This window comes from Heterocephalus glaber, unplaced genomic scaffold (assembly GCF_053883595.1).
Source record: "Heterocephalus glaber isolate CG9 unplaced genomic scaffold, H.glaber_assembly_v1.0 deba00001429, whole genome shotgun sequence".
NCBI classification, from domain to species: domain Eukaryota; kingdom Metazoa; phylum Chordata; class Mammalia; order Rodentia; family Bathyergidae; genus Heterocephalus; species Heterocephalus glaber.
In genome coordinates, this window is record NW_028258294.1 from 10,996,331 (window position 1) to 11,113,619 (window position 117,289).

The following is a 117,289-nucleotide window of genomic DNA, read 5'->3' on the forward strand; positions in this document are numbered from 1 at the left end:
ACCTCCTATATATGTGCAATTTTTATGTATGTTAGAAATTTAAAAATAAAACAAATATAAATAAATCCAAATGGTAAACCTAAGTTTATTTTCTGTATCAATTAGGTCAAAAACACTTGGCAGGTTCCCTTCCCAGCTGTTTCTTCCCCAACATCTGTAATTTATATCACACTCTAGGCAGCAATTCCAGGATGCAGAACTGTGATCTACTCAGATTTTTCTCAAAACTTTCTCTGCTCCTTAGGTCAGTAGCCCTGCCCTAGGCCTATTTAGAATTATGTGCAATGGAAGGTGAGTAACAACATGTGATTGTAGATTTAATCACCTGATTGCTGCCTCTTTGACAAACCTGAAAAGGCCACTGTAACACAGCCACAGGGTAAAGGGTAAACTAAATTTTGATGCAATGATGTTTATCTTGTCAATATTTTACAGTTTCAAGTATTTTGCATAACCTTCATGAGTACAGAAATTGTTTCTTGAGAACTTAGTAAAATTAATAGGGATGTTCATTCACTCATCTCAGGGAATAGGCAGTAAGTTCCTTAAAGATAGTGGCCTTGGGGGAGGTATTTTAAATTTGGTTTGTGAGTAAATCCTCAGGATTAAGAACAAGACTTATCAGCAGTCAGAAATTGGATGTAGAGTATAGGAAAGAACGGGTTGCTCAGGTTTGGATTACTCTGATAACATTCTGTTGGTCTCTACCTTCTGCTGCAGGTCCAGTATAGGCAAAGGGAATTGCCCTTATGGCTAGTCTCATTGAAAACTTAGTTTCACTCAATGCATAACCTCTGCGGGCCCAGCTGCAAGGGCTGACTGCAAGGCCCGCAGGTTTCCGCAGACCACGTGGTCAGGACCACCACGCAAGGGCTGCACTTCTGCCCTCGCTTTCCAGCGGCCTCTAGGGCTCCCTCCCCTCTTTCCTCCCTCCCTCCGGCGGGCGTCGCGGGCTGGTATCCGGGCCTGCGGAAGGAAGAAGAATCCGATCTGCAGTCCCGCTGAGCTGCTCCGACCGGTCCCTGGAACGCTTTCTGTCCATGCCTGCGTGGGTCTCAAGAGACCCTTGGAGGGTCTCAAGCCCCCGCACGTGCCCAGGAACGGACCGGGCCCTAACTCTGGAATCCAAGGGTTCCAAGAGCAAGAGCCAGACCGCCGAGGAGAGGGAGGTCCAGGACCAAGGCCAGGACGGTGGGTGTGCGGAGAGGCTTGGGGTCCTCAGAGGAGGGTTCTCAAGTAGTGGATGAGGCGCCTGTGGGGCGCAGTCGAGGAGCCCCGGAGCACTGGATGCGGTGGGGAATGGGCGGAGGCGCAGCAGGAAACGCTCGGGGCCAGGCCCGCAGGGCTGGGGGCACTGTGGAGGGGAGGGACAGGGCGGTGCCCGGGTGGGCTGTCCGGCCCTCTCACCTCGCCCTGGCGGCGAGCTCCGCCCGGGGCTCCGGAGGAGGGGAGCCGGGCCGGAGCGCCTGTGGATTCCGGGACCGCCCCCTCCCGCTCCCCGGCCAGCGGCGACCGGCCGAGCCGGCCCGAGCCTCCCAGACAGCATGAGAGCCGAAGCCGCCTTTCCCCGCCCGCAGACGCTCTGCGAGCGGCTGCGGCTGTGCCCGCGCGCTCCATGGGGAGGCAGTGGAGACTCTTGGCCGGCGGGTGGCTCAGAGGCCGGGGGCTGCCCCGGAACGCCTCGGCGCTGGCTGCCGCTGGGCTCATGTGCACGGCGCTGGCTGCCTACGTCTGCTGGGGACAGCTGCCGCCGCTTCCCTGGGCGCCCTCGGCCCCTCCGCGCCGGCCGGTGGGTGTGCTGCTGTGGTGGGAGCCCTTCGGGGGTCGCGGCCGGGCCTTGAGGCCGCCCCCCGACTGCTGGCTGCGCTTCAATATTAGCGGGTGCCGCCTGCTTACCGACCGCGCGGCCTACGGAGAGGCTCAAGCGGTGCTTTTCCACCACCGCGACCTGGTGTGGGGACCCCCCGACTGGCCCCCGCCTTGGGGTGCCCAGGTGCGCCGGGCGGAGGAGCTGCAGCTGCGCGTGTTAGACGACCCGGAGGAGGCGGCGATCTCCGGCCCCAGGCCCCCGGGCCAGCGCTGGGTGTGGATGAACTTCGAGTCACCCTCTCATTCTCCGGGGCTGCGGGCCCTGACTGGGAACCTCTTCAACTGGACGCTCTCATACCGGGCCGACTCTGATATCTTCGTGCCCTACGGCTACCTTTATCCCAGGAGACACTCAGGCGACCAGCCCATGGGCCTGGTCCCGCCGCTGCCCCGGAAACGAGGACTGGTGGCCTGGGTGGTGAGCCACTGGGATGAGCGCCAGGCCAGGGTCCGCTACTACCACCAGCTGAGCCAGCACCTGCCGGTCGACGTGTTCGGCCGGGGCGGGCCTGGGCGGCCGGTGCCCGACAGCGGGCTTCTGCACACCGTGGCCCGCTACAAGTTCTACCTGGCTTTCGAGAACTCTCAGCACCTGGATTATATTACTGAAAAGCTCTGGCGCAACTCGTTGCTGGCTGGGGCGGTGCCGGTGGTTCTAGGCCCAAACCGTGCCAACTACGAGCGCTTTGTGCCCCGTGACTCCTTCATCCACGTGGACGACTTCCCTAGTGCCTCTTCCCTCGCTGCCTACCTGCTTTTCCTCGACCGAAACCTGGCAGTCTACCGCCGCTACTTCCACTGGCGCCGGAGGTACGCGGTGCACATCACCTCCTTCTGGGACGAGCCTTGGTGCAGGGCCTGCCAGGCAGTGCAGACTGCTGGGGACCAGCCCAAGAGCATTCGCAACTTGGCCAGCTGGTTTGAGCGGTGAAGCCACCTAGAATGTGACCATTTTGATCCTCTACTGGATATTCTCCTTGACTGCCTCCAATTTGTGGGACTAAGTTCCCCAATCGCCTATTTTTGCTCTCTGGGATTAGGGTGATTTACCAATTAATATTAATTAGCGAAAGGATCCTTGATGCTCTTGGTCTTTCAAACAACTAGCAGTTGTGCCCCCTCTGTTGTAGGTGGGCGTCTAGGAGCCTTTCCTTACCCAGTATAGATCTGTACAAAAAGTCTTTGGGAAGAAGCTTTCTTTGAATTTCCTCCTCTACCACAGGCCATATTTGTAGCCTATGTAGACTCTGAATCTCGTACATGCTGCTCCTCGACTCATATTTGCTTGAACCAAGGTGAAGCAGACCCCTGGCGTTTAGAAAGAGCGTTGGTGTGAGATAGTGGAAGGACTGTGTCCCCATGTGGGTCTTTTTATTTTTTTGGTACCGGGGATCAAACTCAGGTCCTTGCTCTTGCAAGGCAGGTGGCAGCACCACTGAGCTAAATCTCCAGCCCTGGGTGTTTTTCTTTGTTGGTTGGATTCCTCAAAGCCTCTGCTCTTGGGAAAGGTGAGGAGTACAGTTTATGAAGCCACTGACTTCCTTAATAAGGACTGTTTGTTCTTTCCCTTTGAATGGGAACAAGTGCTGGATTGTCCTTGGAGGAGAATTAAGATGAATATATGGGTGTACCTCACTTTATACAAGAAATGTATTCCTGAAAAGCTGCATCTAAATCACATCCTAAATTCAGTGCCCTAAGGGAGTTCAGTATTTTTTAATGGAACCCTGTGGAAAATCTCTTTACAATGTGAATAATCATCTAATTTATTTCTTCTGTCTTTATATTTTCCTATAAACTGGATTTTTAAAACATGAAAAGTATAAATGTGAAAATAAAGCACAAGCAACCTTCTTCTCCCCCTCTTCCCAGCAAAGCAGCCTGTGTTTACAAACGGAAGAGAGCCAGTGTCACTTTCTACAAAATTATTTATTTCATGTCTTATTGGACCCAAAATTTCAACTGGAATGTCAGCCCTTCAGAGGTGCTGGCATTACCTGTGCAGAACAGTGACAGAGATGGTACTGCATTATGGAGCCATGCAAAAGGAAAAAAGTTTCATGGTGTCCATTAAGGATAGTTTTTGTTTCTGTCAGTTTTTAGTTAAGTCTTTAGATCCTAGGGAGTGGAACTAAAACTAGTGCCTACAATTAGCTTACTCTTTTGTTAAAGGGAAACTCTGCAGGCCTCATTTGGGTCCAGGAGTTTTCCTTGCTAGTCTGTAGAGTTGAAGAGCAGACCCTCACATTTCTAACATCCTTGAGACTGTGCTGCAGGATCAAGCTAGGAAATACACTCATTGTCTTTATAGGTTGTTGAGTGACCAGCATATTCAGCAGGTGTTAGCGGGTGACTACACATTGCTAAACACTGGGCTTAAGGCCTTGGGGAAGATAAAAAAAAATGTATCAGGCAACATTCTTCTCTTTAGGGCTCTTAAAATCCATCACTGCCAAAAGTGAATAGTGACTTTGATAAAACAGTTGGCACAACCCATTTGATTACAGTGGCATTCTCAGTGCTACAGACCATAAATCAGTGATTAAAAGCCATTTGATTTAAAGCCTCAAATAATCAGAGTTCTCTGTCAAAATAAGGACCCTCAGTGAATAGTATTAATCAAAAGGAACTTATGACCAGGGTTCAAGATTAATTAGTTTTATACAGTTTTATAAAAAAGTAATTCGTATTTGATTAATACAATTGGCTGAGTCATAGAAAGCAAATTTTACCTGTATGCACATTAGTTGTACACATACTTGAAAAGCTCACTTAAAACCAGATGCTTGGATTCTCTCATTTCAGAAAATAAGCAAAGATGCCTAACAGTGGGTACCCATCTGAATATCTATACCTCTATATGTATGATGTATTTCATCACATTACATAATGTATATCATACTCCATGATATATCCTATACTTTCATATGTATGATATATATATCAGATCAAATGTTTATTACAAGTACAATATATATTCCTTCTTGCAGTGATTTCACGGTGCCCTCATACCAAATTTTATGTCAGAAATGAAATCTCAAGGTATGTTACAAAATAAATCTGAAATAAAAACGAAGATGCCTCATATTGTGTATTTCAAATAAGTCCTTAAAGCCATATTTCAAGAATAATAATTACTATTTAGATTTCTTTTGAATTTGCAGAGTAGGAAGAAGCATCTATACCTTCTTTGAAAAAATTTTTTGTGGTCTTGGTAAATCTATATTGTAAAATTCATATCTATTGCCGATGTTCTTTTAGTATTAAGTCCATTTAAATCTAACCATTATTTGTTAACTATTTAGCACAAGATAGAATTGTATCTATTGCATAAGATATGAGTGTATCATTTATATTTAAAAATGCATATTCTATAATTGTCATGCCCTCTTTTAAAACATAAACTTTTTTTCAGATTTATTACAAATTTAAGTTACTATTTTTAGTACTGGATGACTTATTACATAAGTGCACTTGACAGTCCAACTTGCTTGCAGTATTCATAGATTCTTTCTAGTTTCCAAACCTTCCCTGACAGTAAAAGGAAGGCAGCAGAGGAGACAAGGTGGCTGCATGAAAAAAGCTAGCAGTTTGGAGTCACAACCTGAGTATGTGGCTCTACCACATTATGCTCCTGTGGCCTTAATTACACGAATTGGATTTAAACTCTCTTGAGTTTTAGCTTCCTTCTTTATAATGCATGAGTGTCCCTAAAAAACCAGGATTAAGTGTGATGGTGTATGCCAAGGTGCTTTGTATATTGTAAAGTGTTATGCCATTACAAGATGCTCTAAATTGCCAAGGCTGTAGACTAGGTCTCTGGAAACATTTTCCATACAGGGACAGAGAATAAATATGTCAAGTTCTGCAGGCCAACCAGTCTTTGTTGCCACTGTTCAACTCTGCTATTGGAGTGCTAAAGCAGCCACAGACAATACATAAATGGGTGACTGGATTTGGCCCATGGGCCATAGTTTGCCAACTCTGCTATGGACTCTTGGTGATGTAAGGAATTCGGGAAATAAACTATAGATTTTTTAAATGTATTATGATAGAGGTTTTTAAGAATGGATTTAAGGATTGAAATTTAAAAAGTTTGGAGGCAGGTACTCACAGGTGCCTAGATCAGCTTTGCAACATTTCCTACTTATTTGATCTTGGGAAAGTTATTTGAGCTTTTTGTGTTTTGATAGTCTCACCTTTAATTGAAGGTAAACATATATAATTTATGAGATGTTGAAAGGATGAGATAAAATACTTAAAGTACTTAGTGTAGTGCCTGGCATATGGGAAGCACTTAGAAATGCTAGCTGTGATTTCCCTAGTCCCTTGCATAGAGGGAATAGCCAAGATCCAGACTCAGTGAAGGATTTGCCTAAGGTTACAGTAGTAGTGCAGAGCTAGCTGTGCTTGCACAAATCACAACCTCTTTGAGCTTCTGTCACTTTTAAGTGCAAAATGAGGAGGTTGGACAAAGTAAACTCTAGGGACCTTCTAGTTCCACTTACTGTCATTCTACTAATTGGCACCCTAGGGCTTTAAGAGCTAATTTTCCTGCCAGTGTGCACCTTTTACAGTCTGGAGTTCATATATAGGAGCAGTAACTGGCAGAAAACTAGGCATCAGAGAGGGAGAATCTGAATATATATATATATATATATATTTATAAAGCATGCACATATAACATGCCCCAGATATCAAGGAAGAGAAGCCAAGTCCTTGGTAATTAGTTTGGTGAAGAACTGCATTTCAAGTCAATCTTGAAGTGTTTTCAGGGATTTTTATGCCAACACTCTTTTCACAGACCAAGTCCATGTACACATGCTCAGTTTATTTTGACAAAATAATTAAAGTAATGAAACAGAAAATGTCTCCCTGTTTATACTCCAAGTATGGCTCCAGTGTGTACCGCCATGTACTGATACGTTGTTCTTCTATGCTCCATGGGCCCCTTCTTGGTGGAGGTGGTCTCTGGACTACATTGGTTCTGGACTGGTAACTGAAATGTGATAGCTGCCTCTTGTGAGTTGCACCAGGTCCAATTCAGTTTGTCCTCTTGCTTTTTCTTGCCTGGCTTTTTTACTCTAACCTGGTGACTCATCTCCAAGGGCATAAGTATTGCAAGTCATTTCTCTCACTCCAGTTTATTTGCTAAGTGCTCTGATGCCCTTTGTATACTGTCTTCAGCTCCACCAAATTAAGTAATGACATTTAGGAGAGAGGTAGAATAAAGACTAAGAACATCATGCTAGGCAGAGAGCAAAGGAGGCAAACTTTCTTTACAGCAGATGCTGGGAATTGTTGAAGGGAAAATATAGTCAACTGTGGTGGCATCAGTAATCCCAACACTTAGGAGGCTGAGGCAGGAGGATCATGAGTTTGAGGCCAACCTGGGCTACATAGCAAGTTCAGGGCCAGCCTGGACTACAAAGCAAGACTCTTTTTAAAAAGAATGTGGGTTTGGGCGGGTGGATATGAAGTTGGAATAAACACTGAAGACACTCTACCTGCCCTCCTCATACACTCCCCTCTGCTGATACGCTCATTTAAGTATAGACTGAAAAATTAGCATGGCTAGCTAAGAGTAAGAGGATTGGCAAGAAAAGAAGATTCAATAATGAATAAGTAATTAAAAAGAAAAGTGCATTTTAAAATGGAGCAGATGGTGAGTATGGATGGGAAGTGATGAGAAAACAGGAGATAAGGGTCAACAAGCACAAAGTGAGGAGAACTTGGGAAGATTAGATAAAAGGAAGGGAGGAGACATGAGGAAAATAGGGGGAAGATAAGGATTAATGAACAACAAAAGAGGTAGGATAAAGGAGGGATATATGCACAAGGAAGGAGGGAACAGTTTAAAATGCACCATTCTGTGCCACTTTGCTGAGAAGAAACCTTTGTTCCAGCTTGGACTACAGCTCCTGCCAGCAAATGGGGAGTGAAATCAAGGAGTGTGAACTCACTGACAGGGAGAGTCAGGAACTCAACAAGGAGTAAACCAAAATTCTAGTGGAAACAGAACTGCCCCATGAATGCTTCTTTTCTCATTTTAGGAAAAAAAAATCACATTTGTTGCTTTTTTAAATTCCTCATCAGCATGCTTTATGCAATATCTACCTTTAAAGAAATCTATTTGGTATATCCACAATTGCCAATGCTTTTAAAGGAAATTTATGTAAAAGAATTGGTTCATTTAATGTATAATTATTCATTTCCTGTAGAATTACTATAAAACTATTTCAGGTAAGATTTTAAAAATTAAATTTTTTTTTTTGTACTGGGGATCGAACTCGGGTCCTTGGGCTTGTGCAGCAGAAGGCGAAACCACTGAGCTAAATCCCCAGCAAAAATTAGATTTTTACAGCTGGGTTTGGTGGCGCCACATGCCTGTAATCCTAGCTGTTGGAGGCCAGCCTAGATGACACAGTTCAATATCGAGACCCTGACTCAAAAGGCAAAAAAAAAAAAAAAATCTCTGGAATAAGCACAAAAATGATAATTTTTAAAAGTTAGATTTTTATGACTGATACATTTTGAGATCTTTGAATTAATTTTTTTTTTTTTGGTATCTGGGGTCAAACTCAGGACCTAGCGCTTGTGAGGCAGGCAGCGGAACCACGGAGCTGAATCCCCAGCCCCTAAATTAATATTTTTAAAAGTTACTGAGTCACACCTAATATACTGAAACTGAGAATGCCCTATTAGATCATGAGTGCTAAACATCTTATTCTGAATTATTTTTCAAAGGGAAAGAAACGGGTTATTCGACAACATTTAACAAATATTTCTTGAGTGTCTCCTATTTGCAGACACTGTGCTAGAAGTGCGGGATATAAATAAAAGTAAGGCAAGGACTCTGGACTCAAAAGGAGGTGTGTGTTTTAGTCAGGGAAACTGTCATTAGACCAATAACCTCAACATATGATAAGTATTGTCAATACAGGTCAATCACAGGAATACATATTGTTTCATATGTAGATCACAGAATTTAAGCAAACTCCTAGGAGAAGCTTAGAATATTGGAGAATTACAACTCACGAATGATTTTCCTTCATCACAAATGAAGTCTTCTTTTATGTTATTTCAGTAAAATACAAGTGCTGCACGCTGCCTCTGGTCTCAACACTGTCTAGCTGATTGTTTTCACTAATACTATAGTTAAAAATAAATGCTACTATTAAGTATTACCTTCAAAATGACTAATCTCTATAGGGATTTTGCTCTCCTAGCAACTAGGAACACCTGCCCCTATCCTATGATTTTTCTTGTTCTCATAAGGTTAAGTAAACATTTTAGAAGGCTCTATCCCATTAACAGAAACATCCACCCACAGCTATCTTGATGATCAGTTTATGCTTTTAGATAATGTTAGGTACCTTAAGGTTTACCAAGCCTTCTTTGGGAGGTACAAATCTATGGCATAAATAAGATTCTTTGCCAGAAGCTGTAGTTCACTAATATTTGTTATTTATGAAGCTCCTATTAAATACAGATGCTTTATATCCATATTTTTCTGTTTCTTACTCTTCAGTAAAAAGCAGTATGCTTGATTCCCATTGATCCCTGCCTCTAGGTATCCATGCTGTCAGGTAATCTTCCTTCCTGGAGTTTGGTCTGCATCTAGTGATGCATTTCTAATGGTTAAAATACCCAAAGAGTACAGGCCAAAACTTTTGAGATGAGGTTATAAAAAGACTGGTTTTCTGACCTTTTCTTCTTCTTTTTTTCCCCTTTTCTGTGCCTGCTTGTTTATCTTTTTTTCTGTCCCTGTATTTTTCCTTTCCTTCCATCATCTTTTCTTTTTTCCTTTCTGGAACATGGGATTAAAAAGACTGTATGTCTGTGATTTTTAAAAATAATGTTAACTATCTTTCCTTCAAACTCTGAGTTTAATCTTAAAGACAGAGCTGTACGAGAAACTCAGTGAACCTAAAGGAAAGCTCATTTATTTAAACTTACCTGTTGAAATGTGCCATTTGACCTTATTGAGTCAGCTTTATGGTGCTCTAAGAAGAAGAGGAAGTATTTTATTATTGCTTTTAGTTGCTACTCCCACATTCTTCTTTGCTGTTTAAAGATCTTACTGGATGTACCGAGATGGAAGTGTTTCAGGATACTCTTAGCAGGAAGCTGAAATGGCCACCAGCTTGGAGTGGCACCATCCTAGATTTCAAGTCCTTGCTGCTCTTTTGTGTGTCAGCACACTGGGGAAGTTTAGCATTCACTATCCCACACAGATAAACAGGCAAATCTCTTTGGGTAAAACAATACCATTCTTTTACTGGAGGAAGAACAGGTTTGATGTCATATTAAGGTAACTACTTCATAGTAATGTAGCCAGCTTTGGTTTCTGATTCTCAATCTGTAAAGCAAACCAGTGAAATTAACCTTAAGGTTTCTCTTTATTTCCACATGGGCACATAACTATTTGAGTTTCCAGGGCATGTGGTGGCACATGCTTGTAATTCCAGCACTTGGGAGGCTGAGGCAGGATTGCTGAGTTCAAGGCCAGCCTGAACTACATAGTGAGACCCCATCTCAAAAAACAAACAAATAGGCAAACAAAAAAACACCTTGCCTGAAGTATTTTTTGCGTTTCACTATTTATCACAGTCCATATGTAAACAAAATCCTCAGAAATTTGGATGCCATTTTAAAAGTTTCTAATAAAAAGCCATTTGTTTCTTATGCTTTTCTGTATTTATCCTTTTCTTAACAGATACACTCCTCTCAGTGATACAGATCATCAACAAATACACTCCTCTCAATGCCAAAGTTAATACCTTTATTAATGTATCTTCCTTGCTTTATTTGAAAGCATTTTATTTTGCCATCATTCCTGTAGTATGACTAATGGAATTCACACTTATTTTTCATTGTTTCATAAAAGTAATTTAAAGCATTTTATAGCACTTTTGGAAATTAGTCATACTGATCTTGATTCCTCTTTAAAAATTGTGTTAAAATCCTTTATTTTATAGTAATTCTATAATCATATATGGTATATGCTATTAACCACAATTATTTACACATCAACTTTGCCAATCTTGTCATCCTGAAATTCCGTTTATACCTTCTTTGAATTATAGAGGTAACATCTCACTTCCTGTATTAAGTGTAACATATAGGGCATAGGCTTTAAGCAGTGAGCAAGTTAAAGTAGGAACCCGAGACTCAAGCTTATTTCTGTTTATCACCATTCAGGAGAGAAAACAGTTTTGTCTTGCTTTAGCTAGTATTTTGCTTTCTAACTGCCAAAACTGTTGAATCATAAGAAAAACATGATTAAAATTGGAATATAAGTTCTTTGCAGAGAACAATGAAGTGATAGGACACTGTAAATCGGAAAAGAAAAAGCCGAGGGGAGTTTGCTCACAGTCTTCAAGAATTTCCTGTCATTCAACAAATATTTTGTCAGGTAGTAAACACTGTCCTGAAGGTCACTGGGGATATAACAGTAAACATGCAGACAAAGCTCAGGTCCTTATGGTGGAACCATATGGAAGGAAGAGAAAATAAACAAGTAGACAATTTTCCATAAGAACTCATTCACAATGACATTCAGCATTCTTTATCTTTGCTGGGGCTCAAGTAAGAGCAAATGGGTTTTTCACCATGGGGTAGAAAAGGTCTTACCAAGGAGAGTACTCGGGAGCAGGGAAAGTTCAGAGAAGGTGAACTCTGTATTCTTCTAACGATACTGTTCGAACTGGAGTACCTTCTTATACCTACTGACTCCTTCACATACTCTCTAAGCTCTTTCCCCTACAGGGACTAAACCTCATAGTGTCCCAGTATCTATCTCTTTGCTCAATGAATATTAGGTGAAAATAAGTACAGAAGTGGTTCTTGAGATCTACTCAAATTTGAATTTTATCACCTTGAGAAATTTCTGCTATTAACTCCATTTGAGAAGGCCCAACCTTGACCATCAAATCTGACAATGGGGCATTTTGGGGGCATAGTTACTTGAAGCATGAATTTAATAAGGGAATTAGAAACATTGAGGGGCTTACTATTCCCAGTTTTTCAAACTGAGGTCAACTGCTCTGAACTCTGTAGATCTTAGGCCAGATTGCAATGGACCCTGGTAATGCTCCTTTATGTTATCAGGTTGCTAATGAACTACACCTCTCCATCTCAATCACTAGAACTGAGAAAATCAAATGCTTCTGTGGAGTCCTTAGTACAGTCACAAATTTGGAGCACTTCCCTGGAGGAACAAAGTGAGCAGCCAATATTGAAAGAACATTTCCTTTTTTATTCTGGAAAGCCCTAGAAGGGGCTGAAAAAGAATACCAAAGAAAACTGCACAGTAATGGGGACACACTGGCTTGGAGAGGTGGAAGAACCTTACTAATTAAAGAAATATGTTCCTTCCCAGTGTGAGTTTAGGTGATACTCTCCACTCCTCAACCCCATTCCTCATTCTCAATTCTTCGTGTCCTTGAGAGAGGTACATGGGCTATTCTAACAGGTTCCAGAATTAAGGTAAGTAGATGTGCCCACAGTACACACAGAAGGGGCTATCGCCAAGAACCCATCTCTACCTTGGCTACTGATGTTTCAAAGCCAGGATTCTCCTGCTCTCCAAATTCTGAACCCTTTTCTGGGGACTAGGAGTCAGTGGCCCTACCTGACCTTGCTGTATCTGCTGAGTAAGTTTATACATCTCATCACACAATTTGGGGAAAGGTAAATGGGGCTGAGAGCAGGACCAGCTTGTCCAATGGGCACAGTGCAGAGGACCTACAATATTTTTGAGGGATCCATGAATTCATTTACAGTCAAAAGAGAAAATTTTTAGGTAGAGGAAAAGGTTTTAATCTATACAAGTAATGTAATAGTCTTTGTAGCATTTAAGTTTTAAGATAACATTTTTAAAAAATTCTTTTTTGGTTGAAGGAGAACCCCACACAGAGAAGCACTTATGCCAAGGAAAGTCAAACCTTGGGGTTACTGAAAGGGGGCCTTCTTGCTGGAGTGGATGGGTTTTCTCATGAAAAGAGTACATCAGTAAAGTGCAAATCTGTTGGCCAAGGAACCAGAGAGGAAGGAGAAGCAGAGAAGCTCTCCTTTGCAACCATTTTCCTTTTATTTCATCTTCAATCCATACCTAATCTTAAATCCTTTCTAGAGTACAATGGGACAAGGAAGCAAATAATGCATTGTTACTGTGACAAGGAAGCAGAGATGCATGTTGGAAGGATTCCATCAGACTGGTCAAGCAGCTTAACATAACACGCTTCATAGGAATTTTTCTTTCTCTGGATAGTTCAATAATGTATTTCACAATTTTTAAAAAGACTGTTCCTGTTACAGATTAAAGAAATTAAAGAGGCATGACAATTGAATGCAATGTGTTATCCTGACCTAACTAAATTCTGGACCAAAAAATATTAAAAATTATTTACTTTTTGCTTTCCAAGATATTTTAAGACAACTGATAAAATTTAGCTATGGACTGTAATTATTAGTCATTAGTATTTTATCCATGTTAAATCTGATTTATATAACTGCACTGTGGTTTTATAAAGGAATGGAAAAATATTCATGAGGTGGGGGTTGAGACAGGGTCTTGCTATGTAGTCCAGGCTGGCTTTAAACTTGCAATGATCCTTCTGTCTCAGCTTCCCAAGTGCTGGCATTGCAGGTGTGTACCACCAAACCCGGTTGATATTTTTGTTCTAAGCAATTCACACTAACATATTTGGCAGTGAAAAAGCATGATGTCTACCACTTCTTTGTAAATAGAACAGAGAAAATGCACACATATAAAGAGAAAATAAGGTAAATACAGCAATATGTTACCTGTTGAATCTTGGTGAAATGTTTGAGGGTGTTCTTTGAGCTACTCTTACAACCTTTCTGTAAATGTGATTTATTTCAAAATAAGTGAAAGAGATGAAATTGTTAAATTAATCTAGTCGTACTGTTGAAATAAAGCCCAAGGGTGATGAATAGAATTGATGCACTAACTCTACAGACATTCAACTGTCTAACCTGTGTCTTGGGAGTTAATTTTATTTTTTTATTTTTTAATTTTTTTTATTACTGGGAGTCGAACTTGGGTCCTTGCTCTTCCACCTCAGGCGGTGAAACCACTGAGCTAAATCCCTGGCCCAGGAGTTAATTTTATATTAGTCAGAACCAGGGATATTCAGGTCAACATGTTGGGTTTTGTAGGTTATTATTGTTTACAGGATTTTCCTAATTTAAAAATAATAAAATTTAAGTTATAGACAGCACCGAATACCCAAAAAAGTTATTTTTTTAAAACAACTGACTGGCAGAAAGTTAGGCAAATCTTTGAGTTGTGCCTTTCTTCGTTGATAAAATTCAGATACTAAGTGCTTGGACTTCATTCTATGAAGTTATGAAATATGTCTCCTCCTCCCTCCAAGTAAGTGCAAATAGTTTATTTTGGGAAGGGATTGCAAGGAAAAGGAGACAGGACCTGGGAAGAATGAAATAGGGAAGGGTGAAAGGCAACCCAAGGGTATAGCACAAAGCTCATATCCCTGTAGTATGTGGTAGTTGACTGTACCGAGAACCTTTGGTGAAGCCCTAGAACACTACAGAATTGCCTGCCCAATGGACGGAAGAGGGAGTGTTAATTTAGGAGGTCCTACCTCTGGCCAAGGGTTGACCCATGAGGTGTTAACTCCCTCGCACTTGGAGGCTTGCTCCTATGTCAAATGGCTGAGTGGATTTGAGCTGCAGCAGCAGAGAAACCCTGGGACAGAGTGGGAGACACAAGGTGCAGGTGCAGGGTGAGGCGCTATCAGATTTCACTGTGTGCCTGTGATTGCCATAGCAGTGATCGGAGTTAAAAGTTGGACAGGAGAATGTGAAGGGCAACACAAAGTGTATCAGTGGTTAGCAGCATTACAAGCCAACACATGCATATCAAGTCATTTGAAGGATAACATACAGCAAAATTGTATTTATTACATAATTTTGTGAATAAACAAATTAATTGGAAAAATGTCAAAGAGCAAAAAGTGTCCCTCTAGACTGTATAGATAATTAAAATGAATAAGAAACACAAAGAATAGAAATGGAAGGCATAGACCAGGACGATGTATCCACAGGAATTAGTCATTTGCCAGTGGTGGCTTGACAAACCATCAGAGACAGCTGAACTGCTTAATTGATGCTAAGGAAAACTGGCTCAGCATATGGAGATAAAGTTGTATCCTTACCTCACATCAGATATGTACATATGTTTGTATGTGTAAAATCATAAAGGACAGAAAATACTTCATGTGAAAAATAAATATCCAAAGTTAATACAAGAAAATGTCACATAATATCTTTGTCTTTATAAAGTTAGGGCAGGGAAATTTTCTTTTAACAAGACCCCATCAGAACAAAGACTAGGGTTTTAAAAGTTGCTGGATTTGACTACATTAGAATTAAGATTTGGGTTAGATAAAACATCTCATCGTCGTTACCTATCTACAGTACTGACATTGGAATATAGCAGTGTGAGGAGAAGGGGGGAAGTGAGTCCCTGGGACTCAAGAAGGATCTAAGGCGAGAATTGAAGTCTACAGGAAGAGTGAAGAGAGAGACTTTAATGAAGAGGAGGGAGGTACCAAGCAGTGCTCTTTCCCAGAGCCCAGACTCTCAGTGAGGGAACAGCAGACCGAACCTGCAGACACATGGTGACTGCTGGCAACCCCATAGGCCTCCACAGAGAAATTCACCAGTGGAGCGGAGCAGTGGACACACCAGATTGCAGCAGCTGTTCTATGCTGAACGGAATTGGAGTCTTAGTGGAGATTACAATGAATCCCTACATCACATTAGATCTTACAGGAAGTGCTTTCAGCTTTTCTCCATTCAGCTACCATGGTTTCGACTCACCTTCAAAACGTGGTTGCAGAAGAATGTTTACTAGCAAGACACAACAGAAGTTATAAACGAAACTCTTAGCAAAAGCTCTGGGAATTGGCCATACCACAACCTGAAAAGGCAACAAATACTTAAGAGGACTTGATCACTTTTTAACTAATCTTCATCCTAAACCAGTTCTCTTTTTAATCAAATTTTAGGCTGTGCAAAACTGAGTTGCTCTACCCCAAGAAAAATCAATTTGTGTATTCACTAATACATTTAATGTATCATTTCACTCTGTACAAGTTTCTTCTTGACATGGATATCAAAAAGAACCTTTAACAAACTTCACCTTTTTAAATGACCAACTACATACACATAATAAGTCCTTGTAAACCTTTCAGGTAGCAAAAACAGATCTTTGTTCTATGGCTGAAATCTCCTGCTTCACAGGAGTACTGATAATTTTAACTCTCAAGGAACAAGCTGCTTGCTGTCCCTAATTTTATTAGATTTAAAATAAAATATATATGGCAATAATCTAAAAAGTACAAAAATCTCACTTGCTTCCATCAATTCTTAGGTGTCTGAAATGTATACTTTCAAACAGAAAGATGTTTTTCTTTTAACAAAAGAAAAATCTCAGCTCATGTGTGGTAGACTATTAATTCAAGAGTATTAGTGAAGAGTTAAATCTTGCCAAATAGGAAGTAATATTAAGCTCTTCTGCAACGAAACTTTCAAAATATTGCCAACCTGAAGTTTTCAGCAGAAGACGTTGGATTTCAAGTCCTGTTGCGGGGGCGGGGAGTGACCTAGATTAAGGATATTCTTAACCTGGACACAAGTTGGCACTGTTTCAGATGAATGAGTAAACATTCTCTTGATCACTCCAACGAAGAGTTGGAGGCTTAGGGTTTTGGATGATGTAAATAATGTGAAATTAAAAGTTTTGATAATATGTACAGCACTATAAAGCTAGAAAATAAAAACCATTAATGAATTCCCTAAAAAACCAAAAAACAAAAACATCTCATCATCAAAATTAACAGGTCCTAGACTGGGAATAGATGTTTGCAATATCGAAAAAAAAAAAAGGATAAATTTTTTCCAAATCACAAAGTTGAAAAACAGTTTTAGAAATTCTCAACCAGATGTAAATGGGCAAACAATACAATAGGAAACTCCAAAACTATCATATATCTGAAGAGGTGCTTACCCACACTAGCAAGCAGAAAATACAAACTGAACAAAGTTAACAGTTTGATCCTAATTACTTTACCCACGTAGAACTGCAAAAACTAGAAAGTTGCAGGGTAAGGCCTAGTGAAAATAAAAAGGGGAAGTCTGGCCCCGCCCCGCCCCGCCCCGCCCCGCCCCGCCCCGCCCCCGCCCCGCCCCGCGTCACGTGCTCTAGTCCCCTCCGCACCCACAACTTGGAGACGCTCTTCCCACGCCTGCTTCGCGAGGCTGGATGCCCATCGCCTCGGGGTCACGGCGTCGTCATCTGTTTGCCAAGGAAAATACCCTAGTCTTGACTTTGTAGCTTTAGAGACCCCTCTGGGTTGCTTGGGAACATGAGTGGACGCGCCCGTGTGAGGGCACGAGGCATGGCCCGCAGCCCTGACTCCCTGTCGGTGCAGTGCACCCAGACCTCGCCCTCGGGAATGGTAAGCTGGCTGTGTTTAATTTTCTCTTCCTTCTGCCCCCATCCCAGACAGGGCCTTCCTCTGTGTCTCCTCTCTGTTAAAGCTATTTCTCTCAACTTTGACTCTTTCTGAGGTTTCTCACATTTTTGTCTTTCAAGGGATCTTATCTTGAATTGAGGTGAGTATATTGGCCAGTGAAAAGAATTGAAGATTGATGGCTAGTGTGTCATTGCCTTCCACTTCCTGAGTTGTAATTACTTGATTTGGTTTTAAATTGCCTGGGAAAAAATTGATGTACTTTCATACCATCACATGGCATGTAATCTACTATGATTGGTCTTGCTAAGTGGTGTAGGCAATTGAGTAGTCTCCAACATTACTGGTTGTGATTTGGATTCAGTCATTGTTGCTTGAGCAGCCACTATGAGTAGGGCTCCTTGCTGGGCTTAGGCAACTGGTGAATTGACTGACAAATAAGCAACTTTTGGTTTGTGTTACAAATATATACTCTGTATTTGCAGCCAGATTTTAGACTTGGAACAAGTACTCAGTTAAGTAGTCTGTGGTCATTATGCCCTCATTTTCAAGAAGTGGTCTTCTCTTGACTTCACTTTTTAGCAGGCCACTATATTGTAACTTCTTGAACAAAGAGAATTCCTTTCTGTGAAAGCAGACATATTAATAGTTCTCTTCCCACCTAATTTGTGGGCTAATTTTGGTCCAGTTTATTCAGGAGAGTCATCCTTCTGGGCTGGTGTCCCCTATCCTCTGGGCTCAATTGATTTTCATACCCATGGGCCATGAAGGAATAAAATCCATGCACATCTGTGCTACATTTCCTCTGATGAGAATCTCATTTTTGCTTCTTCATATTTACTAAAAGCAGTTGGATGAGTGTGGAAAATTATAGCCCATCCTTATCCTTTTGTCTAGAATGGACATCTCTTTTCTGTCCAGCCTTTTACCTTACTCTTTCTTTTCCTAGATCATGCTAATCTAATGACTTGCAATATTGTTTTTTGTTTTTTTTTTGTACCGGGGATCAAACTCGGGTCCTTGTGCTTGTGAGACAGGCGGCGAAACCACTGAGCTAAATCCCCGGTGACTTGCAATATTGGTTCTTAGCTTGTTGATAACCGTTTGATTTGTGACTTATCTTAAATCTCATTTGTCTCATTTTAGCTCACACCAGTTGATCTTAGTGACAGTGAAGCATCCTTTAGCGGTGATGTGGAGGGAACAAGCAGGATTTCACAGCCTTGTAAGTGCAACTTAGTCTGTCCCCCTGAGTTCCAGTCAACCTGTCTGGGGCAGGCGTGGTACCACCAAGCCTGACAGCACCAGGCTGGTGTCCTGAGCATCCCAATCTCCTCTTCTTGAGGGATCCCCCTTGTGGTGTTCCTTTGGGACTCCTAACACACAGGCAGCTGCTGGGTTTTCTGATGGTGCTTGGGAAGTGGGAATCCACAGGTACAGAGAAGACAGTTTTCTGATTGTTTCTGTTCACTGAAGAATTTTGAAAAAATATTCCAGAAACCTATGTGGTATGCAAGTGTCATTGCTATCACTTCAGGGATGGTAGAAACTTGGTACAAAGGCTGAAGCTCTCTTCTTCCCTCCCCACCTGGGGTAGACACCACTGTGTGATCATATAGCTCTCTTCCCTGTGAAGACTCACGTATCTCAGGCTACTTATCTGTGTGCTGCTTGAGTAGCCTCTGCCACGCAGTATGAACTGCCATATCTGATGGAATAGTAGTTTGCTTGGGTTGCCTTTACCAAGTAGCACAGACAAGGTGGCTTAAACAGCAGGAATTTATTTTCTCATAATTCTGGAGGTCTGAGATCAAGGGGTTGCCAGGGTTAGTTCCTCCTGAGGCCTCTTTCATTGGCTTGTAGATGTCTACCTTCTCCCTGGACTCAAGATGTTTCCTTTGTGCATTCTGCGTCCTAATTTCTTACCTTATGAAACCAGTCATATCTGCTGAGGGGCTGCCTCGGTGACATCACTTTAACCTAGTTATGCTGTAAAGACACAGCTATAAATATAATTACATTGTGAAGAGTGGGAAATAGGACTTCAACTTTCGGTCTTTCTAGGTGGGGGCATACTTCAGTCCATAACCCTGAGTGAAATCTGTTAGTTCTCTCCCTTGTGCTGATCATGAAATATAGTGATTGTTTCTAAAAAATGTGTAATCTCTTAGAATTTAGATTCTCTCCAGGTCGGAGAGCCTGGTACTCACAGCCATCTTGTGTGTGACTCTGCTGTTGCTCATTGAGGGGTTTCCAGCCCTACTTACATACTCTCTATATGATGAACTCACATTGCTGAATGTGTGCATGAGCTCGGACCTGTTCAGAAAGGCAGCCCAGGACCAGCACAACACCACCATTCAAACATTATCCCAACTCTGGGCATGCCTTTCCACATCTACTGTCATCTACTGAATAGCAAGTAATGGACACCCCTTATCCTGTGACAACAGATTAAATTTTTGTTTATTGCTTTAAATTATGGCAAAATGTGTATAAAAAAACTTTTAAAATGTACAATCTGGGGATGCATTTATATTGCTGTAAGTAATCACCACCATCTCTAGAACTGTTTTCATCTTGGAAAACTGAAACTCTGCACTCATTACACAATTAGCCCCTATTCCCCTGTATCCCAGCTCCAGACAGCCAACATTCTATGGTAACTTGAAGTTTTAGAAACTGTCTGGTATCTTTGAAACCAAGAGCAGTGAATGATGTGGACAATCTAGTGAGGGTAATAAAATTTTAAAAAATTAAATGAACTTTGTGATTCTCCTGAGAGACTCAGGCTCCTCTGGGAAGGGTATGGGAAGAAGTTTGGAGCTGGTGGCAGTGCCATTTGGGGGAACTGCAGACAGTAAGTTTATCACAGGATGGGTCAAGTCAGAGTGCCAGAGAGCCAACATACTGTTATTTATATTACTTGCAGCGATATCCTTCATTTTGACTTTTTAAAATTATCTATGGGGACAGGAAGGAGATGTAAAAAGAATTAAAGATGGGTAATGTACTAACTCCCCATGAAGAGTACAATCATACATACTGCAAACATGGACTGATAAAAATAAAAATTAAAAAAGAAAATTATCACTAGATGAAAATAAACAATTGTCATCAAACTGCCAAAAGCATATCCAAAAGCCTGTATCTCTTGTACTTATTTAAACAGAAGACATCCTTTGGAAACAAATCCTAATTTCATATTTTCTAGAAGCTAACAATGATGGGCTTCAAGGTAAAACCCTGGCTTTCATGCTCCTGGGGAACAATCTAGCATAAAAAGTGACTGCGGTGACCTGAGCTGTTCCTCTTCTGTCTGTTGGGAAAAGTGAGGGATTCAGCTCCTCTGTACAGAAATTGGTGTGGACATTCCTCGCCTGAGGCTTTCAGGGTGTTGCCCAAGAACTAAATGAGAGAGAGCAGCCCTCTATAAATAGGAGTGGAGTGGAATGCAGGGAGATGGAGCTTTCTCCTGAGCCAAGAAGAGAAACTTTGCAATATTATTAGTGCTAGGAGTACCTCAGGGTCTCTTTCTTAATGAAATAGTCCATGTTTTATTCACATTTTTCAATTTTTAGGCTAAAGACTTCTGTGTAATCATGAATGAATGTTTTCACCAACACAGGAATTTAATTAAAACCATAAGTACTTTGACTTTTGATTGTAGATGTATTTTTTTTTTTTTTTTTTACTGGGGATTGAACTCAGGACCTTGCGTTTGTGATACAGACGTCAGCACCACTAACCTAAATCCCCGGCCCTATAGATGCATTTTTCAGACAGTGGTTATAGAGAATATTATTTAGAATGAAAAATGAGATATTCTTGTGTTTTGCTCATATTTTAGGTAACAAAGGTGTATCTTCTGGTGATGTTGGGAGTACCTTTGTAGAAAAAAGTGTGAAAATAAGACAGGACTGTATGGACTTGGGTGTCTGTACCAGGGAGAAATGGGCACATGTGAGAGACAGCAAAACAGGTACCCACTCTTCATGTTACTTACTCTTTTAATGTTACCAAGGAATTTGAATTCCTCGATCTAAAAAAAATTCATATGCTCACTTAATAGATGTGTACTCACTGTGTGTTATATTCAAGGCATTGTCTAGACACTTTAGGTTTTTCACCCTTAAAGCCTTTTAGCTTTTTCTTTTATTAACAGGAACAATAATATGTTCTTTAAAGCTACATCTTACCTTTTTTTTTTGAGACAGGGTCTCACTATGTGATTCAGGCTAGCCTTGAACTCATTATGTTGCCCAGGCTGGCCTCAAACTTGCTGAGATCCTTCTGCTTCAGCCACCTGAGTGCTGAGATTATAGTCGTGCACTACCATGCCCTGCTTACATCTCACTTTTGGAAAAGCTTTTCCCTTACATCTGGAATGGGGCTTTAAAATGCTTTCCTCCCAACCTTTACCCTATATGGGGAATAATAGCCTTTCTGGACTTCAGCTGTGAAAATGAAAACATGACCAGAATAGGGACTCCTTTATCCTGAGCCCATGCTTCACCATGAAATCACAAGCACAGTTGTAGACATATGTGTTATCTAGGAAGAGGTCTGTTCTCATTAGATTCTCAAGAGGCTTTTGGCTCCCTCCTCACTGGTGCAGATCTGTGTTTTTCATACTTTTTAAAACCAAAGTAGCAAAATATTATTCAGCAAATAAACAACACACACAGTTGAAGTTAAGTATTGTGAAACAATGCTTGCCGTTAACGTATGCCTGGCACTCTGGTACATTCTGTTCTGTGGTCTTTTCATTAAACATGCTCTTCTCTCACCTTGATTTCCTATCTGCAGCACTGGTGGGGCTGGATGCAGTTGGAAAACACTGGCATTGGTGATCTCAAGGGTCTTGCCATCTTTTACATGCTGGGTTCATATCTCTTAGTCCATTGTTACCATTTCCACAGGATCTGGAAGAACAAAAGAAAAGTTTTCTTTAAAATAGCACAGCGACACCTTGTTCCTACCAAATACATATCACAGGTCAAGAAATACTAAGGCACATATGATGCCTTTTTTCCCTCACCATCTCCCGGCTCATGTTTCCACTTCCTCCAGGAGAAGAGGTATATACTGCCTGTTAGATGTAATTCTTTTCTACAAGACAAAAATGGGGTGAGTCTTTGTAAGGAGAGATGGGAAGAAACTCCTTAAGAACCTCCTAGGTTTTTGTCCTGAGAGATGCTTATGCCATTGTGAGCACAAACTGACTGTGCTGGGCCTGTCTCTGATTTTGTCCTATAGATGTTTAGGATGTGAATAAAAATTTTTACAGAGAGAAGGAATTTCTAGAAGCACACATGACTTCCACATGCCTGCAGAAAGTAGAAGCCCCAGCCTCTGTCTGTTTTCAAGCAAGAAACATGCAGTTCCTCTATTTTAGCCCTTTCTTCCATTGTCTATGGGACCTGGACAGCTGTCTGACCAATGATGGAACTTTTCCAGAATTTTCAGAACTATGGTTAACTTTTGATTATCTGGATTTCCCAGGCATTGGGGATTATATTTGTGGTAAGAACGGGCAGTTCTTTGTAACCTGAAAGCAGTGTAATTTCAGGTCAACATCTGAGACCATTATTGCAGCTGATGTGGATTAGAATCAAAACTGGAAGGAGGCTTGAGTGGAGTCTTGGATAGTTGAATGCAGATGCTTTTCTTCTCCCAAGGTCAAGAATGTCAGTGCCCGCTCCTGTGCTCTTCTGAGGCCAGTTACACACATGATCTCACTTTAACTGCTAATAGTATTATTGGGCTGCAAGTTATAGAGTTTATCTTGTGTCACTGAGCAAAATCCTCCATTTATGGCAACTTCTGTGCATATGCAAATAAACTTTAAATGATGTGATTGGTATTAATGTGATGTTATTTAGCGAAAAATATTTTTTATTTGTTTTTCTTAGGTTCCAGTGGAATACCTGTGAAACTGGCTACAAATCTCTTTAATTTAGACTTGCCCCAGGACTGGCAGCTATATCAGTACCATGTGACGTATATTCCAGATTTAGCATCTAGAAGGCTGAGGATTGCTTTGCTTTATAATCATAGCAAACTTTCTAACCATGCAAAAGCATTCGATGGTACCATCCTTTTTCTCTCACAAAAGCTAGAAGAAAAGGTATAGTATGGTTATTTTTAACTATATATGTGGGTAAACATATGCTTATGTACTTATACACACATATTTTAAAGTACAGTGATTTTTATAAGAACTGAAATGACTTTGTCACATCTTTCCTCTTTCTTGTTCTTTGCTTGAGAGCAAAAAGTCTTCCTAATTAAGACTTCATCAGTAACTGATTTCCTTATTAAGCTAGTGGTCTGACATTTTAAAAATAAGAGCTCTAAGTGCCCTTGAAATAGAGATCCTTTCAGATTTTTCCCAAAATAAAAAAGCCTTTACGAGACACCAGTTAGCCTATGGCTTCAGGGCTTTAAATTTATTCTACTTTTTTTTTTTTTTGCTCCTGCACAACAGAGCCTGTGTGTCCAAATAATTTTACATCTAGTTTTGAGTCTAGAACTATCATTCTTTTGCTACTTGCTCCATCATATGAAATATGAGTTCTGATACCAGTTCTAAGAGCACTTTTAAAATGTGACCATTGGAAATGAAAGTTGCATGTTTCATATTTCTTTATCCAAATGTTACGGTATGGTTTGGGTCTAGATGTCCCCCCAAAGCCTCATGTGGTTATAGGCCTGATAGAGAGTGTGAAGCTGGAATTGATTCATGATGCAATGCTAAACTCAAGGGCACTAGGATTAAGGGTGTGAGTGCTACCCACCCTAATTAGTCTGAATAAGATAAAAAGGGCAGGGAGATGCTGTTAAGTTTCTCTTGTTGTCTTTCCTGCCTTGTGCACACCATGTTGTTTCTGCTCTGCCATGACTGTTTGTCATCTCTGTCATGGAGTCGGTTGATTATGGACTGAAACCTCTGTAAACTGTAAGCCAAATAAACCCCTTCCCCTTTAACTTTGAGTGCTGGGTATTTTGTCTCAGCAATGAGAGAGAAGTAACTAACACACTATACTTTTTACACCTTCAACATTTTCAATCCTAAATAATAATATTAGTATTATTGTTATCATATACTGTGTTCTAAGACATTATTAAAATTTCTATAAGAAAAAAACCAGTTTCTGTAGATGTAAAAACAAAGCACTGGATTAAAATTTTATGCTTTTAGCCCACAGAAAGCTTAATCCTTAACATTTCAAGTAGAATTGTACCAATATAATATAGATTTAAACTTAAATTTCTAGAGTATAAGTAAATCTTTAGAATTTCCTCAAGAAATGCATTTCTGAGCATTCTTGGGACCTTTATCCTTTTTTGAGACCTTGCAATTTATAGGTCTTACTTGAGTGATGATTTTATGTGGATGTGGAATTTTTAAATTATACCATATGGTAAATCTAATAGCTTAGAAAATCTGTAAAGTTGGAAGCATTTTTGCTTTCTGTAAGTTCTGATTGGTCCTTCAATACTTTGTTCTATGGCTAGATGTCAATAGCATGCTAATATGGCTTCTCATACTTATATAAGGTATTTCAAGTGTATTGTTATTATAAGATCATCTTGTTCTTATAGATAATTTGTAATAGTTTAGAAATTTAAATATGTTAAAATTATTTTGTACTACTCTTGAATAGTCTGGCTTACTTCAGTTGTACCTCACCAAAATGAAGAAATTGGACCCTGCAGATGCTAGAAATAGGTTAATACCACTCATTTCTTATTCAGTTTTAAACACATTTCTGTTGCTGGGGGAGGAGTCTAATGAAGAGACAGGTGACAAAATAAACTATAAAAACTATAAAAACATAGTGTGTAACAAATCAGTCTTGTTGACTTTATTCTGAGAGAAAAATGATACTGCATCCTTGCCATTCCTCTACCTCTTTCCTAGGGGGCTTATGATAGTTGAAAGAGCCCCTTTACTAATTTATTTATTTATTTTTAATTTTTTTTTTTTTTGCACTAGGGATTGAACTCGGGACCTTGTGCTTGCAAGGCAGGCAGTGGAACCACTGAGCTAAATCCCCAGCCCACTAATTCATTTATTACATTCCCTAATAATGTGGCTCTAGAATCTGTTCAGCCACCTCCTGGCTTTCCACTGACTTCTGGACCCCATCTGTGCATGTGAAGCTATAACTAACTGGGGCTGTCATCGTTGTTTACACCTATTTGCCACACCCATGCACTCATGGAGAGCCTGCTGTGTACTCCATAGGGTGTTACCCTGTGGTAGACACAGGGTTCTTGTTCTCAAAAACTTGCAATTTATTACCAAAGTTCTAAGTAAGTACACTGCATGGTAGAATAAAATGAGTTCCTTATAATTAGTATTCTTATTCTGCTAACATTTAACCAGCACTTACTAAGTGTGGGTACTCTGCTTGGTTGTTCTCCAGATTAACCCCAGCAAATCTCTCTTGGGATGAGCAGTTCTATACCTGTGTCTCGTGGGTAGCTGCTACTCCATTGCTCCTATTTTGCTTACCAGACTACATTTGTTGACTTCTTGTTTTGCCAGGTTCTTACTAGCATGATCTCATTTACTCCTCTCATTACTCCTGGAGCCTAAAAGAAGTTAATTATCTTGCTCAAGGTCAACATACAGAGCTTGATGAAAGGCAAGATCATTCTTGGCAGGACACTTCAGTGAAAGTTACAGTTAGTTTTTTAGGGAAGATTTGGATCACTTACATGGACAGTAGGGGAAAGAGATTCCTAGGTAGAAGGGTAAAGGCACAGTGATAGAAAGTGAAGGCTTTACTTTAGAAACTTTTGGTCATTCAGGTTTAACCCAGAAGATATGGAAATTGTGGCCCCAGAGGAAGAGAGAATTTTAATTGTCCTGCTGAAGAAGAGAGCATATCCTCTATGGACCACTGAAGTCTTTCTGAGACAGTTTCCATGGGGGCTGTGCTAATTACAGTTAGTCTTATCACATTCTATTGAAAGTTTACAGAAAGAGGTGGAAAAGTTAATAAAGTACCAATGGAGTAGTCTGGGCAGGATGTCAGAAGAAAGCTTGAGGAAAGACACAAAATGCCTTCCTGAATGCCCATGGACTGACCATGCTATGGATGAAGATAAGATCCACGCCTTACCCCATTTAGACTCTGTGGTCCTGTGACGTAAATTGGACTCACTTCCACTTTAGGATTGGGAAAAGTTTTAAGACTTTTGAAAGAGTTGAAGTAACTTGCTCCAGATCACACTGGCTGTAAGATCCACTGCGGATCAGGGACTCTGATTCCAAATCGGGTGACCTTAAGCACTATGATAAATAGTGGTATGGAACAGCTGAAATAGAATGGAGACATCACTTGCATAGTGTACTGAGACTTTCCAGTTGATTAGATTGTGGGTGGAGGAGGGGAATGAAAATTTACTCTCAGGTTAGCAGCCTGGAGACCGTTGGGTGTGGGTCCAATATCAGATGTTGAAAGTCAAGAAACAGTTGGTATTTGCTCAGGGAGGCAGGGGAGCTGAGGAGTTTGGTCTTGGGTGGCTATTGGGAAATACATTTCTTGAGACTATCTGCTCCATCTCCCCTCAGCTTGTTGCAGCATCCTTTGTTGTCTTAGTCCTTTGTCTAGAGGTCCCTGCAGTGATTTGAGAGCTGTGTACTCCTCCTGCCAACCAGACTTTTTCTGATGGTGATGAGCTCTTCCTCACCATCTGTTCTGATTTTGTAGAAGTTTATCTGAGACAAGAAATCATCTCAGTGAAATATTTTATCCCCTGTGAAGGAAGCAGTTTCTCTTTGTTTCCAAGCAATGATAGGCTTCTGCCATATGTTCTTGGTTCAACCTAAAAATGGTTAGACTACACTATCTATAGAAAGTAGGCACAGAATACATAAATGCTTGCTAATTAACTGACTTCTAATTTGTTGCCTTTTTGAAAAATCCCTGATCACGGATTGATTATTTTTTTTGAATAGTTATATTCCATGTAAAATTATCAAATGGTAGATACAGAAAATATTTTTCTATCCTTTCATTTTGTGTCTTTGCTAGTGAAATAAGTTTGTCATGGGCGGTATATTGTCGGGTCTTTTGTTTTTTTTTTAATCCATTCACCCAGTCTGTATCTTTTAACTGAAGAATTTCATCCATTTACATTCAAGGTTACTTTTGAGACCAAAGTCATTCCTGTCATTTTGTTTGCTAATTTTCTTCTAATTGTTTTAAATATCCTTTCTTCTTTCCTTCCTCTTTTGTTTATCTCTCTGGTCTGATGGTTTACCGTATTGATAAGGTTTGAGTCTTTTCTATTTCTCTGCTATGTGTTAACTCTTTTACTGGATTTCATACTTTCACATATTTTCATAATGGTAGTTATCTTTCAATTTTGGATATAAGGTTTCTTTAAGCAAATTTTTATGCTTGTTAGGAAGGTCTTTATTTCTCTTGTTTCTGATGGATAGCCTTGCTGAGTATAATAATCTTGGTTGTCAATTATTTTCTTTCTGGCCTTGCAATTCATCTTTTGGTGAAGTCATATCGTTTCTACCACTGAGCAAACTGTAGTGCTTTCTTCCTCTGATCCTCAAAGCTTTCTTGGATGCCCTGCCGCCAAAGTCTTGATTCTAGATCCAGCATCCCACCAATGATTTCGCTTCCAAAGTAATGAGGGATTTTGTGCTGATCTTCAATGACATGGGCAAATCCTCCCTGGAGGCCAAAGTCCACTGAGAAGTAAGGTAAGCTTCTGGGTACAGACTTTTTGATGTCTTTTGAAGAAAGATCAATCAATTTCTTGTTCATGGACCACTCTTCATCAGATTCCATTATGGCTTTCTTAAAATAGACAGGAGCCATATCACCCACTTCCTTTGGGAGAGGAATACATTCATAAACCATGTGATACTGTTTCTTTTTTTTTGGTATTGGGGATCGAACTCTGGTCCTTGCGCTTGTCATGTGGTACTATTTCTTCATGTTCATGTTAGTTTCTTAAAAAGACGCAGTCCAGGGCCAAGGATTTAGCTCAGTGGTTCTGGTGCCTGCCTCGCAAGTGCAAGGTCCCAAGTTCGATCCTGGTACTCGCCCCCCGCCCCCCAAAAGATGCAGTCCAATCCTTTATCTTCAAACATCTTTACTAATGGTTTCCTAAACACCTGAATTTCTTCCCAGATGTCTTCATCCAATAAGGTAGCAGCTCGATGATGCTGCAAAGGAACTATTAGGCAGTGCCCCTCAGAAAGAGATCAGAAGTTCAGTAAACATAAAGAAATCTTAACACCTATTGCAACAATAAGGTGCTTGGGAAGTTGAGAGCTGTCAAAACAACACGGACATTTTTCCATTTGTGCAACGGGACGCTGGTGCTCAGCGATAGCCTTTTTCCTCTGGTTTTGTTCTGCTTCACCAAGAGATTCTCTCTCAGCTGCTTTGGATATAAACATGTCATCCAGAGTGTAATAGTCCCCATCTGTTTTCCCCATAAACTTAGATGCCATTCTCATAAAAAGTTTGTTTTGACTTTCTGTTGTTCCCATCTTTTCATTTTTGACTAAATCATTTAGGCTTAGATTATCATCATCATGAAAGTATCTGACTTTTTCCTTTTCCTCATGGGTAGAAACCCTGTGTCTCTTCCTACTTCCTGCTTTTGATTCCAGAGGTTGTGGTGTGTTCACAGGCCACACTCTTCCAGATTCATCTGTTCTGACAAGATCACTTCTTGCTGGTCTGCATTCTCTTCTGCTCCTGTTGTTTTTGATGATATTTTGTGTTACAGTTTCTTTTAATTTGTTAGCCTTTTCAAGTTGGGCTTTAAGTTTTGCAGCCAGTTCCATATTCCCCATCATCTCTGCCTTAATAATCTTGGCTCCCAACTTGTTCTTCTCATCAACACTCAGGACATGGTTGGACCAAAAAATGTAGACTTTGTGGCCTGCCAATGTTCTCTCATTGGAGGGTCATCTCTCACTTTCTCAGCTGGTAATTTTTCTCCCATGTCTCCTGGAATGTGTCGAGAGTCAACACTGCTGCTGGTTTCCAGTGGCTTTTAACTTGGATGTTTCTTGTCTCCTCTTCCTTCAGATCAACTCCAAGATGTTAAACTTTTTTCGTTGTTTTCCATGGGTTTTTGGGAACCACACTGCAAAGAACCCTGAGCTACTGATGTTGATTAACTAGATGGCTCAAAATTTCTAGCCTTGCTATGAGATGACAGTTCATCATCATCAGATGGTCTCAAGAATTTAGGTCTCAAATTTCCTGCAGAAGTGAACTCTTGATAATTTTGCCTTGAACTGAATTCTCTTCTATGTGATTCTAAAGACCCATATCTCTTTTTCATTACCACTAAATTTATCGTTGTTGCTACTGTTTGCAATCTCTGTTGTTACCATACCTATCACTTGAACTTTTATTATATTTTACTAAGTCTAATCTTTTTTCTTGACTGTTTTGTACTTTATCGGAATGTATTGGTTTCCTCTATCATTCTTGTCTAGAATCTTCATTTTTGAATGTTTCGAATTTCAACTGAAATATTTCCATTAACCCATACCTTTCAGCTAATTTTCCTCAAATTTTCTATTTTGTTTTTCAGCTTGTTCTTTCATTCTTTGGTAAGATTTCCTTAACGAGCTTAATCCACCATCCTCTATTCCTGAGACTTCAACTGACGATTCACTGCAGTCTTCTGATGTAAGACCTGTGCCACCATCCTTCCAGTATGGATTCAATTCTGTTTCAAGTAGTTTACTGTTCAAGTGCTTGGTTTTTTTCTTGCTCTATTTTCCTTGTCATTTCCTTTTCAGCTTTAAGTGATGATGATGACACAGTTTTAACAGACAGGAAATCAATAGTCATCCACTCATCCCTCTGAATAGCTTGGCTGTCATCTTCTTTGTCTAACTTTTTGGTCTTTTGTTTTCGAGGGCTTTTCCTTGCCAGGAGTCTGGGATGGAACAGCCTCCACCCACTCATCCTCAGAGCTTGATGAACTATCAGTTGATTCACCTTTTTCATATTTCTGTTTCTTGCTCTTTTTTTTCTTCTCTTTCTTTTCTTTTTTTGAATGCTTTTCTTTTTTCTTCCTTTTCTTCCGAGAATGTTCCTTCGAGAACTGTTCAACTCGCTCATTCACATCAGGTAACATCCATGTATACTCACCTCGAAGTCGTTTAAGGTCTTTCTGCCTTTCTTCTTTTTAAAAATTGGCTTTGGCCTGATGAAACACCTCAGCCCTGGCAATTCGAGTCTGTTTCTTATGCTCTTCGATACTCTTTGCACTTTCAAATCTGCCACTGGAAGCCACCATAGTTGTTGGCATTGTAAAGCTAGGAAGCTGTCAGGCACTGATTGATATTTATTGACTGACTTTTGAGTTCTTTTATTTCAAAACCCTTACCATGTCTGTCCGGTTCAGGACATTCTCAGTATACAGTGTTGGTTAACATTGGTTTAGATTATAAGAAGCCTAAGGATTTCTTTAGACTGTTCACAAATTTTTAAAATCAGATTTCTTACCTGTTCTAACTTCTACCACTGGGTTCCCTTCCCTCATCTTTGCTTTCCTTCTTGCTTACCTCCACCCATCTCCTTTGCTTTCGTGTTCTCATCTACTCTTTTGCCTTATGAGTAAGCTTATTTCTCCATTGTCACAGGAGTCCATGAACTTAGGAGGGGCAGGGGAGTTACAGGCTTCTGGGCATCTGTGAACCCCCTGAAAATGGGTACATTATGTACTCTTAGAGTTTTACATATGTGAGATTTTCTTGAGAGAATGTAGCTTTTATCAGGCTCTCAAAGTAATTTGTGACTCATCTCCCTCTTATCCCCGAAAAAGGGCAAGAGCCAGTTCTGGAATTCTCTCTGGGTCAAGTATTTGAACCTGAGTCTAGCTTTGATTCTTCTTTAAGAATCATAGAAAAATGTGTTGCGTATTTTAGGATTAGTAAGACGTAGAGGAAAAGAGCTCTTTCAAATAACATGATTAGATTATTACTCATATCCTAACACCTGCAGTTTTTTGTTAATGCATATTAAATTATGATGGTTTTATAATACAGTATCTGTATTCTGTACACTTGGGCATAATCTGTAGAATATATTTTAATTACTTCTCTTCCCAGGTCATAGAATTATCAACTGAAACTCAAAGAGGTGAGACTGTAAAGATGACTGTTACTCTAACGAGGGAGCTGCCCTCAAGCTCCCCCATGTGCATTCAGGTCTTCAATATCATCTTCAAAAAGTAAGGCATTTTAAATAGGAATTTAATTTGAGCTAATGGTGCCTTTTAGGATAGAACCTGGGTTTTAAAATGATCAACCATTTTGTAGGCAGTGTGCCAGCAACAGTGCCATTTAGGACAATTTTTCATGTACTTTCAGGTTCTTGGGCAGTAATGTGTCACACAATTGATCATGGCCTCTCCTTATTATTATCCAGTGTCATCCTGGCTGAGCCAATTCAATTCTAGGGTTATTGCTGTCTTACTGGCAGCAGGGGGAGGGTGTCCTTTTCTTTTTCTTCATTTCCTATACTCCCTCCCACCCACAACCCCCAGAATTAAAAGTTATCTGTGTTTGACTACGTCACCTGCAGGATTTATTCTTCTCCCGGATGGTTGATGTGGGTTGTAGAAGATCATCACCATCTGCTTTCTGCCTTGGCTCCACCCTCAGCCCCTTCCCTTCTTACATGTATATGTGGGGCGGAAGGTGGGCTGTGACTAAGCTTCTCAGTGATCTTCAGAACAGGCCAAGGATTGTGTTTTCTAGTCATCTTGGTTGTAGGGTGGAATTTGGTCAAATGCAGATTTCCTGGTCCCTCACTGGACCTAGTAAACACAATTTTATTAGGGGTAGGCCTAAAAATCCACATTTTTAGCAAGCTTCCCAGATGACAAGTAGATATGCTAAAGTGTGTGAAACAGTTCTACAAGCTGCCGGTGATGAGCTACTCACAAGCTTTAGTAGCTCAAGATGAGCTACTCACCAGCTTTAGATGCCAGCCCTTTGCTAACAGCAGCCTCTGGAGGTTATGAGATGGAGGAAGTTTGGGGTTTTGCTGGTTAGTAGAGGCATAGAAAGGAACTTCCCACACACAGATGTGCTGTTCCATTGTTCTAATCAGATATCTTGTCCAGTCTCTTTTGAGTATATCTTGGCCTCAGATCATTGCAGTGTAACAGCATTTCAGAAGCTAGTCTGCCCTGTGCCCTCTGAGAAGGGACTCTTTTAAACCAGTCGACCTTTAGAAAGTACTTTTTAGTGAAGAAGCTTTTTCACTTGTGCCTTACTTTACTGTAGTGCCCTGAGGCACATACTGTTAAATCCTCATTTTACAGGTAGAGACTCAGGCTCAGTGACATTTGATAGCTCAAATCACAGAGTAGGACCTCTCATATTCTCACTCAGAACTTCCCCTGGACTGGGCAGCCTCTCATTAATGATATCTCCATGGTCTTAGAGGTCCATGATGGTCCTAGAGGTGACCAGGGTTAGTTGCTGAAGTTATTTGGGAGCACCTGGGGAACTTGAGCAACCTCACCAGAAACTGCATCCTTCTCTTGAAATGGGGAAGAGGCCAAAAGAGCTTTCAGACATGGCTTGCCTCACCCTTTCTAGGCCAACAAGAATGTTACAGTAACCATCATTGTAGTTGGTGTTTGACCACGGATTTGTCATTTCAGTCAGTCCCAGACAGATAACAGTAATTTCAGTGGTATCATTCTCAAATGAAGAAGCAATAGTTCTTATATATACTCAGGTGTATTTAGTATCTAAATATTCCAGTGTTGTAAGAAGAGAAAATTCTGCACTTGCTGTATATTTTTATGTTCAGCATGAGTACAAAGTTAGAATTATACTGTTTCTGACTAATATTTATCAAAGATTCAAAACAATATACTTTCAGGATCTTAAAAAAGTTGTCTATGTACCAAATTGGACGGAACTTCTATAAGCCTTCAGAGCCGGTGGAAATTCCCCAGCACAAGTAGGTTTATTTATATTTTCTGTTCCTCTGAAATGATTATAATTGTGAGCAGCATAATTTATGATGCAATATTATGCCATTATACCTCCTATGAGAGACTCTGAGATATGAAATATAATGGAGTTTTATAAATTTTGAGTTTTTAATAGAATGGTGAATGTGAAAACAGAAGACACTTTTCTTATATTAGTGTGTAAAATCATTATCATAAATTCTAAAAGATTCAGAAACTGAATTTTCTATGTATAACAAGTAATAATGAAAGCAGAAGAAGCCGTATTATAGCATATAGCTAGTGCTATTGTTGAAAGGCAGCACAGCCAGGGTGGTTGACATGAAATCACAGGGTCAGAGAAGCCACCTAGACTGCCCTAGTGAAGGGCAGAACTGTTCTGAACACCTGCAGCACGTTCACCCTGAGCTGGGAGCTTGATGCTGTGGGGAAAATGGTTGGCTCTGTCTTGAACTGATTGATATGCAGTGCTCTAAAATATTATGTCAGGTGAAAGAGAAGCAACTGGTAACTCAAAGACAGACACAGAAACAAAGGGAGAAGTGCAGAAGGGATAGAAAATTGGAGTGAAGGTGTGGCCTTCTGGCTGGTAGAGGGAAAATGGTGGAGTTGCCACATGTTCATTTAGTGAGTCAGGGTGGTCTCTGTGCAGATCTTTTCATCTTTTCATAGCTTACCTCTCTGCCCAGATAAGAAATTCTCACAGGTCTAGGGTTGTTCTAAGCTGGCATGTCCCCATTATCCTGAAGGCTAGCCTAATATTATAGTAGATTAAATCTACAAAGTAAGAACTGGGATTAATTTTTTAAATATTTGTGTGTTTTTTCATGCCACTTCTGTAGCTTCTTATAAAAGATTTTTTAGGCCATGTGGAAAAGAACTGTAGCTTGGGCTCCAGTTTCTCACATATATCTGTGTGTAATGTCACTTCTTGCTTTCCTTATTTCATTATTGAATCTGTCCTCAGCTTTCTCCTTTGAGTTGAGTTTACCAAACCAGATGTTTCCACATGAGGACAGATCACCCATAAACATATTACCCCTATAGCTATGGTTCTCAGCCAGGGCGTTGTGTCTCTCAGGACACAGTTGGCAATGTCTAGAGACATATTTGGTTGTCACAGGTAGGGGGATGCTAGTGGCATTTGGTGTGTAGAGGCCAGGAAGTTGCTAAGCATCCTGCAATGCAGAGAACAGCCCCTAACAAAGAATTACCCAGTCCAAGGAATTATCAGAAGTGTCAATATCGTCAACACTGAGAAATTCAGCTTTTTAGGACTAAATTTAAGCCTACGTACATGTTTAAAGACACTCCAGGTGAAAATAACTAAAGTTTTTAAGTCAGCAACTGGGAGAAATCAAACTAAAGAAGAAAAGATCAGACCTGGAGAGTTAGAATGAAAAATCATCATTTAAAAATGTTTATTGTTTTTTGAATGTTTATTTTTCTTGTTATTTTTATTTGTTTTAAAAGATTATCCCTTTGGCCTGGGTTTGCTGTTTGCGTGTCACACTTTGAGCGTAGCCTTCTGTTTGGTGCTGACGTGAGCTATAAAGTCCTCCGGAATGAGACTGTTCTGGAATTCATGACTGACCTCTGCTACAAAATCGGCACATCCTGCTTCACCCAAATGTGTGAGCAACAGCTGATAGGGCTCATTGTTCTTACAAGGTAAAAGTCTGTGTGTAAATAAATTTTCTCAAGAAAATGAATTATTTATGTTGTTTGGGAACAGGAATTGCACTGGAACATGGATATGATCAGTTTGCTAACCTGTTTAGAAGACCTGGCTATTCTCAACAGTCTGGAGTCCAGACTTTCTTATGTAGCACTCTGCACTGATGCAAGCTGTCATGGTTCCAGATTATCTCTTGCTGTATTCCCATCCCCTGTTCCAACCCTTAATAGTCTGTACCTTTCTGCTCTAGTGCCTCTGCCTGGGCTCCAAACCCCAAATTCTTCCTTTCAAATCTCCACCTCCACACAGCCCACTTGTAATCTTTCTGAGCCTCTACTTGTTTCCAAATGGGCACTGTTCATTCTCTCCCTGTGTTTTTTCCCATAGCACTGTGCATAGACCCACCTCTTCACAGTCAAGTTACCGCACTTTTTTTTTTTTTTTTTTTGTACCAGGGATTGAACTCAGGTCCTTGAGCTTGTGAGGCAGGCGACAGAACCACTGTGCTAAATCCCCGGCAAGTTACCGCATTTTTTAATGTTATAGGACAGAACTTGAGGTCCATGTCTCACATTCTGTAAGATGCTAACATTTTTTAGGTTAAGAATATATTTTTACTTTGTAAAACTCTAGTTTTATTTATGTATAATTTGCCCTCTGTGCACATTGAATTGAACACAGGCAGATTCAGTGACTTGCTGAATACTAAGTTTATTACATACTGCTGCTAATCCAAAAAGATTTCTTTTAGGGGACAGTCTAGCCTTCTCTTAGTCTGGGTTAGAATTTCATGTTAAAATTGTTTTTTTGGCTTATATAGCCGAGTGGTGGAACTGGTTGAGTTCCATACTTCCTGGGAAGGGAAAACACCTCTCTCTTATCTTCCTGTCATAGTCTTGATAGATTAGTTTATCATGCTACTTCACAGACACCTTGCAAGGTCTTGAGAGCTCTGGAGAAACCTGCTTCAGTTTTCTGTCCACAAGCTGGGGCACATGAGAGGTCATTCGAGGCTATGCATTGCTGAGGGGAGAAGGCACTAGAGTGATCTTAGCTGAGGTGGTTCCACAGTTTTGCCAAGGACCAGTCCTAGATGAGGGGTGAAGCATGATGCCACAGTTGCTGTTTGATGAGACTACTTTGATTTTTTTGTCACAAAAACAGGGAGCTGAAAAAATCCGAGTGACCCCAGAAGCTAATGAGAAAGTTTTGAGCAATGCTTTGGCATTTGAACATTTACAAATGACTTACCTCAATTTAAAGCGTCTATCAGTGAGAAAAACAGATTTTAGTCTAATGACTTTCTTACGAGTTTTGTTGGAATGTGATCCTCCTATAGATTAGAGAATTAAATATCTTCTCAGATAAGAGTTAAGACTATTTTTGTGTTACTGGCTTCTATATTTCTGATACTCCAGACTGTATCTTATACTTTGTATTAAAACTATGAAGTATTTACTCATTTGAGATGATTTGGAAAACTTTTCTAAATAGGTTTCTTGCACTCACTAGGTACAATAACAAAACCTATCGCGTTGATGACATTGACTGGTCTGTGAAACCGACACATACCTTTCAGAGGCGGGATGGTTCTGAGATCACTTACATAGATTATTACAGACAGGTAAGTACTTTTTTCCTCCTTTCCTCTTGGCCCAGAGAAGTCTCTGTCCCTTTCCAATCCACCAAGTTCCCCAAATTGTCAGGCTGAGTCTGCCTCCCACGTCATTTCCTGACTTACTCCTTTTCCTCTCTCCCTGCCTTGGCTCAGACCCTCATCCCGTCTCCTGCTGTCCTTACTGTAGTATGAATAATCTCTCTTAAGTGCGTATTTGATTGTGTCACTTCCAAATTTAAAACAGCCTCATGGCTCTTTGTTGCAGTAGGAGCCAAATACAATTTCCTTATCAGAGTTTCCAAGGCCACCCCATGCTTTTCCAGCCTCCTCTTTCTTCTGTCTTGTCCCTTCCTAGTTCTCTGCTGTAGTGGCCTTTTGTGGTTCCTTGACTTAGTTTCTCTGCTATGGGCTTTTACACACTTTGCTTCCTCTTCCTGGGTCCCTTTTTATAACCTGACAAACCTCACACCCATCAGTACTTAGCCACCAATTCTCAAGGGAACCCCCTGGCACTGTTCCTGGGCTCCCTTCCCTGAACTTAGCTGGAGCAGGTCATCTCAGGCAGAATATGAATGGTTTGGCCTCCTTCCTAAACCGTGGGCTCTCTGGGGAAAACCTCAAGCTTTTTATTTCTGGATACCCAGCGTTAACATAGTTCCTTACATGTAATAGATCCTCAAAAAAAATTTATTGATGGGATCTCCTGCTGCTCTTCGGAGTTATTTTCCTTACCACAAGCTCCTGACCCCACTTTCCATATTTAGTGCCTTTCATGACAGTGTCTCTTAATTATGTAATCATTCAGGTCTCTAAAATCTCACAGGTGTATTAACAAACAAAAGCAGAAACTCTGATCTTTTACACCTTCCAGAAAAGCCCTCTTTTTCTCCTCAGCCAACTTTGAAAAGTTGTCTAGACTAATTCTAAGCCCCTCTTCAGTTTTTCCTTCTGAAAACATCAGTGGTCTGGTATCCAGCTCTGTTGCTATGGAAACAGCTCTACAAGGATCAAAATCAGTTGCCTTTTTTCATCTTAAGTGGCTTTCAGGGACATTTTTTCCTTATCAGTAATTATTTTAAGTGACAGATAATATGCATCTTTATACAGTGTAATGTTTTGGTACACTTATACTTTGTGTCTTACATGTTAAATGGAGTAAGCCAAGCACAGAAAGAGAAATACTGCATGATTTCACTCATATGTGGAATCTAAAACTGCTGAGGTAGAAAACAGAATAATTACCACCAAAGGCCAGGGAGCGTAGAGGAAGAGATTTGTTAGTGGTTACAAAGTCACAATCAGGAGAAATAAATGTGGTTTTTCTACACAGAAGGGTAATTTTGCTAAAACGATTTCAGTAACATTTGACACCATGACTACTCCTACATTCCTGAGCTGCTCCCTCCCTTGACTACTGGGTCACATCCTTTGTGGTTTCCACTAAGTTTCAGGTTGTTCTGACTAGGCTTTCTGTGATTATTTTTCTTTCTTTTGCCCCCTCGAAAGGAGCCATTATATACCATGGTTCCTTCCAACAGCATCTTTTCTTTGTATTTTGAGACTGCTCAAATATTTTCATCTTGCTGCCCTTCTTAATTACACATTCATCTTCATTTCCAGAACATATTTCGTGACTATCCTGCAGATGTCTCAGGATAACATAATTCAAACTGAATCTCTTATCTTTCTCTTTCATATTTCTCCTTGGAAATCATCTTATTTTCTTCCTCTTCTTCACCCTCATCTCATTCAGTTGTCACCAGGGTAAGTTCTGCCCCTTTAATCCTTGAAATCTGTCTGGAACCTGCATCTGCCTTTCTAGCCTGTTCCAGCACAGGGGTGGAGGACCCCTCGGCACATCCCCCAGGGGGTAAACACTGCAGTCAGCCTTTACAGTGCCCATGCTCCAGCTCTCCTCACCATGTCGCGCCATTTCCACGACACCAGGGAGCTCTTTCTGAAGTACTGCTCAGAAATGTGTTTAAGAACATAAACTGAACCAAGAAGGTCCTGACTGTAGCCATGTCACTTTGGACAAATCACTACAGTAGGAGACTAGTGAGACTTAGCAGACCTCACTGTAGAGGGAATGTATCTGCCTACCTTCATCATGTAATGTAAGCACTGGACAAGATAGTAGTGCATGCAGAGCCCTTAGCCTAATGCCTGTACATTGTGGGCACTAGGCAAATAGTGGAGACCTTTCCATCCCTTGAGAGCCTCCGCTTCTTCATCCCTAGTGTCACAGTTTGATCCCACCCTACCTTTTAGCCTCATCTCTCTTGGCATCTCCCCATGCATCCATGTTGTCATCACCCCTGCCCACTCACTACACACTAGCTGGTCCTCAGTCTTTGTGCACGTTTGCTAGGCATCTACATAAAGCCATATCACACCTTTCCTCACCACTGATCAAACTGTAGCTTCAAGGTCAAGTGTGAGCCACTTTTGTGATATCTTCTCTGGACATTGCTTTCTGTCACACATGCTCTTCTGTATGCACCTACACCATGAATCACACTGCTTCTAGATTACATTTTCCTTGTAGAACAGGAATCTGAATGCATAGTGTCTGGCAAAGCATCTTGTATATAAAGTGTGTTCTGTGTTTGCTTATTAAATTCACAGTTTGTTAAACATTTGGGTTTCTTTCTTGCATGATGTAAAGTTGTTCTTGTTTGAACAAATATATTTTAGGACTTGTGATTTCCCGAGCAGGGAATCATAGTAAAAATACCACTCACTTTTTTTTTGTAGTAAGCTGTAGTGCATAACCATCATAATAGGAAGGAAATGAAATAAAATTCTTAACTTTTAGAGTGTCCTTCTGTTTGTCCCAGGAAAAGAACTCTAAGTTATTATGTAGTTTTCATAGTGTAGTTTCCATTATATTATCTGGAAAAATATTTTTAAATGCTTAGAAAATGGAGGCAAGGAAGAAGGTAAAATTCACCTGAGGACAGCAGCTTTGAGGCAGACTTCTTGGCTGTGCTCGATCTAAATAGAAGATCCTTTTTCTGACCCTTGCCCAGCTTCTCTTGAGCTGTTTCCTGGGACTTCCTTATTCCCACATTTTTATCAATGCTTTTTCTTGGACTCTGCCTCCTTCCTGAAACCTTCCCTGATTTAGCAATCCAGGGACCCAATACTCAGGGTGTAACCAGAGGAGTTAAGGGATAAATCCTGGCTGTGCTAATTTCCAGTTATGGAGCATTGGGGAAAGTTTCATTTCTAACCAGGGTTTCCTCATCTGTGAAGGAGGTGATGATAATGTCTGTATTCTATATTTGTTACGATGAAGAAAAATGTGTGCTTTGCATATCATTATTTGTGCTTCTACGCTTTGTAGATAATGTTATGAATGAAAGCAAGGACTATGCCCCTTTTATCTTTGTATTCACTGCAGTTCCTGGAACATACCAAGTCACGTGCGCTGAGTTAATAAAATCGTGTAAAAACACTTGATTAAGGCTTTGCCAAGCCTTTTATCCATGGCTTTAGTTGCACTTACCACTTTAAAAAATTATTCATGAATAGTTTTCTATTTTAATGACTAAAAGTCCTTAATGAAATAGAGAAATGCTGGCCTTGTACACTCTTAGTTATAATTTGATGTCAGCAACATGCAACACCCAGGCAGTTTGTAAATTTTAATTGCAGTTGTTCTGTCATTAGTGTTGAGTAAATTATACAGGAAATGAGTGTTAATTGGAGCCTTTGCCATTAGAAATGAAGTTGTGGCAAGGTGAGAACATTAAAATTTAAGTTTAGGAAGGGAAAGGGAGTAGAGTATGAACTGACAATGACCAAGGATTCTGTAAGTTACATACCATGTTATTGCTTTACCTAGGATACCATTACTGTTGGCCTCATTAAATAGGTAAGGAAAGGTGAAGAACTTCCCCAGTATCACAGTCCATTAAATGGAAGAGCTGAGGATCCAGTTCATATCTGTCAGACTCTTCTCTATAACCTACCATCCTGAATGTCAGTCATGTTCTTTCAGGAAAATCTGAGGTCAACTCAGTATAACCCTTGCTTCCAACTCGTGTGCAGAGATTTTCAAGTTGAACACATTTAGAACCAGTTAGGCATGGGGTGATGTACTTCATTCATCAGTAGTGGAAACTCTGGCTTTGAGTCAGCCCCTGGTGGGGCAGGGGGTCCCTCAACAGTGACAGAACCTGCCAAAAGCTGTTCTGAATGTGTACAAAACACAAGGAAAGCAGGGGAATACTTTGAAATGGTGTTGCAGTGTAAGAGACATTGTCATTAAAATAATAAAACTGGCCCTCAGATATAAAAAATAAGTTTTGAAAAGAAAGTTGTAAGGAGTAGGAAACCTTGGGATTTTTCCCTCCACTGAAGAGATTGCTTATACAGTATATTCATTTTGGGATTTGTTTATTGCTAAAGATGTTCATCTTGCAGTGTTTCCACTTTAACTGTTCCCTCATTATTCTTGCATTTTATAGCAATATAATATTATTTTATCTGACCTAAATCAGCCAGTGCTTGTTAGTCTATTGAAAAGCAAGAGAAATGACAACACTGAGCCTAAGATTGTCCACCTGATACCAGAGCTCTGCTTTCTAACAGGTAATATTTATGTTCTATAACCCTGTCAGGTTCCTGATCAGAGATGCCTGAGCATTAGGAACAGAACTTCATTAGCTAAACAAATGCCAGAGCACTGATTTAATTCATAGAGGATGGGCTCCTTCAGTAATTTATTCAAATATAAAGACAAGAGAGAGGATAGAGAGCCCTTTAGAATCTAGCTCCTTTACCTCATATATTCACTTGTTATTTTGATGTAAATAAATCTCTAGTTATTTTCCCAAAGCCAAGTTGCTTTTTGAAATTTTTTTAATTCACTAGCATAGGAAATAATATGACTTTGACCTTTATAAGCTATATTCTTAAAGTGGTGCCAAAATGATTCAGTTTCTTTTTGCATGACCTCCCAGAAGGTAATCCTCACTATATGGTAAAATCTAAATAATTTATTTTTAATAATATTTATTTGACTAATAGCATGTGATTTAAGAAAGGAGGACTTTGTACTTTTTATATATTTGTGAGTCAGTTGTGATATATATACTTATAAAACATTTTTCTACATAATGAAAATTTAATAGGATATAATCTTTAGAGGGAAGGATACTCATTCCTAGTGGTTTTTTCTGTGTAGCCCAGCATGGTAGTCCCTAGCCATATGAGTTCATTAAACATTTGCTGTCTGACTGGCTCTATTGAGAAACTGCAGGGAGATGTGCTCTAAGTGTAAATACCAACCAGGTTTCAAAAGGCTTAGTGTTAAAAAAAGAAGCTACCTGAATAACTGATTTTTAATATTGATTACATGTTAAAATGTTAATATATTGAATATATAGGGTTAAATGACATACTATTTCACATAATGTTATCTGTTACTTGGCTTTCTTTTAAACATGGCCACTGGAAAACTGTCAGTGACATATGTAGCTTGCTTTTCTGTTAGTGCCATCCAGATGGTGAATCTGATTCAGTTTGAATGGAAAAGCTTCACCTGTGCTTGAGATGGGCTGGGATTCCATTGCATGTTCATTTTCTCACATTGTTATTCTTTGCATTCACAGGCCTGGCTGGCCAGGCAACCTCTGATTTCCAGCTGATGAAGGCTGTGGCTGAAGAAATGCGTCTCAGCCCTCTCGGCCGGCAGCAGCGCCTGGCCAGACTTGCTGATGACATCCAGAGGTACTGAGTTGCTTTGCTTAGACTACGTGTGCTCTGAGGCAGGCCCGAGGCTGAATGGATAGAATTAGATGATCTATATCGTGGCCAAGTTCTTGATGAAATGCCTGATCTTGTTAACTCAGAACAAGGCAGTTATGCATTGAAATATAAATGTTTGGAGCCCAGAGGTTCATCCAAGATGCTCAGGAGTAGCAGGCTGAGGAGTAGTGGTGGGAGGCGAAGCTGGTAGGATTTGCATCTCCCTTCAGCTACACAGCTCTGCTCTCATCTGCTGAATACATTGAGGTTGGGGTAAACTTTTGAAAACAGATAAGGGTCATAATTTGAAGAAACAACTCCCCCCCCAAAAAGAAAAAAAATCAACCAAGCAAACAAAAACAAAAACAGCAAAAACTTCTCCAGGCTGTCTCGGGGTGAGAAATACTCAGCTAGTGATACAGTGGCATTAGCAGGCAGAAGTTTAGCAAAACCCCTGCAATAGGCACTTTAAGCTTAACGTGTCCTTTGTCAACTGCCCTCAGTTCCGACAGTTTGCTGAAACCTGGGATAGGACACTAACTTCTTCCTGGTTCTCCTTTCTGACTTCCTAGAACTGTGCTGTCTCGGACTGTACCCCCATGCGGTCACTGGGCACTTGATGTGTGGCTAATGACACATCTTGAATTGATAATATTTTGGATCTATTAGGTTAAAAATATATATTTTAAAATAATTAATTTGTTACTTTTTGATGTGGCTTTCAGATGGGCTGGAGTTACACTGCATGTTCATTTTCCCACACAGTTGAAGCTTTTTCATTTAAAGTGAATCAGATTCACCATCTGCGTAGCACTACTAGAAAATTTAAAATTGTATTTGTGGCTTGCTTTATGTTTCTGCTGCGCCACATTGTTGGATCATTTTCCTTAAAAAATTTTTTTCAAATACGAGCTCAAGAAAGTAGAAGTTTACATGAGCAAAATAAAACTCAGTAACTTTATTAAATGAATGGATCATAACTGAATGAATGCTGTATGTTTTTTCAGGTGTTTGCAAATGAATACAATCCCCCCACTTTTTTTTAGGAAAACGGCATTGTACTATACATCATATTTTGTAACTTGTTTTTAAAGGTTTTTCTTGAACATTTCCATATGATAAATGTCAGTCTCTGTCATGCTACAGGCTTCATAGTTTACATTTTATGAATATACTTTTTCTCATTTTTTCTGGATATCCTTCTGACTTGCACCTACTTGAGAAGAGATTCTGGTTTGTCCCCTTATACTGGGCTATGGATTAGTGCTTTGACTTATCCTCCCACCACCTTTCAGTAATGCAAGTTACCTTACCCTCTTTTCCTGACCATTAATGGTCTCACCCATCTCATCTTGGGAAGACAGTATGTGAAACAAATCATTAAGTCAAAGGATTCAGTGTGACGAGACAAGACACGTAATCTTGGTAAAGACAGAAATAATGACCTGTTGTGGAGTGACAGTGATAAGTGGTTTGAGTTTCCTGAAGAAGGAAGCAGAGCTTTAATAAGGAAACAAGGCTGGATCTCATCAGTGTCCTGTGAGTTTCTGGCTTCCTTTGTGCTGTGTATCATGTAGGAGACAGGAGACAAAGTCAGTATGATTGCCACACTCAAGGAGCTTATAGTGCAATAGAAATTACATCATGTCATAATCCCATCAGATAAAACATAAAGTATGATTAAATCTTACTAAGTTACAAACTTAAAGTTCTACACAAACATAAAAGACTTATTATTGCTAATACTGATAATCTCTTCATGCTCTTCCAGCTCCTCTGTCTATCCTATGAACCCTTGCAAGTCTAAGCCCTTTCGTTTCCTTCCTTTATTATCTTCCATCCACTTCCAAACCAGTGAATTCAAATATGAAGACATCACCACATCCAGAGGGTCCAAAGTATCTCCATATTAGCAAGGTTGTTATTAGAATGGTAGTATCTTAGTTGGGCATGGTGGCACATGCTTGCTATCTGGTGAGGTCATGACCAGCTTGGACTACATAGCAAGAATCTGTCTCAAAAAAACAAAAAAAAAAGATAATATTTAATATTGCACATTTATTGAGTTCATGTGCCACGCACTATGGTAAGCACTTTCATATATTGTCATATTTAATTTTTCTATCAGCTCAGTGAAGTAGTTACGTTTATTATCCTTACATTTTTTTCCAGCAAGAAAGTCAAGGCTTTAAAAGATTTAATAGTTTCTGCAAGGTAACATATTATTATATGGGCTTGGGAGTTGAACCCAGGTCTGCCAGGCTCCTGGCTCAGACTTGCTTTTCTAACCCGGTTGAAGCCTTTTCCCAATCCTGCATCTCCCAAAAAGGGCACAGTTGTTCCACCATTCTTTTGTGCAGGAAAACAACAACAACAGAAAGTTAATAGAAATAGAAGCCAGGTGTCCTGAAGACACAATCAGCTCCTAAATAATTCAATGAGTTATAATTTTATTTCAAATGATTAAAATTCTTTAGAAAATAATCATTTTAATGATTTAAAACAACTCTGTTAACAGAAACAAAGATGCTCGTTTTGAGCTAGAGACCTGGGGACTGCACTTTGGAAGCCAAATGTCTCTGACTGGCCGGGTTCTGCCTTCAGAAAAAATATTAATGCAAGACCATGTAGTAAGTGCTATGATTTTATTTCCACTTAAATTATTTACTTGAATGTAAGTTTGATCATTTACCAGAATGCTGGGAGGATTGGCATGTTCATTTGTCCCTCTATGGCCATGTCCTTGCCTTCCCTTTGTTCTAAGACCTCAGTCCCTCTGATTTCCTATTCAGTGTGAATTGACCTGCATGGGCTTACTGGCTTCCAGGAGATATGATTTAGGTCTATTAGACAACAGTATTTCAAACCATTGCAATTAAAACATGTCCACCTATGCTGTCATTGTACTCTTCTTACATGCTTAAAAAGCAAGCAAACAAAAAAGCCATACTTACCTGAGAAAATTTGTTAAGCTTGTGAAAGTTAATTTTAAACTATTTTTTCTGATATCAGAGTTGGTTTTCTAGTTGTTCTGTGAGTTGTGTCTGTTGCTCTTTCAAAGTAAAGTGCTGCCCATTTAGCATAAGATTGAAGAAATTCACAGTGAGACCATGTGCAGACATAGCACCTGGGCAGAGGCATGCCAAAAGCCGAGGAGATAGCATCCAGGTTTCAGTTGAAGAAATGAACCTATTTCAGGCAAAAATTGTATATTATTTTTCTACTTTCCCCATTTTTCCCAGTTTTTAAAGCCAGTTACATTTCATTTCTTAAAATGCTCCCTTTGTTACCATAAAGCAACATGCCTAAAATACAGTGGTTCTTCGGTTCACAAACTTAATTCACATTTCCCAATAAGGTCAACATTGAACCTAACTATTGAATTTGATTCACTTGTCCATTTCAGTTTGTGATCAGAATCATGGAAAGAATTAAGTTTGTGAACCGAGGAACCACTGTACTATAACTGAGCAATGAATGTGTCATGTTGGCCAAATGGAAAATTTTCATCATTTCTTTCTGATAATCTGCCAAAACTACCAGAAAATGTACTGGAGAAGCAGAAGGGAAAACTAATTTTCAAAACAAAACTGTTAAGTACTATAACGTAGGCCCCCACAAAGGTCTTGGTTGTGGTCAGTAAAGAGAGGCTTACTTTCAGATCCACACATTTAAAATGATCCATCTCATTATGTCTATAAGTGAAGTCATACTTACCAAAGTTTATTGATTTTTGTTTTATTTTATTTTCTCTTTTGCATTTTTTGGTGTAGAAATAGATCTCCTTAGGACAGTGATGATGAACCTTTTAGAGCTTTCAATGATATCAACAGCCCTGCTGCAGCACGAATGCCATAGGTTCACCACCTTAGGAGGAAGGCATTAAAATGGAAAAACCTGCCACCTAGAGGTAGTGACCAGTTAGACATGTCTATGTCATCAACTTCATGGCCAGTTCTTTTCTGAAATTAGGTCCTAGGAACTGATTAAAACTACAAGTTCATAGGCACGTTGGTTGTCCTGGTCTCTTTTCAGTCTCCAATGACTCCAGGCAGTGTTGTGAGCAAGAGAGCTATGGCTCTCTGGCTGGAATGTATAGGAACAAACCTTTGTCCCAGATGGAACCTTTCACAGAGGGCCAGCCCTTCCTTTTTATTCTCATGCTAAAGTCCCCTCCAGAAGCTTGATCCCAGCCCAGCCACCTGGGGCAGGGTATCATGAAGATGGCTGGTGGCTGAAAGAGTGACTAGTGAAAAGTGCCGTGGTAGTAACAGCAGCCCACTAGCATTCTAATGCTGTCACCGCTGCCACATTGGCTCCTAACTTCTCAGCCACAGCTTTGAATCTGTAAAACGAGCAATGTGGAATGCTTCTTAAACATTAATGCTTGTATACATCACCTCTAAAACTTGTTAACACGCTGATTTTGATTTATTGGGTCTGGGACAGGGCCTGGAACTCTGCATTTCTCATACTCTCCCAGGAGAGCTCAGGCTGCTGGTACATAAGACAACACTTTGAATAACAAGAGATTAGAATAGAGTGTGCTTCCATTTAATTCTAGTAGTGGATCTTCCTGGCTACTCACACTAAAGACATTTTCATTCATATCAAAACCTTGGATATAAGCAGAATGCTTGGTTCCAGTCCAAAGTCCCCCCACTTCAGTTCATGGAACTTGTTTTTCCTAGTCACCTGAGAGCTTCCAAAGAGTGGAATCCTGAAGCTTGCATCCTGGCCTCATCTTTGCTCCTCATGTAGCTACTCCTAGCATAATATATAGTCTTATCAAAAACAAAATATATATAGTCTTATCTTCCGTGCAGGGCTTCTCAAGATTAGAGGTAAGACCTAGCGTATACATAATCATTTTCTGTTTGAGATATCAGGATACCTAAAGTAAGGCAACCAAACTGGACAGGCTGTTTGCCTGAGCCATTCCTAATAAAAGGATGTAGATTTTCAGAGCTGGAAGTGAACCTCAGATATCTTTGAATCAGAAACCATTTTCTGCACAGAGCAGAGACCTATGAGATCTTACACGAAGTTCTGTATCTAGGGTTTGGCAGACCTGGGATGGTTCCCAGATGCCTCCACTCCCCAGAAGCAAATGTATTCTGTTCAGATGAGCAGTGCTTGCATCTGTGTTTTTAAGACTGTGAATAGCAATCTGCCTTAAATCATTCTGTTGTGACAAACATTGGCCATCTGCACACTGTCTTGTTTAATAGCTTGCTGAATAAATGTGTTCATGATCTTTTTTCTCAGTGTCAACCTATGTCTGCTGCTGACTGGTCCAAGGATATACGAACTTGCAAGATTTTAAATGTGCAGTCTTTGAATAAATGGTTGATTGTATGTAGTAACAGAGCTGAAAATGTGATTGAGGGCTTTCTGAGCTGCTTGAGAAGAGTTGGAAGTTCCATGGGATTTAATGTGGGCTACCCAAAAATGTGAGGATATATTGCATTTTAAAAATATATTAATTTGGGCTGGTTAGAATGAAATAGTGGCTGTCTTACCTACAAGAACCTTATCTCAGCAATATCTTGTAATATAAAGTGCCAAAGATACCTATAAATAGATTTTGTAACAAAAATTTATTATAAAGCTAAAATATATTTTTTGTTCATCTGTGTAAAAATTTGTTTTCATAGTTTTTCCTAGTCGTCTCATTACCTTAAAATCTTTTCAGCATAAAACTGTAAAGATCTCTATATATCCTTTTTAACTTTTTTCTTTCTTTTATATCAGTTATTTATAAAACTTAACAGCAAAAAGATTAAAAAATAAAATTGTATTTCCTGACTTCATAGATTTTATGTTTTAAACTTTAATGAAAAAATTTAAAGCTTTTCTGATTCTGTTACTATAGCAAGATTAATCATTTAGATTTCTGATAAAATCAAGGTTATTTGTTTATTCTTTGATTATTGTCTACTGGATTCTTAGCCAGTTGCTAGGGATGATAAACATATTACTTTAGTAAGGAATACATGCATATATGATCATGCTCAAAACTGAATATTGTTTTGTTTTAGAAAAACTGTAGAGTTTGTTTTTCCTCATTTCCTTGAGTTTTATATGTTTAGAAAGAACAACGGTTACTTCTTTTTCCTTGTTATAGGGGAGGTGCAAATGTCCTAATTGGCAAGTGGGAAGTTATTCTTTAAACACATGGTTACTAATTAATTACATCAGAAGCACAAGTATTGTTGAAAACCATAGCTGGTCGCAAAGTCTCAATTTACTCTATAGTTTAGAATTCTCCTCTTATCAAATCTGTTAACAAATCTCTTGGTTCAGGTTTCTCCTGCTCTGTTTTCTCTTAACCCATGAGCTAATAAAGCAGGAAAAAATTATGAAAGAAGCCACAATCTGCAGACCCTGGGCTGCCATCACAGGCACTTTCTTGCAGGAATGTTGTGAACAAGGCAGTGCCTGAGTTCTGTGCTTGCACTGTTTTATTCGAAAGCCCGTATTTTATTCGTTCTTTTTATTTCCTATGAAGTATTCATTTACATGTTACAGTTATATGTATAGCTTCTCTCATCTAAGAAACCTAGTAATTTTTTTTTTTTTGGTACTGGGGATCGAACTCTGGTCCTTGCGCTTACGAGAGAAACCTAGTAATTTTAGGAGGAATGGGTTGAGTTGGAGTGCAAGAGTTTGAACTGAAAGTCAGAAGTGTTGAGTTGTTGAAATGGCGCAATGGGCCATTCTTGAATCTCTCATTCTTAGAATCAGCAGCAGGGCTTAGTGGTTCTGCCACCAGCTGGGCAAGTTTTAAAAGGCCACTGGTCTCATGGAGGCAGTCCAATCATACACACAAAGAAGGTGATTCTGCATGAAGAAACCAGATTTATAGGTGCTCTGTGTGGGAGTTACTTCTTTAGCCTCTGGCCCCAACAAGATGTTACATAATTGATAAATACTTGCTGACTGATTGGTTAAGGCTAGATGTTCCAGGATCCAAATAAGCCATCACTGAGGATGAAAAACAAAAACAAGAAAAAAGAAGAAAAACTTTCCCCTTGAAATATGCAGATTGGTTGAATATCTTGGCTATATTAACCTTATGATTCCTGAGGTTTTAAAAAAAATTTTATATTCATTATTAGAGAAATCTTAATCCAGCTTTAATTTAAACCCTGTTTCAGACTCTTGATATTATGAGACTTGTGGTTTCAGAAGTTCATTTTTGGCCTTGTTTTGAACAACAGAAATATTAATTGAAGGGTTTTATACAATTGAGAAAATTTCATTTCTACAGTAATAAAAATGCTTATTAAATGTTTTTGGCATATCTTGTAGTAGGAGAAACAATTCTAAACTCAAAAGGATTTCATTTTTAAATGTTTTTTTTCTTAAAATTACAAATCTGTTATAAAAATCCATTTGTATGATTTCTAACACAAAATGATTATGTACTACTAAGAAGGGAATTAATCTTTTTATGTAGCATAAAAGTACAAGAAAATACAGCTGCATTCCTTAGAGCAATCCAACAACATGTTGATCTTCATGTTCAGTTGGTAAGTAGAGGATTTTTTTGAGGTACAGTTTTTATTTTTTCTTTGTATCAGTAGTAAAGAAGGAATCTGAGTGTACTCTCCCATGATATTTTTGCAAATTCCTGTGCATTTCATCTAAAGCATTCCAGAAAGGATAATCTAAATATTTTCATCAGCATTTTATTTTCCTATTTCTAATGATTTTTACGTATTTCTTGTTACCCCCTGTATGTCTCCATAGTTTCCATCTTGATGAGGATCATCTTTTACTCAAGATTTAAGAGAAATTGACCTCTGCCTCATCCTACATGTGTTAGGGTAGTTATTTTCTCTCCAGTATCAGGGAATTTTCTGGAGGACCTAGGTCTTACTTAGTTGACTATGACCCCAGATTCCCACTTGCCACCTTCTGTGTATTTCATATAACAATGCCATTTCCTCCTGCTCCTTGCCACTCTGTGGGGTATCCGCATTTGCCTCAGTTGTCAACTCCCTTGCTGGCTTAGCCCAATACCCAGTATTCTTGTTTGGATCACGTGCAAACTAGATTAACAGTCTCAGGTTCTTTTTTAGTCAGACATAACACAAAAAATGTCCAAAGGATGTTATTTTAGAGAATTCTCACCTTAACAGCATTTACTTTTTATTTAAATAAAATCCAGCTTACAGAATAGTTGTAAAAATAGTATGAAGAACTCTCATATACCCTTAGCAGAACATCTAATTATTGACATTTTGTCACGGTTATTTCATCATTTCCTATCTTTTTCCATGAACCATTTGGGAGGAAGTTACACAGTGCCCTATTATTCTTGAATACTTTAGTGTATATTTCCTACAGACAAAGTCACTTTCCTATAGAACCCAAGAACAACCAACCAGCCTTAGGAAAAAGAGCTAGTGAGCAGGGAATTTGAGGGGACAAACAGAATCAATTCAGGGGAGAAATGAAGAGGAAGGAGAAGCTAAGGGGAGATGGGTAGGACTGGAGCAAACAGCTGATGAAAAGTGATTTCAAGTGACGATGATTAATTTGTATGTGGTTTAAAGGCAATTTAAGAGAAATGTTGACATGTTAATATTTGCTTCTTGGACCGTTAGGGCCAAAAGCTGTTTGGAGAATCCATGTATCTTTTTCAAAAAGCTGCCACACACAAATAAACTGATTTTATGTTCTGCCGTGTTTTGTTTTGTTTTGTTCCCTTCAGGTCATGTGCATTCTGCCTTCTGATCAGAAGAATTACTATGATTCCATTAAAAAATACTTGAGTTCGGACTGCCCAGTCCCGAGCCAATGTGTGCTTTCTCGGACCTTGAATAAACAGGGAATGATGATGAGCATTGCCACCAAGATTGCCTTGCAGATGAGCTGTAAACTTGGAGGCGAGCTGTGGGCTGTGGAGATACCTGTGAGGCTCTGTCACAGTTCTTCCTTTTAATGGCCACCCAGTCGATTCATTTTTAAATCAGAGTAGGAGAAAATATCACCACTCCCAGAATTAGTTATCCCTCATTATCCTTGGGGTGTTAGTTCCAGGTGCATTGTCTGCCCCAACCCAAGATACCAGAGTCTGCAGATGCTTGAGTATTTTATTTAAAATGGTGCGATATTTATATGTAACCTTCACACATCCTCCCATGTACTTTAAATCTTCTTTGCTAACATAATGTAAATGCAAAACCCTTGGATATGGAGGGACAACTGTATCTGGTTTGCTTGTTGAGCTCTTTCAGTTTGGGTATTACACAAACCACTGCAGAGATATTCTTAAGGAACTTTTCTTAGGAGGCTTCAGTTCAGCTGCCAAGTTAAAACAGTTCATGAAAGAGAACCTAGTGAGTCTTAGGCTGGGGAGGGGGGCAGAGGGCTACATTTGGATGGCCTTTATCTTCTTTACCTGCTTTCAGCAGAGAGCTGCCTCTCAGGAGCTTTGCATCCCTCCCTCAAAGCCCCAGAGCCTGAGGCATTGGCACAATTTATCATCTCAACCTCTTGTCTATGATGGGAACTGAAAAAATCCTCTTCAGGGCCAAACTCTAGCCACTGTGGGAGGAAGTGTGCAGAATGAGAAATGGGGGAGTGTGTTTGTTGCTTTCCACTTCCATAGCCCGGAAGTGGGGTGGGGGTGAGGTTGAAAGTGGTTACCACAGTCCCCCACCCAGGTGCAGAGTCTGGTCGGGATTCCCTAGCAGTCTGAAGAACAGGATCCTTCAGACAGGAGGCAAGGAATAGATTGACCACTCTCCCTAAATCTCTTTAGCCACTGATGCCTCTTGACCACCGGACTATCTTAAGCAAAGTGTGTATCATATTCTTCCCTCCACCTTTAACTCTCAGGTTTTTGGTTTAATGATCTGCCTCATCTGGATTTTGCTCTCCCTGACACAAAACTTAAATAATCTAGTGACTGGAGACAGTTTTTTTAAAAACATCATATTCACCATTGCTCGGAGGAATGATACTTTATCCCATTAAATCATGACATTTTAAATTTTATAGTTAAAGTCCCTGATGGTGGTCGGTATTGATACCTGTAAAGACACACTCGGCAAGCAAGTGGTGGTGGTTGGATTTGTAGCCAGTATTAACCCCAGAATCACCAGGTACTTTTGAAATTATCCTAATATATTCTTCAGTTTGATTGTTAATTCAATGAAAGAACATATCAGCAAGGAATAATTTGTATTTTTCACTCATATTCTAAACACCAGCATTTATGGTCATAAATTATACTTGCACATAAAAATCTGAGTGACTACATTGGTACTATGTAACTTCATTTTTTAAAAAAGCTTTAGACAGTCATTGGGGCAAGCAGTTGCTCATATTTCAGTCATATTCCCCAAGTTATGGATGTGTGGAAATTTTTGTGCATTTATTTATTTTCTAAGTATCTGCTGCACTGTACTGGGCAGGGGAGGTACTTCACATATATTATGTCAAATATTGGAGCTTTGAATAAGATAGCTTGGAGTTATATTCTGGTCTGCCACTAACTGAGATCTAGTTATTTAACTTTGCTGTGTCTCCTTCTAGTTATCCATACAATAGGGATATAATAGTGCCTATTTCATTGGGCATTTATGGGAATTAGTAAGATGAAATCCTTAGAATATTGCTACCCATAGTAAATGCTCATCACATGTTTGGTGTTATTGATATTATTATGGTTTTCAGTATACATATTTTTTCATCCCCTTGGTTAAATTTATTCCTAAGGGTTTTATCTTTTTATGTTATTACAAATGAGATTTTTTTTTCTTAATTTCTTTTTAGGATAGTTCATAGTGTATAAAAACACAATTTATTTCTTAATGTTAATTTTTATCCTGCAACATTATTGATTTTTTTTTTCTGATGTTTTGGAGACAGGGCCTCCGTGTGTAGTTCATGCTGGCCTTGAACTCGAGGAAATCCTCCTGCCTCAGCCTCCCAAGTGCTGGGATTCCAGGCATGTACCGCCAGGCCCAGCACTTTACTGAATTTTATTTATTTACTTTTTTTTTTTTTTGGTACCAGGGATCGAACTCGGGTCCTTGCACTTGCGCAGCAGGCGGTGAAACCACTGAGCTAAATCCCCGGCCCTCTTTATTGAATTTTAAAAATTAGTTCTAACAAGTTTTTTTGGTGGACTCTTTGGGGTTTTTATATATAATATCATGTTGTCTGCAAACAGAGACAATTTCCTTTCCCACTTGGAGGTCTTTTATTTGTTTGCCTTGCCTAATTACTCTGGCTAGGACTTCAGTACTCCACTGAATGGAAGTGGTAAGGAGGGACATTCTTGTCTGCTACTGATTTTAGAGGGAAGGCTTTCAGCTGTTTTAACTGTATTTTATTAGCTTTCCCTTCACTGCCATATAATACCTGACCCCACAGCTTAAAGGAGGGAAGGTATAATTTAGCTCACGGTTTCAGGGGTTTCCATACTTGGTTGGCAGGCTCCATGGCAGAAGCTTCATGGCAGAAGGGTATGGCTGAGCAGAGCTGCTTCATGGTGGCCAGGAAGCAGACCAGGGCAACCAGTGCCAGAGACAAATGGGTGAGGGACCATATTCAGTACCCAAGACCATGCCTCCAAGACTCCCCCACACCCAGGAATATGCTTTACTAATTTTAGTCCAAGGAAGTTGGCATAACAGGATCAACAGTCACAAGTATGATGTTAGCTGTGGGCTTTTTATATATGGCGTTTATTGTGTTCAGGTATTCTTCCCCCCCCTCCCCCCGTACGGGGATTGAACTCAGGACCTTGCTCTTGCAAGGCAGGCATGGTGCCACTGAGCTAAATCCCTGGCCCATGTTGAGGTATTCTTTGTATACGTAATTTTTTGAGACTCTTTCATGAAAGGATGTTGAATTTTTTCATATGCTTTTTATTAGTCTATTAAAATGATCGTAAGGTTTTTTTCTTCATTCTGTTCATGTGGAATAACACGTTTATTGATTTGCATATGTTAAACCATCTTTGCATCCCTGGTATATGGCCTGCAATCAAAAAATACAATGAATGTTTAACTTTTAAAGATTATACCGTATTGCTGGATGTAGTGGCACATGCCTGTAATCCCAGCACTAGGGAGGCTGAGGCAGGAGGATCGCCATAAGTTTGAGGCCAACCTGAGCACATAGCAAGACCCTGTCTCAAAGAAGCAAACAAAAACCCGAACTCAAACCCCCAAAAATTATTACAGTAAAGAAAACATTGCCATTAATCCCCTTGAAAATACCTGCCTCCCCCACTTGGAACACATCTCATCATTTCCCCCACTTTCTGAAGCAGTTCTGTAAGTTCTCTTCCATGCCTTTTCATGGCTGTCTCAATGTTCTGAATTGATTCAAAACACTTAGAGCAGTTTCTGTCAAATTACATTACAGTGTGTCCTTGTCCACCTTATTCACCAAACTTGGCACCATACACCTAGTTCTTCCCCAAAGTCAAAATGACCATGAAAGGTAAATGTTTTGAATGGATTCAGGACATTGAGGCAGCCACAAAAAGACAACAGAGAGGACTTCCAGAACTGCTTCAAAAAGTGGCAAGAATGATGGTATATGTGTTCAAAGGGAGGAATATTTTGAAGGAGCTTAATGGCGATGTGTGTTTTACTGTAATGAGTTTGTTTTATACAAACATTCGCTGTAGTGTTTGGTCCTACCTCATACAGTCTTTTTAGTGTGCTGATTTTTTTGGTTTGGTATTATTTTTGAGAACTTTAGTATCTGTTTCTTCAGGGATATGGAAATATTTTTGTAAACTGTCCTTATGTGGCTTTCATATCAGGATAATGTTGGCCTGATAAAATGTTTAGAAATACTACTTTCTCTTCAGACTCTTGGAAGAGTTTGCTACTGTATTGCTGTTTATTTCTCATTTAATGTTTGTTAGTATTTGTTTTCTATACTGAAATATTCTAATGTTGGATGCATATGTATTTCAGTTGGTTCATCCTCATGATGAATTAACTTCATCATTTTTTTAACTTCTTTATCATTATATGACTTTCCACGTGTTTTGTGAGTTTTCTGCCAAAAGCCTATATTGTCTAATAAAAGTAGAGTTATTTCTGCTCTCTTTGTTTCTATTTGTGTGAAATTTTTTTTCATCCCTTCGTTTTCAGTCTGTGTGTGTCCTAAAAGTTGAAATGAGTCTCTCATAGGCATCATTTAGTTGAGTCTTTTTTTAAAAGAAATGAATCCAGCTATTCTGTCTTTTAATTGGAGAATTTAATCTATTTACATTTCAAATAACATATGATAGGTAAAAACATTGCTATTTTATTCATTGTTTTCTGGCTGCTTTGTAGATCTTTTTGTCCTTTAATTCTTCTTCTGATGTCTTCCTTTGCCATTTGATTTTCTTTTTTTTAATTTTAATTTTATTAGTATGTGTTTGTACTCCCTGCTCTCTTAGTTCCCTTCCCTTTTGCCTCCCTGTTTCCTGTTATCTTTCATTTTGCTCTTTATTTATACTTTGGGTTTCTCATATAAGAGAAATCATATTGATTTTCCATAGTGATATACTTTGATTCCTTTCTCTCTCTCTTTTGTGTAGCAAATAGGTTTTTGCTTTGTGATTGCCATAAAGCTTACACAAAGTATCTTACAGTTACTAAAGCTGATAACAGCTTAGCTTCCAGTATAGACAAAAGCACTTTGCTATTATTTCCTCCCTCCACATTTTTAGTTTTGGTGTCACAATTTACATTTTCTTATATTGTGTGTCTATTAGTAAATTATTGTAGCGATAGTTATTTTTGGTACTTTTGTCTTCTAACTGTATACTAAAGTTATAAGTGATTTACAAGCAAGCATTACAGTACTAGAGTATTCTGAATTTGACTGCATACTGTACTTAAGTACCTTTACCAGTGAGTTTTCTGCTTTCATATGTTTTCATGTTACCAATTAGCATCCTTTTATTTCAGGCAGAAGAACTCCTTTGATGCTTCCTGTAAGGCAGATCTAGTGGTGATGAACTCCCTCAGCATTTATTTGTCTGGAAAATTAATTTTTGAAGGAGACAGTTTTTCTGGGCAAATATTTCTGTTTGGTAGTTTTTTCCTCTCAGCATTTTAAGTATATCATCCCACCATCTCTTGGCTTGTAAGTTTTCCCCTGAGAAAACTGCTGATGGCCTTAGGGGCTGCCTTGTATGTAATGATCTTCTGTTCTTGCTACTTTCAGAATTCTCTGTCTTTGTTCTTTGATAGTTTGACTATCATGACTGGTGAACAACTTCTTTGGGTTGAACCTTTTTGGGAATTTTTCACCTTCGTGTACCTGGATGTCCTTTCTCTCTCCAGACTTGGGAAGTTTTCAGCTAGTCTTCGTTTAAATGAACTTTCTGTCCCTTCTCTCATCTTTTTGAAATTTCCATAATGCAAGTGTTAGCCTTCTTGATAGCATCTGTAAATTCTGTAAACTTTCTTCATTCCTTTTAATTTAAACATTTTTTTCTCCTTTGAATTTTTTCAGACTAAAAATTTTTTCCTCTGAGAACAGATTCTTCTACTTTATACATTTTTCATTCCATTTATTGTATTGTTCAGCTCTAGAATATCAGTTTGGTTCTTACTATTTTCTTCTCTTTATTGAAGTTATTATTTGTTCATGTTTTATTTTTCTGATATTATTTCTGATATTATTGAGTGGTCTATCTGTGTTCTCTTATAACTCACTGAGCTTCCTTAAAACAATTATTTTCAGGCAATTCATAGATCTCTATTTCTTTGAGATTGGCTATTGAAATATTGTGTTCTTTTGGTGGTATCACATTCTTGACTTTCCATGTTCCTTAAAGTTTTACATTGCTGTCTTAATGGAAAAATTAATTACACCCTCTAGTCTTCACTGAAGGTCTTTGAGAGAGCAATGCCTTCATGCCTTTACCAGTCATCATGGCCAGGTATTCTGAGGCTCTTTCGGGCCTTTTTTATGAATGTGCTTGCCCTGCAACTCTTGTTGCTGCTTACAGGGTTTCTTAATGTTGTGCACCTTTTTTTTCTTTCTTTCTATTTATTATTAGTGCACATTTGCCACATATAATGCTCACATTCATCAGAGGGAATTTGTACCTGTATATAATGTATTTTAATTCCTTTTCTTTGATCCTTCTTCTCCTCCTCATTTACAGAAGATTTGTTTACATTTTTTTCCTTTTCATTCTTTGGTGGGTTTTTTTAAAATCTCTTTTTCCTTCGTTCACTTTCCCCTCCCTCCTCCCTTGTTCCCTTTCTTGTTTGAACACATTTTTCCTGCTTCCAAATATCTGTCCTCCATTTTGCTCCGTATTTACCCTTAGAGTTTCTCGTACAAGGGAAACATTGAGATATTTAGACTTGGGTTGTCCACCTTCTTGCAGTCCTACAAAGCCAGGTCAGGTGGGCCGGGGATTTAGCTCAGTGGTTTCGCCGCCTGCTGCGCAGGCACAAGGACCTGAGTTCAGTCCCTGGTACCAAAAAAAAAAAAAAAAGCCAGCTCAGGTGCTGAGAACTCCCATTTGTTTTCCATAGCAGAGTCCAGAATTGCTTACATCTGTACGTCTTCTCTCAATCCTGCACAGATGCCTGGTCTGTGGGGTTGTGCTCAGGAGTCAGGCTGGCAGTGGTGGTGAAAAGTGTGTAGTATTTGAGGGGCTCTGGGCCAGTTGGGGGTGGGGTGTAGGCAAGGTATTCTAGGCAACATGGTTGAGCTTCCCAGTGGAGCTAATGGAACAGTAAGCATGGTGTTAAGCCTCCCTTACCTGCTCCCAGACTCTCCCAACCTCTCAGCTCAGTGTTTTGGTGAGGCAAGAAAGAAGGGTCTTTTGGGCAGCATCCTACAAGGGAAGGGAAGCTAGGTGTTCACTTTCTACACTCTCACTTTCCCTGGTGGAATCACAGACCAGGGGATCTCTCTTGGCACTGAACTGTGCCACCCACCATAGGTGAGGGATGACATAAATAACGTGAATCTGTTCTTACCTTTCAGTGAGTCTGTTCTTAGACTTGTAACTATAGCAGTGTGCTGCAAGTTCTTTAGTAGACTTCTGGACTCCCAGAGAAACACTCTCATTTATGGGTAGTTATTAAAATTAGTACTTCTGTGTGTTGGGGTGATTCAGGAGGATAATGCTAGAATCCTCCTGTTCTGCCATCTTGCTGGCATCACTCAGGACTCCTAGTTTCTTAGCATTATTCCTAATTGTGTTGCTATCATTGCATTTACTCAGAGAACTATAATGTCCACATACTAAGTCATGTTCTTAATGTTCCAAATGATTTTTATTATTGACTTTATCAAGAGAACTTTTGAAATGTAGATAAGTTAATCATGTTAAGATATCAAATCTAAAAAGATGACCTATAGAAATGGAAATTTCATACTTGAGAAATCTTTGAATGTTTTAGAAGAAGAGGAAGATATAGTGGTCTCTATTAGTTCTTACTATATGCCAAGTACTATGCTGAGTATTTTACATTTACTATCTAATTCAATTTTTACAACAACCCTGTGAGATATAATTACTGTCTTACTAAAAATCTCCTTGGTACATACGAAGAAACTAAGGTTTAGATTCATGTGGCACAGCCAGATAGATTTGAACCCTGTTGCCCAAACTGTGTCTTAATTTCACTTATCAGTAAATTTATCCCAGAAAGGGGTACTTTTTAATATAATTGTGATCACATAGCATATATGAAATTATAAACATTGATTTTTACTCATATATATTTCTTAATATTAATGTATGCCTTTAATCATAATGTGTTTATTAATTTAACATTAATACATATTTGTAGTATAAATCTTGAAGTTGAATTTTCTTTTGGCTTTTGGTTTTTTTAGGTGGTTTTCCCGCTGCATACTTCAGAGAACAACGACTGACATTGCAGATTGCTTAAAAGTCTTCATGACTGGTACTAAAAATGTAGCATTATGGGTGGGCTCTAAAGACACTGTTCCTTCAGACCCCAAATCCACATGCATATAGCAGACCCAGGTAGAAGCAAATTCCCTGAGCTTCTCAACTCACCCAGTTGGAGATCCCTAAAGCTGTGTGCTGACTCACACAGGCTAACAGTCAAACTATGTAGCATTTACATTTGTATGTGTGTGATAAATAGAAAGCCAGAGGGAGGAAAGTACGTGGTTGTTGGTGGCCCTGGCAAGGAGTTTGAAGGCCACAAGAAACTTCACCTGGAGGAACTGGGATTAGAAGAGAGGGGTGTTAGTCTAGACCTAGGAGACAAGCCTTTGCCCCTGAGATGGGGTCACTAGCAAACGAAGTGTGGCCTGGCAGGAAAAGCTGGGGAAGATGAGAGATGGTACCCTCTTCCCAGTGGGATGCAGCAGGACAGACCTAGGGTTTCCACTTCTTACCAGTCCTGACCCAGGTCTGGCTTTGCTGTTGTTCCCTAGCAGTGTGACATATGCAAATTCTCCTCCCTGGGTCTGCATTTTCCAATCTGTAAAATTTGGGGGATTATACATTTTATTTTTAAAAAGTGAATTTGATGATTCATGCTGTTGATGATCTTTTAGATACATGACTATATTGTACCAAACTAAACTGAATCTTCTATACAACATTTCTAAAGCAAACTGTACAATATATATATGAAAAGAATCATTGCTTCCTATTACTTCCCCATCAAAACCTGGTAAATTTCTTTTGGCAGTTGTTACCGAAAGTTTCTCTTGAGAGTTACTGCCTGATTTCTACTCTTATTTCTCACTCTTTTCTAGTTAAGAGTGGGTGGAAATGTATTCAAATTCATACCATTAGTGAGAATTAGAATTGAATTCAGTGTGAAGAGATGGCCAAGTCATTTCTTTATGTTTTCATATTTATTCTCATTAAGGAAGAAAAGGATATAAACTTATTTAGTCGATATCTGTTGAGCAGATTTAAAGGCTTGAAGAGAACAAATTAGTATTAATTTGGTTTAGGCATTTGTTTCCTGCTTGATTAAAATTATAATTTGTTGCTTAAATATTAAAATTTGGCTATAGAGATATGTTAAATTTTAAGAATACATTATGCTGTGCTCACTTCGGCAGCATATATACTAAGAATACATTATGTTGTGGAAACCAATATAATTTCTCAAATAGCATAGATGAAGAAATGCCCCTAATGTATCCATTTTTATACTATTGCAAATGTAACCCAAATTAGGTATTACCCTATTTTACTGTGGTCTGAAATAGTAAAATTATTTGAATATTGAGATACAGTGGTGCCTTGGTTTATGAACTTAATGTGTTTTACAGTTTTGGGGAAGATGGCTGTGTTTATATTTGTGTGGATAAGATGGCTCTGGTCTTGTTTGTCACCCAATGAGGAGGTTACCCAGTGAGGAGGTTACAAAATTTTGCAGAACACTTTTGTTTGTGAACCGAATTGTTTGCAAACAGAAGCGTTCGTGGACCAAGGCATTACTGTATATAGGAATGTTACTTTTTGTTGGCATTGGACCGGTCATTTCTTTTTCTAATGTCAAATTCTGTAGGAGCACTCAAAGAGTGGTATAAGCACAACCACGATTTGCCAGCACGGATCATTGTGTATCGTGACGGAGTAGGGGATGGGCAACTCAGAGCAGTTATCGAATATGAAGTCCCACAGCTGCTTAGCAGTGTGGCAGAATCTGGCTCAAAGACCAGGTATGATTTTATTGTTCTTTCTCTGACACTTCCAATAAAAGCACATTCCCTTGCACCTGTTCAACCCAAGATAGGCAGATAAAACAATTTTTTTGCTATGCAATTACATTTTGCTGTGTTTGTGTATCATGCCAGCCTGGCTGGCTGGATTTTCTCTAGGTTGGAGGATAGTTGGATTGGTCTAACATAAAGAGCCTGATAGTATAAGCTTTATGGGCCCCAATGGGTCACCTAAAGGAAGGCAGGTGTCCTTCAGTGGAGCTGACACGGACTCAGCAGGAAGCCTGCAGGGCTGCTGCAAGTGAAGATGCTTCATACATATGGAAAAAGACAAGCTGTGGTGTCAGGTGTGAGGCCCAGATCAGTAAATGGGCAAAAGTTGCTGAATTACAGGCATTAATGTACAGTGAAGGTGCTGAAAGGTGCGGCATGGGGAGCGAGTGCCATGAAAGCTGAGCTGCAGGTAGAAATCAGACCATCTTGAGCATAAAGCACGTTGCTTCACTGTTGCATTTCTATATTCGGTGTGTAAACATTTTTTCTTTAATAATTATGTGAAGTAGCAAATGCAAGAAAAATGCTAGAAATGGAAAATGAGGGAGGATAATGTCAAGTTGGTGTCTTAAAGTTTCCTGAAAGCATCTTATTTCCAAGCAGTGCACAGAGCTCTGTCTGTATCATTACACCATCATCACAGCTTCACAGCCACAAGCCACAAAGGCACTGAGTCTTGATCTTTACCAGTTACTGTTGGAGAAGAATGAAAGTCTAATAGTTCGGGGGGTTTTGGGGGGGTTACTGGGGATCGAACTTGGGACCTTGGCTTGCGAGGCAGGCGGGGGAACTGAAAGTCTAACAGTTTGGTAGCCATGTCACTTGCAATTGCACCCAAACTGTTACAGCCAAAATATCTCTTTCCCTACTGACTTCAGGTGAATGTATATGAGATGAATAACTAATAATGAAAAAATATGTAATCAAGGGAAGCAGGAGTAAATCCAGAGGCAGAGAAGTTGGTGCTAAGAAGTTACCCTTCTTTTTTTCTGGTACCAGGGATTGAACTCAGGACCTTACGCTTGCAAGGCAGGCAGCAGCACCACTGAGCTAAATCTCTGGCCCCCAAAAGTTATTCTTCTTGCTTTATAACATCAATTTTAAAAGTTTCAGTATTGAAAACATTCATAACAAATTTTTACATAATTAAAATGGTTAAAGTAAAACTTCGTAGTGAATATTTCATCCCAGAGGTTCTTCCAGTTTGGATTTGGTCTTGGCTTTAGCACTGACCAGAACATATATTTGGTCTGTACAGCCATTCAGCTAGGCATGAATTTTGCAGGATTCAGAAGAAATGACTTCCCTTTTGCAAAAGAAGAGGGGACTAAAAGATGGAGGGGAGGGGAGGATAAAGGGATGAAAAAGTATTCAAGATGTATAATGTGTATGTACCAACTCCCCACAGGTAATGTAATCATGTAGTGCAAACATGTACTAATAAAAATAAGAACTGAGAAAAATAAATCCAAGAGACACAGTCACACAAATTAGAATGGCTAAAATTTACAAAGATTAATAATAATAATTTACAGTAGTGATCAATACAATTGAAACTCATAATTTGGAATGTATGATAAATCACCATGTCCATTTCAAAAAGCCCTCTGGCAGTTTTCTAAATTAAAACTAAACATGTGTATTAAAAAAAAAGAAATGACTTGAGGAGTAATAGGACTGGTAGTTCTTGCTTTGATACTCAGAAATAAGTTTGAGAGGATGATTTGCTAATTGGAAAAAAAATCTCCATGGGTAATTCTGGAAAAACTTACCTTGAATTGCAGTTAAGGTTTATTGTCCTAATAGTCATTCCCTTCTTCCTTTAAGTGATATAAACTAGGCAAATGACTTGGCATAGTACACTTTCGCAAGAAATGAGAGCAATCCCTAGTTTAAAAAAGTTTATGTTTCTCTAGGATAGGATGCATATTGGGTGATTTTTATTTTGTTTTACAGTGTTTTTCTAATGAATTTCTATTTGTTTCATTTTAAAAATTAGAAAAACCAGAAAGCTTCCTGGATTTGTTTTAGTTCTGTCCTTATTTTTCTTTTTCTGGTTCTAAGCTCCAGATTGTCGGTGATTGTGGTCAGGAAGAAATGTTTGCCACGATTCTTCACAGAAATGAACCGTACTGTACAGAATGCCCCAGTTGGCACTGTCGTGGACTCAGAAGCAACACGTCCTGAATGGCAAGTGCCATTGAAAAATCAGTTTTTAATGAGCATTCATCACCTCTTGTTTAAGTTTGACCTTTTTCTCTTTGACTTCTTTCCCACATTTATTCCATTTTTTCACTCAGGTATGACTTTTACTTGATCACCAAGGCTGCCTGTCGGGGAACTGTTAGTCCCACCCACTATAATGTCATCTATGATGACAATGGTCTGAAGCCTGACCACATGCAGAGACTAACGTTCAAACTGTGCCACCTGTACTACAATTGGCAGGTGAGAAAAGCTGATTATTATTTTTTGGTATTAAATTCTTTTATTGGTACATTGTAGGTATACAACACAATTACATTTCTCATTGGGAATTGTACCTTTATATAATGCATCTTGGTTCTTATTTTTTCCCCATTCCTAGTCCTCCCTTCACACCCTCCACCCTTCCCTATTTACAAAGACTTTATTTCCATTTTTTCCATTTCTCAGCATTTTTCCTTTCCCTTCTTTCCTTTCCCCTGCCCCTTACACTACCCCTACCCCTTTGGACCTTTTCTTCCTATTTTACATTATCGATTATTCATTCTAATCATTGGTACATTTTAGGTATACAATATAATGACATTCATCATTGGAAATTTGCACCTTTACATAGTCTCTCTTGGTTCTTATTTTTCACCCTTGCCCAGCCCTCCCTTCAACCCCTCCAGTCCTCCCTATTTACAAAGATTTTGTTCCTATTTTTCCATTTTCTCATATTAATCCCATTCCCTTCTATCCTTTCCCCTAGCCCTCCCACTTCCTTCCCCTTTGCCCCTTTTCTTCCTATTTCACATTACCTATTACACCTTTTAGTCCTTATTTACACTTTCAGTTTCTCACACCAGAGAAACTATTTGGTATTCACACATGTGTGTCCTATTTATTTCACTTAAGAGTATTGCCTCAATGTGCATCCACTTAGCTATAAATGTCTCTAATTTCTCATTTTTTATGGCTAAGTAGTACTCCATTTTATAAAAAACCCACATTTTCTTGATCCAGTCTCCAGATGATGGGCATTTGGGCTGTTTCCAAGTTTTAGCTATTACAAACTGCGCTGCTATGAACATGGGTGCACATATATCACCTTGGTATGATTCTTTTAATTCTTTGGGGAAGATCCCCAGCAGTGGAATAGCAGGGTCAAATGGGACTTCCAGTCCTAGTTCTTTGAGGTATCTCCATACTGATTTCCACAGTGCTTGCACCAGTCTACACTCCCATCAGCAGTGGAGCAGGGTTCCTCTTTCCCCACAGCCCCGCCAGCATTTGTTATTGGTTGATTTCATGATAGCAGCCATTCTTTCTGGAGTGAAGTGGAATCTCAGTGTTTTCATTTGCATCTCTCAAATGACCAGTGATGTTGAACATTTTTTCATGTATTTATTTGCTATTTCTACTTCTTTGTGTGAGAAATGTCTGTTCATTTCAGATGCCCATTTTCAGATTGGGTCTTTAAATTTGGGAGGTCTGATCTTTTTAAATTCTTTATAGATTCGAGATAGTAGACCTTTGTCTAAGGAAAAGCAGGTGAAGATTTTTTCCCACATAATGGATTGTCTCTTCACACTGCTGGTGGTTTCTCTTGCTGTGCAGAAGCCTTTTAATAAGAAGAGATCCCATTTGTTGATTGTTTATGCTAGTTCACGGGCAACTGAGGTTTTGTTCATAAAATCTTTTCCTACACCGATGTCTTCAAGGGTTCTACCTAACCTCTGTTCCAACTGGTTCAGAGTTTCTATTTTAATATTTAGATCTTTAATCCATTTTGATTTTAGTTTAGTGCATGGTGAGAGATATAGGTCTAGTTTTAATCTTTGGCAAGTTGAAGCCCAATTTTTCCAGCACCATTTATTAAAGAGGCTATCGGAAAGCTGATTATTGATGTAAATATGACACTCAAGATGAGTCAGGAAGCTTGCAAGTTAGTGTTTCAACTTAGTGCTTCAAAATAAAAATTTTAAAAAGGGTTGGAAATGCAGCTTAGTGTGAAGGTCCTTGGTTCTATACTGGTACTGGGGGGAATAAAGATTCTCACTTGGGACTTGTCACTCACAAAATAGCAACAACCATTACAATAGGTTAATGTTTATTGTTTATTAGATGTTATTATCCTAGGCAAGCCTGGGAGGAAATCAGGATTTTATTAAATGAGGAAATTCAAGGTAATACACATGTGCCCGATGGAAAAATGTTAACAGGCACATGTCTGTCATGTGTTTCTGTGCCTTGGGCTAAGATCTGCTTTCAGAGTTCTGTCAAGGTCAACTTTGAGCCTCTTGGGACATGGCTTATAGGAAGTCAAGATTAATGACCAAGTGTGATGTTCTCAGCTCCCAGTCTGGTGCTTCTCCCCATCTTGCCAGTGAGGTTAAATTTCCAATGACCAAGGTTGCCCTTTGAGTTTATTGTTTACCTAGCAACACATTCTGTCATATATATATAACCAATAGATGAAAAAATTCAGGAGGGAAAAAATGGCTTTGGAGAAGAAGTTATCCTCTCAATCATTATCATTACTTTTTCTTTCTCAGGGCTTAATCAGTATCCCGGCGCCATGTCAGTATGCACACAAGCTGACTTATCTGGTAGCACAGAGCATTCATAAGGAACCAAACTTGGAATTAGCCAATTATCTCTTCTACCTGTGATGACTTGAGCCACTGGCAGCAGGAGATGAAGAATCGAAGTGGTTGCTGTAGTAGACTTTGTCCAAATCTGCCAGAAGATTGAGGCTGTGACTGGGGAAAGGAGATTGAGCTTAGGTCTGACTTGTGGGAAAATAAAAATAAAGATGAAACCCCAATACATCTTAATCTGAAATAGTTTAGAAGATATGTATGTTGTTTTATCTTTTGAAAGTTATATGCTTGGAGTAAATTCTAATTGTGGTATATAGAATCAAAATATACCATCACCTAAAGGAACCCCACAAAGTTAGATGTCTTCTAAGAAAATAAGTGTTTGTGTGATGTGTTTATGGTAGATAAAATGGAGTGTAATCCCCCCGCTGATGTTTTGCAGAAGTTTTAAGTGTTACAGTGTATTTTGTGGAGTGGTTTAAGTATTAGAAATTAAAAAAGTTCAGAGCATCAAAAACATGTTGTGTGCGGTGTTTTTGAGGTACCAGACTGAACCCAGGGCCTTTGCACTGAGCTATGTCTCCAGCCCTGCCCACTTTTGGAGACAGGGTCTCACTAAATTAAGTTATCCAGGTTGGATTTGAACTTGGGATGCTCCTGCCTCAGCCTCCCAGAGTACTCATATTACAAGTACGCAGCACCATCCATGGCTCAAATGTACATTTATTGTGATTTGAATTTTTTGTTTGTTTGTTTTGTTTTGGTACCAAGGATTGAACTCAGGACCTTGCACTTGCAAGGCAGGCAATGGCATCACCACTGAGCTAAATCCCCGGGCTGTGATTTGAAGTTTAAGATGGCATTACATCAGTCTCATTTAAACTACACCAAATTGCCATTAATCTTTGAGTTATGTTTCTGAAACTGCAATTACCAGCTGTTCTGGTGTTGGGATTTTATTTCATTTAATAGCAACCAGTCTCAGTTGCTACTCATAGAGAAGCAGAGTCCACAGGTCCCACCTGAGGGCATCTGTGTCCATAGACAGGCCTGCCCCTGCTGTTGTGTGTATCCCCTGACTGCTTTTGTAAGGCTCTGACCTGTGGAGGAGGCTAGTCTCTCTGTCTCTTTCTTGCACTGTCACATTTCCCCTCATTAATGCCCTACCATTGGCATTGCAAATATGCTCTTTCATTGTTTAAAAAAACCTTTTCTCTCTCCAATTACCACCCCATTTCTTTGCTCTTCTTTACAGAACCTGTCTCAAAAGAATAGTTTCTGCTTGATGTATCTAGTCCCTTACTCTGATTAGAACCTCAACATTTACATCCAAGTTGCTTTAGTTAGGGTCACAGGTGACTTCCACTTTGCTGTATCTGATAGGCAATTCGAAGTCATGATCTTGCTTATCACAGCATTGGAGCCATTCAGTCTTTCCCTCCATCAGAGACACTTTCACTTGATGGATAACATCTTCTCCCACTTTCTCTTCACAGCCTTTATCCCTCTTTCTTCTTTGCTGGCTTTCCCTCCCCTTCTCATCCTTTCCACATTGGAATTCCCCACGATTGAGAATATGGATACATGCAAAAGATTTTTTTTATTTTGTTTTTTTGGTACGTACCGGGGATTGAACTCAGGACCTTATGCTTGCGAACCAGGCATGGTGCCACTGAGCTAAATCCCTGGCCCTCAAAAGATATTTTGATGAAGGAAAGATCAGAGTTCCAAATTCTGTTTGCAGAGAAGTTATGTAAAGCGCTGCAAATGAGGGACAGTGGAGGGAGCAGCAGCCAACCACAAGAGGACAAGAATGCAGACTGCACTGAAGTCATTCTTTTCCTGTTTGTGAGAGTTTTGTCTAGCCCCAGTAGAAATGCATGCAATGTGGGTCCTTCCAGTAATAGTAACAGCATTGTGGGACACAGACAGGGGTAATGGGTTCCAGGCACAGTGCTAAACACTGTTTTTGTGTGTGTGGTACTGGGGATCGAACTCAGGACTTTGTGCTTGTGAGACAGGCGTGGTGCCACTGAGCTAAATCCCCAGCCCTGCCAAACACTGTGTATACATATTTAATATTCACAGCACCTGTGAATTAGGCAATAATGACCATTTTACGGATAAGACAACTAAGGAGTAGATATCAGGAGAAGCACCATTTTATGAGATTAAAAAATTGCAGAGCTGAAGTTTATTCTCCTGTTTATATGACAGCAAAATCTGTGAGATGAACCATGAGGCTCTACAATATTAATAAAAGGTACTCTGAGATTTAAAGTTTTTCTTCCAGACTTTTTTTTTGTGTGTGTGGTACTATGGTTTGAACCCAGGGCCTTTGCACTGAGCTACATCCCCAGCCCTTTTTTAATTTTGAGACAGGGTGTTGTTAAATTGCCCAGGCTTGATTTGCTGTCTTCCTGCCTCAGCCTCCCAGAGTACTGGGTTTATAAGTGTACATCACCATGCCTGGCTTCTCCCAGTGTTCTTATTTTATAAGGTAATTCCATATATGATGAAGTTGGCATTATACAGCAAGTCTTTGGAAGTAAGACACTGTACCCATTGGGGGGGGGTTGGGATTTTTTCCTTCAGAGAATAAGGGTGACATAATGTCCCACTACCTAACCAGCCTATTTGTATAAATCTACATGCAGCATTTTGATTAGGCAGTGCAGAGGTTTGTAGTTTCTCATTCTTTACCTATTTACTGGCCAAGGTAACTTACCATTTTGGCCCACCAGAGGGCACATAAAGACTGTCCTACAGGCAGCATCTTTCACCTTTGTGTTGTGTAGCACAACAAATAGTTGAAAAACAGACAACTTCAAGTAAATTCTTGGGATTAAGAAATCTATATTGGAACTCAGGTTCCAATATATTTAGCTTTTATATGTAACAGTAATAAGAGAAGGAGTTGTGACTAGACCATTCATGGTCAACTTTAGAAACAGGAGAACTCACATCAAAACAGATGCGTGGGCCCACTCCCAGAAATAGATTTAGTTAATCTAGGATGAAACCCGATCATCTGAATATTGTTAAAGTTCTCCATGTGGTTCTGATGTTCAGCCAGGGTTGAGGACTAGTGGTCTAAGAAGAGCCATCCCAGCTCTCTTTGCTATGTGATTGTCTCCTATCACCTACATTAATGTTTTTTCTTATTAAAACTGTCAAAGACAAGGGAGAAGGATGTGCTAGGTTTTGGGGGCAGTGCTAGGTTTTGGGGGCAGTGCTGGGTTTGAAACCTAGCACTACCTGTTAGTACCTATGGGACCCTGGGCAATTGAGTTAACCACTCTGAGCCTCAGTGTATTTACTTGGAAAACTTCCTAATAATGTCCACATTGTAGAGTTATTGTAAGGAGTAGAAATGTCAAACCTAAATATCTGGCTTTAATTTAAAAAAGTTCTGTATTATTAGGCCTGATGAGAAGAAAGGAAATGTTGTAATTTAGTCAACAAATATTAATGGGTACATGTTATATGCCAGACTGTGCTAGCTTGGGAATTCTGTAATTCTACTTAAGTAAAGGATTAACTTTTTTTTTTTGTAGATATGATCTACCACTTGCTGTTTTATGGAGAAGATATTTTGGTTTTGCTTTTATTTGGGGGGGGGGGTTGAGGAGAAGACTCTGGAAGAAAGTATACTTTACTGTACATTTCTCTGGTTGCATGGTGGGGCACCAGTCAGACCTTCTCTTAAAAGAACCTTTGCAAAGAGGGCAGTTGGCTGTCAGCCTTCAAATGCTACAGCTTTGGTACCCACCATCATGGTGATGTTAAGACCATGCTCTTCTCAGGCTGCTCCTAACCCCTGCCTGAGCTGAGCAGGAGCAACAGATTTGGGCACTTTCTGCCCAGTGTGAGCCTCTGCTACCAGACAGTCTTTGCTAGGGGACTCCTCTAGGACTTGACCAGGGATTACTCAGAGCTGCACTGTAGTTCCAAGTTCTTGTTATCAGTCCTCCTCCTATCCTCTTCTCTCACTGTTAATGATGGACCTTGAGGTTGTAAGGTTGTCCCTATTTAATTCTATTCCCTTTTACCTGCACCCTTCACAGGTGTTTCTCTGAGTGGCCCTCTTGACAGTCTAATTCTGTTATGGTATCTGCTTCTTGGCTGGACCCAAAATGACACAGTTCCTTTCATTATTGTCTCTTTAATTTTTAATAAAAATAAGTCTAAAAACTTTTAGTCTTAAAATCTCCATCAATCAGAACATGAAGTTTAAAAGAACATTATCTTGAGATGTCTTAACTTTTTAAATGCTGGGTTCTGAGTTAGCAATTTCCCATGGGAAAATTTACTCTGAAATCTTCTTAACACACTTCAAGATCTCAGACACAAAATGTAAACTACTCTTGGAAGCTGTTGTCAAATGTCTGAGTTTTGTTGCTGAAATTAACCTGTACTTGGCACTTTCAGTTGACCCAGTGTGCACTGGCCAACCCCATTACCCCTACTGTAAAGAAGATGAAGGGACATACTTCTACCGGGGAGAGACCAAAGAGGGCTGAGTCCAAATATTTCCAATTTATTTAAAAGGGGTTTTTAAACTATTAACTTACTATTATAAAATTAATAGATGTATAGATGTACATCATGGAATATTTGGAAAATATAAAAAATAAAAAAGGTAGAAAACAAACACCAATACAGCTACTATCCAGAAGTATATACAACACTTAGGTATATATTTTTCTTCTACTACTTGAATTGTACCCTATATAGCTTTATATACTTCAATTTTTGTATAAAATTATGGCAGGAGTATATTCCTGTTTTATTATAAAATTTTTATGTTAAGTTTTAATGACTAATATTTTATGGTGCAAATATAACAAATTACTTTTTCTCCTTTTTATCTCTAGGCTGTTCCCAATAATTTTGCTATAAAAATATGGAATAAAATTTTTCTTCCCAAGTATTTGCAATTAGATCCTTGGGCTAGATTCCTAAAAGTGAAATTGCTAAGTCAAAAAGTTATAATATTTTTAAGGTGGTTAGTCTACATTGCTAATTTTTTTCAAAAAATATCCTGTGTTCTGCTCTTTCTGAGGCACCCCAGCAAGCAAGCTTTGCATGTCTCCATTAGAGAAAAGAGCTCTGCTGTATAGTAAATGTTAGTTTCATGTTTTTTATTAGTATTTACTTGATTATTAGCAAACAAAAGTAATTTGAAAATGCTTATAAGCCATTTGTATTTTTTGTTTTTTTCATAAACTTAAAGAAGGCCCTTATATTTTAAAGATAGTAATCTTTTGTCATCTACATGTTCTCAATTTACTATGTACTTTGAAATTTTGTTATTTTTCAAGCTACACACGAAGTTCATATTTTCAAATTATAATTATTTCTTTTAAGATCATGAAAGCCAAGCTGAAATTTAAAACTTAGAAAATGTGTTCCCATCTAGAGATTTATTTCTTATCTTGTTTTAATTTTCTTTAACTTTGAAAATCCATCTGTACTTTAATGTAAAGTAACTATTGTAACTATCTCTTTTCCAAATAATTTTAGAAAAGAATTGTGGATTAAAAAAATAATCAGTAAGGGCTGGGGATTTAGCTCAGTGGTTCCATCACTTTCCTTGCAAACACAAGGACCCGAGTTCAATCCCTGGTACCAAAAAAAAATCAGTAAGAAAGCTTAAATATTGCAAGGTTTCTCTTATATGAAAATCATAAATGATAAATAAAGAGCAAAAGATAGATAATAAGAGTAGGGAGATAGATCTTTTTCAAATGGCAAAGGGATCAAGAGATGCCAGGAGGGAAGATGGAGGGGAGGGAAAAAGGATGAAAAAAAGATGTGTTATGTACACGGTGCCAACTCCATACAAAGAAGTAAACATTATAGATAAATATAAATGGAAAAGACAATAAGGAACCAAATAAAAATTACAAAAGTGAAAAGCAGAATCACTGAAGTAATAGTCTCAATAGATTTGTTCAGTGGTAGACTAGAAAGAGATGAATAGAAAATTAGTAAATTGAACTAGTAACTTTAGGAAATCACTTAGAATGAGTTCTAACAGCTAGACGTGGAGTATAAAATTAGACACTCCACCACAAATTTGGTAATTTCAGAAAGAAGAAATACAGAGAATGAGGTAGAAGTTCTAGACAATTTTCAAAGAGGGAGTAGCTAAGAGTGTTGTAACATAGAAACATTTATAGAATAAAAAGAAGTCCTAAGTAAGAGAATGAAGAAAGTTTTGTATCTAATATGTTGTGATAAAATTATAGAACATCAAATATACAGGGAAAAATCTTAAGATTCCAGGGAAGAAATGAAGACTTACAGACTGCTTATGAAGAAGTAATGAGAGTGACTGTAGATTTAATATTATATTGAGTAGATGGGAAAAATGGATTGATATCTTTAAAGTCCTAAGAGAAATAAATAATGAAGCTAGAACTTTATGTGAAGCTAAATAATCTTTCAAGTAAGAGTGGCAAATCTATAAATTCGAATATTGTAGGAGAATTCACTGCTCACAGACCCTTGCTGAATTACTAAAGAATTTACATCAACAAAACAGAAAATAACACAAGGATGAGCAAAGAAATCAGGAAAATATGCTGTAGATCTACACTGTGTTGGCTGTTAAAAAATTTTTTTTTCTAGTTAGTGTGTCAGAGGGCCAAGGACGTGGCTCAGTGGTGCCATGACTTCCTGGCAAGTGCAAGGACCTGAGTTTGATCCCTGGTACTGGAAAACAAAACAAAAACAAAATAGAAATCAACATGGTCAATAGTGACACAAGAAAGATGAAAGCATTTGGAGGGAAGTTAAAGTCATCTTCAGTATTTGTCTTATTAGGAAAGAAGCTGGAGATATTAACTTTAAATTTGATTAGAAGATAAAGTTTACAACATCTATGATTATCTTCTGCAAGAATAAAGACAGTATGACTTTGAATTTAGTGGAAGGGAGAAAGAGGGTAAAGGATTGTGAAAAGAAATATTTTAGGCAAATTAAATTCAACAGTGTATTTAAACAAAGAGGAAATTGGGCAGCACTCAGAACCAGAGAAGCTCAGGGAGCTTCTTCTAGCAGATAACAGTGGAGTTTCTCTAGGCCCTATGGAAGCAAAGCAGAGAAATCACCTGATTGGCTCTAGTCAGGTGTTTGTTTTACTGGAGCACAGTATGATCAATGGCCAGCTCTGATTGACTGAAGCTCAAGCGTTTGTGATTGGCTAAAATCCTGGTATTTATTAGAAAAGTATATGCTTAAGTTCCAGTTTATTACATAAGAACTGAAAAATACAGAGACAGCCTTAGGCTAATCGCCTTGTTTGTTTAACATATTACTATCAGTTCGATAGAAGACAAGAGAAGAAAAAAACAGGAACAAAAAAATCATGATACATAGAAAGTACCATATCAGATGGTAGAAATATACTAAAAACATGATTAATTTTAATAAATGTAAAATTTAACCAGTGATTGAGACTGTCAGATTGGATCAAAAAAAATCTATATCTCGTATATGAGATGAATTGGAAAGGAAAGAAAGTTTGTAAGAAAAAAGATATATTTTCATTTAATAGCCAAAATAAAGCTGGGATAGCAATAGTAATATCAAACAAAATAGAATTTGCAAGGCATGGTGGTACACATCTAAAATTCCAGCACTCAGGGAAGCTGAAGCAGGATTGCAAATTCCAGTCCAGCCTGGGCAATTTAGTGAGACCCCACCTCAAAATTTAAAAAGGGCTGAGGATGTAGCTCAGTGTGAAGGCCCTGGGTTTAATTCCCAGTACTGAATGAATGAATGAATGAGTAAATAAACAAGAAAGAAAAGAATTAAAGGCTAAAAGGAAACATTATATATTTGTAAAAGTAACAAAAGGAAAAAAGGCCCAGAGAGATTTAACAAACGTACTTTGAAATAAAAAAGTAAGATGGAAGGAATTATGGATTTACCAGTTTTTTTAATTTGGAACTAAAAAAAAGAGACTTTATCATGCATCACTTTTTCTAATTTAGAAAGTTTTTATCAGTACATACTTGCAGTACATAATAATTACATACATCTCTTTAAAAATAAAAGGATCATTATTAGAAATTATATAGGCAATTTGTAAAAACAGTGAATAAACATGAGTTAATAATAGACATAAAGCAAGTCTCTAACCAATTCCAAATAATTAATATCACATACATATATTGAAATAGTCCTAAGCAGTTTGTGTCTTAAGGGAAATCACATTGGAAATTTTTTTAAATTAGGAGAGATTAAAAATCTTATAGGATAAAGTTAGGTTATTTGTAGGAAAAATCACAGCATTAAATGTGCACACTAGAAAACAAGACTGCAAAGTGAGAATTTAACTGAAACCAAAGAACAATACAGGAAAACTGAAGAATTAAGAAATAAAGTTAAATCATACATTAATTAAAAACAATTGAATTTTAAAATGTAATAGAAACTATTAAAATATCTGTTTTAAAATTTATTTATACTTTTTATTATTCCAAATCTGGGTAAAAGTAGAGAATGGTGTAATAAACCCTACTGATTCAACTTCAGTAGTTACCATCCCGCCATCAGTCTTATTTTGTATATACTCCCAGTCACTCTTCTTCTTTTATAAAACAAATCCCAGACATCTTACAATTAAAATCTGGTTTTTCTTTTTGGAGAGGAGAGGGTGTAAACTTTGGTAAAACAAAGTTTTAGGAAAACTCATGAATTAAAAAAGAGAAGGCACAAATAAAATAACAGGGATTGAACATGTATAGCTTTGGATGTGAAAATACACATGAATACTATAATATCTTTATGTCAAATCTTTTTGAAAAATTGAAACAAAGGTATAATTTTCTAAAGATATATACATTAACAAATTTTACCCTAGAAAAACTTAATATGATGTGGTGGTTAAAAGCACAGATTTCTACAGCTAGAACTCATACTGCCTGGGTTTGATTTTGGCTCTCCTACTTGCTATGAGCTTGAGGAAGCTGCCTGATCCCTCTCTGCCTCAGTTTCTTCCTGCATTAAATGGTAACTGGAATAGTTCATAAGACTGTTGTGTTGATTAAATATATATTTATTTTTGAGCTTTTAGATTAGAAGGGAGCTTGGCACTCTGTGTTACCTATTGCCAATATGGTGGCAAAATACCACTGAGCTAAATCCCCATTATATATTCTTGATGTCAGTTCTCTGTCTGTTGAATAGCTGGCAACAATTGTTTTCCTATTCTGTAGATTGTCTGTTGGATGTTTCCTTTGCTGTGCTTTTAAATTTGATACGATCCCATAGTTTTGATTCTCAGTACTATTTCTTATGCCATTGAGGTTCTATTTAGATAGTCCTTGCCTATGCCTATGCCTAAGAGTTGTACCTACTTTATGTTCCAGAAGATGAAGTGTTTCTGTTTTAACATTTAGATCTTTGATCCATTTTTATTTTAGTTTAGCACATGGTGAGATACATGGGTCTAGACTCAATCTTTTGCATGTGGCTATTCAGTTTTTCCAGCACCATTTATTAAAGAGCCTATCTTTCCTTCAGTGTGTTTTTGGCCCTCACAAAGAAAATTTTTAAAAAGCCTAACTTTGCAATGAAAATAATTGTATGCCTAAGAATAAATAAAGGATTTGTAATTTTTTTTGCTGAGAAAATATCAAAGCTTTATTAAAAATATAGGATAATCTTAATAAATAGATAAGCTGTGCTCATGAAAGGAAGATTCAATATGGTAAAGATGTTAATTCTGCTCCAGAAATATCCAAAACTAATTCCAATATAAATATTGTTTTCCATGAAACCTTTATAAATTTGTTTTAAAATTTATGTGGCAGAATAAAAGTACAAAAACATTCACTACAATTCTGAAAAAGAATGACAACAAAGGATTGTTATTCCACCAGCATTAAAGTTTATGATAAAGCTGTTTAAGAAGATAGTGTGATTCTGGCTGGTTCATAGATAAAAGCTCAGTTGAACAGAACAGAAATCTCAGAAACAAGTCACTCATCATTTAACAAAGCTGGCACTAAAGATCAGAGAGGAAAGTATGAACTATTAAAAAAAAAGTGTTGGGATAGTAGGCTTCCTGCAAAAAAAAAAAAATTAGAGCTGTACCTTATAAAAACATGAAAAGTTTCATGAAGATTAAGGACCTAAACATGAAAAACAAAACATTGAAATAGCTAGAAGAAAACATACAGAATATCTTTAAGATAATAGAGTTGAGGAAAACTTCTTAAGCAAAGCATAAATTATTACAGGGAAAGACGGAGCTGTAAAAGTATAAACTTTTAGTATAAATGATAAATGAAACAATAGTTATGCTAAAAGAAAGCAGACTAGAGCAGTGTACTTGTAACATATACAGTGGGAAGAGGATTATTACCCAAAACATGTTTTTAAAAATGTATTCAAGTTAAGAAAAAAAAGAAATAGTAGGAAAACGGACTCCCCCCAAAAAGTGAAACAGTAATTTACAGTAAAGGAAGCCAGATAACTAACAGATATATGAGATAATGTCAAATTCATAAGGGAAATTAAAAATAAAATGCCAGTGAGATTTAATTCCCTCCCACAAGTCTAGGGAAAATGAAAAAGGTTGTTAATATCAATTATTGTTGAAAAGATGAAGAAATAAACATTGCAGCTGAGAGTGTGAAGTGGCTCAATCATATTGGAAGATCCTACAAACCAGCAGTTCCACCTCAAGGTCTACTTTAGACAATCTCTTGTACTTTTGTACAAACCAGGAATGGATAAAATGTACTGTAGTCATACCACAGGATTCTAGATAGCAGTCGAAAACAATGAACTCGGCAGGACTATGTGGATCTATATGAATAACTCTCAAAAGCAATGTTCTGTGAAAACAGTTACAGAATGATGGGTATATGATGTGATTCATGAAAAAAATTTTTAACTAGACATAAAAGTCATACATTTTCCTAGTTTTATAGGTGTACATATATATACAACTTATTAAATCACATATTAAAGGAAACAGTAGAAATAGAAGATTGCATACTAAATTCAACAAAATTGTTACATCTATGAGAAAGCTGTAGAAATTCTGAATGAAGGAAATTTAATTTCAACTACTTTTTAAATGAATCAACTAATATTTTTTATTTTATTTATTTATATATTTATTTTTGGTACTGAGATCGAACTTGGGACCTTGCGCTTGAAAGGCAGGCAGCAGAACGACTGAGCTAAATCCCTGGTCCAACTAGTATTTTAAAAAATGAATCAACTACCTCAAAAAGAGTAACAATTGTTAGTTCTGGATTGAGGATATATGTATTTTTGTCATTTTAATATTTGTTTCTTTTAAAAATTTAAAATTTTTACCAAAATTAAATTTGTAATTAAACCAAAACAGACAACTCTAGTCTAATATAAGAAATACATCAGACAAATCTCATTGAAAGATAATCTACAAAATACCTGAATAGTACTCCTCAAAACTGTCGAGGTCACCAAAAAAAAGAGATGACTGAGAAATTGTCAGGTAATATAGCACCCTGGATCTGTTATTGAAACAGAACAAGAATATAAGGTAATAACTAAGGAAATCTGGACAAAGCATGAATTTTTGTTAACAATAATGTATTATTAGTACATTAATTGTGACAAATGTACTATACTAATGTAAGATGTTAATAACAGGAAAGTGGATGTGGGGTGCACTATCTTTGCAACTTTAAAATTATTCAAAAGTAAAGTTAATTTAAAAAATAGAACTAGTAGAGTATTATTTCTATATTTTTGTATGTATAAAAAGAAGAAAGATGAGAATATTAAAAAAGGAAGGGGAGGGCCGGGAATTTAGCTCAGTGGTTTTGCCACCTGCTGCACAAGCGCCAGGACCCGAGTTCAATCTCCAGTACCAAAATAAATAAATAAATAAAAATAAAAAAATTAAAAAGGAAGGGGAAGTAAAAATGATTGAAATATTAAGATGATATATATATATATGTACCAATTCCCCAAGGTGAAGGTAATTATTATATATCACAAAAAAGAGAAAAGTTCAGATAATAATTAGATCCAGATAATAGAATTATAGATGGCTTTCATCTTTCATTTTTCTATTTTTATTTTTCTATTTTTCTAATTAGTTTGGATATCAGAAAAATGTATATTTTTCAAACTCCTTTTATTTAATATATGGCAAGCATGATATATTGATACATTTCAGCTATCAGAAACATCAAGACCTTCACATTGTTCCTATCAGCACATGGAAATTACTAGACCAATTCATTCTCTGAACCTGCTTCCTATTTGTTTGCCCAGGATGCTTGCTAAAAGTGCAGAACTCCAAGCTCTATTTTAGGAATTTTCAGGGAAATTTCACTCTTAAAAAGCCTCCAGTGGATTTTTGTGGGTGGATTTTGGAAAAGTGTAAGAAGCTGACTCAGTTAGTTCTGACTAAAACTTCAAGATCAGCTCAGTGTAAGCTTGGCTGTGAAGCTTTCACTACCTGTGTCAGACACCTAGATTCTCCCATTTGTGTCCTCACCAGGCCACACTTGGACTCCATCATTGTGCTCTTCTCATTGTAATTATTTATACATCTGGCTCTTTGGCTGTGTTGCCGATTGTTATGGTTTGTGTCTAGATGTCCTCTCAAAGCCTCCTGTGGTCATATGTGGGGCTTTTTCAGAGCTGGATGAATCTAGATTGTGTGATGCTGAGATTAAGGGTATGTGATTACTAAATCAGTTTACTGATTGGTTTGGCTCTGCTCTAATCCCAGTAGCCTAAATAGAGTATAAAAGGGTCAGAAAGAAGCTACTAAGACTCCTTGCTTGCTTTGCTACCTTCTGCCCATCATGAACTATTTCTCCTTTTTGATGCTTGTCTGCCATTGTACCCTGCTTTGGAGTCAACCGATTATAAACTGAAACCTCTACAAACTGAGCCAAATAAAGTTTTCCTCCCTTAACTTAGGGTGTTGGGTATTTTGTCTCAGCAATTAGAAAAGGAATTAATACACATATATTTTGTGATCTCATGAAAAAATAGCACATGTCCAGCTCTCCATACATGATATTTGAGTAAACTTATAGTAGGATAGATACATGGGTGAGCTGCTTTTAAATAAATTTTGAGAATTTCACCATAATCTATCTTTAAACCCCTCAATAATGGTAATGTATCTCTGGTTGGTTTACAATGGGAGGGTCCAGCCTCTGTTATCATTGCTGCAGAGTGAAACATAGTAATATTCAGTTTATTCTCAAATATGTTGTGTTAGGTTTGAACAATGGCCAGAGAAACCAAAAATATAAATACATTTTATATTTATCTAGGAAATTATCCAACCCCTAACTTGTATTTGGTGAGTAGTACTTACTTGGGGCCAGGGTATTTGATGCTTAGAGCTGTACTATTTAACATAGCAGCCTCTAGCCACATGTGGTCTTTGAAGTTTAAATTTAAGGTAGAACTAAATGAAATAAATATTTGGTTTCTTGATCACGTATGGCAAGGGTCTAAAGGTCACATGCAGTAGAGTTTATTGTATTAGAAGGCACAGACCTATTTCCATCATCACAGAAAGTTCAGTAAGAGAGCATTGACGAGATTGTCTGTACCCTTTAAAATCCAAAGCAGATGGGTTCTCTTATACAAGACCTTCCCTCTTTTCTCCAAGTCAAATTCTATTTCATTCACAGTGCCAGGCATATCTTGGGGACCAGGAATTCGGACATGAAGAAAATATTATTGCTTTCCTGGAAAAGTTGAATGCAGGAATGCTCAACCAGGATGATTACACTGTGGCCTGGGGGACACTTTTGGTTATCATTTTGTGTGTGTGTGTGTGTGCACGCGTGTGCTAATGTCAGGGAGTAGAGTCCAGGGATGCTGCCAGACATTCTACAATGCACAACACAGTTTCCCTCCCTGTGATCAAATATTTCCCCCTCCATGCCATCAAAAATTTATCTAGCTACAAATGTCAATATTGCCAAAGTTCAGAATCTGATATAAGGCCTATTTGAAGAGGAGGACACCGCAGCAGACAATGTCAATAAATTGTGGAAAAATGAACAGAGAGAGGGTGTGTAAAGGGATTGGGTTGGGTTGGTACTGAAACAGGTCTAGAAGGAGCTAACTGGTTAGTCACTCCTTCTATGATTCCATAACATTTTGCTTTTTCCTTTTTATAGCACCTAACACCATGATGTGTTTTAACAATTAGGTTACACATACTTTTCTTCTGTTAGACTGTGAATTCTTCAAGAGCAGGTACTGTGGTTAATGAAGCATGCCCAGGATTTCATTCAGTGATTGGACCACATAATGGAAATGCACAAAATTTCCATAGGCTAACATTGATAGATGGACATAATTTTGCTCACTTCTTTTTAAATACAAGTCCATCTTGATGGTCTTCATGTGAATTATTTTGCTACTTACAAAAGCATCTTTTAGAAAAGATGCCGAAATCTATTGAGTGAAAGTTGTCACCAGAGCTTGCATTCTCAAAATGAACCCTATATATACCTTAGTGGCTTAAAATGCTCCAAATAGCTGCCTTCCTGACAGCATCAGTGCATCATGCCTTGTATATTGTCAAGTCAGAATAGCTAATACTGAAAACAGAGTGACAATTTCCCATCATGGTGCAATACATTTGGAGCCAGAGGACAAGGGATAGTGACTCTATGGAGAAGAGTTATCAAAACCTTAATTTAATGTAGTGGTTTCCATTGAATTTTACAGACCTTTCAGGTAATTTCCAGTATTTCTGGAAAAATCACTGTAAGTGTTGGGAACAAATATCACCTTGTATTTACTTTGCTTCTTTCTTTGTCATCAAGAGGTTTATCTCTGTTTGGTTCTTGACTTGGATGTTTACAGAGCCTCATACTCAGCTAGCTAGAAGAGCCTTGGGTTGCAAAACACAATTTTCATAGAATCAGCATTCAGAATATATGAAGGCTAACAAAGAAAAAGGGAAAAGAAAAACAATAAAAAAAGATAGGCAAAGGAACCACTGCCTGCAGAGCTGCCCTCAGTGCAGAGGAGGTGAATATTCCAGGCCACTGTACCATCACCCCCAGTGCCAAGGAGTAGAGCTGCCCCCAGTGTAGAACAGGCAAATCTTCCAGGCCCCCAGCACCAAGGAGGTGAGCTGTGTGGGTGCCAGTAGCACAAATATCCCCCCTCCAGTGAAATGAGAAGACATGTAAACAAGCCTCAAAACCAGACTTCCAGATCACCTACTGCAACCCCAAAGGGAAACGACATGGAACACTCTGATACTCAATCACCTGGAACCCCTGAAGTGGCAACAAAAGAGGATCTAGGAAAAATGAAATCAGAAATAATTTCTCACATAACAGCAGAGACTGTGCCCATAGTGCAAGACATGATTAATAAATCTAGAGAGGACACAGATAAAAAAATAGAGGATCTGAGGAACATGATGGAATCCCAACATAGGAAACAAATGGAATCCATAAAACAGATGCAAAGAGATTTCCAGGAGACTAAAAACTCCACTGAAAGTCTACACAGCAGAATGAGCCAATGTGAGGACAGAATTTCAGATATAGAAGATAAGATTGCAATTAGTGACCAGAAAAGAAAAATTGCTTTAAAATTGTAAGGGACCACAAGAAATCAATCCAGTAGCTGCTAGACGATGCAAAGAAGAACAACATAAGACTGATTGGAGTCAAGGAAGAAACAGGAGCGAGTGCAGACAACATAAAAAAAACTGTTCACAGAAGTAATGGCAGAAAACTTCCCAAGCAGGGGAAAAGAACTTGACATACAGATAAGCAAAGCATATAGGACTCCAAATAGCCTTGATCAAAAAGAACCTACACATAGGAATATAATTCTTGAGATTCCAGAAACCCAACAGAACAAAGTTCTACAAGCAGTTAGAGAAAAGAAACAAATCACATACAAAGGAAAGCCCATCAGAATCACAGTAGACTTCTCAATGCAAACTCTCAAGGCAAGAAGAACTTGGAGTGACGTATTACAACCCTTAAAGGAAAACAGCCTCCAACCCAGATTCATGTACCCTGCAAAACTATCTTTCAAAATTAAAGGAGAAATGAGATACTTTCATGACAAACAGGACCTTAAGAACGTCATGAATACCAAACCAGCACTCGAAAAATTTTAAACAGTGTCCTAGGAAAAGACAACAAGGATCATAACCCGAAGAAGCACAGCAGAATGAATCCATTGGGCATGACAAGAAATTAAATTCAAAGGGGGAGAATCCAACAAAAAGAAAAAGTCATGATAATGATAAGTCAATATGTATCAGTTATAACCATCAATGTTAATGGTCTCAACTCACCAATAAAAAGAAAGAGACTGGCAGAATGGGTCAAGAAGCAGATCCAACAATATGCTGCATACGAGAAACACACTTAATTCAAAAAGAAACTCATAGACTGAAAATTAAAGGGTGAAAAACAATACTCCATGTGACAGGAACCTGAAAAAAAGCAGGAGTAGCTATCCTCTTTGCAGATCAAATGGATTTCAAACCAACACTGATTAAGAGAGGCAAAGAAGAACACTACATCTTTGGAAAGGGAACAATCCAAGAGGAAGAGATGACAATCATAAATATCTATGCACCAAACACTAGTGCACTCAACTATACAAAACAAATACTAACGGACATGAAAAGTCATATAAGCACTAATACAATAGTAGTGGGAGACCTCAATACCACAATGTCACAAATAGATCTACTAGACAAAAAACAAGCCACAAAATACTAGAACTCATGAACAAATGAACTTAACAGATGTTTACAGAGTGTTCTACCTCACAAAATCAGAATACACATTCTTTTCAGCTGCACATGGGCCACTCTCCACAATAAACCACATACTCGCTCATAGAACATATTTAGGTAAGTGCAAAGGAATTGAAGTTATTCCCTATGTATTATCAGGCTATAGTGCGATGAAATTGGAGATGAATAGCAAAAGAAACCACAAGAATTTCATAAACATATGGAAATTGAACAACACACTTCTGAATAACCAATGGGTCGCATAGGAAAGTAAAGAAGAAATCAGACAGTTCCTTCAATTAAATGACAATGACAGGCAGAGAAGGAGAGCCAGTCCCAGAACCTGGAAGGAAGCTCCCCTGCTGCCATCCCAAGCTCCTAGGGTAGAGAAGCTGAGCCAGGCCCAGAACCCAGAAAGAAGCACCCCCACCACTATCCCAAGCTCCTAGGGCAGAGAAGCTGAGCTGGGCCCAGCACCTGGAAGGAAGCTCCCCCGCTGCCATCCCAAGCTACTAGGGCAGAGAAGGTGAGCTGGTCCCAGAACCTGGAAAGAAGCTCCCCCACCATCATCCCAAGCTACTAGGGCAGAGAAGCTGCCTGGGCCCAGCACCCAGAAGGAAGCTCCCCCACTGCCATCCCAAGCTACTAGGGCAGAGAAGGTGAGCTGTGCGGGTGCCACTAGCATCCCCCCCCACATGGAAATGAGAAGACATGTAAACAAGCCTCAAAAACAGACTTCCAGATCACCTACAGCAACCCCAAAGGGAAACAAAATGGAACAATCTGATACTCAACCAACTGTACTCTCTGAACAAGCAAAAAAAGAGGATCTGGGAAAAATGAAATCAGAAATAATTACTCAGATAACAGCAAAGATTTTGCTCATAATAAGTCTAGAGAGGACACAGATAAAAAAATAGAGGAGCTGAGGAACATGATGGAATCCCAACAGAGGAAACAAGTGGAATCCAAAAAACAGATGCAAACAGATTTCCAGGAGATTAAAAACTCCATCAAAAGTCTGCACAGCAGAATGAACCAATGTGAGGATAGAATTTCAGATATAGAAGAAAAGATTGCAATTAGTGACCAGGAAAAGAAAAATTGCTTTAAAATTGTAAAGGAACATGAGAAATCAATCCAGCATCTGCTAGATGATGCAAAGAAGAATAACATAAGAGTGATTGAAGTCAATGAAGAAAGAGGAGAGAGTGCAGATGACATAAAAAAAAACTCTTCACAGAAGTGATGGCAGAAAACTTCTCAAGGAGGGGAAAAGAACTTGACATACAGATAAGTGAAGCATATAGGACCCCAAATAGCCTTTATCAAAAAAATCAACACATAGGCATATAATAGTTAAGATTCCAGAAATCCAACAGAAGAACAAAACTCTACAAGCAGTGAGAGAAAAGATACAAATCACATACAAAGGAAAGCCCATCAGAATCACAGTAGACTTCTCAATGCAAACCCTCAAGGCAAGAAGAGCTTGGAGTGATGTATTTCAAGCCCTAAAGGAAAACAGCCTCCAACCCAGATTGATGTACCCTGCAAAACTATCTTTCAAAATGGGTGGAGAAATAAGATACTTTCATGATAAAGAGCACCTCAGGAACTTCATGAATATCAAACCAACACTCCAAAAAATTTTGGACAATACACTAGGAAAAGACAATAAGGATCACAACCCCAGGAAACCCAGCAGAATGAATCCACTGGGCATGACAAATTAAACGCAAAGCGGGAGAATCCAACAAAAAGAAAAAGTCATCACAAGGCTTTTAAAACTTTTAACTTCATCTCCCTAATGAGTGTATAATTCAATCTTGTTATTGTATTGATTAGTATTTTTCTGATTCTAGAGTTGCACACTTTTCCTTGTGCTATATTGGCTATTTATCATCTTCTTATGTCTACTTTTTAATTAGGTTGTCTATTAATGAGCTGTAAGAGTTCTTTATATATTCTGGTCATAGGTTATATGCATTGTAAATATGGTCTGTTTAAGGACTACTTTTCATTTTAATGATGTCATTTAAAGTTCTAAATTTTGATGGAATTGCATTTATCAATTTTTTTCTTTTATACATCATGTTTTTTGTATCCTAGGTAGTTCTTGCCTACCCTGAATTCATAAACATTTTCCCTTATAATTTCTTCTTAAAGTTTTATACTTTTAGGCTTTCACATTTAAGTTCACAGATCCCTTCAAGTTATTTTCATGTATGGAAATAAAGGGTTGAGCTTAATTTTTTATATACAGATACCATGTGTTCTAGTGCTGTTTGCTGAAAACACTGTCTCTTCCTCAGCTCTTGAATTGAGTTTATATTCTATAAAATGCTAATGTTAAATAATCTTTCTTATGTGTGGTTCTATTTCTAGATTCTCTGTTTTAGTCAAATGATCTATATGTCTTTCCTTTCACCAACACTGCCTTGATTACTGTAGCTTTAGAGGAAGTCTTAAAAATTAGGTACTAAACGTCTTCCAACACTGTTTTTGTTTTTGTTTTTAACTTTTCTAGGTCCTTTGTACTCCTACATAACTTTTAAATTTCAATATCCAATTCTTCATTTATAGCAAGTATACACAGACCTGAATTTTTATATATACCTTGTGTTTTCTAATCCTGCTAAATCAAATACAAGTTCTAGGGGCTCCTAGAGATTTCTTAGTATTTTCTCTGTAGATGATCATTTCATCTACATATAAAGATTTTGCTTCTACCTTGCCAATCCTATCCTAATTGTGTCATTTTATTGCCAGACTATTTTGGTGGGGCCTAGGTTTCAAAGTTTAATGGACAGATAAAGAGTAAGCATATCTGCCCTTGTTCCCCACCTTAAGGAGAAAGCATTGTATCTTCTCCATTCATATAAGGTGTTTTTGCTGGAAGTGTGGAGTACATGTCTTTAATCTGTTGAGAAGGTTCTGTTCTACTTCTAGTCTCCTGATAGCTTTTACCATGAACAGCTGTTGAATTTAGTCCAATACGTTTTCTACAACTAGTGACAGGATCATATGGCTTTTTCTTTTCCTCTGTTAAAATGATGACTTTTGGGGGTAGATCTTCCAATGCTGAACAAACACTGCTATCCCTATAAAAAAACCACTTTCTACATACTGCCAGATCTGACTTCTAATAGTTTGTTTTATTGAACAAATTTCTATCTATGTTCATACTTTTTTCTTCTATTATCTTTATCCACATTTAGGATTAGCACAATGTTGATTTCCTAAAATGAGGGGAGAAGTGTTCCTTCTTTCTTTAGCTTTAAATGTTTGATATAATTTATCAGTTAAAATGTATATGAGCCTGCTATGTCATATAGGTAGGTTTTCAAGCTAGGAATATACTTTCTTTAATAGGTGCTACTCAAATTTTATATTTCCCCTAGAGCTAGTTTCCTTAATTTGTTTCCCAAGGTACTTCTTAGAAGTTGTCAAATTTATTTCAATACAGATTTTTGAAATATGCTTTCTATATCCTTTTAAATGCTGTAAAATCTGTGTTAATGTCTTCTAGATCTTAATATTGTAATTTGAAAAACGTATAATTGATATTGTGTAACAGGAAGTAAAGGTCTAAAGGAGCAAGGGAAGTGGGAGGGGTAGGGGAAAGGAAAAAAGGGAAGAGGAAAAATATGAGAAAAGGAAAAAAATGCAAACAAAGTCTTTGCAAATAGGGAAGGGTGGAGGGGGTGAAGGAAGAGCAAGGGAAGGGGGAAAAAAACCAGAACCAAGAAACTCATGTAATGGTTCAAGATCCCAATGATGAATGTAACTGTATTTTATACTGAAAATGTACCAATAAACTTAATGGGAAAAAAATAAATGACAATGACAATACAACATGGTGGAATCTGTGGGACACAATGAAAGCAGTCTTGTGAGGGAAATTCATAGCAGTGAATACTCATATTAGGAAAAAAGAGTGAGCCCAATTGAACAGCCTGATGCTGAACCTCAAGCTTCTAGAAAAAGAAGAGCAGGACAAACCCAAAGCTCATACAAGGGAGGAAATCATAAAGATCAGAGCAGAAATCAATGCAATGGAGACTAAGAGGGTGATACAAAAAATTAATGAAGCCAAGAGTTCATTCTTCAAAAGAATAAATGAAAGTGACAAACCCTTAGCCAATCTTATCAGAAAAAGGAAAGAAAAGGCCCAAATCCATGCAATTAGGAATGAAAAGGATGAAATTACAACAGACCCAGCAGAAATCCAGAGGATCATCAATACCTGCTTTAAGAACCTATATGCCAATAAGATGGAAAACACAGAAGAAATGGACAGATTCCTAGATACGTATGAATTACCAAAGTTCAACAAAGAAGAAGACCTAAAAATCCTAAACAACACAATAGCAATCAATGAAATTGAAAACATAATTAAAAACTTACCAATTGAAAAAAGCCCAGGTCCTGATGGCTTCACTGCTGAATTCTACACAACATTTAGAGAGGAACTACTGCCACTACTGTTTAAACTCTTCAGTGAAATTGAAAGGGAAGCAATACTCCCAAATTCATTCCTGGAAGCAAGTATCACCTTGATCCCCAAAGCAGAGAAAGACCCAACCAAAAAAGAGAACTATAGGCCAATCTCACTAATGAACATAGATGCAAAAATCCTTCATAAGATACTGGCAAGTAGAATGCAGAATATCATCAAGAAGATCATACACCCTGACCAAGTGGGATTCATCCCAGGGATGCAGGGATGGTTCAACATATGGAAACCAATCAATGTAATACACTATTTCAATAGATCCAAGGACAAAAACAATATGATCATCTCAATAGATGCAGAAAAAGCATCTGACAAAATCCAACATGCATTTATGATAAAAAAAAACCCTACAAAAAATTGGAGTAGATGGTCTCTGTCTCAATCTGATAAAAGTCATCTGTGAAAACCCAAGAGCCAATATCAGACTAAATGGTAAAAAACTGAAACCCTTCTCACTAAAAGCAGGAACAAGACAAGGATGTCCACCATCACCACTCCTGTTCAATATAGTTTTGGAAACATTAGCCACAGCAATTAGACAAGAGAAAGAAATAAAAGGAATAAAGATAGGAAATGAAGAAGTCAAATTGTCATTATTTGAAGTTGACGTGATACTCTATATAGAAGACCCCAAGAACTCCACCAAAAGTCTTCTAGACTCAATAACCAAATTCAGTAATTTGTATCCAGTAGCTGGATACAAGGTCAACACACAAAAGTCAATGGCTTTCCTTTACACGAACAACTGACTCACTGAGACAGAAATAGGCTAAAGAATTCCTTTCACAGTAGCATCCAGAAAACTGAAATACCTAGGAATCAACCTAACAAAAGAAATCAAAGACCTCTTCTCTGAAAACTATGGCACTCTGAAAAGAGAGATTGAAGATGATATCAGAAAATGGAAAGACATCTGTCGCTCCTGGGTAGGAAGAATCAACATAGTGAAAATGGCCATACTTCCAAAACTGCTATATAGATTCAATGCAATCCCAATTGAAATTCCAGCAGCATACTTCACAGATCGTGCATAAACAATACAAAAATTCATTTGGAACAAGAAGAGATCTAGAATAGCAAAAGCAATTCTAGGCAACAGAGACAGGGCTGAGGGTATCACAATCCCCAACTTGAAACTATACTACAAAGCTACTGTGATAGAAACAGCATGGTACTGGCAAAGAAACAGACCAGAGAACCAGTGGAACAGATTAGAAGATGCAGAAACAACTCCAGACACACTCAGCCACCTCATCTTTGACAAAGGAGCCAAACATCCTCACTGGAGGAAAGATAGCCTCTTTAATAAATGGTGGTGGAAAAATTGGGTTTCAACTTGCCAAAGATTAATACTAGACCTATATCTCTCACCATGCCCTAAACTAAAATCAAATGGATTAAAGATCTAAATATTAAAACAGACATGCTGAATTGGCTGGAAGAGAGGTTAGGTAGAACTCTTGAAGACATTGGTGTAGGAAAAGATTTTATGAACAAAACCTCAGTTGACCATGAACTAGCACAAACAATCAACAAGTGGGATCTCTTCTTATTAAAAAACTTCTGCACAGCAAGAGAAACCACCAATAGAGTGAAGAGACAACCCACAATGTGTGAAAAAATTTTTACTCGCTGTTCCTCAGACAAAGGTCTACTATCTAGGATCTACAAAGAACTTTAAAAAATCAGACCTTCCAAATTTAAAGACCCAATCCAAAAATGGGCATCTGAAATGAACAGACATTTCTCAGACAAAGAAGTAGAAATAGCAAATAAACATATGAAAAAATGTTCAACATCACTGGTCGTTTGGGAGATGCAAATGAAAACAATGCTGAGATTCCACCTCACCCCAGAAAGAATGGCTGCTGTCATGTAATCAACCAGTAACAAATGCTGGCAGGGCTGTGGGGAAAGAGGAACACTGGTCCACTGCTGGTGGGAGTGTCGACTGGTGCAACCACTGTGGAAATCAGTATTCAGATACCTCAAAGAACTAGGACTGGAAGTCCCATTTGACCCAGCTATTCCCCTGCTGGGTACCTTCCCCAAAGAATTAAAAAGAATCATATCACAGTAATATATGTGCACCCATGTTCACGGCAGCACAGTTTGTAATAGCTAAAACTTGGAAGTAGCCCAAATGCCCATCAACTGGAGACTGGATAAAGAAAATGTGGTTTTTAAATTTTTAATAAAATAGAGTACTACTCAGCCATAAAAAATGAGAAATTAGAGACTTTTATAGCTAAATGGATGCACATTGAGGCCATACTCTTAAGTGAAATATATAGGACACATGTGTAAATACTGAATAGTTTCTCTAGTGTGAGAAACTGAAAGTATAAATAAGGACTAAAAGGTATAATAGATAATGAGAAAGAGGAAGAAAAGGGGCAAAGGGGAAGGGGAAGTGGGAGGGGTAGGGGAAAGGAAAGAAGGGAATGGAATTAATATGAGAAAAGTAGAAAATGGAAACAAAGTCTTTGTAAATCGGGTGGGATGGAGGGGTTGAAGAGAGGGCAGGGAAATGGGGAAAAAATAAGAACCAAGAGAGATTATGCAAAGGTGCAAATTTCCAATGATGAATGTCATTATATTGTATACCTAAAATGTACCAATAAAATAAAATTTTTTTAAAAATCAAGAAATATTTATTGAGTACTATCTGCTAATCATTTTGTATGGTGATGTGGGAGAATTACAGGGGCATCAGACACCAACATAGAGACCAGAGGGTAAGACACAAAGCAGAAAGCTATGAAGGAAGTTCATGAAATCTGGTTTGAGTAATTTTTTTTTTTTTTTTGCTGTACCAGGGATTGAACTCAGGACCTTGGGCTCCCGAGGCAGGCAGCAGAACCACTAGAGCTAAATCCCTGGCCCCTAGGTTGAGTAACTTTTAAGGGAGGATGGAAGTTGTGTGTATTCCCATAAAAACTCAGCCAGGATGACAGGGTGGGAACAATGACTGGCAGGATATAAATGATGTTTCATTCTTCTCATGTTTAAATGCAATCCTTAAGAGCTAGTTCAGGAGAAATAAGGAAGAACATTTTTTCAGAGTAATTAGGAGTCAGTTTGAAATGGGTCAGAATGAAATATAACAGCTTCAGGATGTGTGAGATTACTGCTGACATTTACTTGCAGAGCAGGAGTCATTGGTCTTGTTTCTGAAATTAATAACTCAATGAGTTTTCACCAACAAAAATGTGCTTTAAAAATAGGTTCCAGAGAAACTCAGCTGGAAAAAGACTTGTCACAAGAGATTTTAGGGCTCTATCAATTTTTAATTCAGTGCAAAATCACCAATATTTTCTGAGCAACTACTCTGTGCTGGTGTCATTAGGGTACAAAACTGTTGTTGAAGTTTTCATGGGCTAGTGGAGGGGACAGGCATGTGAACAAATTATGAAACGACATGCAGAGGATAGCAATGGAGATGCATTCTTGGATCAGAGGAGGGATAACTGAGTAACTACGCCAGGGAGAGGACAGAAATGGCTGAGGGTAAACAGTAGGAATTCAAGAGAAGGAAGAGAAAATATGGAAGTATGAAAGGGCATTCAAAGAATTTTAATCGGTTGGAAACTGAATAAGCCCTCCCTCACCCAGCTCACAGGGAAGAACACCACAGTCAGGCTTTCATGCTTTCTGATTTCAGAGCTTGGGCAGATTCTGTCCCCAATACCTTTGCACCATTGTCCAGCGAATCCACTTTTAGCTCGTTTGATCCTTAGTGAAAAATATATACACACACACACACAAACACACACTTTGGGTTGTTGCTCTTCATTTATACTTAAATAAGGATGAATTGTATGGGTTTTGTAGAAAAGACGGTATTAGATATTTAAAGAGCAAGACAGTCTGAGTTACCAGCTAGGAAGCCTGGCTATGTTCAGCTATGCCAGCTCCTTTACTTCCATCAACTTCAAAACCTTGATTCAGTAAGGCCAGCTATTAGTCACTTGAATATCTGAAAACTTACAAGTAATCTCTTTCTTCCTTTCAGATTCAGCATTCTCAGAAGGGCAAGGAAAAGGAGTCTGTGTGTCTTCTTTTTTCCTCCCTCCTGCCACTTTTTTAAAAAATTAAATTTACCTGGAAAAACACAAATAGTCCTCCCATTCTTCCCATGATTCATCCCCAGGGTGAAAAGACTGAGTGTCTGTCACTGTTACTTGCCTACGTTTATATGTGAATTCCCAGGGCAAATACTTTGAACCTTTGCTCTCCTGCCCAAAGGCATAGGACAAAGAGACTTCTACAAGTCAGTCTGGCAATTCTATTACTTGATATAATTGTGGAATGTTCTGGGAACTGAAAAGCCTGTAATCAAGGTCATATTTCCATAAGATGTTCAGTAGAAAGTGAATATTAAAATTCTGGAGAGGAAGGAGCCTTGGAAAACTCCAGATCTCAGCAAGTGCAGCTGTGCCTAAGAAGTGGCCGTGGGCAAAGTTGCTGCTTCTGAGGCCTCAGAGGAGAGACAGTGAGGAGGCTGCCAGGGCCTCTGGAGAAGGCCATGCATTTGGCTAATTTAAAGGAATCTGAACATGCATGAAATTTGGCAGGAAGAATGTAGGCTAAGAATGAAAGAAATGACCTTCGGTAGGTCCAGAGAGTCTTTTAAAGGTATCTATTAGGCCAAGGAAGGTGCACATTTGTTCTCAGCAGTGGCATGCTGAGGAAAAGGCAGCAAGAGCAGCTTAACAAGAGCAGCTGTACCTTTCTCTGGAACTAAAAGGTACCACCATGTGGGGCCGGGCCTCCAAGCAGACACACATGCGACCCCAAAGCTACAGCCATTTCCATCCCACAGAACCTCATTCTGGAAGGAATTATCCTAATATGGTTACACTCTTGGAACCCCCTAGAGAGTCCTGCTGGAAGCCTGATTTCCCCTGTGGAATGGGGAAGGAACGGCAAAACTTTCACTCTCTAATCTGGCATTCAGGTCTTGTGCCCTATGCTCACCCAGGGGTCCCTAGGGACATGCAGATCATGCCCAGAAGATGAGGGTGGGTGCCAGGAGCCATCCGCCACAGCACTTACTACTCCAGACCGAGTCAAAGGCCTGGAGAGACTGCTACAGGATGTTGGGGGAATTATTGAAGAACTGGTGAAGAACGTAAAGGAAATCCCTCAGGACAACTCCAAGGGTTTTGGGGAAGAGCAGTAACAACATGGTGGAGAGAGGACAGGCTCATGAGATTTGAAACTAGGATATTTTTCAAGTCTATAATTGAAGATTACTTGCACAAGGTAGAAAAAAAGAAAGTGAAATTGAATGTGTCAAACAGAGGGAATTGGAAATGATGCCAAAAGCCTTTAGTCTCACAGTCTTCTTTCCTGACCATCTTACATTTTCTTCTTGAACTGACACCCCTAAAATACAAACATGCCCACACTACTTCCTACAGGAAGCCATTAGGAAGCTCTAGTCATTTCCACTCAGGAAAACTCCACCATTTAGTATACTCATGGGCCTCACTGATGTGATCCCTCCCTTCTTATCCAACCTCAACTTCTTGCTCTTTACCCATGGCCTTGCACCTGCCCTGACCCTTTTACCGTTTGTTCTGGTCTTACTGAACAATTTACCTGCTAAAACCACTTTCTTTAAAGTTGTGTATTTATTTAGGTTGTTCTTTTAGCCTGGAATACTTTTTTTAGTAATTCACACTAAATTGAAGAGTCTTTCAGGAAAACTCATTGAAACAGAGTAAGTGGACCCTTGACTTACCAACTCAATTCATTCATGAGAGCTGGTTGTAACTCAAGTTGGTCAATTGAAGGCTCAGGCTCCTCTACACAGCCTTCAAAGTCTCTTTCCTGTATACAGGCAGATCTCAGTGTCCTTAGAGAGACATTGGCCCAGGATTTCTCAATTAACCCCACACAGGAAAAGATGTTGTAATGTTCCTTCCAGAACTCTTTAAGGGTTAAATCTGTGTCTGAGACAATCTAGAAGCACAGCGGTCGGCAATCAGGTCATAACTCAAGATTTTGATGTAAGTTAAAACTAAAATTCTGGTCGTAACCCAAGTTGTTCTTATGTCAGTCAGGTGGTTACTGGAGGATCCATTGTAACTACTGTCCCCCCTCCCTGCCAGCTCCTTCCTGGAGTGACTGTCCCCAGTGGAGTTGACCCTTGTTAGTATTTGCAGAGTTAAACTCCATGGAGTTGGATACAATCAAGCAACTGGAACATCCATGACATAAAAATTTGCTAATTTTGCTGATACTCCTGTTTGGATTACATATGCTGGGAGTCATATTTCTAGGCAGTAGTCACTAGCTGCTGAGGGAACTTAGTCAAGCACTCAGCATTTGCCTATCAATGTAACTTGTCCTGCATGCTTATTGTCATGTGGGCAGTAATATCATGGAAGGATGAAAATCCTGTTGTACTCTAATAGTGTTATCTTCTCATTTTACCCTCACAACATTCTCATGAATGCTTATTAAAATTCTCACTTTACAGGCTTGGAAATTGAGGCTTATGAGAAGTAATTTTTGCACATTTCCAAAGTTGGCAAAGTTAGGGATCGAATCTAGGTTCTGAACTAACAGACTACAACAGAGAACAGAGAATGAGAACTCAGCTATAATTGAGAACTTAGCAATAATTTCTGAAGTTGGTGAAAAGGGATAAACACTATGAAGAAATTATAAAAATGTGATTTAAAAGGTTTTGAATAAACAGTGGGGAAAATCACATTAGAGAAGAATTTGAAAATTCACAAATTCTTGGTGATCTCATGACAAATTTTCAGAACTCAGGTCTTTAGGCATAGCCTTAAGTGTTAAGAATTATATTACTATGGCCTCCACATTGCTGTCACCACTTTTGGCTTATATAATACGTTCCTATTTTCATTTCTTCTATCCTTGCCACTGCTCTGTAACCCCCACTGTCTGCTTTTAAAACATAAATCAGATCTTGTTGCTTTATTCAAAACCTTCCATACTTTCCAGAGTAGAAGCCAATATCCTTCCATTTGTTTATAAGGTCCCACACAATCTTTGCCTCTCCACACTCTATAGCCTACCAACATATTTTATATTACTCATATATTTAGTAGGTTTATCATCTTCCTTGCCCTCCACCAGAGAGTAGGGATTTTGCTCTGTTTTATTTGCTCCATATCTCCCACCTGAGAGATATTGGATGCTCAGAAACTATTGGCCTAGATGTCGCAAAGGATCTCATGAACTCTGGTTCTCAGATTGTATGTGTGATTTCAAGACTCCATCACCTGTGTGATGAACACTCTCATGGAAGAGAGTAAGGTGTAAGGTAATACAGGTAATGAATAAGGGCACCATAATTACCACAGGTACTTGTTTGTATCACTGGCTTCCCAAATGGAAACTTCAATCTTAATCAAATCTTTCTTTGAAATATGATAGTTTTCTAAATTAGCCAGAGCAAACAACCACCCATTGCTAATCTTATTGTCAAATTTCAAAAACAAATCACCAGTCTGCTACTTTACACAGTATAAGAAGTCAGAAATTACCTGGGCACCCAAGGGACAGGGATTAGGTGGTGGTGAGGATGGATATTACCTGTCTTGTCACCAGGTCTGTTGATATAGAATGGGGTCAATTAATCCAGCTCTGAGTAAAAATTTCCAAGCCACATTTTTTTTCCTTTCAAAAGAACCTTATTTTTTTTAGAGTGCTCTAGGGTTGAACACAACAGAAGTTAGTTTTGGTTTACACAGTAAGTATATTCTAACAAGTTGCAGATCAACATTCCAAAAATTCACTCATGTATTGTGCCAGAGGAGGACTTTTACCTTAATAGCACCCTGAGAGGGGGTGCTAGGTTAGGGGAGGTCCTAGTGTCTGGAGGGATGTGGGGAGACACGGTTCACTCATTTCCAAGGGAACCACTTCACTCCATCAGTAAAATGGGTCATAGTATCTAATGCATAGGGTTGTAGAGAAGATTGTCTGAGATTATATATATATATATATATATATGATTTATAAAATATACAGTGATATCCAAATATTGCTCCATGACTGAGTGGTAAAACATTTGCATAAATCAGAGTTCTTCTCTGTATTGGAAATAATCCTCCCATGATTTATCCACTTTGTTGCTTTGCATTTTCACACACTATGCTTTATCAGCTTTTTTATCGCTTCATTCTTTTTAATTTTTATTGATGCATGCTTGTAGTACATTCTGATTACATTCATCATGGGCAGTTGCTGTATGCACATGACATTTCTCAATTCTGTTTTTAGCCCCCTCCCTTTCCTTCCCTCCCCTTCCAAGTACCTCCTCTTGGACTCTTTCATAGATAGTATCTGCCAAAAAAATGTATACACATTTCAGGAAAAGAAAAATAGTATGATTTTTTTTCAACAGATGGTGTTACCCTTGTATGGGGAACCCTAGAGGATGTCATATATTGCAGAAAACCTACTGTACTGCTGGCCCTTAGAGAAGACATTGAAAATACATGTGCAGCAATCTCAATGACCAAGGTTACCCAAGCAGCAGTTCACAGTACTAATAAATGTCTGGAAGCGAATGGCCACCACTTTGAGCACCTCTTGTAATTGTAGAGGACAAAGGTAACATATTAATCTCATGATGCCTCAATAAATTTAGCATTAAGATATTTATACAAATTTTTCTTTTTAAAATATATGCTTGCAGTAGGTGATGATCACATTCCTTGTAGGAACTTGATGCACGTACATGGCACTTCACAATCCCCCTCCCATTTTCTAAAATGAAATCTTCTTTCCCTGCCTTCCCTCCCTCCCCCTCCATCTTTCAGTTCCCTTCCCACATGCCAAAGATCCACCTCTCTATGTCCTACTGTGTATTTCTTATTTTGCACTTTATTTATATAGTAAGATTCTCTTAGAGACCAGGCAATATGTAAACTTATGTGTCTGATTTACTTCCTTAACATAGTGTGCATCCATTTTCCTACAAATGACTCAAGTTTATCCTTTTTATGGCAGGTAGTACTCCATTGTATATCATACCAGTTTCTTTACCCAGTTACCTGTTGATAGATTGTTTCCAAGATTTAGCTATTATGAATTGTGCTGCTCTATAAACATAGGCATGCATGTATTGCTATAATATGATGTCTTTAACTCTTTCAAGAAGATATCTATTAGGGGGATATCCTGGTCAAATGGAATTTCTATTTCTAATTTCTAGTTTTAGTTTTTTGAGGAATCTCTGTACTGATATCCTTATTGATTGTACCAGTTTACACTCCTGCCAACAATGAAGAAGGGTTCCTTTTCCCCACCCTGTACACTCTCCAGCATTTGTTATTATATAACCCATTCTATACCGAGTGAGATGGAATCTCAGTGTTGTTTTAATTTGCATTTCTTGAATGGTCAGCAATGCTGAACATTTTTTAATGTTTTGTGTTTTTTTTGGTACCGGGGATCAAACTCGGAACCTTGCGCTTGTGAGGCAGGCGCTGGAACCACTGAGCTAAATCCCCGGCCCTTCTTCATGTATTTATTGACCGTTTGTATTTCTTCATCTGAGAAGTGTCTGTTCATTAAGATGCTCATTTTTAAATTGGGTGTCTAAACTGGGGGGGGGGTCTAATTTTTTTGAGTTTTTTTATATATTCTAGAAATTAGTCCTTGAGTAGGTTGTAAAAAATTTTTTTCAATTCTGTGGATTGTCTCTTTGCTCTGTTGGTGGTTTCCTTTGCTGTGCACATTGTTTCATTCTCTCTTTTTTTTTTTTATCACTACTTCAATGTAGAAACAGAAATTGTGGGCCAACCCATTTTCAGGTCCCCCTTCTGTCTCTCTAAGCAGAAGCTATCTTTTTCTCAATAAATGTTTCCCACTTTTTTTTTTTTTTTTTTTGGTACGGAGGATTGAACTCTGGACCTTGCGCTTGCAAGGCAGGCACTGGAATCACTGAGCTAAATCCCCGGCGCAATGTTTCCTACTCTTAAAAAAACAAGAAACTGAAATTGTGCCTACTTGGCTCATCATTTTGCTTCTTCAGTTTATTTAAAGAACAGGTATTTCAGGTGAACAACTGCTTAGACTCATGGTTTTCTAAGTTGCTCAAGGTCTTCACCAAATTGCTCAAGCTGGCCCATATTATGGGGTGAATTGTGTTTTCCAGAAAGATATATTGATGTCCTAACTCTTTGTGTCTGTAAATGTAGCTTTATTTGGAAATAGGGTCTTTGCAGATTCAACCAAGTTAAGATGAGGTCATTAGGGTGCACAGTAATCCAGGTTGATGGGTTTCCTTATAAGGAGAAGGGTAGAGACATAAACTCAGCCACACACAGAGGGGAATCAATGTGAAGAGGCACAGAGAGAATGGCAGGTGGTAACAGAGACAGTGACTGGAGTAATACGTCCTCAAGCTAGGGGATGCCAAGTATTGCCCACAACACTAGAAGTTAAGAGAGACATGGAACAGTCTTCCCTAGGGCCTTTGAAGAGAGCTTGGATCTGCCATTATCTTAAATTTAGATTTCTGGTCTCCAGAACTGTGAGAAAACAAAGTTAAAGCCCCCCCCCCCCCAGCCTGTGGTACTTCAGTAGGGCAGCCCTAGCAAATGAATACGGGCAGATTTCCCATGGGCTCACAAGAGGCAGTTCTGGTTATCATGATGGGACCTGTGGCTTATTTTTTCTAAGTTTTCCCAGTAAACTCTGAGTCCACAAAACTGGTAAAAGTGCAAACTCTAAAACAAGCACTCTGGGGTGAATATGCCACCCGTGTATATTCATGGATGAGTGGGGTTATACCTTCCATTTATATAGTAACTGGCTGTTGGTTACCTGCTCTCACAGAAACAAAAGATTGCTGGTTTCTTCCCCTACGTTTTTAGGTGTGTATTGTTTTCTCCTCTCTTCCACATTCAGTGTGGTTTTTAAAAAGTAACTTACTGGGTTTTATTTGCTTTATAATACTACATTTTTATTAGTGGAAAAAAATAAAAAGGCTTATTTCTACCTGAAAGACACACTATTAGGAAAAAAAATCAGATCATCTCAGTAAATGTCTGGTCCAGTGGTCCACATTCTAGCTGCTTATTATCATTATCTGGGGCCCTTAAAAACACCATCACTGGAGCCCAAACTCTGATGAAGCTGACTCAATTGATATAAAGTGAGCCTTGGGCTTTGCTGTTTTTTAAAGCACCTCAGATAATTCTCACATATGGCCAGGACTGGGAATAAGATAGCTGGTCCAACTCTCATTTTACAGAAGAAGTGTTGAGGCGAAAGGAGGTTAGACACTTCCCCAGAACTAAACATCTCAGCTCCCTGGGGTGCTCATGCTATCCCTGACCCCAGAGCATCCTGTTTCTCCTTCCTCATGTGGGTAATTCTGGTTTCTCATCAAGGCTTAATTCAGCCTTGATTCATTCATTCATTCCTCTTTGGTGCTTTTCCAACCCCTCCAGCTCTACCCTCCCAGGCCAAGCCACAGCCTCTCCTCTCACCCCTCTGCTCCACAGTTGCTGCCTACGTCACACACGCTGATTTATCAGGCTTTCTCTCCACTAGATCAAAAGCTACTTTGGGACAGCAAATAGCCAGGTAGAGGAAAAGGGAGAATTTGTTTCAAAGTTCAACAAAAGAGGGCCACAAATTACTTGTAGTTCTTAAGCAATTTTTAGGTGGAGTTGGTCCTATTAGGAAGAGACTCTTGATGTCATCTTCCTTATCCTCAAAGCAGGTTCCTTCCCTTGAGGTTTTTAATTTTTTGAAAACTTGATACTATTTCAGCTGAAAAATTAGCAAGATTATTAAATGAGTTAAGGGGAGCTATTTAAGATGCTGTTACAAACTACATTGGATAATTGGATAATTGTGACTTTCAGTTCTGTATCAGTAATTTTTGTGCTCTTTTCCCTATGTACATGGTGGTTCTATTTTTCCTCAATAAAACTTTTATTTTAAAAAATTACTTGTAGTTCCCTAGGTTCATGTGTCATTCTTACTGAAAAATTCATCTCTTGCCATTGTTCATTTCTTTTTTTTTTTTTTTTGGTACCAAACTCGGATCAAACTCGGGTCCTTGCACTTGCGCAGCAGGCGGCGAAACCACTGAGCTAAATCCCTGGCCCAAATATAGGTGCAGCTTTTTTTTTTGGTACCAGGGATCAAACTTGGGACCTTGTGCTTGCAAGGCAGGTGGTGGAACCACTGAGCTAAATCCCCGGCGCCTCATTGTTCATTTCTTTGGCCCTTTTGCTTGCATTTATTTAATAACGTTTACTGAATTTTTCTCAAATTATGAAACGAATTCACACTTGTGATTACAAATTTTGGAAACATTCATAATTACACAGTGTGCTAGCTTTCTGTTGCACATGACAAAATACCTGAGCCTAAGCAACTCAAGGAGGAAAGGTTTATTTTGGCCCAAGGTTTTCAGATTCAGTGTTGATCCATAGTTGGCTCCACTGCCTTGGGGCCTGTGGTGAGGCAGAGCACCATGGTGGGAGCATAGGTAGCACAGCTGCTCAACTCGTGAGAGCCAGAAAGCCAAGAGAGAGAGGAAAGCACTGGGCTCCCAGTATCTCCTTTGAGCCCAGGTACATCTCTACCTTCCTTCCACTAGACTGTACCTCCAATAGTGCCACAGGCTTGTGACAAAACCTTTAGCATATGGACCTTGACATGTGTGCTCTAAGCCATAACACACAGGTAAAATAAAATTCCCGTAGGATTTCTCCTATTGTTGACATGATTCCACAACTGATCAAGCATTTCTTGAATCCCTGTCATATGCTGCTGTCAGAACACATTGATTCCAGCTAGCTCTCAAACTCTATGGCTTTACTTTCTTTATTTGTAAGATGTACTTTATAGCTGAAATCTTATTCTCACAACTCCATAAAGTATTATTATTCCCACACCAGCAAAAAGAGATTTTCTGTCCCTTAGTTTGTAAGTGTCAGTACTGAGATTATATAGGGCCGATTCAAAGCCCAAATCTATATCACAAAGGTCTGGCAAGTTCAAGAGAGCAGCTGACAGTGTCAGTCACTTGAAGCATATTGTTTAGTAAAAGTAAGCGGAGCCATCATGGATGACGGCACAGGTTTTGCAGTCACCTCAGGAGATCTCATTCACATCACGGTTCACATGAACAGCTCCTCCACTTGTACAGCGCCATGGGCCAAGGACCAGACATCTGCACTGAGCCCAGCACTGTGCCCCTAGGGTGAGCCTGGAATTCCTGCAAGTTGTGGCACAACATCAAGGATTAAATTGCTTCAGGTGGGCAGTGTAACCACACTGGGCATTAAGTCACCGAATGGAAATATCACGTACATATAAACTGCTGAAATTCGAGAGGTGAAACAGAACACAGAACAAGAGGGAGAGGGCAGGACAGTGAGTGCTGCAGAGCAGGTCAGGCTATTTACTCCTCTTAGGGAAAAGCATTTTCTCTGAGGGCTGAGCAGGAGGCCTTGTTAGTGGCTGGCTGCAGAATGAGGAGACTCCAGGGAAATTGTTTTTGGGTCTGCCAGCTTGCTGCCCATGGCTACAAGGCCAAGGCAAGGGCTGCTTGGGAAACCTCCAAGCTGGTTCCCCAGCATCTGGGGAAATGAACAAAACTGACAGGGCTTTCTTCCCAGCAGTGGAGGGGTGACCCTGCCTTGTAGAATCTCAGAGTAAGAAATATAGATCTCACCAACAATGCACCGAAACCACTAAGAGGAAGGATTGTGAGGGCACTGAGATGGAAAACAATAAAACCAACTTGTAAAAGAAGCAAGATGCTGAGAGGTAACAAACTGGCATTTCTGTGGCATTTGCAAAGACTTTCCATATGAGTTTTCTCAGTTGGTCCCTCACAACCACTCTGTGAGGTTTTTATCACTACAATCTTACTGAAAAGGAAACTGAGACTCAGTGTCCTGAGATACCTTCCAGCCAGTCCTCATCAAATGCCACAGACAGGACCTGAGCTCCACATGAAGCTAGGCCTCCTGAGCTCCCTTTGTAGGGGAAAGCTTCAAGACTCATGGGGGAAAGGTGTTCTGGGACAGCTGTGGAGAAAATGGCTTGGGAGAAGCCTGGGAAATGGATTGACTGGTGACTCTCAGCAGGCTGGCCTGTTTTGGACCTTTCAGGGGCTGGCCTCTTGTTCTCTCAATACCTGCCCCTGCTTTCTCTCCAGAGTCTTCACCCTCGATTCCCTCTTGTTTCTGGCACTCCAACTCCTCCCAGCTTAGTCCTTATGAACTGATACTCTGCTGTGCTTTCTTAGAAGGTCCTTCTGGTTCTTTCCCTAGCTAGCTCCAGCAAGCTTGCCATGATTCCACAGCCTGGATGCCCTGGTCTGAGATCCCACAGCTTCCTTTTGTGTGTGTGTATATATATATATATATATATATATATATTTCTCTCAAGATGACAAATTGGCTATTTACCTAGCTATCTCAGTACTGCTGGTAGTGTCCCCTTCCAATAGAGATCCCCAATCAGATTACTTCATTCCTGTAGTCGAACCCTAGGTCCAGCCATGGTCATGGCTCTCCTGGACATAGTCTCACCTTGGCTATGGTGCCCCTGCTGCTCAAATTGCACATAGCAGTCAGAAGGAGGTTCTAGGTTTGTAAGTGAGACCATATCACCGTTGCTTAAAAAACTCAATGGCATGTTTTGGCAAATTGGCACATTACAGGCCTACCACATATTTTATAAATAAAGTTTTATTGGAACACAGTTACACTCATTTGTTTATGTATAGTCCCTGGCTGTTTTTGCTCTATACATATTAGCAGAAGGAGTTTATGTTATGTTATAGAGGCTGTCTGATCTGCAAAACCTGAAATATATTCACTATTGGGCCAGGGATTTAGCTCAGTGGTTTCGCCACCTGCTGCGCAAGCGCAAGGACCCGAGTTTGATCCCCGGTACAAAAAAAAAATATATATATATATATATATATTCACTATCTGCTTTTTTACAGAAAGTTTACAGAAATTTGACTCCTGTTCTAGTAGATTCCTTTCTGTTTGATCATCTGCTGCTACATAACAAACCACCCAAAACTCTCCTTTTTTACTTTTCTCTGTCTCTTAATTTTTTTTTTTTTTTTTTTTGTACCAGGGATCAAACTTGGGACCTTGTGCTTGCAAGGCAGGCACTGGAACCACTGAGCTAAATCCCTGGCCCCCTCTGTCTCTTAATTTGAACTTCCTGGAGCATATGGGTGCTATAGACTGAATGTTTATATTCCCCCAGAATCCAGTGTTGAAATTCTAACCCCCAATGTGATGTTACTAAGTGGGACAGCTTTGGAAAAAGATTCAGTCATGGAGCCCTCATGAATGGGATGAGCACCCATTCATTTTTGCCTCCTTGGTTATCTATGAACCAGAAAACAGGCCCTCGTCAACCACTACCCTTATTACCCTGAAGTTCAGTCTCCATGGACTTCAGGCACCTCTGTTGGTCCTGAGACCTTCCCAAGTGTTTGGATCTTCTCCAAGGTGGTCTCAGGGTCCCAAGATGAGCTTGAGACATACAGCCCTGACTAAGGCCAGAAATGGGGCCCTTCAGCCTTACACAGGGAGAGTTCCAGGGCTTCATGGTAAGCAGCTGTGCCCAACAAACACTTGAGTGAATGAATAAACATTTGAGACAACCCAGCCTCACTACAGCCAGAAGTTCTCCACCCTGACCCCGCTGTGAGGTCTCAGGTGTGTGACTCCTGCCCCTCTTCTCTCTACCCCTAGCCATATGCACTTGTCCTCTTTTCTATGCTGTGCCAGCCCTGGAACCAGTGAACTCTGCCTCTGGAGATGTTGGAGAAGGACACCCATGTGCACAAACATTCTGTCAAAAGAAGAAAATGGGCCAGAAGATCACTGTGGACTCTTAAAAAGAACAGTTTCTTTCTCCTTCAAAAAATCTACTCACTAAGGCACAAAGCAGAAAAAGCCTGGAGATTCCATTTGAAATAAAATTCTTCTCTCAAATTACCATATTTCTTTTTTTTTTTTTTTTTGGTACCAGGGATCGAACTCGGGTCCTTGCACTTGCGGAGCAGGCAGCAGAACCAATGAGCTAAATCCCTGGCTCTCAAATTACCATATTTCAAATTAACCACCACCCCAACAGCCCCTGCCCTGTTGCTCATTTTGTGTGAAGCCACAGTGGGAAAATGTGAATTCCACTGATTAAAAGAAGACTGTGATGGGCCTGCCACCAGCCAGTTCTAAAAAGATACACCCAATTAAAACAGAGAACCAGACAACATTTTCAAAGACCCCAGCCAGCATTTCATCTGCTCAGCACTTTCTCCCCCATGTCAGGTACCTTCGGCACTGCCTGCTGCTTACTTGCTTTTTTTTTCCCCAGTATGAAATTTAGGTCAGTAACTGCATAATCCACAAAAACAGCCCAGGCTGCCTCCTTTCCCTCCTCCTCTCTGGAGCTGTAGTTTTGGGAAAGCGTTACTTGCCCAAACACTTTCCCCAGCAGACTTCTGCATTCTGGGTGAGAACTTGGCCCAGGAATGCTGGGTGGTTGCTGGGACCTAGGATGACAAAGGGACTGGGAGTTGATTTTGTGATTCAAGAATGAAGTCCAGCCAAGCTCCCAGCCTAGGCGGCTATCTCATGTGACATTAAACTCTATGCCTTACCCTGCAAATCAACTGTGTGACCTGAGAAGAGCCACTGGCCCTCTCTGTGCCATTTTCCATGCATAAAAGGAGGACAGCTGGCTGGGTCTCCATGCTGCCTCTCCTGCTGTGGTGCCAATTCTGCTTCCCTGCACCCTGGAGGCAGGTGTTTTGGGGGTGTAGGTCCTGCCCCTAATCAACAGAGTGTGAGTCTGTGTCCACATGTTTCTGCAGATGTCTTTGTGAGAATGTCCAGATCCCAGGGAGATGGAGAGATGCCATTTAGCCAAACCAGGAGAGGGAATTGGCTTCCTTCCCGAGCATTGTGTTTGCTGTAGAGACAGCACTGTTTTCTCAAACAGAAAAGTAAATTCTGTGCTGGGAAAAGTGAGAGGCAGAGCAGACTGGCTGAAGCCAAGCCAAGGAAAAAGGACTTAGCAAATGTTCCTCCACATTACTCCTGTCTCAGGAAGGCCTGGCCTGCTCAAGAATTCTGACATTCATCAGATAAGCTGCAGAAAAACTTTTTGTCCTGGATTTTTCTATGGAAGAAAACAGGAGACATATACATAGGATGAGCCATCTTGTTGTTTTTTGTTTTTTGTTTTTTCCTGACAGATCATCTGACTGGAGCTGCAGCACTGAGAGAGGGTTTATGGGGACACTCCAGGGTGGACTAGATGATCATTCATCCTCTCGTGGTCACCCTGAGCTACAGGGACATAGACCTGGAAGGGACTTTCACATCACCCACCCAAACTGCCTAGTCTGCAGATGAGAAAAGCAAGGCAAGACCTAGGGAAGACTTGCCACATTCATGCAGCAAGTTCCTGACATAGTGGGTGGACCAGGAATGCTCCATTATATTACAATTTTATTTTGGTTTGTATCTTCCCTGCTTGAGAATGAATTCCCCTCAAATCCAGATATTTATGGCACATCTGTCTTGTTCCAAGCATTGTGTTGAACAGTAGGGATGGGGAAGTGAATGAGTCACAGACTCTAACCTCAAGAAATAATTACAAGGAGAAAGAAATCCAGGTCAACATGATAAACCCAGGCTGATCCCCTTGCTGAGCTCCTGGAGCACCTGTAATTGCACTAACTGTAGTGAATCATGAGTGACTTCCACTTGATACTGAGACCTTGGAAGACAAAGGCTGACTTCTTAATTTATGTATCTGCAATACACAAGAGAGTATGTAATATATAGATGGTGCTTAGTAGACATTTTGAATAAATGAGTATTTGGCCAAGTTATTTAATATGCCTCAGTTACTTCATCTATAAATAAATATTTTATTTTCTAGCTCTAGTGGATTAACTTGTATTAGGATAACCTCAACAAGGTAGGGATGGTGGCACATACCTATAATCCCAGCACTTTGGAGGCTAGTGCAGGAGGATCACAGCAAGATCAAGGTTAACCTGAACTACATAGGGAGATCCTGTGCCAAAAACAAATAACAAAAAGATAAACTTTAAATTTAGACCTATAAATTCAGAACTAAAAATGATGTATGTTGTTATGGTTTATATTTATATGTCCCCCCAAAGCCTAATGCACTCATGGGGGACTTTTGGGAGTGACTAGATCCAGCGATACTGGATTAATTCATTGATTGGTTTAGCATAGTTCTGGGTATGACTGAATGGATTTACTGAAGATGGAAGACCCACCCTGGGTATGAGTAGCACCAACCAACAGGCTTGTAGTCTAGATGGAATAAAAAGAGAAAACAGAAGGAAGCCTGCTGCTTCCTGCCTGCAGTGCTATGAACTCTCTCTCCTCTGCCATGTCATCCTCCCCTGGAGCCAGCTGACTATGGACTGAAACCTCTACAAACTGTGGGCCAAAATAAACCTTTCCTATTTTAACATGTAGATTTCAGGTATTTTGTCCCAGCAATGAGAAGAGTAACTAAGACATGTGTATATACACATATGTATGCTTAAATAAATATATACATACTTAATAATATATGTACACATTTTCAATGGCATTGGCAGGAAGAAGTCAGTGGTGGCTGAGGGGTCAAAATCCCAAAGAAAAAGAAAATAGGGAGGTTAGCCCAATATTTGGAGCCTATTTCCCCCTCAATGTATTTTCTGACTTCTAGGTAGAAGCCAAGAGACTGAGGAGCTGAATAGCAAGTGGTGGCTAAGGAGCTGAGAATCTGAGCAGAGCTTTCACTAGGCACACATGTTTAGGGGTGGAGGGACAGTGATAAAGACAGGAAGGGAAACACCCAGCAGCAAACATGAACTGGAAATGGGTCAGCTGTCCAGAGACTAAAGCACAGCTTTGAATCAGCTCAATTCCAGAATCGATTAACCGATCTCTCTCTGTCCTAACTGCTTTCAGAAGCAGAAGTAAATCCTCTCTGGAGAAAGGCAACAACATCCAGAGCCTTGAAATAATCCCTACCATTTTTTTTACACGATTAATGGCACACAGTGCCAAATAACCAAAAATACCAGGAATCGAGTACAGAGGATCAAACAGGGAGACAGAACTTTTGCAAATGGAAGTGGACTAAGAAGTGGAAGGAGGGGGAAGGGAAGTAAGGGGATGAAAAAAGAATGAAGATGTGTTATGTACCTGTACCAACTCCCCACAGTGAAGGTAAACATTACGCACTCCAAACATGTCCTAATAAAGATAAAATTTTTAAAAAGAACAAAGGATCAAAACCAAGAAAAAAAAAGATGAGAGAAACAGACCAAGGAGATACAACTATTGAAATTATCAGACACAGACTTTATTGCACAAAGCAGGTATAACAATAGTAATAAATGGACTAATACATCTTTAATGCTTATAATACCTGGTACATAGTAAGCTTAATATGACAGTTCATTAAATATAAAAGAAATAGGGCTGGGGATTTAGCTCAGTGGTTCTGCCACCTGCCTTTCAAGGACAAGGTCCCAAGTTCAATCCCCAGTACCAAAATATATATATATATAAAAGAAATATTTTGGAGTCAAGAAGGTTAGATCTATTAGGGGAAAGTTTCAATCATTCATCCAGCAGACACCTGCTGGGTCAGACAGGCACCGTGCTAGATTCTGTGAGTACAAATAATGTAAAGGCCTTGACTTCAGGTACTCACAGTTGAATAAAGACAGAAAATTCTCAACCTAGGAGGATACTACAAGTGGTTGCAAAGAAAAGAAGGAGAGGAAGAAGAATCACAGTATATGTGCCAGTGGATTAATAGAGAGTTAAATAATATAGCAGGCACTGTGACCAGGAAAATGGCTACCTGGAATCTGATCCTCCTCAATGCCTTTGGGCCCTGGTTGGGGTTGTCTCTCATTCCTGTGGCAGCTTTAGGAGTGAACAGCACCCAGTTTAATATAGCAGAAGCAAGGAAAGAAGAGGGGATTGCCCTGGGTCAAAGAAGAGTTGGTATTGGGTTGAGTACAGTCTCCTGACTATGTCCAGCACTCTTTTCTCTAGTAAGGTACTATTTCAGATTATGTGATTCTGACCAAGATGAGGGAAAGTCACAGATGGCAAGAATTTCCCCAGTAGTTTCTCATACTCTCCTTAGCATTTCAAGCCTCCATTCCTTTTCTGAGCCTTGACTTCCAAAAGGCTAGAGACCTAATATAGTTCTCAGCTGAGAGTCTGCAGATGTGAGGATCCCTGCATGAGCCCCTTTCCAGGCAAGAATTCCTGCAGGATGTTGATGGGCAGCATGCCATCTAGGGTCCAGGTGAAGTTGCAGGTCACTCCAACTTCATAGAATGCTCCCACAGGCAGGTGGCCTTGGGAACCACATTCCTGGGCCCCTTGAGCTTTCCTCATTGCCTACATAGCTTGCTGTGTAGAGGAATGGGCAAGTAATAAGTGAAGATTTATGGTTCCTGAGACCTGGAGGTTCCCTTCTCTCCTGGCCCATGTGATCTCTCCTGTAGTCTACACTCTACTTGATCATAGCTTCTTCACCTGATGATGGGAGTGGGGGAAGCTATGCCCGAGGAGCTGTGTTCTAAGGGAATGATAGGACAGGTCAGCACAGCATCTGGCCCATACCTGGCCTGGATAAGAACAACACACTCCAGAACAGCATTTGTGGAAAATTAGGCCTATTTTTTTTCCAGGTACTGGGGATCAAACTTAGGACCTTGTGCTTGCGAGGTAGGCGTGGTACCACTGTGCTAAATCCCCAAGTCTATTTTGAGTAGATGCTTGCTGTACTGTATTTATGAAGGCATGAGGCAATCTCTCTGCCTGGGGCCAATGCCAAACCTTGTTAGGTGCTAAACAGTCAAGCAGAGAGCTGAGCTGGTAGAGACTCTCCTGGGATGGCAGGTGGAACAAACTGCAGAGAGGATGAATGGAAAGGGAGAGTCACCCTGGCTGTTTGTCTATATATGTCATAGTAATATGATATGAAAGAACATGAGAAATGTCATGGTAGGTCATGCATGTGACCCACTTGTACCACACTCTCTCTGACATTTGTTGCTAGGGACGCACTGGCTATGGAGTCACCTCTCAAGTCTGCAGTGCTTTCCCACACAGCCTAGTTTTCCCTCACAAGCTATCAACGAACAAGAAAAGTAAAGGGCTGGGAGAGAACACTTGGCTTTGTGTCCCAGGCCCACTTCTTGCCAGATGTATGGCATGGACCTTAACCTCTCTGTGTTTCAATTTCCACCCTATAAAATGAGGATGAGAATACCTTCCTGACAAGCTCTTAGAATTCTTCTGATGGGCAAAAGAATTGAACTTGTGTGAAAGCATTTGATTAACTGTTGCTGCAGTTTAGATGTTGAATGCTTCCTTAAGGCCTGCATGTTAAAGGCATGGTCCCCAGGATCATGCTCTTGGGAAATGGTAGAACCTTTAGCAGGTGGGGTCTAGTGGGAGCTCCTTAGGTCATTGAGGACCTGCCCTTGACTGTGGGACTCCAGCCACTTCCTCTCTCTCTTTTTTGCTTCCTGGCCATGAGGTGAGCAGTTTGTACCATTACAGAATTCCTACTATCTGCCAGGGAAAGAGGACTGTCTGATCTAGCACTAGAACCTCCAAAACTGTGAGCTGAAATGAAAATTTTCTCTTTATAATTTACTTGTCTCAGGTATTTTCTTCTAGCGATGAAACACTGACTAACACAACTGTAAAGTGTTGCTATAGTCCAGAGACGAGCTGTTTGTTCACAAACCCTGTTACCAATCCTATATAGGAGCCTAAGCCAAAATGTAAATCAGTGGTTACTAAACACACTTTAATTCAGTGAATAGTTTTTTTGGGGGGTAGGAAAACTTTCTCATTGATGGAAGCAATGCTGGGGCAGATTCCTAATCTTTCTGTGGATCTGTGGTTTGTGTAGAACTGCTGTATTAGTCAGCTTTTAATCATTGGAACCAAATACCTGACACACACAATTTAAAGGGGAAGGGTTTATTTTTGGTCATGGTTTCAGAGGGTTCAGTTCATAGTCAGCTGGCTCCAAGGCAGAAGTATCATGGTGAGAGGGGTAGTGGAAGAAAGCTGTTCATCTCATGGTGCCTGGAAGCAGAGCAGGGGAACAGTACCAGAGAAGAAAAAGGGGGCCAGGGACCAGCCATAGACTTCCACGTCATACCTCAATGACCAACAGAGACACATCCAGAGGCATGTGTGTCTGTGGGTGTGTAACTGGAGGTCTAATCTCCTATGAGGCTCTCAAGTCAATTCAGCTGACAATCCATCTTAACTTTTACAGCTACTGTAAATATTATACACATGGGCATCTTTGGCCTTAGATTTCCTTATCCCAAGTACGCTATTCTCCCCAAGCCCACTGGCCTATCCACCTGTCTAATGTTTACCTATTTCTCAAGATGAACTCAAGTATTCCCACAGAGATACAGAGATCTCTACTGTAGACCCAATCTTGTCCCCTCCAGCCTCTACTGTGAGTTCCATATTTATCCCCCAACTGAGAAGTGACATCCTTTTTTTTTTAGACAGGGTCTCGCTAGTCCAGGCTGCTTTTGGACTCACTATGTAGTGCAGTTTAGCCTTGAACTTGCAGTGATCCTTCTGTCCCAGCCTTCCAAATGCTGGAATTCTGCCATGCCTGGCAGAAGTGACATTCCTGAGATCATGTTGATGTATGTGTCTGGAGACTGTCCCAGAGGAGGTGTTCCATGTGTAATTCTCTAGTAAACGAAAGTTAAAATATACAAGGGGTTGCTCTTTCTTGGGCAGGTGCCATCAAATCTGTTACAGAGTCTGAACAGCCTCCCACTGTGGTGGCAGAGAAGCAATCCTGCCTGAAGACAGGGAAATGAAGCAATAACCTTCTGAATTTAAAGAGTCTGTAGAGCTTTATTTATTAAATATACAGAGCTATTATTTACTGCCGTGTATGCCAAATGTAAGTTTGGTGTGAGGCACTGGGAATACAACTATGAACTAAATGTAGTTGACCTGACCTCCAAAATATGCAATTTGTACTCCCTCTCTGTGGATATTAGCCTATAGAAAGTGGAGAAGGCCAGTCTTGGGTACTTGGAATCCACCACGAGTGTAGGCACTCTTTAATGTCGAGCTAGCCAACCTCTTTATAAGCTGAATGTTATGGTTTGTGTCTAGATGTCCCCTAAAGCCTCAAGCAGTCTTAGATGAGGATTTTTCAGATGTAATTGAATCTAGAGTGTGTGATTGATTCATGGTGCCATGCTAGGCCCAAGGGCACTAGGATTAAGGGTGTGAGTGCTACCTGCCCTCAATAATCTGAATAAGATAAAAGGGGTAGAAAGACACTGTTAAGGTCTCTTATTGCTCTGCCTGGATTTGGTTATTTCAGATTCTTGTGATGCCCCTGGAAGCCCCGTGGGTTGGTCTCACAGCACCCTCATCCCCAACCTCAACTACCTCCTACTCTATGACCTGCTCCAGCCCCTTAGTTACCAGTCTGGATCTGATCACTTCAGCTCCCACTTGACTGGAAGAGCTATCTGAAGGAATGAATGAACTTCCACATCTTCTTCCTTACTCCCTACTCGGCCCCCAGGACCCTCACCCCATATTGTGGTTCTTAGCCTTGTCTTCCTGAAGCTCTCATTACTCCACACCTACCCTCTTTAAAATAGTCCATTCTCCAACATAAACTCACCTTTTCTTTCTTTACCCCCTGATCAAAATTTCCTTCATTATCAGTGTGGCTGATACGGAGAGAAGATGAAGGCTTGAGCCTCAGGGGGCATGGCATGGAGTTCGGTTCCTGTGTAGCCCTAGCAGTGAAAGGTTCTCTCAGAATTAGTGCAAAGCCCAGCAAGATCATAAATGTGAGAGCCCTTTGTGTAAAAAAGGCTCAAAGAACAACTGAAGTAGGGTGAGGCACATTTCCAAGCAAGTCTTTTCTATTTCCCAAGGCCCCAGATCTGCTTAGCTTCTTCAATTGAAGATCACCAGCCAACTCACTTTTTCATTTCTGCTTCTTTCAATGTCTGTGGCCAAACCAGGATTGGGAATGCAGCCCTCCTGGAAGGAGCTAGTGATAGAGAAAATCTCAGCTATAAAACTGTCCTAGACTTACAACAGGCACTTCACCTTGCTTCATCTTATGTATTATTTGCAACATCTTTATGAGTCAAGCAGGGCAGGTGTTAATATTCACCATTCTGTAGTCTAGGAAACCAAGCTAAAAAATGTGGAAATACTTGTTCATGATCACAGAACTGGATTAAATGCCAGATTTCTTGAACCTAAAACTATTGCTATCTGTTGTAGATTAGGGTAATGTAATTCACCAGGGGCTCTACCTTCTTCACTCCTTCCTTTCCTTCCTGCCTTCTTTCTATTTGTTGGAATGGCTTAATCCAAGGTGATGAGAACTGGATTTGTTAGAGACACAGACCCCATAAAGAGATTTGGGGGGCTGCGGTAGGGAGCTGGGAGACAGGACTTTTCAAAAGGCATGTAAGCGCCATACAAATAAACATGCACAGGGGAGAGGAGGGAACAATCATCAGCTATGAAGGAGAATGGGCTTCAGTTTGCCAGCTTGCAGTAGACTCTATTCAAATTCAAGATCCTATGGGAAAGAAAAACAAGAAGGTACCATTTCAGCCCTCTGGAGGCCATTTTGAAGAGCAGCCTTTCAACCTGGTGTTGGAGCATAACTGACATTCTTAGGCTAACTGGGAGAGGTCTAAACCTGTCCCTACAGCAGTGGGTGAAGCTCCTTGGCCCTCTTTCATGCAGAAGAGATAGGGTAGGCATGTGCAGACAGATTCCAGCGGGTCATAGGCAGCTCTTAAAGTGATCCCCAAGACACCAGAAGGGAAAGGGTTCAGAATCTCTGTTTCCAAACAATTCCTCCACCACCAGCAGCAATGCCTCTCAGACCTTTCTCTCCTTGCTGCTCCCCACAGCTCTCTGCCTTTATGCTCACTCAGTTCTGAGGGGATCCAGAGATGTCAGTAGCCACTAACTAGTTCACTTCATACCTCTGTCCTCAGTTTCCTTTCCAGTAAAATGAAGGACTCATAATAAATACTACCCCTGCTCATCACACAGGTCTATTGTGGTGAAGAAATGAGCTCATTCAAGTGAAAGTATTTTGCAAATTCTGATCTATGATTATGCAGATGAACATTATCATATTTATAAATTCATTGCCTGGTTTGGGCTAGCAGAGTGAGGAAACAAATCCAGATGGAGCCTGGAGATAATTTGTAGGAAACAATCCACAGTGGTCAAGGGGATATACCAATTAAAATGTCCCTGACTGACATTTTAGGATTGGGGAGTGAACAGAGCTGCATTACTCCCAGAGAGCTATGCAAACAGTATCTCCATGGCCTCTCTCTGGAGAAAGAGAGCTGTAATAGAAGCTCCATTGTAATTAGTTCTCTGCCCACTTCCAGCAACAGCTGACAAGAAAAGTCAAATCAGAACTCTCCTGCCCTAGAAGGTTCAACTTCCCAGGAAGAACACCTGCACTCCCAGCTGACACTAATTGGTTCTGGTTTGGCTGCTGACAGAAGCACAAAATGTTTAGGAAGAGCTCTTGTTGCTCAGCCTCTGGTAATGGGGCTCACAAAAGGGAAGAGGCTGAGAAATGGCTCACACTCTGAGGTTCCACTCACAAGGTCAGGCCTACCTTAACCGCTAGAACAGGGTGTGTACATAGAGCACGTAAGTTGCCCAGTGTAAGGGGACCTAGAAATATCAATTGATTCTGTATCTTGTGGGGCCATTTTTATAAACCATCTGAGTTTTGGGACTGAGAGCCAATTCAAAGCATCTTTCAGTTCAGTTCCAATCACAATCTCCTAGAATAGCATAACAACAAAATTTTAAGATCTAAGATAAGATGAACTTGGACTCAAATTCTAACTCATTTATTTCCAACTTGTGGGACCTAAAGCAGCTTTTTAATTTTCTGTCACCAAATGGTAAAAAATACTAGTACTCACCTCATCGAGTTGTGAGAAGTGGAATAATGAACATGCCAGACATGTGAAAGATATGCAATAAATTCTTGTGGTTCTGAATTGCTTCACTAAGAAGCTTACACTGTGGAAGGCATGCAGACAAGGTACAAGACTGTAATTATTATATTTGTCATAAGGGAATTAGTCTGATTGCCCAAGTAGAGACACAGGCGTCATCCTGGAATCCCGTGCCTCTCTCATTCACCAAGACCAACAAGCCAGGTGTAACCCCCCAAATCTTTCATATCTATCCTTTTTTAAGGCCTGTTTACCCATTAAAGCCTTTATCATATGCTGCCTATTTTGCAATGTTAGCCTCTCTATCAATGAGTTTATTTATCAAAGACATGCGCACCTGATAATTAGAGCTCATCATATGAGATAACCAGTGTTTCTAAAAGGAACAAAATACTGTGGTCCTGGGCGGCAGTGCCCTAGGTGAGTGTACCCTTTCAAACAGCCTGTTGCAATTGATAACCATGGCTTGAGAATGGCACAACAGGTCCTTCCTTCACAATCTGGTTCCAGTCTTCCTCCACCTTGGTTTTCACCATGGGATACTTTACACAGTGACCAAAACAGAATTATTTGACAATTACTGGACAAGCCATGCTCTGCCTTTGTACCTGATTTTCTTTTTCCGTTTGATACTCTCACTTTCTTCACATGGACAAATCTACTAGCTCTTCGGGCTCAGCTAAAGTGTCTTTTCTTGAGGAAATTCACTATGGCTTCACTTACATTCTACTTCAAGGATAGATTAGATGCCCCTCTACTAAGCAATTAGGACCATCCTTTTAAATCTTTTAGAGCATTTTTCATAATTAGCTGCTATCAGGTACTTACTTACTGGGCTCCACCTGTAGATAACCAATCCCTCAAGGACAAGGACTACATCTTTACAGCTCTTTTTGTGCCTACACTCAGACTGGTGCCTGGCATATGGAACAGTGCAGCCAACAAGTCTCAAGTCAATTGGGAAAGAACACATCAGCTGTTTGAAAACTGCTGCAAAGGGCACCATCTTGAGAAGTCTCCCGAGGTCTGCTGAATTTTGGAACCAGAGGTCGGATGGCAACAGTGACCAACTGTGAGGTCCCTGTCTACATTATTTTTCCACAGTGCTCCAGTGGAAGATTGGACTGTTTGGAGGCCATAGTTCAGTCTTTGTAATGCTCAGTCTGTTTCTAGTCTGCCTTTATTTCTAGGGCTTAGCTCTGGAAATGGCAATAAAAGCTTACCTGTTTCCCAATTTCCCTCCTGCTCAGCAAGGTGATACTGTTCAAGATCTGGTTGAATTCTCAACCTCTTACTGATGTTTTCTGCTTAGCTTATCAGCAGGACTCCATCCTACTTATGCATAGACAAATGCTTGGAAAAGTATCTCAAAATAGCATACTGACTTCCTTATACTCCCTTCCCTCTTGGTCCCCCTGTTTCCAGCTCTCCTGGTAGTCTGGCAAGCCTCTTAACATTGGTGCTGGGAATCAACATAGTGAAAATGGCTACTTCCAAAACTACTATATAGATTTAATGCAATGCCGATTGAAATTCCAACAATATACTTCACAGAACTAGAGAAAACAATCCAAAAATTCATTTGGAAGAAGAAGAGACCTAGATTAGCAAAAGTAATTCTAGGCAAAGGAGACAGGGCTGGGGGTATCACAATACCCAACTTGAAACTATACTACAAAGCTACTGTGATAAAAACAGCATGGTACTGGCAAAGAAACAGACTCAAGGAGCAGTGGGATAGATTAGAAGATGCAGAAACAACTTCAGACATACTTAGCCACCTCATCTTTGACAAAGGAGCCAACCACCCTTACTGCAGGAAAGATAGCCTATTTAATAAATGGTGTTGGAAAAACTGGATTTCAACCTGCCAAAGATTAAAACTAGACCCATACCCTATCACCATGCACTAAACTAATATCAAAGTGGATTAAAAATCTAAATATTAAGACAAAAACACTAAACTTGCTGGAAGATAAGTTAGGTAGAACTCTTGAAGACATTGGCATAGGAAAAGACTTTATGAACAAAACCTCAGTAGCACGGGAACTAGCACAAAGATGGGATCTCATCTTATTAAAAAGCTTCTGCACTGCAAGAGAAACCACTAACAGAGCTAAGAGACAACCTACAATCTGGGAAAAAATTTTAGCAGCTATATCTCAGACAAAGGATTACTATCTAGAATATATAAAGAATTGAAAAAAATCAGACCCCCCCAAATTCAAAGACCCAATTCAAAAATGGGCATTTGAAATGAACAGACATTTCTCAGGCAAAGAAGTAAAAGCAGCAAATAAATATATGAAAAAATGTTCAGCATCACTGGTCATTCGAGAGATGCAGATGAAAACAACACTGAGATTCTACCTCACTCCAGAAAGAGTGGCTGCTATCAAGAAATCAACCAATAACAAATGCTGGTGGGGTTGTGGGGAGAAGGAACCCTTCTCCATTGTTGGTGGGAGTGCAGACTGGTGCGACCACCATGGAAATCAGTGTGGAGATACTTCAAAGAACTAGGGCTGGAGGTCCCATTTGATCCAGCTATTCCCCGGCTGGGTATCTTCCCCAAAGAATTAAAAGAATCATATCAAGCCCTTGTGGGTGAGGAGTGGGAAAAAGACTATAACAGGTTGGACTTGTGTCTCTCTGAAAATATATACCAGAGTCCTCACCCGCTTACATCCAAAGTCTCCTTATTAAACTCGATTTTAGTGGAACTCCCAAGGTGAGGCTATGTACTGTGGTCGGAGAAAGGACACACACAGCCGGAAGTTTAAAGGACAAAAGGGCATGGACTCTTAGAAAACTTGGTGAAAGGCTCACATGTTCACTGACCACTGACCTCAGGAGTATTACAGAAACTATTTCAGAAGATGTATTTGTTTTTTTTTATTAGCACATGTGTCTAGTAAATACTGTTTACATTCCTTGTGTGAAGTCAGTACATGTACATAACACATTTTGATTCCCCTTTTCCCCTCCCCCCCTTCTTCCCTTCTCTCCCTCCACATCTTGATCCCCTTCCCTTTTGAGGAAGATCTAGGTCCCTACTTCCTATTATCTGTCTTTTATTTTGCTCTTTATTTATACTTTGGATTTCTCACAGAAGAGAAACCATGTGATATTTAAGTTTGTGTGTCTGAGTTATTGCACTTAACATTATGGTCTCCAGGTGCATCCATTTTCCTACAAATGACTCAAATTTATCTTTCTTTATGGCAGAGTATACTCCATTGTGTATAAATACCCTGTTTTCTTTATCTATTCATCTATTGATAGGCATCTAGGTTGCTTCCAAGATTTAGAAAATTTAGTTGAAAGCATATCTCACAATATTATTACAATCTTGCTGAAAATGGCAAGGTTTGTAATGAGCCAATACCCAGGTTAAGGATGAAAAAGAGAATGTTAGATTATCATTAGACTAAGATAATACAAGAAAGGTTTGTTTCATTAAACAGTTGACTAAACACTGAAATAACTGACTGACAGTCAGCAAGTGAGTGGATAGATGATTAGATTCACAGAACAAACCTTAATATCATTAAAATTAACCAAAAATTGATTAGTTAAGTGTTTTAACAAGAATGTTCAGTTCTTCACAGAAGCAGATTTTGAATTACATCAGCTAAAAAAGTTCTGTCCTTATAAACATGTGCCATGTATAGGAACCTAATAATACAATAATGTAGACTTTATATGCCACTGGGGCTGGGGATTTAGTTCAGTGGTTCCACTGCCTGCCTCTCAAGCACAAGTTCCCGAGTTCGATCCCTGGTACCCCCCCAAAAAATTGAAAAACTACATGCCATAATATGAGCTAAGACAAATAATAACAACAAGTATGAAAAATAGGATAGGGGAACCAGAGGAGAGCAGGGAGAGAGGGAAGGGGAAGGGGATTAAAAAAGAAAGA

General features: G+C 39.4%; 2 protein-coding genes and 2 pseudogenes across 4 annotated transcripts; 2 read left to right on the forward strand and 2 right to left on the reverse strand.

The window, feature by feature from the left end:
* The first annotated feature begins 910 nt into the window (after positions 1-910).
* On the forward strand, positions 911-10,557 carry Fut4 (fucosyltransferase 4). Its single transcript, XM_013069643.3, is given in 3 exon segments — positions 911-1,331; positions 1,334-1,458; positions 1,460-10,557. Coding segments are annotated over 3 exon segments (1,554 nt in total). The 5' UTR covers positions 911-1,243; the 3' UTR covers positions 2,801-10,557.
* A 6,585-nt stretch (positions 10,558-17,142) lies between these two features.
* On the forward strand, positions 17,143-66,499 carry Piwil4 (piwi like RNA-mediated gene silencing 4). 3 transcript variants are annotated; one of them, XM_021252671.2, is made up of 20 exons: positions 17,143-17,381; positions 18,543-18,621; positions 21,247-21,378; positions 23,312-23,526; positions 31,522-31,643; positions 33,311-33,391; positions 34,878-35,075; positions 36,595-36,706; positions 41,176-41,299; positions 42,322-42,439; positions 44,976-45,087; positions 47,726-47,910; positions 49,920-49,992; positions 51,180-51,380; positions 52,472-52,575; positions 59,303-59,373; positions 60,970-61,123; positions 63,242-63,367; positions 63,478-63,625; positions 65,920-66,499. In XM_021252671.2, the coding sequence occupies exons 1-20, from the start codon at positions 17,289-17,291 to the stop codon at positions 66,034-66,036; spliced, it is 2,565 nt and encodes an 854-aa protein (XP_021108330.1). In that variant the 5' UTR covers positions 17,143-17,288; the 3' UTR covers positions 66,037-66,499. The 3 variants fall into 3 exon arrangements, with proteins under 3 accessions (XP_021108330.1, XP_087068426.1, XP_087068427.1); XM_087212301.1 differs by lacking the exons at positions 17,143-17,381; positions 18,543-18,621; positions 21,247-21,378 and having other exon boundaries at positions 23,440-23,526; positions 31,522-31,552; XM_087212300.1 differs by lacking the exons at positions 17,143-17,381; positions 18,543-18,621; positions 21,247-21,378; positions 31,522-31,643 and having other exon boundaries at positions 23,395-23,526.
* Positions 28,417-29,738, reverse strand: LOC106008340 (CWF19-like protein 2 pseudogene; annotated as a pseudogene).
* Positions 29,762-30,861, reverse strand: LOC147827876 (CWF19-like protein 2 pseudogene; annotated as a pseudogene).
* Positions 66,500-117,289: the final 50,790 nt, after the last annotated feature.

What these genes read in the sequence shown, in the direction of transcription:
- Piwil4 (XM_021252671.2), top strand. Translation starts at nt 17,289, where the DNA reads ATGAGTGGACGCGCCCGTGTGAGGGCACGAGGCATGGCCCGCAGCCCT. An exon ending in TGTGAGAGACAGCAAAACAG is followed by an intron (nt 21,379 to 23,311) that starts GTACCCACTCTT and finishes TGTTTTTCTTAG; the next exon opens with GTTCCAGTGGAATACCTGTG. An exon ending in ACCTGTACTACAATTGGCAG is followed by an intron (nt 63,626 to 65,919) that starts GTGAGAAAAGCT and finishes TTTCTTTCTCAG; the next exon opens with GGCTTAATCAGTATCCCGGC.